At 44.8% G+C, this 144,179-nt stretch overlaps 1 protein-coding gene and 1 non-coding gene across 5 annotated transcripts; both read left to right on the top strand.

Moving 5' to 3' along the window:
• The first annotated feature begins 26,737 nt into the window (after nucleotides 1-26,737).
• SPRED2 (sprouty related EVH1 domain containing 2) lies at nucleotides 26,738-139,527 on the top strand. 4 transcript variants are annotated; one of them, XM_074341243.1, is made up of 8 exons: nucleotides 26,738-27,146; nucleotides 29,641-30,304; nucleotides 40,946-41,065; nucleotides 108,367-108,544; nucleotides 115,566-115,734; nucleotides 117,916-117,980; nucleotides 133,577-133,726; nucleotides 136,199-139,527. In XM_074341243.1, the coding sequence occupies exons 4-8, from the start codon at nucleotides 108,401-108,403 to the stop codon at nucleotides 136,862-136,864; spliced, it is 1,194 nt and encodes a 397-aa protein (XP_074197344.1). In that variant the 5' UTR covers nucleotides 26,738-27,146; nucleotides 29,641-30,304; nucleotides 40,946-41,065; nucleotides 108,367-108,400; the 3' UTR covers nucleotides 136,865-139,527. The 4 variants fall into 4 exon arrangements, with proteins under 4 accessions (XP_074197344.1, XP_074197341.1, XP_010962073.1 ...); XM_074341240.1 differs by lacking the exon at nucleotides 40,946-41,065 and having other exon boundaries at nucleotides 26,739-27,146; XM_010963771.3 differs by lacking the exons at nucleotides 26,738-27,146; nucleotides 40,946-41,065 and having other exon boundaries at nucleotides 29,638-30,304.
• TRNAA-UGC (transfer RNA alanine (anticodon UGC)) lies at nucleotides 128,406-128,478 on the top strand. Its single transcript has one exon. It is a non-coding gene; the product is annotated as a tRNA-Ala (tRNA).
• Nucleotides 139,528-144,179: the final 4,652 nt, after the last annotated feature.

Below are 144,179 nucleotides of genomic sequence, written 5' to 3'. Positions count from 1 at the left end.
GGTTATCTGATGCTCTACAATAGAGGTTCTCAACGTGTGGCACCTGGACCAGAATCTGCACCTGTTAGAAATGCAGGTTATTGGGCCCCACCCCAGACCTATCAAATCAGAAACTCTGGAGCTGGGGCTCTGCAATCTGTTTTACAAGCTGTCTAGGACTGATGTACTGGTCTAAGGAAACATAACTTTGTGCTTACGAAAGTGCCTGATGCAAAGTAAATTCTATACAAGTGCTGGCTGTCATAAATTAGCAGATGCAAATTAAGACTGTGGTGATGGACATCTGGAGCCAAAGGCACAGCTAGGGGACAGGAGATCTCTGAGTGGAAGCCTCAGGGCCGTAACCAAACAGGCAGACAGAAGCCAGGAAGGCAGAGGGCAGCACTGGCCATGTGTGGTTGAGGGGCAGAGGGGAAGTGGAGGCAGAGCCCGGATGGGACAAACCCAGTTCAGTGAGGCCTTAAGATCACACCTGGGGAGGCCTCAAGCTGCTTGAGACAACTTCAGCCTTTTAGCTCAGAAGACTCTTCGTCTCGGGTGGGAAGAGTGTGAAACAGGTGAAGGGGATTAAGAGGTACAAACCTCCACTTACATGATAAATAAGTCACAGTTACAGTGTAAGGAATATGGCTAATGATACTGTAATAACATTGCACGGGGACAGACGGTCACTAGACTTGTTGTGGTGGTTGTTTCATAATGTATGCAAATGTCAGATGTCAAGACAACTCTATTTCACTAAAATACAAAACAAACAAACAAACAAATAAATAACTGAGCTCATAGGAAAAACAAACAAGCCAAAAACCCCAAAGAAAACAACAACAAAGGATGGCTGGTCTCCACTGGCTGACACTTTTAAGTCTTCAAGATCCTGTCCTGCTCTGTCTCCCCCAGGTTACTGGTCAGGGCTCATTCCCCACAGCTCTCCAGGCCCCTCGTGCCAGTGGCCTTGTATCTCTGGGGGCAAGGAGCCCAGGGCAGATGAGGCCCGACCCAGGGGCCACCCACCACCCTCCTCAGACCTACCTTCCTGGCTCCCACCCGTTCGTAGAGCTGAGGTCAATTCCTTCCACTGTCTGGAGCCTAAGAACTGAGTTTTCTGTCAGGACACTGATATTTATGTGAGAGATGACTGATCAGATAATTAGCCCAGACAGTAGAAATACAAGCATGAGGCTAGTTCTATGTCTGCTAGTTTTTCCTGTGCTCATATGCCAGACACCTGCCAAAAACAGAGCTGGTTCATGAATGAGCTGATCCGTTGACACATTGTTCCGTAGACAGTAAGAGCTGGATTTGGGTCTTAACAACAAAATTAATTTTCTAAATACCTGAATTCCAGTTGAAACATATGTTTGAAGAGGAATCATGTTAACAAAGTCATCCCTTTCTTAATGCTATGAAAGTTTTGTGTTCATTATATTTCAAATCATTGCCAACTAAGGCCATCCTGACATGGGTGTCACTTTTAACTGATTTTATTGTTTGGTCACCACCGAAAAGTATTTTAAAGTTTTTTATTTATGTATTTATTTGAAAACACTGACTAGGCCAAGCTGGTAATGTAGAAATGTATTCTACTTGATGAGAGAGAAAGGGGAGGGGAAAAGGGCTGGAGGGAGTGAGCTCATGAGAAAGCTGGGAGTTACCAGGCGCTACGGCTGGATATGCCCTGCTCGGGCTGCCGTAGGGAGTGACTGAGGAATAATTGGCAAAGCTCTGTGGGATGGAGGAGTGTCTGTGCAAAGTGTGCATGATTTTTTATATATATAAAGAAAGGGAAAGAAGGAAACAGTAGAGATACTGATATAAGTCCTGATTGGTATAGAGCTATGAGTATTTATAAGAATTTGTATTTCCTTATTGATTTTCTGATCATCAGTCTGGATGATCTGTCCACTGATGTAAGTGGGGTGTTAAGGTCCCTCACTCTTATTGTGTTACTGTCAATTTTTCCTTCGTGTTAACAGTTGTCTTCTATATTGAGGTGCTCCTAGTTTGGGTGCATATATATTTACAAGGGTTATACCTTCTTCTAACATCTGTAGAAAGATCTTAGAGTACTTCATGATTTTCCAAACGCTTCTCCATAGCATTCCAGGAACACTTAGTGAGATTTTACTGTGTGTGAGGTGTTAGGTCTACAGGGGGGACTCAGAAAGGCCCTCAAGCAGCTCACATTCTAGTTATTAGTAGCTAACATCACCCATATCTGTCCTATGGAAGCCAAATGAAATATTTGCTGTATGAAATCATCTTGCAGATATATTTGTAGTGGAGAAGATTGGAAGTTTAGCTTTATTTACCCTTTATAAAGGGGGTAATTGGGGCAGCAATTGAGAGCACAAAGTCTGGAATCAAATTACCTGGGTGCAAATTCCAGTTATATTGTTTACTGGCTGTGTGATCCTGGGCAAGTAGTCTAACCTCTCTGTGCTTCTGTTGTCTCATCCGGAAAGTGGGATAGTATAGTACCTACCTGAGAGGGCAATGGTAAGAATTAGTTAAGACTATATATAAGGCAACTTGAAGAGATCTTGGCACATAATAAACACTATACATGTTACCTATCACTCTTTTTAGTTTATTTAAATTTGGAGATCAACTTGAGAGGATATTTTATTCACCCCTAGTTAATGGAGAGACAACAGAATGAGAAAATGGAGATGAGAAGGAGGTAGATTCGCAAGGTCATTTAGTCAATATACTGCCCCAGAAAAATACAGTGGCATCTTAAGGGATCCTAGCACATCATTTCTTGGTGAGTCAGAACTTGGTTGTGGCTGGCACCATTCACAAATCTGTGTCCCGGCATGGTGCCCACACCTTTATCCCTACATGGTCTAACACCCCAGAGAGAAGTAAATTAACACCATTATCCAGACCAACCAAACCAGTTTGGAGCCATGTTAGGAAAAAAGTTGAGGACGAGGGTGGAAACCTTCATGGGAGAGACCTGCAAATAGAGCTTTTATCCTTGACAGCCATCCAGAGCAAGTGAATTCCATGGCTGGAAGCCATCACTCCATCTGTCTAATAAGTCATTCAAAAAGTTTTCCCATCTTCAGGTCATTAAAGATGAATGCCTATCAGCCCGAATGGCCCCAGTTGTGTTCAGAAGCATAAGGTCACTGACTTCTTGGCTTAGATGCCCCTTCAGGAAAATCATCCAAAGAAGTCACTTAACCATTCAGTTTCCTTATCTAGAAAAAGGATAAACCATTTCAGGGCCTTTTGTTCCTACTTATCTCCTTAGGGAGTTTGTGGTATCTGTGTACCTAAGAATCTTACCTAAAGTGTCCAATGTTACAGAGACCAGCAAAACATTTGGTTAGTTCACATTGAGTTCATTGATGTTTCAGGAATTTGAATAACTGGAGGATGTGGGCGGGCCCTGTCTTTCATGCTTCTGAAAATCTAGTGGTTAAACAAGAGAAAATAGTGAACATACTCTTTCTAAAAGACACCCTTCTGAACTTTTGCTACTGTCTTCTGCTTCATGGATCTATATGTGGCATATTCTTGCTCACTTATCTATGGAAATCATTCCTTTCATCTGCTCTACCCACTGTGCCCGGTAAGATGCTGCCACCAAAACCAGTGTTGCTTGGAAACTACCTTATCGTCGACCAAGTCTTCCAAGACTTGAAGCCACAGAGTGTGTCAAGAAGCAACCCACGACTTTACCACTTCAATGGAAGGAGGGCTTAGCCAGAGCTGGAGGATTTAAAGCAAACAAAGAAAGTTAAAGTTAAAGAAAGACACAAATGGGAACCCTGAAGGGCTCTATTTACTTCCTGTTTAATCAAACAATGCTCAGTTTGACAGTGATTTGGACTTCATCTGGCATTGGAGTCACCTGGAGAGCTTGTTAAAATTCAGACTGCTGGGCCCACTTCAGTAATTTTGGATTCAATAGGACCAGGGAGGTCCTTAAAATTTGCTTATTTCCTACAGATTCAAAGGAGATGCTAATACAGATAGTGTGGGGATCACACTTGGAGAACCACTGGGTGGAAAGTTACATTCTTACAGGAGGAAAGTCTTAAGTTCTGCGTCTAACTAGGTGACCAGCTGTCCTGGTCTTCCTGCAATTGAAATGTTTCCTGGAACGCTGGACTTTTCAGTGCTAAAGCTGGGATGGTATTGAGCAAACCAGGATGGTTGGTCACCTTAAAAATAAAAAAGATGGTGACATCCTAATCTTTTTAAAGTCTGGATTAATTCAGCAGGCTAACTAGTTAGTTAAGAATTTACTAAGTCCCAGAGGCCGCATAAGGGGATATCAGATGAATTAAGACAAATTAAAAAGAACAACTGTAGTTCTTGTCCTCAGAGAAATTCCAAGCTGAGTAGCACATTTTTTGTTGCCTGCCTACGTATATGCTAGGCATTAGCGAATAAGACAGACGTGGGACCTGCCCTCATGGAGCTGACTGTCTAGTGGGGAAGACATTGAACCTGGATGAACAAAGGTGAAATGGAAGTAATTCTGTCCTTGAAGTGGAGTTATTAGGCCTAATAAATTTAATGGCGGCTACAAAAGAGAGCTGTATGTTATAATTATTATAATCACATAACTCAGATCTTCTGAAAAGTCCTGATTTATGAGACCACATTTCCCAGTTCTTGCATGAGGTAAAAAAAAAAAAAAAAAAGGCCATGAAGCTAGAAGCCAGGAGAACTGAGGCTTAGTTCTGGTTTGGCTGTTAACATCTGTTTGACCTTAAAGGAGTCATTAATGTCTTTGTTCCTCAATTTCCTCACGATATCACTGTAAGAATCAAATGAAATATTATTATGGAAACACTTTCAACACCAGCATAATTGGTTTATCTGGAAGGCAATTTATTTGGAAGGGTATCACACGAATCCTAATATCACAAATTCCCTGCTGCAACAAAATCAGAACAATTTCCATGACCTGTGGTTCTTTCATAGAAACATTTTGAAAAAACTACAGAGCCTAGGTGAGTATAAGGGTTTCACTTCAAAGGAAGGAGCTTCCATGACTTAGGATGATAGTTTTCTGAGGACAAATGAAAAATTCTTTGAAGACTTGGAACTTAAATTTGCACCACTCTATTTAAATTCAAATTTATAAAGCCAGAGAGTCTAACAAATACTCAGCAGCATTAGGGGGGAAAATGCACGTCTATTGTTGCCTCTATTTTTTCATCTTTAAAAAAAAAGTCTTTTTTGTAAAGTTGAAAGCTATTTTAATAATTTTCTAAGGCTTCCTTTTTTTCTTTACTGAGTGTATGTATGTGCAGGCATCCTAGGGACCCAAGATGTATATCTGAATCATGTCCTCCCCTGCTATGAACAATTTAGTAGCTTCCCATGGTCCTTAGATTAAGGATCAAATAATCTTAGGCTAATGATTTTCAGCCCTGGCTACTTATCTCCTGGAGGACTTAATAGCAACAAGTTATTCCTAGTCTCTTCTCCAACTGAATCAGAATCTTTATGGGTGGGGCCTGGGTACCACATTTTGTAAAAGCCATGTAGTCTGGCACTTGTTGTCTCTCTAGTGCCTTTGCCACTGCCCTCGCTATCCCGGCTCTGCTCAGCCTTGCTGGCCGAGTCCTTGATCCTGAACACAGTCTGCTGCTCCCTCCCCTCTCTTGGCTTGACCTCCCAGAACTATACCAAATTGCTCCAATGCACAGTCTCCTAGCACCAGCCCCTGGCATCCTTGGCCGGTCTCACGGCTGCATTATACTTTTCCTTGTACGATCCCACTGGGCTGTGAGTTCCTTGAGATCAGAGGCTGGTGGTTTTCTGCTCAGTGTGTCTTCCCCAGCTCCACTGAAGGGTCTGACAATAAAAAGCGCTCAGCACTTATAGTAAATATAGAAAACGAATGTCAGGGTGGAAGATGAGCCAATATTTTGTGTCACAGGTTTTAAGATATCAAAATATATAGAGAGAGATATTTTAAAGTCACGTGTAAATCTAAGGAAATATCGTCATAAAACATTGAACCCCATTTAATCTTAGCTACAGCTCCCCGAGCCAAGCTTCAAAGACAAGCGTCATTTGGAAAATAAAATTACAGAACTAATATAACGGGCCATATCCTGTTGAGAGTTATTTTGGGAAGTGCCTACAAAAGGAGGGTTGTCTGCTGCCTTTTCAGTGCTGGGATGGGGATCCACAGTTGAGGACTCCCTTTCAGAGAGAGATTTTCTGAAACAGGAGTTAGGCCATGCGGTAACTGCATGCAACCCCAGGTTCTGCTCTCAACCTCCTTCTCCTGGGGCGTCCCTGTCAGTCAGTCAGTTCGTTCATAAATAATATCTGTTCCTAAATGCAGAAATGCAAATAGATCGTGACTTCGGTTCCTATATTTGTAGCTTGAAACATCAGGGAGCTTGACTCCACCATAGCCACTCCTGTAAGCCTTGGAAATAAGCCACAGCCGGTCATCTCGAGCAACTCAACTCCATGCACAGTAGATAAAATTAACCCACAAAACAGAGAATTGGGTTCAGATTCTGCTTCCACCCCCAATTACCAGTGAGAGACCTTAGGCAAGTTACTTACCCTGTCTGTACCTAGTATTCCTTGTCCCTAAAAAAAAAAAAAAAAAAAAAAAATGGGTTTGGTATTGAAAGTACCGTATCTCAGAGGGTGGTTGGTAGGCTAAATGAATTAATACACATGACATTCTTCGAACGGTACCTGGCATGTCATAAGCACTCAATAAATAGTTGTTATTATCAGTGTTGATGGCATTTCAAGAACAGCCCGAGACCAGGTGGGATTCCTGAGCAGTTGCTTTCTTTCCCAAGTCCAAGCCAAGTTCCTGCGGACCAGGTGGCCTCCTCACACTCACAGGGAGGGAAGACAATCTGCCTTGTTTGGAGCCACAGTAGCACAGGTCCAAATGGGATGAGAAGGCCCCCTACCTTTTTGGGGGGGAGAGGGAAATTAGGTTTTATTTATTTAAGTCTTTTTTTTTAATGGAGGTACTGGGAATTAAACCCAGGACCTCGTGCATGCTAGGCATGCATTCTATCCCTTAGTTATACCCTCCCCCTGTCCCCTGCCTTTTAACAAGGGGAAAGAATGTGCCAGAAGAAATTCATTTTTACTTGTATTACTGCCACCAGATAAAGGGAGGGTGGGAGAATATGACCTACAGACAGATGCCTTTATCTTTCAGTCACAATGAATCGGAAGAGGAAGTAAAAGTCGTTTCCTGCAGCACATCACAATGTTGATATCTAGTGTTTGAACCCCACTTTGTACAGAGAAGTGCACTTTTATAGTCTTCACTTCTTTTTGTTTGGGTGGTGCAGAAGAGAAGCAATACCACACAGAGGAAAGATTGCTAAGGGGAAACGGGAGGCTGGGATTCTAGGCTTAGTGTTATACCTGCCTTCTCCGGGCCTCAGATTCCTCATCTGTTAAGTGTGGAAGATGGACAAAATCCTCCCCAATGTTCCTTCTAGGAGCAAAACCAAAAAACAAAAAACAAAAAGCAAAACAAAACAACACTCAAAAGGACTTGAAAACTTTATAGAAAGGGGAATTAAGCCATCAGAAAAAAAGCAAAGTTTGGTAGGGATGTGGAAGAGATGTTAGGTTGGGGTTGCAGAGAGGTTGCAGGGTCTCCTCTTTGGTGGCTTTATCTGTAGAGGTGTCTGTTGACATGTGGGGTGTGGGCGGCATGAGAAAGTTGGGGTTTGGATGCGGGGCAGCAGGGGCATGGTAAAGGTTTGTTGTAATCGCATGGTTTTTTCTTCATCTTGCCCTGATTTGCTACACATGTGTAACTTAGGGAATAAACAGTTCCCTGCTGTTACCCCTGTGAAAACTGAGAACAAGAGCTCTTGGCTAAGAATTTAGTCAAATCCCTTCCAGAAAGTTCAGAAAGTAAGAAAGCATCCATTCATAGGTGCATGGTTCCTTTCTTAGTCCTAGAGGCTCCTAATCCTCTGAGAATTCATGCTTGTCTTTGAGAGGAGAATGTGACGTGTGTGTATGTGTCTGTACCGAGTAGACCCCAAAATCACCCCCTGAAATTGTCAGGAGAGTAACTATTTACACTGCAGCTACAGTGATGGGAAAACCCAAAATCAGCTCAGCTTAGAGAGGCCATGCCCACATGAACACACATTCCCTACACCATGGGCCCCAGAAGGAGACACAGGTCACATGCCCCACATAGCCACTGGCCCGAGGAGGATGAGAGAAACATAAAACATAGTTGAATCCAACCTGGCACTTAGGTCCCTGAGCCAAGGGCCAGCCTAGCTCAGTCAAGCCTACCTGCAGACCTATAAGCATGAGAATAAAGGATTGTTGTTTTAAACAACAGCTTCAGGATAATTTGTTTGACAGCATAACTGTGGCAGTGCTGACTGATACATCACTTTATATCAGAGGAAGCCAGCTCTAGAAAGAGGGGAGAAGGGTAGAGGCTGATGCCTTTGAGTTACGTAAGCAGTGGGTGTCTATTTTATCTGGTAAGCTATATTGATTCACACATTCATTTATTTATTCATTTATTCAAAAGATATCAAATGAGCCACCTACTACATTTCAGACACTGGGGACAAAACAGTGAATAAAACAGGTTGGAAATCCCTGCTCCATGGAATGTATATTCCAGTCTGTGAGATGCATTTGCTCCAGGCTACCCTGAGCAGAGGAAATGGTTTTAGAGCATCTCCATCTCAGTGCAGCCAGCTCATTTACATTTGTTTAGCTACTACCACACAGGTTTTAGCCATTCTTGTAAACCCAATTTAGTTCCCTTCTCTACTTCTCTTTTGAAAGGAATGACTTGCCCCAAGTTCCTACTATTTGACAAGCATTATTTTTAATCATTACAAAATCTTTAGAGCGGTTACCAGTACAGGTTTCCCCCACTATCAAAAGGAGACGGTGCCTGTGAAATCTTTCGTAAGCCCAAATGGCTTAAAGCAAACAAGCAATTACGTTAGGACACATCTTGCTAATGGAGGCACAGAATAAATCGAGATAAAGCACGGATGCTCACAGACACAGCTAAAAACCATGGCGGCTGGAGGCTGAGATGCTGAGTGTGGTTCCCGGGAAGGAGCTGCGCGGTTTCACTGTTGCTGCTCGGGGCGTGCTGCCTCTGGAACGGCTCCTGCAGAACACACACTGAATGCCCTTTTCACTTTTCACTTCTTTCATAAAAGTGAAAATCCTCTACAGAGTTCTTGCGGTTAGAGAAAACAGGTACTAATGTGGGTCTTTCGTAAAAGCAAAGGGGAATAAAGCAAACTTCCGAAAAGTGGGGGATACCCGTATTCTCATTATTTACCATAGGAAATGGAGGTGAGAAAAGTGAAGTAATTTGTCCCTAGTCACAAGTTTTTGATGTTTTGATGATCCGTATTACCTCTCATAAGCTTGGCATTGCCGTGGAAGGTTCTAGAGTAAAAGAAAATATTCTCTAGTGTCAGATACCTTCACGGTGTAATGAAAACGGTGGTTTCCGGGGCTACCTCTATGACTTCATCCTTTCTGCTAAGTAAATTAGTTTCTTTTGTTCCTGATTCATATTTCATGAGCACATGTGTTTTAAGCCAACTAGAAACTTTTCAAATGGCTACACACCTCAGAACATATAATCTTAGTTAGACCTTCAAATAATTTCTGGTCTGAAAACAATGGAGACCCAAAAGACTCAGGAAGAACTTTTTACCTACCCCTTAACTACCTAAAAGAATTTAGATAGGGGACCTGGCTCAGAGAGAGGGGTATGACTAGAGGTAACCTTTTATCTGAATGACTTATCTGTACGGAAGGGCAAACGTCTAATTACCCAATATCTGCTCTTCTCATTGTCCTGTGAATTACCCTCTTCCCCTCTGAAGCCCCAGGCTCCTATCTCATTCCTTAGCTCAGGACAGCATATGAGGCTTCCTACCCCACTTGCCTTGGGTCTCATATTCTCTTGGGGACCCCTGTACATACCTAATTAAATTTGTTTTCCTCCTTTAATCTCTTATGTTAATTTAATTTGTAGACCAGCAGAAGAACCAAGAAGAGTAGAGAAAAATTTTTTCCTCCCCAACAATAGATGATAGATACATACATACATACATACATACATAGATACATAGATAGATAATAGATAATCTCCAAAATGAAAGAAAAAAGAAAAGGATGAGAAAAAGAAAGCAAATATGAAAACCTGTTAATCTAGGTGAAGAATCCATGGATTTCGTTGCCTTATCTTTCCACTTTATTATGTTTGAAAAAAATTCAGAATAAAAATTGGGGGAAGAAAGATGAAGGTGTTGGAATAGATGGTGTCTCCATTCCTTACCTTGCTGGCCATGTGAAAAACATCAAGACCTGAAATAGATCACCCTGAGAAGATGGGGTCCTGTCTGAAGCTCTGGATCAGGTCAACTGTCCTCATTGCAAACCCACATTGAAGGTCTAGCATTTTTGTTTGTCACACTCAGGCGCTAACCACATGGGGGGCTGGCTTCCCTTCTCCTTCCCTTATTCTGAGACATTGTGATGACTGTTTGGAGTTGGCTTTGATAGACAAGAGGATATTCATGCATTTCTGGGAGAGTCTGTGAAGGGTGAGTCAGGAAAAAACTGGGAAGGAGATGAGGGGGCAGAGAGTTGGGATGTTTGCAACTGGGAAACAACTCAGGGAATGTGTGGGAAATGTGGAGGAGGGGAGTCTGGGAAAGGGTGAAGGAGCAGGAGCTTATCTAAAAACTCTTTAATACAAACACAGCAGCAGAAGGCTTATTTGTCTTGTTTATTTGCCTACCACCAGGTCCCACTGTGAAGTAGGCAGGCACCACTTACCTGCGCTCCCTCATCCTGCAAGTGAGCACGATTCCTTCTATATTCTTTCATCCAAGCGCTCCTTTCCTTGCAAACAGCTAGTCTTCTTCAAGTTAATGTGCCCAAAGTAAGGAACAAAAATTTTTAGAGCTGGAAAATGTGAGGAGGCAGATTGTAGGAGGGCAAGGGTAAAAACAGGAAGACCATTTTGGAAGCTTTTACAGTCATCCCAGTGACAGATGATGGTGGCCTAGACCAGGGGTTTAGAGGAGGTGGTGTAAGGCAGTTGAATTCTGAATGTGTTTGCAGGCAGAAGTCAAAAGTGTTACATTGCTGCCTTGCCTACAAACATCACTGGTCCCTCCAATGTCCCTTCAGCATTCCCTCTCCTTGTGGTTTACATTCTCCTTTACCTGGAGAGCTTGGTTCTTAGAGCCACAAGGGAAGTTAGAGGATGGACGGATGAAGGCAAATCCATCCTTGATCCTGGAAACACTATTCAAAGGGCATGACCTCTTGATAAAGATTGGTCAGCAACAATCAGAGAAAGTCAGGTCCAGCTCAACCTTCCACCTATTCCTGGAAGCCTTACTTCCCAATGTGATGCCCGCCTCCTATGAACTCAAGAAGTTATTATTACCTATAGTAATAATATCGCGCCTGACATGAGTACAGTACTTTACAATTGTTTTACACCATTCGGAGAGGTCTTTCCTAACTCCTAAACGAGATGATACCCCCTGTTTTATATTCCTGTGGTATCTTGTTCTTCCCCTATTATAATTCTCACTATATTCTATTGCAGATATTTAATTATCTGTCTTTCTTGCTAGACTGAAACACCTTATAAGAAGAGAGCAATGTTATACCTCTGGTACCTAACACAGTGCCTGTTTCCTGAAAGGAATTCAGTACATCCCTACAGTCGAATGAATAAATGATCAAGAATTTTCAAAACAATTCTTTCAAGGTAGGTCTCCTTGTCTCCACTTTATTAATGACGGGAAGGAGCTGTTGAGAGAGTGTGGTCACCAAGCTAATTAGTGGAAGAACTAACTGGGAATGGTACCCAGGTCCCAGCTCTCTCCACTACACTCCACATAGAACCCACAAGAAACATCCATTCATTTAATCAGTCGACACACACTTCTTGATTATTCCCCAGACGTCAGGCTTTGCTTAGGGAACATATGCTCATGGGGGAACATACTGAAAAGATCTTGTAAGCTTTGCGTTCAGATGCTGGAAACCAAAAACAGAGAAATGGACCTGCAAAAACATAATGGATTTATAGTGTGGTTAACTACCATGGGAGCTCCTAGGAGGAATATCTCTGTCTGGGTGAAGGAAGGCTTAAATGGTTCCATTTGATCCGGGTTTTGAAAAATAATTTTTTTTCCCCAGGAACAGAGTGGGAAAGGTTATTAACGGACAGGGTTGATGGCCAGCATCTCCACTGACGGTAACCTCGTTTCTAGCTTTGTAGCTGACTCTCCCGTCCCACTCAAGTCCCAGGAGCTGGCTTCAGGAAATGGAAGAATCAGGCCCACGACCTTAGGCTTGCTTAACTCAAAAACAGTCAGTGCAACAGGAGGCCCACCGTGTGGAGCCAGGTTGGGTTATAAACATCGCTGGAGCTCACCTACCTGGGCCACCACATACAGGTTAAAATATCATCTGTGTGAATGACGTTCATTAGGTTCAGGCAGTGCTCACCTCTCACCATCACACACAGTGGCTGCAACATCTCATTTCAATCAATATATAGAATCTATTTTTGCTACAAATGAAAGAACGGTGTAGGTCCCCTGACATGGAATAAAGCGAGGTACATCTTGCCGTGAGTAATAGAGCATTAGAGCGAGGGGAGACCACTGGTTTACTGGAATCTGGGAGAAGTTGCCTCCTAAGAATATAACAAACCAGCCAGAGCAGTCAACAGGCCTTCTCTCATAGAGACATCGCACTGAAAGCCAGCCAAATGAGGAAGGTTATTCTGTGAGCATCATTGTAGTGTACTAGGAATTTGGCGGGGGGAGGGGGGAAGCTATCACCATAAGCAGTTAATTGACAGAAATTTTTTACGTAGGAAAGTATGGTGATCAGATTTATATTTTAGAAAGATGATGGGCTGCAGTATGTACTAGGGGAGCAAAGGACTGAGACAGGGAGATTATCTAGAAGGTTAATGAAAAAATGCCAGTGAGAGATGATGAGGCATCTATCTGGATAATGAGAATGAAGAGGAGGAAATGGATTCAGAGACTATTTAGGAAATAGAGTCATCAGGACCTGGATGACTAATTGCATGTAGGGGGTGAGAAAATAGGAAGAGGAGAGGATGACTCCTGAGTTTCTGACTTGGGAAAGTGTGCGGATGGTGGTTGGAAGAAGAGAGAGAAAGGGAATGTGTGTGTGTGTTTCAAAAGAATTCCACTTTGTAACTGCTGAAGTGACTGTGGACCATAGGCGTAGGTTCCCAGTAGGTAGCTGGATACGTGGTCTGCAATTTAGGAGACAATACATGGACATAGTAATTTGAGAGTCATCAGAGTTTAAATGCTAAGTAGGAGTGGATGAGGTAATTCAAGGAGGCCACATAGAAAGAGGAGAAGGCTGGAGACCCAAACTGAGGGAACATCAACATTTAAGGAGCAGTTGGAAGCAGTTGCCCATGAAAATGACTGATTTAAACTTTAAACACCACTGTGAGCCTTAGATGTTCTAGCTTCAGTTGGAACTGCATTTGGCTGCATATAACAGAAAATTGACTATTTCTCATCCAGAAGGCAGTCCAGGCAGGGCTTAATGAAGCCACCAAGACTCATGCTCTTTCCAGCTCCTTCTGTCCTTATGGTCCTAAAATGGTTGCTCCACCTCAGGCATCAAGCCTGCGTTCCAAGCAGAAAGAGGGGGAGAGACAAAGGGCAAAATGCATTTGCCAAGCTTCCACCTTTTTATCAGAAGAACAATAGTTCTCTTGAGAAGTCTCACACATTAGAATAAAACCTTCAACTCGTTAGCCAGGGTTGGAGACACAAATATCTCACCACATGGGTGCCTGGAAGAGATTTCATTTTTTTAAGTGTTTGTTTGGAAATAAGTTCAGGCTGACAGAAAACTTGCAGAAGTAGTACTGAGGAATTCCTATGTATTCTTTATCCCAAATTTCCAAATATTAACATTCACCACATTGACTTTATCATTTTCTCTCTCTCATGCTGATTCACTCCTACATAATTCAGTAAGTGCTTCCTTAGAATAAGGACCTTCTCTTACATAATCACAGTGCAATGATCAAAATCGGAATATTAACATTGACACAATGGGAAAATTTAATCTACAGCTTTTGCCAATTGTCTCACTCATATCCTTTATCCCCTTAAAAAACGTATTTTCTAGTCCAGGAACCAATCCAGGATCACACAATTGCATTTTGTTGTCATGATGCTTTAGTTTACTTTAAGGAAATTTCCTCAAACTGCCTTTATCTTTCATGTCATTGACATTTTTGAAGACCACAGGCCACTTACTTAGAGAACATCCCTCATTTGAGCTTGGTGTTTTCTCATGATTCTGGTTACATATTTTTGGCTAGAATACCTTCTTGGGGCATCATATCACAGGGTATATAATTTTGATACTTTGATTACTTGGTTAAAGTGGCGAGGTGGTCTTGGTCAGATTTCCCTTACTACAAAGTTATGATTTTACCCTTTGAAATTAAATTAATAAGAATCTGTGGGAGATGCTTGGGGACTATATAAGTGTCATGTTTCTTGTCAAACTTTCACCTCTCATTTTAGCATTCATTGATGATCTTGCCTGAAACAACAGTATGGTGATTACAAAATGGTGATTTGCTAATTCTGTCATTCATTCTGCAATGTATTATTTTTCCTTTTCCCATATAGAAGAACTTTTCTTCCTCCTCATTTATTTGTTTCTGTATGGACTCATGGATTCCTAGTCTAGTCAAATGGGTTATCATCAACTACTGTCATTACTTCTATGCTCAAGTTGTTACAGATTGGCCTTTAGAGGCCCCTTTAAGCTGACCTCTGTGTCTTTTTGACGTGTCCCCATCATTCCTTGAACACCTTTCTTATCTGAGATGCACATTACCGCCCTGATCAATCAGGCTTCTGTTCATAGGAACAAGAGGAGAAGTGGACACTGTGTGGGCAACTAGCTGTGTCTACCACTCCTAGCTCCTCAACATTCCAAGAGCTGGTGACTTGAATCCAGGCCTTGCTTTGTTCTAACAAAACAACTTAGTGCCCACATTCCAAAAAGAGCTTTGAGGCCCTGCAATTCCATCCACGCCTTTCCTCACTGAAATCCTTTATCACCATCCAAAATGAGTGCTCCTAGGGCCAGGGTCCCCGTGTTGCACAACTCCAGGGGGTGCCATTCATACTGTAGACTCTGGATGACCTATTAGAGCAGGGGCCAGCCAGATTTTTCTAGAAAGGGCCAGACAGTAAATACTTTCAGCTGCGTGGGCCATTCGGTCTTTATTGCAACTACTCAACTCTGCCACTGAAGTGTGAAAGAGCCACAGACAAAATGTAATGACTCGGCATGGCTGTGATCCAACAAAATGTTGTGTACACATATTGACGTTGAATTTCATATCATTTTCATGCATCATGAAATATTATTCCTCATTTCAATTTTGAAAATGATTAAGAATGTAGAAACCATTCTTAGCTCACGAGCTTTACAAAAATAGGCAGCTGGTTAGATATGACCATAGTTGTCCAACTCCTTGCCCTGCTCAGTGCAGAGCTGTCACAGGCAGTGGCCCTGCCTCCAGCCAGTTCTCTTCTCCCTCTCTGACTAACCTCTCCCTCACTAACCTCCATTCCGCCATCCTGCTCTGGGCTTTCTTTCCACCTCCTGCCCTTTTCTTTCTCAGGCCTTTTCCTCTGTGCCCCAGAACCTCCATTCAATTGTAAATAAGCTTCTTTTCACCTTTAACCTTCTAGCTCCTTCCTTGACTTAACAGCAGAGTGAATGTATTCCCTATGGAACTTTCTTCCTTTGCTGAATTCTGAAAAGGGGACTGCTCATTCTCCCACGTCCATGGGCAAGGAAAGTGGCGATGGCACTCTCCATATTCCTCAGTCCCACTTCCAAACCTTTACCCTTCCATCCTCTTGCAGAAACTCCTCCCCCTTTGAAGTTCTTATCATCTGACCCGTTGAACAATAGCTAACACACATGGAGTGAGAGCCTTGCAACCACTAGGCGACAGGTGCCATTATCACCTCCCACCTTGCAGCAGCACAGAGACGTTAAGGTCACACATTCTAATCCCGGCAGCCTGTGCTTACCACCAAGACGTTACATTGCCCTTTATCTATGATCACGTACCACGTGGATAACTACCCTCTATCCTAGCCTCAGTATCTGTTCTCAGTGAGGCGCATGGGCAGACACAGGTGCATTTGGCTTGAGTCATTTGAAGAGGATTTAATAGAGGAACTATTTATAAAGGTGTAGGGCAGTCTTCCTCCACCTTTTTTCATCATCATCCACCCAAAGGAGAAACATTAATTTACTAGTAACTTTACTAAGTAAATTAAATCAATTAATAAGACATCCAGTTCACCCCAACTTAATCCATTCTTCCCACTATAGTGAAAGTTGTTTTTCTAACAGGACACAGTGTGTATCTCTGGGACAGGGAACTGAATGGCTGGAAGCAGGCAGGAGGAAGACATTTTCAGTTTTGGAATGTTGTACAAGATGCATGTATCATCTAATTTAAAAAAAAAATCTATATTCTTTCTTAAGCCCCTTTGCATCCAATGACCCAGATTTTTACACTGGTCTAGGAAGCTGACAGGCCTGGTCTGTCCACAACCATCTCACAGATGAAGGCACTGGGCCTCAGAAACACAAACCTGATCACCCGACTCTGGGCTGGTACTCCCAGATCAGAGGACTGCAGCAAGTCAGTTCCCAGCTTTGGTTAAAAAAAAAAAAAAAGTGTATCATCTAATTTTAAAATAAAATGTAATTTTAAAAATTGACCTAAAATGCAAATACGGTCATTCTTTCCCATGCTCAAAACACTTCCGTAGCCCATCTGCCTCCAAGTCAGAATCCAAATTCATTCACATGTCACAGGAGTTCCCCCAGCATAGTTCTTTGGCCTCATCTCCACCACTTACCACCTTAAATCCTGTGTCCAGCCATGTGAATTACTGAAAAGTGAATGCATTCCCCAAACAACTTTCTTCCTCCACTGCCAGTCTGGTCATAATGCCATTTTGGATCAGGTGTCAGTTTTTGTACACCTGCAGTGTCTACATCCTAGCATGCAAATCCTCTCCCTTCTCACTTCTCTTTTTTCTGGTGAGTTCTTCATTCTTCAAGATCCAGCTAAAACAACTTCTCCAGACTCCCGTGAGAATCACTGTGGACTTCTCCTCTGTGCCACCACTGTAGAGGCGGTGATAAGAGCACAGGCTCTGATGCCAGACTTGCGTGGGTTTAGATCCTGGATTTGTCACATACCAGTTGGTGACTTTGGGCAAGTTATTTAACCTCAGAGCTTCAGTTTCCTTATTTGTAAAACGGAGATTAAAATATGTAGTTCCTATCTTAGAAGGAGAGTATTCATTCACCAAATATTTACTATCTATTATATATCAAAACAAAAAAATTCCTACCACGGCAGAACTTGTGTTAGATTTTAGAGCAGGAGTTAGCAAACTACAGCCCCTGTGACAAATTGAGCGTTTTAAATAAAGTTTTATTGGAACATAGCCACATTCATTCATTTATGTATTATCTGTGGTTACTTCCATGCTATTGTGGTTGAGATGAATGGCTGTCACATAGATTACAGGGTCTGCAGAGCCAAAAATATTTACCTTTAAGAAAATATTTATTTAAAAAATTTTTTAAATATTTATCATTAAGAAAACCCTTGCTCTGGTGAGATTGTCTATACATGTAAAGTGTTTAAAATTTAAAAACATTGAAGGAGGGGATAACTCAGTGGTAAGACAGCTTGCTTAGCATGCACAATGTCCTGGGTTCAATCCCCAGAACCTCCATTAAAACAAACAAACAAACAAACAAACAAATAAACCTAATTACCTCCCCCCACAAAAAAATTTTTAAAATTAGAGCATCGCCTGACATTTGGGAAGCACTCAGCAGACACCAGCTTTATTAATTCCTGAGTACTTTGCATAATTGCTGCATGCTCTGACACTAACACTTAACAAAACTACTCAGTAAAATTTTTTGCTGAACAAATGAATAAATAGAGAGGTAAAGAGGAACCAGAAGTTGGGGTCATGGAAGCCACTGGAGGAAGAGTTTCAGGAAGGTGGAAGTGGTCAGCTATGTTAGGTGACAAATCAATACTGAAGAAAGACCGTCAGATTTAGCAACCAGATGAGGTGACCTAACCACGGAGCAGCTTGTGTGAAGTGGTGAGGACAGAAGCTAGACGAGGGTGGGTTTAGGAGGGAGTGGAAATGAGGAAGAAGAGATAGGAAACTAGAGATTATACAGCTATGGGACGGCAAGTATTAAAACTTAAATGAACACATTTAGTCTACTAACTGAATTTTTAAAAATCTGCTAACCAAAAATATCAGGTTTGATATGTTGGGGTATCTGATGGCTTTTCTACTCAGTTCTAAGTTTGATGCTGGGTAAAATGTCAATGGTTAAGATTCAAGTCCAGAACTGGAAGACAGACTTCAGGCAGAACCTTCAAGTCCAGACCATTAAAAGATATAGAATGATGATGACGATAATAAAGTAATGCTTCTTTCTTTTGTGATGTTAATCGTTGTGGGATCTTAACCGGTTTGAAATGAGAATTTCAATGCAAACAGCGATGTAAATTTGCCTACACAATATTTATTATAATCACAAAACAAAAACTATACAGGCATTTTGGGAGGTTCATTCGATAAACATTTCCTGGGTACTTTGCATACACTACACATTCTAATGGATACAGATATGTGTGTATAAAACGTAGTTAATTTGTTCATTGCTTTCCCCATCCCCTCCAGGAATTTATGGTTTACTTGGTGAAAAAGGCTAATTCAAATAAGTTCAATGTTTGTTATAAATGCTAAGGTACTAGCTTAGATGGCTTACAGCAGGGGCTCATAAAAATAATTTATATGAAACTATTTTGCCAGCTGTCAACTATTTGCCAACAGCTTTTACATCTATACAAATGTACATTAAGAATAAGTGAATGATATCAACTCATAGCTGCTTTCTAGAAAACATGTATGAGACATTTAGGACCCTAAACACATGCGTATGATTACTGAGGTTTTCTTTAAGAGGCTACAAAAGAGTATATTTAGTATGAACCTATTTTTATTAAAACATACACTATATTTTATTAAAATATATTATATATAGAAGAAAAGTATATAAAGATAGATATTCGGGGGTGGTGGGTATAGCTCATAGGCAGAGTGTGTGCTTAGCGTGCTCGAGGTCCCGGGTTCAATCCCTAGTACCTCCATTAAAAAATTAGTTAATTTAATTAAATTTGGAAGAAAAGATACACATTCAGGATATTAACAGGGGTTATACCTGGCAGGTGGGATTACTGGGATATTATTTTCCTTGCTATACTTTTTTGCACTTTAAGTGTTTGTACAATGAACAGGACTTACTTTTATAATCACTAATAACAATGGAACAAAACCATTGAGTATTAACTACTGCATGTTACAAGCATGAAATCTGTGTGCTTATAAGCTAGAGGTTTTTACATTCTTTAGATCGTCTGATGTTTGGTTGTTACATGAATAGCAACAAAAATTTCTCAGCCTAGAAATTTTAGCAGATGACATCACAAAGACATGTGTCTAGAAGTTAACTCTGTTGGTTAGTCTTCTGCAAGGTGGCAAGCCAACAAGACACCTGCTGTGAAACACTGGGCTTTACTTAAATCAAGGAGTGCTGTGCATACAACAAACGAATATAGTGTCAGTCACTTAGTTTGACTGCATGTAAGACACTGGTAAAAAGGGGTTAAACAATAAAGATTTACTATTTCACATAATTAAAGGCCAGAGGTACACGGGTTCCAAGTCTGGTTAACTCAGTAGCTCAGCAATTTCAGGATTGTCGGTCAGCTCTCCTTTGACTGCCCTGGCTCTCCTCTCCTGGTAGCCCTGAACATCACTGTCTCACAAGAGAAATGATGGCAGGAGTGGAGGGAGTAGGGACCATTCCCTTTTACCCTGTACCTCTCTTTTTTTTTTTTAGGAATTCAAATCTTTCCCAGAATTTTCCTAGCAGACATCCCTGCATTTTATTGGCCACTTTGTGACAGTTCAGTGTAAAGGAAAACAGGGGAGAAAGTAGCACTCACTCAAAAGGAAAAACCACAGCCACTCCTGAACCAAGAACCCGAGGAAGGGATTACGGTCATTGCCGTAGACCAGCAGTGTAAGGTAGAATTTAATGTGAGCCATAACGCAAGATATATGTATGGATATGTCTACTCAGCTTTCTGAGTAGTTTTTGGAAAGCTAAAAGCAGGTCTTCATATTCTCATTCATGAACGAGCTTCCACATTGATAAGCAGCACTGCCTCCCATCACTGCAACGAGAAGTAATTGCCAAGCATGCATCCGATATTATTCCAACAAAGGCACCTTCGTTATGGAATTTGGACTCTGAGTTCCTGAGATATGGTTCTGGATGTGACCCTGACTGTCTGTGTGGTCTTGACTGAGTCACTTGGCCTATCTGATCCCCAGTTTCCTCATCTTAAAACATGTGGATGTTTTCAGTTTTTTAATGTGGAGTCCTTTGAACTCCATTACTCCATGACTTTATATTACAGTTCAACTGGGGACCTTCTCAGGCTGTATCTGAAACCAGAAAGCTGAGTCAGCAATACACAAGAAGTCATTCAGAAGAGCACTTTCTCTGATTCCACGGAGCAATACGTACTTGTAGAGGGACAGAAAGAAGGCAAGCTATGGTGACTTGTCGTTCACTCAGTAAGTATTATAGTGACTTTCTATTGAATAATGGAGCAAAATATGCGATCCCTGCTCTCAGTGAGCTTACAGTCCAGTGGGAGGCAATATAGATAAGCAGAGAGCAAATTATGAAACGTGTAAAGAGGGTTAGGACAGAGGGAGACGAGGATGTACATGGGAAGAGCACTAGCCCAGCTAAGGGGAGGTAAGAGTCACCTCTCTGGAGCAAGTGACACCTGGCTGGAAAGAAGAGTACTTGGTTGTCCCTCTTGGCATCATGGGAAATTGCCTGACTTACAGGGCATCTCATTCTACGCTTTATCTGATTCTCTCCTTTGACTTACTGTTTTTCTATTCCTTTCTACATTGCCTTTGCTCAGCCACCTGAATGTCTAGGATCTGGTGAGAGGACCACAGGGAAACTCTAGCAGCAAACTCAAGGTTTCTGCTTTGGATCCTTCCACCACCATTATTTCCATAATTGCCATAACCTCCACCACAATTGCCACCACCATCACTTCCACCACCATCACCGATTACTTTCATCACTGCCACTTAACCATTCCATCATCGCCTCCCCCGTCAAGAGCACGATCTCTGCCACCATCAAAAAAGCATACAAGTGAGCCTTGCTTTAATCCAAAAATGATGTATAAAATCTGAGTTAATACAATGAACAAATGAAGGGCCGATTATTTGCTTTTCTGAATTATTCAATCTATAGCAACTGTGAATAGTTAAGTTTCCCTAGCGTTTTTTATATGTGCTTTGGGTTTTGTTTTTTTTTAAACATTTTAATTGTCTAGATCTCTTTAGGAATATACCTATTTTAAGAAGTAAGGCATATCAGAGACAGCATTTTCATGCTGAGAAAGAAGGGAAAGGATAATAAGTTCATAAGGTCTCTTTCTTCATTCACTAAATTATTGAGAAGAGTTTTATAGCACAAATCTATTAAACATTAATAGCTTTATTTACATGGCCATAAATCAGTGACCATAATAACAGAAGTTAATTCTATCAACAGTACTCCTATACATAATAGTATACTTATATATAAAATATAATACATAAAATATATATGTATTTACATATAGTATATTTGATATTTATCATGTATTTGTATAAATAAATATACAACACATCATAGATACGTGATCAATGTATATTGCTATCATAAATATCCTCTTATTGTGAAATTTGCATTGGAGACTGAAAAGTAGACTGTGAAAATGGTTACAAATTCCTCTCTTCCTGTACCCACATCCCTTGCCATGCGACCTTGCTACCCCTCTCGTCAAGAAGGAGAGTTTATTTCCCTGCTTCTTGACTTTTTTTTTAATGTAAAATACAATTTTTTATTGTGGTCAACTTCAAAAAACATTGGAAAACTGCTATTTAATTTTATTTTAAATTTTCATTTATTTTTTTTTTTAAATTGAAGTATAGTCAGTTACAATGTGTCAATTTCTGGTGTACAGCATAATGTCCCAGTCATACATATACATACATATATTTGTTTCATTAAAAGTTATTACAAGATACTGAATATAGTTCCCTGTGCTATACAGAAGAAATTTGGTTTTTTAATCTATTTTTATGTATAGTAGTTAATGTTTGCAAATCTCAAACTCCCAAATTTATCCCTTCCCATCCCCTTCCCATCTGGGTAACCATGAGATTGTTTACTATGTCTGCGAGTCTGTTTCTGTTTCGTAGATAAGTTCATTTGTGTCTCCTTTTTGACTTTGGATTCTGGGTTGGCCATGTGACTTCTTTGGCTAACGAAATAGTATTAACAAATGGGATATAAACAGAGGCTTGAAAAATGCATGAACTTTGGGGTTTACCCTCTTGCTGATGTGGGAACCCTGCCACCACCACCATGTGATCTAACCTGAGCAGATCTGCTGGAGGATAACCAATCACGTGGAGCAGAGCTGAGCTAGTCCAGCTCAGGCCCTACTAAACCAATCAGCCTGCCAATCACCAGATATATGAGAGACCATCCTAGAGCAGCCATCCCCAGCTGAGTGGGCCGAGACCAGAGAAGTCACCCAGTCAAAAGACCAGAGACTTGTGAAAAATAATAGTATGTTTTAAGCCACAAAATTGTTTAGTGGTTTGTTATACAGCAAAAGCTAACTGATACAGGGATCACGTCTTACTGAGTTTTGGTTTCCTTTTTTCCCTTTATCCATTCCAAAAAGTTTGGGTAAAACGTTTGGTTAACTGGAGCCACAGTTGCCACAAACATATGCGCTTTCATTTTCTTCCAATTCTACAAGCTTATATTCTCTTATATTATTAAGCTTCCTTTCTCACTTGTGATCTTCATAGAAGAAAGGGGCTAGGGAATAAATGTAGTATAAAGGAGGCAAGATGTTAAGAGTGAGAAGGGAGCTGGAGGTATGAAATAAGGTGGTGACGATGAGATGCTGAGGCCAGAAAGAGAGGTTGGTACAATTCATAAAATGGTGACTAACTTCTTGGAAGTTTGTTCTATTAAATGAGAATCTCTATGAAACTCCCTGGCACTGACTCCAGATGTCCCTATGTTAAATTGTAAACATACATTCTAAAATTCCCCTGTGTTCTATTCCTTAGTTCCTCTCAATCTTTTTCACTATCCTAAATATGGCTTTCTATTTTGGTAGTTAGATTTTTTTGGCTGTAAGTGACAGAAGCCCAACTTGATCTAAAAAGGCCAGATCAACCTCAAGCTTCAGGCAAGGTTGAATCTTGTTGCTCAAATGATGTCCTCAGGGAACTGACCCTCCATCTCTGTCTCTAGGTTCTGCTTTCCTATGTTTTGGGCTCCCTGTATCCCTCAATCCCTGACCTATTCTGTGGGTCTCAGAGTTGAGTGGTGGCAACTGTCTAGTCTCTCCACCTTGGGTGACCAAGCCCTCCTCCTGTTACCCTAATCATGTTAAAGGCACTAAGATCCATCCAATTTCCCAAGTCAAAGACTTGGAAGTTATCCCAGACCTTACCATTAGTCTCCATATCTAATAGATCATAAAGCCAAGTCATTTCCATCCCATCTGCGCCTTTGGAATTCCTTTTCCCTCTTTGTGGCCAACGCCACTGTGCTTTGTCATGCATTGTTATTCCTGTAATGGAAGAAGAAAATTTCTCCCTAACCAGTCTTTGTTTTGCTTCCTGCAAACAATCCTCCATGCCTGGAGTAATCGATTAAAAATGTAAATCTGAGTGATTATGTAACTTGTATAAGCTGCTCCATAAATTTGGGGGTACAAACATGATCCCAGTTGGTGATTTTTCCAGTGGATCTCTTGAATCCCAGCTGCCCTGTTAGCAGAAATTCCACTTATCTTAGGTTGAGTTCCCTAGAAACAGAGCCTGAGCTGGGGATAAGTGTTGTTATTTGCTGCTATTTTAAGGGCCTCCTTGCTTCCTGGCATAGGGCTGTGGCTGAGCCCACTCTAATCCACTTTGCTTGGCCTAGCTATATATTTTTATTTTGTTTTGTTTTAATGAAGGTACTGAGGATTGAACCCAGGGCCTCTTGCATGCTAGGCATGCACTCTACCACTTGAGCTATCCCTGCAAACTGCCCTAACTGTAAAACATTCTTGGGGCAGGAGATTGGTCTTTCCTCCCAAGAGGCCAAGGCGCTCCTCATGCAAAGTGCTGTGTACCTGGTGCTCTGCTTCCTTGGGGTCTCAGAGCGGGCCCTTGATCCAGTCATAAAGGATAGTTTTAAAAATTGAAATATAGTTGATTTACAATGTTGTAATAAAGGATTCTTTTATGTCAGAGGTGAAAAACTCAAATGCCTACAAGAGCCAGCAGCCTGATGGACAGGAAAGCCATCACTTAGCAACAATTGTTACCAAGCGGGAATTTGGCACTCACATTCCCCACATCTTTGGAGTTTTTTCAGGAAGTTTCAAAAATCTTGACTTTTATGTGAAATACTCTGATTTTACACTGTTAGCTTGATTAAAAAAAAAAAAAAAAGCAGGCAAAACAAAATTGTCTGGGGCCTTATCTGACCCAGGGGTGATCAGTTTGTAAATCCCCAAACAATGGAAGCCCACTTACCCCAAATTTGCATAACTATGGGGCCACTGCAATGAGTGGGACCCGACAAAGCTCAGTTGTGAAACTGCTACAAAAGGATCCAAGACTTCAAGAGAGTCTAACCTCCTTTGGCATGTCCTGTGCAGCCTCCCTGACCTGGCCTCCTGCTCTGCCTTTCCGTTACCCTGGCTCCCCACGCTGTCACACCTTAGGGGCTGTGAGTTCACAGGGCTGTCAGTTATCTAAGCCTTTCACCTTCTTTCAAGATCTGGCTCGAATTTCCCTTCTTCTGGTCAGCCTTCCTTTCCCTGATCTCTGCTTTCTCTCCTGCTTCCCCCGTGTTTTAGAGCAGTTATGCCATTGCCTCGATGTTTTCTTTACAGGTCTGTTTCCTCACCTGACCAAACCCCTAGAAGGCAGGACCCTGGGTTCATTGATCAATGTACCCCCATAGCCTCATAGGGTACCTGGCACTTTAAATGCAGGTGGAAGGAATGGGCCTCCAGTTTGAAAAATAATGAACAGAACATAGCTTTTCACATGCCAGAAATGCATTTGTGAGAAACCAGTAATTTTATTTTAAGAAAATAAGTTGAAACTTGGTGTTTAAGAGAAAGGGAGAGAAAAACCCCTCTGCATACTGTCATTTTTTAAATGACCACATATTTGTGAAAAACAGTTGAAAAGAATGTTTTTATACTTCCTCAGCCTTGGACATAGCAGAGGCTTCTAAGAAGAGTTCTAGAATAGGAGAATGGCTAAACTGACCCGTCGCACTGCTTTTCTCCCAGACCTCAGAGGTTCCCAGGGCTCTTATAGTCGGGGATGTTTGCTGTCTCCGGTGGGGGGGAACAGGGAATCAGCTCCTCCGAATGAAACAGCACTTCTTCAGAGGCGGAGGCCTTACTAGGGAGAGCGAGCAGCCACAGCCGAAGAGACCCTTTGCATAACCTACTCTTAAATTGAGGCTGAAACTCTAGAGGCAAACCAAACCCTAAGCGGTTACGTTTTCTCGACAAGGTCGCCCAGCCCTGTCAATCATTTCCTGCTTTCTCTCCCTCCCCAAAGCGCGCGCGCACACACACGAGTTTCGGTGGACCGCTGCCTTGACTTTGAGCTTGTCTCCTACCCGAAGTGGAGCACCTTGGGAAGCAGAGAGGTTGGCGTTTCATTCATAATACATGAACTCAAGACACTAAGGAGGCATGGACAAGAGCCTTTCAGCTCTGCTATTTAAAATCCCAGCGTTGCAGCTGAAAGGGAAAATGACCCGCGAGTGAACGCATTGGGGATGAAGTATTCACGATAGCGGGACTAGAGAGCGCGTCAGCGGCCCGCCCGCTGGCTATTTATACCGCGCCGATTATGCAATCCAGCTCCAGCCATTCATGCCTGGACTGGGACTCCGCGCGCCGGGGGGGGGGGGGGAGGGGGGTGGAGAGGGGCGGAGGGGGAGATCGCTCCCGGGCGCCGGGTCAGTTTCTAAGTTTGCATCATTCCCTTGATTACGAGAGAGCTTGGGTTTCCATTCCGGCCCGCGGGTCTAGGGGAAGGCAGCCGGGCTGCAAACTCGCTTGGCACACCCTGGCACACACGACTGCTTATTTAAACAGAATAATAAAGCCACCCCAGCGCCCCGGGCGCGGCCAAGCGGCGTGCAGGGCTGGGCTCGCTGCAGACCGGAAGGAACTGATAAAGCGGGAGCTAATGATACCCGCTCCCTCCCGGTCGGAAGTGTCCTCCGAGCGCCGGTCATTGAGAAATACCGAAGGGGCAGAATGGGGGTGAGGTGAGGACAGGCAGGGCGCAGCTGCGCGCGCCTCGCGGGGCGGGGAGCCGGGGCGCCGCTGCAGTGGGAAGCTATTGCCGGCCGCGGCCGGGCGGCACAAACCTTACGGCACAGTGGAGTCCTCCCCTGATCACCCCGCACCCCCGGGACCCCCGCAGGAGAGGGGAATGATTATCACCAGCCCACCCCTGGGAGATCTACACTCCCCACCCTACCAGACCCCTACGGGAGAGAATTGGGAGGACGCAGAGATGGGGCGAAGGACACGAAAGACAGCGGCTTGCTGAGAAGGAGAAAATGTCCGCTTCTCCCGGCGCCCGTGCGGGGAGGGAAGGGGCGGGGGCCGCGGCCCGCTTCCGAGTGAAACAAGACCTGCGGGTCTACTGAGCATGCCCGTCCCACCGCCGCCGAGGGTCGCTCCGGTTCCGGGCTCCGGGCTTTCCTGGCGGTCAACGGGGAGGATTCAGGAGGGGGTGCTCCCCCGCCCCGGACTCTAGATTGAGAGGCGGGTAAGTGGGGGTCCTGCTGGGGGCTCCGCTGGGTTAGCGTGAAGTTGTAAGCAGATCGACATTACTTTTGAAGCTGTACTATCACCCTTGATTTGATCGTGTTCAGAGCTGCCTGCTCCCTATTTTGCTGGTTGTGGGGGACAGATGAGGATACGACAATGACATTAAATTTAAGCCCTAAATCCGTGATACTCCCTATTCTCATGACAATCCAGTAGACTTTGATAATACCTTGATACTCAGATCAATAAACATCTGAGTTATTCGCCCAATAACGGCATTTATCTTTGAAACTGTAGGAGTCACAGTAATTGGCAGGGGAAGGGGGGTGACCTGCTAGGAACATTTTCATCAAAAGATTCTTTTTGGGTAATGAACAAGGCAGAAGAGAACTGGAAGGTTTTCTTTAGAGGAACATAAAGGACCGGGAGTGGTGGGGGAGCATCTGTAATCCACTGGCTAGAGGGAAGAAAGGGTTGCCATTAATCTATTTGCCCTGTGTTTAGCACAGTGCCTTCACTCTATGGCCATTTAATCCTCCCAACAACCCTATGTTGTGGGGATCATCCTGACACTACAGACACCGAACCCGAAGCTCAGAGAGCCTAAAGACCTGCTGAAGCCTGGCACCAGGACATCCAAGTGGGGACTTGGTGACTCCTGAACCTTAGAAAGTTTCCCTTTACTCCTCTGGCTGCCCAGTCCCAGGGTTGGATGAGTCATTCACTGCTATTAGCAGGGAGCTGGATGAATGGAGTTGTGATGACACAGATTCAGCTTGCCAATCTGCAGAAATTAATAATCACCTCACCTGCCACCTTGCCATTTGGGCACTTTGGAACTGGAGGGTGGAGCCAAAGAGATGACTATTGGGTGGATAATTTTGACATGGACAAAATGGCCATGTTCCTGGAAGTTCAGGAATAACTGAGTGGGAACTCTTTCAAACATTGTTGAGAAGCAACAATGGCCAAAAGTGGGAACTGGGTAGTTGCCTTATCCTTATGGGGACTTAGACAACAACAAGATCTTGCTTCTTTGTTATCCCTGTTTATAAAGAAGTTGAAGAATTGATAAAAGCCTCACTCGGAGTCTCAGGACTGCTAGGGGAAAACCAGAACCCAGGTGTTCTCCCCTGTCTAATGCACTTTTCACCACCACACACCATCAATCAGCATCAAATGTGGGTGAACCCCAATCCATGTCCACAGAGACTATGGTTGTGATAAGCACGAAGCCTAGGGTAAACCACTAGTTTCTCCCTGACTCAAGGTGAAACTCTTACTATCTTTGGAGTACTTGTGGCTCTCCAAATGCATACGTATACCCTTTAGGTATACTACATTGGAGGCATATATTTAATCTCTTAATTTGTTCAGTGGTTGCTATTAAAAGTCTCTGTCTAGTGTCTTGGCACATTCAGCATAGAAAAGTCTACTGCACTTGGAGAGCAGGAAGGGGCAGGGACAGTATCTCTTGCTTCCTAGCAAGCCCCAGAAGAAGCTATCCAATGGCTATGGAATTTATGGGACACACTGCGAAGTAACAATATGGAGCCCGTTGTTCAAACACTAATGACTTTCAAGACTGCAACAACAGAGCATCATGCCAAGCAAAGATCCCAGTGCAACTGTGCATGTTGCCTGCCCATTGTCTAGACAGTGCTGCTTTGAAGAGCACCACCTAGGCCCAGAGTCCCATGCCAAGGCAGGAAAAAAAAAAAAATTAAAGACAAAGGGGAGGGGGGAGTGGGCTTGAGGAGCTCTCCATCACTGCATCTCACTGGCAGCGGGCAACCTCTCCCCCAGGAACTGTGGCCTTCAAGGGCCTGAGACGAGGGCCATCCTCCACTAAACTCGAGAGAAATTTACTGAATAATTTAAAAAACATATTTGGGTTTACCTTTTAACCTGAGAAAGTCCATTATTTCTACTGAAATGCAGATGTTTCTGGGCTGTGTTGGATTTACCCTTTTTTAATGTACAAATAATGGCTCCTTAAAAATGTCCGTTCCCTTAACGAGGCAAAAAAGAGCTCAAGATTCACGTGAAACTGAAAAGCCTCTGCCATTCAGAACCTTGGCAAAGGCACCTGTGCCGCCCCCACTCTCCCGCCCCACGGTGGGAGGGTAGTTGGTCTTAAGAGCGCGAGCACCCCTCCGGCCCTCCCCTGAACTCCCCATATCTCCCCCCTCTTCCCCGCCCTCCGGTTTTTAATCCAGGGGTTTGAAAGGAGGGAGGGAACCAAACGGGAGCCAGATGTGTGCGAGTCCCGAGCTGCCGCCTCCTCCCTCCTCTCGGGCATCTTAAAACCCGGAGCGCTAACTAAGAGGATCCGGAGTCAGAGAGACACAGTGCAAACAACTCTGCTCCGGGGCTCCTCCGGGAGTGGGAGCCGGGAGGGAGGGGGAAAGGAAGCCGGGCATGCTCAGTAGGCGGGACAAAGTTTTTTTTTTTTTTTTTCTCCTTTTTTTTTTTTTTTCGGTCGCAAGTAGGAAGCTTTTTGCACTCCACCACCTCTGGCCGCTGGGAAGACGTCATCGCTTCCGCCCTACTTCCTCCTCCTGTTGGCGGCGGTGAGAATCCAATATGGAGTAAATCGGTGGAGTCGAGAGATGGGGCTCGGACGGGGCGCCCTGCACCGCCTCCCAGGCGCACCTCCCCCGGCCGCCGACCGCTCCCCGGAACCGTGATTGGCCCGGCCCCCCCGGGGGCGACCCCGGGCAGAGCCCCCACCCGCGGCCGGCCCTCTCCTCCTGCTCTCAGCAGTCCCCGCCGCTTCACGGCGCGCTTGTTTTTCTCCTCCTCTCCCCTACCGCCGTCCCCTGCCCAAATCTCTCCCCTCCGCGGACTCCCGAGCCCCCGGAGTCCCCGCCCGCCTCGCCCCTCGGCGCTGCGGAGCTTACTCCTCCCGAAGCTTGCCTGTGCACCCCTTCCTCAGACCTCACCCCGCACTCCGGTCACCCTGCTTCCCCTTCTGCCTTCTGCGGCGCCCCCTTCATCTCTAGCCGCCCCCCCCTCTCCAACCAAATCAGGCGATCTCCGGAGATGTGAAGAAAGGGGGGTGAGCGGACAGGAAGATGAAGGGAGCAAAGCTGCCCGCCGCGGGACAGGCGTCTAGGTGAACAGGAAAATGACCGAAGAAACACACCCGGACGAGTAAGTTTGGCCGCTGGGTGGGACGAGTGTGCCCCGCGGGGGCAGCGTGGGGGCCGGGGCTGAGGACGCGGGCGGGGACATTGGTTGGGTGAATTTGGCGTGGGGTGCCGCGACTCATTGGCCTGTGGGGTTTGGGACTCGAGATTTCCCCCCTTGTTGTTGAATTGAGGAGGGGGCAAAAACTGCTGCGGGCCGGCGGGGGCGCGCCTTGGGTCCTTGGGCTGGTGGCGGCTTCGGGGGCCAAGGGCGCGAGGGTGACCTCGGGGCGGTCCCGGCTCCCTCTCCGGGGACTCACAAATACCCCTCCCCTCGAGATCCTCGGCGGCTGGAGCGGAAGACTTGACACCCCCGCTCTGGTTTCCTGGAGTCGGTGGGTTTTTACGTGGTGACTTTGAGACTCTCCCGCCCCGCCGCTCGCCCCGCGGTCCTTTCGGGAGCCCACTGGGGCCCAGGCTCCGCCATTTCGTTTTCTTGAATCGCTCTCATTTGCATACCACATTTTCATTCATAAAAAACACAGCGGAGCGAAGGGAGGACTGGGCACCGGCTGCGCGGGGGTCTGCGTGCGCCGGGGTCCCCGCGCGGGCCGGTGTGCGGAGCCGCCCCGGGTTCCGCGGCGCATATGAGTTTGTGTGCATGCGCTGGCGGGCCCGGGACTGGCGCCCCGCGGGGTCCGGGGTGCTCGCGGGGCAGATCGGAGGGTGTGCGGCGGGGGCGGGCGGCAGCGTGAGGGGCAGCGCGCTGCGGGCTTGCTTGTGTATGCATCTGTATGTGTGTCTGTGTATCTGTGTGTGTGCGCGTGCACAGGCGTGCGTGCCCAGCCCGCGGGCCCGAGGGGAACAATGCTCCGGGCGCTTCGAGAGGGGCTCCTGGGCGGACCCACTGCCCTCCCGAGGGACCCGTGTCTTTTTCCAGCCCTGAGCCAAGGTGCAGCTCCTCCGGCCCCGCGGTCGCCGAGTCGGGTTTGGCTTTCTCCCACCCCCGCCCGAGGCGTTTCCGATCGCGGGTGCTACAGAGGCAGGGCTACCGAGCCCGGCGCCTGAGGTTGTCCGCCTCGGGTCCGAGCGGTCACCGCACCGCAGTGGCCGCCGCTGCTCAGCGGCTGTGCCCGCCACCAGCCACTTTTTTTTTTTTGTGAATAAGACGCTCTCCTTTATTGTCACATGATATCCCTCCCCTCCTCCCCTGCACATTCATAAATCCGGAGCCTGCCTCGGCTTCTTTCATTCAGTGCTGCCATTAGCTAAGGTAGCGGTGGCGCCAGCTGGTGCTCTTTGGCTTGGGCGCGGAGAGCCGGTGGGCAGCCGTGGGGACGTGCCTGGAGGGAGGCCCCGCGCGTGTCTGCAGGGTTGTGGGGGCTGCGGGTAGCCAGCGCCAGACACCGTGGGTCTTTTGCCCCCGCGAGCATTGGGACTCAGTGCAGAGAGGGGAAGTGACTCAGGGCTGGCCGGCAGGGAGGGCTTCTCTTGCAGCAGGTGACAGAATGCTGTGCTCTAAGAATCTACTCACTTTTTTTTAAATGCCCCTTTATTCTTTGGTCTCTGCTTTTGCCAGGCTGGGCGGGAGGGGGTGTTGGGAGGACTGGTGTTTGGGAAAGGGAATTTCCTTTCTGTGGGTCCCCAGGGAGCTTTGGTTGCAGTTACCCCTGGTCTGCTGGACACCCATTCCGTACGTAGCTGGAGAGGATACTGCCTGGTGTGCGTGTTGTGGCTGTCCCACCACATCTGCTGGTCTGTGTATTTTAGACCTTTTGCTTTGCCTTCATAGACTGTATCTTTAAATGGTAAAATGAAAAATGTTGACCTTCTAGGGCAGAAATACAGGTTGGGGTGGGGGAGGGATATACTGCTGGGCCTTGCCCCCTTTTGGAGTTGACTAATAAACAGGTATTTTTACGGGTCCTTGTTTGTCCCTGCACACACAAAGAGCAGTAGTAGCAGGGAGGGACGGTTGCCATGCTCTGGGCTGGTTGGAGATTGGTTCACCACCCTAGATTGGGTTCCTTGGCTCCAGCTCTTGGGAATACTGGCCTGGCCTCTCCCTTTTCGGGGAGGCATGTCAGCTTTGCATCCTCCCGTCTGCTATCCAAAGCAAAAGGATTTCAGATGGGATCACCAGCAAAAAATAAATTAAAAAAACTCTCTTCCAGGCTTTCACAGCAGTTCAGCATGGAACCAGCTGCCCCAACTGCTGTCAAGCCCATTTGAGACAATGGATATTTGAGTATAGGTTCTGGTTTCAGTTAGAGAATCAGAAAGCTGTGGCACCGTAGCCCGCTGCAGCATTCTGGCCTTCTTGGGTTTACTTTTAATGTAATGACCTTGTCATGAGACATGAAATGCCTGGTAAGAAGACAGGCTGTATGTAAACTGCCATTTGTGGACACTGTCCATTATATTGTTCAATGTTCTTAAGTAATGACCCATCTGAAAAATTCCTCTTAAATGCTGGTGCTGGGAAGAAGGTTTCTGTCTGAGTTACAGAGCTTGCTGTGATTGCTTTTGTGTTGTTTTCCTACCACTGTCAGGAAGCTCAGAGCTAAAATTTTTGCTTGATTATGGTGCCATATTAGCCTAGGTTTTTGCTAGGTTTATTTACCCCTCCTCTGTGTGCGTTTTGATCGCCTGTTTTCTCATCTAGTGGTTTGAGGTTCCTTTTGGAAGTAGGCAAGGTATGTTACTTATAGGGAGGTAATCAAACTGGAGACTGGGGGATATATTTGTGCCTTAGATAAAACATTTTCCTGATAGTCCACATATATTTAAGGCTTTTATTAAACAATACAGGTACTTAACTATCTTGATCAGAATATAGTAACTCAGAATGGTAAAATCATGCTTAATTTAAAAAAACAAGTTTCATCTTCTATTGTTCTTTTCCATGTCGATTTAAAACTCCTCTAATATATATATATATGCTCATAAATTCAGGAAAGCTTGCCTGCCCTTTTCACCGATGGTCTTAAACAATAGTTTCCACATAGAAGATACCCTGATCCTTTTTTGATCCCACTCCAGGTAAAAATGCATGTTAAGATTTCCAACTCTACAGATTTTTTTTTATAATTGAAAAATTGAAGAGCATCAACAAACTATTGAAAGTGGTCTTTTGTACACAGGGAGTGGAAAATTTTTTTTAAATCATGTGTATTTCATCTGTATCTTTAAAGCATGCAATCATTGCTATGAATGGTTTGGAAATTTGCAGACAAAATGAAGAAACCCTTCTCAAATGAGCTGTAACTCAGGAGACACCGGGCTACCATTCAGCTTTCTGTCTGGTTCATGAACCCTTCTCTGCAACACACATCTTGCTGAGAATGGATTTGTAGCTCAGCCCTCAGTTGTATTTTCCTTAATGTTGAAAGGGTTCCCATTAAAAAAAAAAAAGGCTTAAATATTTTTGCTGAAACTTTTCAAAGAAATTAGCCATTATAACCCTTATATTCCAATTACTTGAGCTTACCTTCCAAAAGATGAGCCTACTCTGCCATGAAACCACAATACCATGATGACACTTAATAAAATTAAGAATAAATTCCCTGATGTCTGTAACTCTTAGTCTCAGTTGACTGAAAAGTGTCTTTCTAACTGGTTATTTCAGACAAGGGCCAACAATCCTGCTTTAAATTCATTTGTAATGTGCACTTAAGACTCAATGCTTAGCCGTTTGCTCACTTTCTGATATAAGGCAAGTTACTTTTGTATCTCACCTTGGTTTTATCTGAGTGAATAAAATGGCAATAAATACGACTGATTTCATGGAGTTGCTGTGGGAATTCAATGAGCTAGCCCGTGTAAAGCTTACAGCCGGCACCACGAATAACACAGGTGTCTGGTGTCAGCTCTTTGTTGGGCGCTGGGATAGATTTCTTACAGGCTCACTTTCAGACGTGTGAAGGGGTTGTCACCCCATTTAACTGATATGGAAGCTTAAGTAAAGTCACTTGTCGAAGACAGCTAATATTTTTTATAGCAGTTTATTCATTTAGTCTTCTCAGCAATTCTATGCAGTAGATAGCATTATTACCTCCATTTGTAGATGGCAAAACAAAGGCCCAGAGCAGTTAAGTAACCCCAGCAGCCTTGCTCAGAAAGGATTGTTTTTAACCAGCATGAGGTACTGTCTCAGAAGGGGAGAGGGTGGCAGCCTTAGTCATACTGACTTCAGAGCTCACACCATTTCTGCCAGTCATGCTGTCCCTTATTCTTCTGAATTGGTGACAGTCTGTCACTGCCATAACTTTTTTCACTTCCCTTATCTTCCCTGAAAATGCTATGACGCACATACTGAATCAAAGTGAATTTGAATAAACTTGGGCTTGAGAATTCTGCCATACACCTTAAGATAATGGGAGTGTGAATTCAGGGTTGGTTATTACTGGAATGTTAGATCTACATTCATTGAAATAACAGTTGTGGGAATTAGACCCATTACAATAACTATTGATCCATTCTCTTTGTATTAGCCTTAAAAAAAGGGAGTGTGTTTCCACTCTACTTAAAATCCTTAAATGTTAAAAACATGGAGTTGACTATTCAGAATTGGAATCTTGATTTGTTCATCAGAAAATCTTGAAAGCAAAGCAAAGCAAAACAGAAAACTTGGAAAGACCTTAACAAGCTTATAAGCTAGGACGTTGTCATTGTATAAAGACACTGTTACTGTGTAAAATTAAATTCCTGCTGCAAGGCTGTACGTCTTGTTAGGTGGTGGGCCTGGACTAACCTCCACCTGCTGGGTCCGTTTCCACAGGGATCTTAACAAATGCTGCCTCCTTTCTAGCTGTAGCTGATCCCCTCTGCTCTCCAGTTCCTTTAACCAGTAAAGTGTATTATAAGTGAATCGGTGTGAGTATCGAAACTATTCTGCCTCAACAGTCTGCTTGCTCGTGCTCTTTATTCTGAAATCTTCTTCTTTCTTCCTTTCCTTCAACAAGTGAGATTCTGCTCATTCCCCTCAACCAGCCCTGGGGCATTCCTTTTATGAGGTCCTCCTAGACTTTCCCCACCGCGAGTAAGTCAAGATCACTGACTCTATAGCATTTCCCCCTCCATCGTCTGGCATATAATCACCATTTTGATTTGGGCTTATACCCAGATTCTGTCCTGGAATAGGAGCTTTTGGGATTCAGGATTATTACCTCTTAACTGCCTAGTTTTCTAGTTGTTGGCCTAACACCACTGGGCACATTGTGGCTGCTTTTAATAAACATCTATTGAACTTAAAAAATGTATTTAATTATTTTAAAATGCAGTTTTGTCCCTGCTGACTAATGCAATCATGACAATTGTTGGATTTGGTTAACTTAGGATGTGTATAAGCCTCCTTTGGAGAAGCTCCACGTTCACATGAAGCCCTTGACGTGTTTTGTGGAAATTGGGTGCAGAACTAGCTGGTGGTGGTGATCTGTGATTGACGACTCAAAACCAGTTTGATTCCAGGCACTGTTGGGGGAACTGAGAAGTGGAAGATCCTCAATGCAATAAGCCAGGGCCTGTGTTTCTGCCTCTGCAGGAGAATCTCTGCAGAAATCACAGTATTAGCAATTTGCTGTAGCTACAGGGTTCTTATGGTGTCTTGACACTTGAAGTTGGAGACAGCTGTGCTGGTGAACTCCAGTATTGGCATAGTCCCTGTGTTACGGGGCTGAACACAAATACACAGTCTAACAGCAAAAATCCTCAGAAACTGAACATGATAATAGAGGCAGAGCAGGAAGTTTTTGTGTTCAGTTGTTTGTTTTGGCTTGTATTCTCTTAAGTAAATGGGGCTGTTTTGGGTTTGTTTTTTTTTTTTTTTTAAAGACCCAGTCATATTGATAAACTTGATAACTGTTCTCGTAAATATTTTAAATCAGTGTGTAACTATTTTTAATCAATGTTTAAGGATAGAACATTGATGATTTTTAAAAGCATTTCCTAGGGCTTTTAGTCCGCGGAGTAGAAGGAATATCTTTTGCACTGGTGCACACCATGCTCTGGGAAGCAAGATGCGTTTTCTGTATGCTTGCCCTGGGTAGGCATGAAACTTTGTTCCCACAGCTTGACATATCACCTGTCACGGAAAGGAAGTCAGGCCAGGATCTCAGTGAATACTTGATATTAACTGGCAGAGGGGTTGGCTAAATTAAAGAGCAGCTGTTTATAGCAATTCATTTCTCAGGTCATCTTTGTCAGCAGTATGTTCACCTGGGGCACACTGCAGCCAAGATAGCAAATCATGCCTCTGTTATATACTCTCTTTCAAAGGGTGGTTGAGTATGTATTTAAAAACAACACTTCTGTGTTTACTTGCACCAAGAGCAGAGAAGCGGAGAAGTGGATTTTGACTTCACCCTGGCATTTAGCACTAGGGATTGAAGAGATTAGAACAACACGGGCAGCTTCCAAAATGTATGGCTTTGGCTCCTCTTTGTACTGAAATAATGATTTTTCAAATCTGGTTGTTTCCATTTTTAGCAATATTCCCTGTGGTCCATTCATGAATGCTTAAAACTTAATTATCAGGCGAAGTTTTTTTTTTAATTGTCTTTCCTAGTTCAACTAATACTGACATCTTTGTCTTTCATTTTGATTATTTATTCCTCGTATTTCTTTTTCGCACTGCATTGCTTTGGCCCTGGCCTCCAGTATTGATTTTTCAGATAAGCACTGTTTATTTTGTATTTGCATCCCACCCTGAGCATGCACAGAGAAGCTTGGCCCGTCTGCCCTTCCCGGTGTGGGAATAATAGCTTATTGACCCTAATACCCATAGTCTGGCAGAATGCCGAGATCACAGTAGGCTTTCTGCAAACGTTTATTGATTAGCTAATGTAAATATTCATTAATTGAAAAATAGTTTTACCTTATGTAAAAAATTAAATGATTATTCATATTGTACCTGCATCCAAAAAGACTCTGACGTTGCTTTCTTCAAAACTGCCGAGATGGGCAGGCTGCCATGACGGTAATGGAAGAAATGTGGGCTTTGGGGTCACACCCTGCCTCTGCCCTCTACTGACTCTTACTGAAGAGGGTACTTACCTATAGTAGCATTCTTCACTCTCTTGCCAGTCTGTGGTCTAGAAATCTTATTACCAGCAGCATTCAAATTCTGTCTAAAACAAGAATCAATAGGCTAGGTGGGGCCCAGAGTTCTCTTAGGAGTAAGTTGGCTTATGACTTGTTTTTGTCTGCTTGCCTGCCATGTTGGTGTTTGCATTTTGTATCTCCAGCCAAGGAGTATAGCGGATGATGGACCAGAGATTTAATTTAATCATCAACATCCCAGGACTTCTACTCATTTTTACAGACCTTTTAAAGCTGTGTAAGTGTGAAGCGAGTCTTGACCTATTCGTTAAATTTCTCTCCTTTGCTTAATAGATTAAATCAAATCTGGGATTTTTCTCAGGCTCAGAATTCCAAAACAGGTCTGCTCTGCCAGGATGGAGTGCCCCGGCTCAGCGTCACTTCCAGCCCTGAAGGCCTAGTGGTTGCCTTCTCCCACTAGGGGGACAGGTGAACAGGTTTCAGATCAGGAGCCTGCAGTTTGCAAACCAGCTTTGAGGCCCTTAGCATCCATTCTTAGATGTCTTTTCTACTACGGAAAGTGGGCAGATACAGGATTACAGGTGTCCATGTGGAGTGTGGTAGACTTTGAATCTAAAGAACTTGACTTTAGAGCATACTTGAACGCTAACTGCAAAGCCCTGTGTAAATTATCTTGTGGGTAAAATAAATAGCAGTGGGGTGAGGCTTGAGGAGAGGGGGTGACTAGCTGTGGCGTGCCATTCACTTACTGTGTGCAGTGTGCCAGACAGGACCCGAGCTGTGACTCAGGGAGCCTCTGCCCTCGGGGAGCTTACTTTCTGGGGTGCTGGGCACTTGCATCTGCCGTGAGGGTTGAGAACAGCACCGCCTGGATGATGGACTGACTGGCTGCCAGAGGTGCTTCCCTTCTTCCCCTTCCCCTGCAGGGTTCCTCCTCGAGCTGCAGGCATTGGGACGCCCAGATCTGGGGTGGAGGGAACTCTTCCTCCAGAGCATTAAAGGAACTGCCTGCCCTTCTCAGAATCCCCCAACAAGTTCTTTGAGTTGTTTTTTGGGTGAAAGTGTGTGTATGTGTGTGTGCGTGTGCATGTGCATGTGTTTTGTGTACACACACTTGCACATTCACACATAGATGGAATAAATCCAGCAGTCCGAAGCATCCACAGCTACAGGTGAGGAAAAGATTCAGCAAAGTTAAGTATCCTTTCTGAGGTCACCGAACAAGCGCTGTTATTTTTACCCAGGTCCTTTGACTTCATACCTGACGTCTGTAGAACAGCATTATGTGTCATAATTTCACAGCGCCTTGGTTTCTGCGTACAAAGAAATTGTGCTGCGTGGACAGCCTGATTTATATTACCATGGAGTGAATGAAGTTAGAGCTCATTTAGAATCCTGTAAACACGTCAGAACTTCCAGGTGACATCTCTTCCTTGTATTCCTGTGTGGGAGTAGGGAACCAGGGCCCCCTGGGCTGGCCTCTTCTGTACGGACACAAAGAGCAGCTCTCCAGATACCTCCTTTGGAAAGAGAACCAGCCCCCTCACCCTTGATGGAAAGTGTGTGGGAGCAGGATGGCTAACAAATCACCCTTTTCTCCTGGACCTGTGTTTTAGCCTAAGCTGTTTTGAGAGGAGGATTAAACTTGAACGTGCTCAAGAAATCACCTGGGAATCTTGTGCAGCGAGGATTCTGATTCAGGAAGGCCTGAGAGTGCGCACTGTTAACAAACTTCCAGGTGCTCCTGGAGCTGCAGATCCAGGGACCACATTTTGAACAGCAAGAGCCTGTCTGTGGCTGTGACGACAGTGAGCTCCCAGCTGCCAGGTTTGTGTCTTCAAAGGCTACCTCACGTACTTGGCATTTGGAATCTATCGAAGAAGCTCATTGGACAAGAAGGAGAGAGATTTTTCAAGGTCCTGCCCATCACCATTCTTGGCAAGACTTCCAACTTTGAGGTATAGCTTGATTTTAGAGGGGAAGGTCCCGGAAGAATTTTTTTTTTCTTTTTTTCTTACGGCTTAAAAAAGTTCTTGGTGAATGTCAGGTGGCCCAAGAGATCCACCCTAAAAAGAAGTAGGAAGTCCCAGCCCTCTGTGTGTGTTCTGTCCGTCGGCAGCTAGCATTCTGCACCTTCCAGAGACGTTAGTCTTGCATGGAAAGCCTGCTGCCCTGGAAGCAGGCACAGTCAGCCCTAGAAGAAATCACAGGAAGTAATTAAACAGAGAAGGTCAGAGAAAGAGGAAGTGGTTGTGTTGTTCCTGATGCGAATAGCATTGTTGTTCCTGGGGATCGAGATGATGGTGTTTAAGTCTTCTGGAATGTGGCTGCTTGGGGATTTGATTGTGTTTAGATTGCAGCCCTTTTCGTTTATTCTTTTAGACAGCAATCTAGTTAGGAAATGAATTGCTCTTAGGTCTTATCAGGAATCCCCACGTGCCTAAGCAGAAGTCTTGAGCGGGGAGTTGCTTATAGCTTGGCAAATTGCACTTAAATGAAATGAATGTCAAGACTATTAGAGGTTAATTTTAGGTGTCTGGAGTTCTCCCTAATTCTCCTGATTAAACACTTTAACATAATAGTTTCCTTAATTGGAATAATGATAGAATATTAGCATGCATATTAAACCATTTACCCAAATTTGAATAGGGTTAAAATGCAAATTATCCATCACTTGTCAGCAACTCACTCTTTAGAGATAATTCCTGGTGAGAGATGGGGAAGAGACTGGAATAAGAGTCGGGAAGTGGCTTTCCACCTGAGGCAGCATTGCTCGGAAAGCCAAGAACAGCCCAGAGGACTGAAGGAAGGAGAGACCCTTTGTTCCCCCCCTTAAAAAGAGGTGCTAAAAATACCAATGCCTGTGATGGTAATAACTCCAACAAGAAGGCAGATGGAACAGGAAATCTGAACGAGCTGACTGCAGACCCTCTCCGGTTGTACCTGCATTCGCCTGTTGTATTTTTCTTTCAGAGGAAGGTGATCAGAGACTTAAGGTCCCTTGCCAGCATTTAGATACCTCCCTCTGAAGTCTTGAACTAATGCCATCACCCAGCAGTTGCCCAAAAGTGGCTGGGGACACATAACCACTCCGAGTGTTGTTCATGAACCAAATATGCCCATAATGTCACCCATATGTATGTATTACTCTCTTTCAATGTATGTAGCTACATTTATAGAATAATAAAATGCAACCTCAATAAAATATGACTGAATTCACTGTGGATGTTTGTCGTGTTTTTCTCAACTCAGTTATTAAAAAATATAGTTGTAATCCCTGGGGAGGGAGACTAGTCCTTGAATTTTCTGCCTTTGAGTACTTTTAGAAAGTTGGAAATCATAGCTGTGACCCTCATTCTGGTGTAAGGACGTAAGTGTGGTCATTCTGTAGGGGATGCATGCTCTGGGGTGGACTGGGTGGAGGGTCTGAAGGAAAGCAGAGGACATTGGTTGGAGGTGGATGGGGTGGGGGGGTTGAAAATGAGTCAGGACATCCCCCCTGCTGCCCCCCACCAGACTTAGCACAAAGTTGGGTCTTCTTACAGGAGGGGGGCCTGGGGGAGTGCATCTTATGTCTTCCAGCTCTCCCCCCTTTCCCCTCTTGCAGTCAGCATTTATCGAACACCTGTGCTGTGTTGTATTGTGGAAAAGAGGATACACCCACCACTAGAAGCTCTTGAATGGATACCGAGTAGCAGAGAAGACGGGTGCCCAGCTGCCATGTGCAGTAAGTTCTGGGAGTCAGGACACTTAGATTTCCATCACTTCTTTGCCACTAACGTGCTCTCTGACCTTTGGCAAGATGTCGAGCTGCTTCCCTGGACTTGGCTTTCTCATCTCTGAAATAAAGGGACTGAAAAATATCATAATATTGAAGAACTCATGTTCCAAATTTTGCAAGGAGAGTTCTTATTTAAAAAAAAGAAAGCTTTTATTCTAATTTATAATATTCTATTTTAAAATAGGGAGAAAGAAGAAATTAAAATACCTCTTGGCTGCATTAGCCAGGGGAGAGTTCACTTTCAACCAGGTGGGACTTGGGTTTTAGAGGACTCAGATGAAGATGGTGGTGAGGATGGTGGGGAGAGGGGCAGGTGAGGCAAGTTGGAGAGGAGGCATCTTGTGTCCAAAGGTTTCTTCCACAGACAAGGAAGCTCCACCTCTGGATTTATGCTGGGAGAGCTCGGAAAAAGAGCTGGTCCAGTCAGGTGAGGCTAAATTTGGGTGGTTATTACATGCCAAGCTAACAAAGTGGGTACTTGGACTTGTTTTTTAGGTAGAATGGAGCTGTTTAAAGTTTTGAAGCAGAGAAATGATTAAAGTGATGTATCGGTAAATGCAAACTAGTTAGAGGATGCAGGCTAGGCTGGAGTCAGGGAGGCCACAAGTAATTGTGGTTCCTCCGTATCTGGGCAGGGCTTTCCTTCTGGCTTTAATGAAAGGCAGTAGGCACTGCTGTAGGAACCCTTGTCTCAAAAAGGTTGTCCTTAAGTTTATTGGAAGATAGTCAAATGGGGATGTGAAATTCGAAACAAAATGAATCAACTTACTTTGTAGATCAAACTTACAGGCTGGTAACAAACCGAGTGAGGGGTTTTGTTTTCGTTTGTTTTTAGCATCGTTTCTTCTGCAGGAACATGGCACCGCTCAGCTGAAATTGCTCTTGTGAAGTGGAGAATTCTTTGCCCTTTCTCATTGAAGTAAAATGGTTGCAACTTGACCATAAAATTGTAGAACTGGAGAGGATCTTAGGAAAATGCCAACTCCCTTCTTTTCCAGAAAAACTGCGATCCAGAGAGCTCAAGTGACAAACCCAGGGTCACACAGCTAGTTGGTGGCTTGGGATTTGTAAGCAGGCAGATGTCATCTGGCCTTGATTCCAGACCTGTTTTGGGTGCTCTGTTAAACATTACGACAGTTGCTACCTTGGAGTTGTTGAACCCTCAGGAGACAGGAAAAAGATGGTGGGAACCTGTTTGGTTCAGATAAATGTAGCCCATGTTGACAGGGAACCTTCAACACTGAACAGATTGCCAGCCTTGGTCAGCCCCTGCACCAGGTTGAGATAGGTGAGCTGTCAGATGCTGTTCCCATGTAGCTTGCCTTTGGGTAACAGACATGGGTCCCCAGGGACAGCTTCCATGGGTGTGTTTCAGGAACAGGAGGTAGAGGTGGGCCTCCCTCAGCTCTCCATCCTGGGAGAGAAGATGAGCCCTTAGGTGAAAAGCTGAAACACATGTGACCTTCCAAGGTGTTTGCACCTGGGTGCTAGCTAGCAGAAAAGTCTATGAAACATTATCTACGCTTGTCCCTTCTCCCAGCTCCAGCACCGCCCCCCCCCATGTGTTTACTTTTCATCTTAACTGCCAAGGCGGCGTGGTCATAGACAGCAGGAAGTAATATTTGATATGCAGGTTTCAGGGGTGGGGGTGGCGGGCTGGTGGGTGCCGGCATGAGACGGGTGGCGGTTTGGGTGAGAACTGCACGCTTCTAAGCCAGCAGGTGCTGTTACAGCAGAGAGATGGAGGGAATAGTTGACCAGCCAGCCATATGAGTATTTTTTATGGTAGCTTTTTTTGCTTAATTGAAATATCGTTGATTTACAATGTTGTGTTAATTTCTGGCAAACAGCATAGTGATTCGGTTACACACACACACACACACACACACACATACATTCCTTTTCACATTCTTTTTCATTATAGGCCATTACATTTTACGGTAGCTTTTTACTTTAAGGTTTTATAAGGTCGCTGCCCCATAGGTTAACTCCAGATAAAGCTGAAATGATCCTTCATACTGAATCACACAGCGAGGAAATGTGATGGCCATGTAGAAGCAACCCCCAAACCAAGACACACTCTTCCCAAGGGCTTGCCGTCTGGCAGACAGGCTGGGAGGACACACCCCACCTTGACATGGTGGCACTTGGTTCATTTCTTAATCCTGCTTTGAAACTCTCATTCAGGACTCCTCTTGGGATAATAAGATGAATCATACTGCTCGTGTAGGATAGGAAGCGGGTACTTTAAAAAAAATTTCCTTCTTGGCCACAAATGGCAAAATATCCTTCTTTCTTACGGGCGAGTTGTATTCCGTTACATATATATGTTGCTATGTTGCGTCTTCTTTATCCACTCATCTGTTGATGTGCACTTGGGATGCTTCCATATCTTGGCAATTATAAAGAATGTTGCTGTCAGTAGCGGGGGTGTATGTGTCTTATTGAATTAATTCTAATTTTGTGGTTGGCTTTATTCCTTTGATAACTGTAAGTTTAAAAAGCTAAAGCTCTAAACGTTCTTAGAAACAATGAACAGTACATACATGTAAATTTTAAAAGTATGTGCAGTATATTGTGTATATGTATTTACATGCAATATACTATATATGTGCAAACTGTAACCATTCTACCTAACAAAACTGAAAATTTTTTTAAAAACTTTCCTTCTCTTGGGGTTCTGTGCCCCCACTCCACCCGTTTGTTAATCCTCATCAGCTGGGCATCCTTCTTACTCCTAGAGTGAAGGGTCCCTCGTGAGCCTAAAGATTGCATTGTGAAGTTTCAGGCTCCATGTTGCAGCGCTTCTGGATCATCCAAATGGTCAGGGTGGCTTGGTTATAAATGGTTTACCTGCTGATCCCTCCTGCCATATGCCTCTTGTTCCACATGGAGCAATACAACAGTGACCAGGAGAATAGGCCGGTGTGGTCCAGCCTCCACCCCTCCCATGCAGCCTGAGACAGAACCCCCCTCCGTGCCCACCCACCACTGTCCTAACAAAGGCAATTTCTCAGTGTAACAAGAGGCCCAAAGTGGAGCATATCCAGGGTTGGTTTGGGATGCTTTCTGTATAGGGCACCACACCTGTCCATCTTTCCACTCTTAACCTGTCTCCTCCCTGGACGAACTGCATTAGAATTTCACCCTCACACCCTGGGTCAGTATTTCAAAAGATCCAGGAGATTCTGATGTGTCACAGACTCATCAGGGTTTGAAAGAGGGGAACACCCACCAAATCTAGAGGGCTGTGACCAACCAAGACGGCACTGCCCAAGGAACATTACTCGTTAAAAGACTAACGCCCCTGGGTGGTGGGTGTTAACTGGACTTAACTGTGGTCATCATTTTGCAATATATACAGATAGCAAATCACATACACCTGAAACTAATACAATGTTGTGTGTCAGTGGTAGCGCCAAAGGAAAAAAAAAAGATTCCCTTATCACTACCTGTTAATTTATCCTGAGTCACCTGTCATGTAGAAGGGTGTTCCAAAGGCCACGCACATCCCTGTCAGGGGAGGGGGCTGTTACGCCTTCCCTTCCTGCTCTTTCCTCTTGGTTCCATCTCATTCAAGTTAGGTAGCAAATAATCTCTTAGGGAGGAAGGTACCAAACTGATGTTCCAAGTGAAGCGAGATCACACAAGAAAATAAAAAATATATTCTAATTGTGGACCCAAGAGGTCTTTTATTTAATAAAAAACATTCTAAAGCACACAAAAAAATCGCCTACAGCTGTCTAAAATTATGAATTTTAAAAAATTAACTTTTTAAAAAGGTTTGGCTAAAACTTTAAAAGCCCTAATAATTTTTGTTCAATTTCCTTAGTGATGTACTACACATGCCTCTAGGCTACGAATTTAGCTATTTTCATAGTTAAAGGAGTAAATATAGGAGTTTTTTCTTTTAAATTTTGCCCTCTTTTTTGGGGGGGGTGAAGTGGGGCCAGTTATTTTACAGAAAACAGAAATAGTTCTTGAATTTGATTTTTGACAACACTTTGTTAATGTGGGACCAGAATTTGTTTGAATTTAAAGGAAAACAGAGCTATAGAATCATATGCTTTTACCTAGAAACGAAAATTCATTGACTTAAAACAGATGTCTCTAACAAAAACTGATGCCAGGTTTTAAGATTGTAGCCTGTCACCCAGAAGTGTGGCACCACATGCAGACGTGGGAAAGGCTGAAAAATGTTTCAATATCTTAGGAGAAAACATGAAAGGCACATTTGAACATGGGACAGTCTTGCACAACGATGTGAATGTCCTTCATGCCACTGAACCATACACTTGGAAATGGTTAAAATGATAAATTTCATGCTGTGTATATTTTGCTACAGCTGAAAAAAAATTTTTTTTTAATGGGATCAGCTCAACTAATGACTTAATAAGAACTCAAAGACTTCATTCTGGAAAAATGGCAGTCTGAACTCAACTCCCAAGGCCAGTGGGTCACAGACACCGCATCTCCTATTTCACATCCTCATTTATAGATCTCCGGCTTCCTGTCAATCTGTGCCTAGTCTCCTGCGCTCCTGCCCCTCCTTCCAAAAAGGCTCCCCTCACAGAAGTTGGAGGCAGATGGACTTTGAGATTAGGCCTTGTATTTCCTAAAGATTCCTGCATTTGATGAGTCTGTGTGTTTCTTTCTAGACTAGAGCATCTTGACAAGGGGATGGAACCTTTGAGAAAGCTCTGAACAGTTGTGCAGGAACTTGGTGGTGGGTTGGGGGGCTGATGGGCCTTTCCCAGACAGGCGGACCAGGGGTGAGGGGAGGCAGCTTTGGGCAGCACGCCTCATCCAGAGCCTCGGTGCATTTCAAGGACTGCAGGAGGGCCCGCTTCAGAGGATGATAATGCAAAAAAAAATGTGCTACTCACACGTGTAAAAACCAAACAAGCCAGTCCGCCCGGCCTCCTTTCCTGTTTGGAGATGAGCAAATTTCTAACCTGGCGGGGGAATGAAGAAATCCCTTAATTCAAACAAACGCATGAGAATGAATGTATGCTGAGGCCATGTCTGTGAGAAAACAGCTTGTCCTTTGAAGATATTAGCCCCTTTTCTTATTGGTAAGACTTGCTGTTTTCCTCTTTAAGTCGTTTTACTGGTAGCACGTGGGTGCCCGCTGCACTGTCGGTGTCTCTGAGGTGGCACGCACCTACAGGGGGGCTATTAGCAACATCTCTAGCTTCCATGAATTTTTCAGTAAAACTAACTCTTAACCTGCAGATACTCATCCTTGGTTGTTGATAATCTCTGCTTATTCATAAACTCACTGTAAATGTAAACCCATGTTTACAGATTTGACAGTTTCTGGCCTGGGGAATACTCAGGTTTGATACTTAATTCGGCAATCTGTGTGTCCAGCGGGAAAAACATGCTGTAACAGGTTGTCCTGATAAGCTCTGGAGAAAGGATTATTCGTGGTCGAAAGCACGTTTGTTCACGTGAAAGTGCACAGCCCCCTACCCAGGATTGTAACACAGCATCTGAAGATCTTAGCAACTCAGGGAGCTGGGAGGTAGGCGTTGTGCTGCCTCCCCGGATGGCCCTGCAGCTCAGACTCTTCCTAGATAACGGAGCCTTGTGCCTGGTGACTCGGGTACGCTGCCCTGATCCCAGGCGAGTCCCTCTGTGGAAGCACTGTCCTCAGTGACAGCCAGTTCTCGGCTGTGCTGACCGCCCCGCTGGTACACGGAGGCAGTGCCTCTTCTTTTCCGCTGCCCAGATGCCGCCCGGGTCTCCTTATCAGTGCTCAGGTTTAGCCGTGTTTCTTGTAAAACGGGCCCAGAACTGGAGGTGCTTTTCCAGATGCCACAGACTCACAGATGCTGTGGATGCTGGCCTCTCCGTGTAGTCTCGGGTGGGGGGACTGCAGTTAGGGGGGAGGAACAAGGCTGTTCACCTGGAAAATGCGTTCCGCCCTACAGAGTCTGCACCCTTGATTTTCCTTTAATAGATGTGCCGATCACCATCAGCTGCTCTGGGCTTTAGAGGAGTAGATCTCTCTCCCTTTCAGAGGCAGAAAGGAGGCTCTCCTGGTGCCAGCCTGAGTACTCACTGGGCGTCAGTTATTGGCTCTTGGTGTGCTGGGCAGGGTGGGGAAGGGAGTTCCCACCTGCTCCAAAGCATCTCTCCACTTCTGAACGAAGGACTTTAGTCTGGGATGTTCTCCGAGTGGTATTGTTTGGCAGGACTGCAGAAGACCAGGTGAGAAGGTGGGTGAGCTGCTTATACCACTGAAATCATTGTTTCTTGAAGCTGGTGCCAGGCCACCTACTCAGAGTCGGTAGTTTGCAGGGCTTGTTAAAATACAGATGTCAGCGGCCCCCCCAGACCTCCTGGATCAACCTCTCTGGGCACATGGCCCAGAGAATCTGTATTATTGACAGGCTCCCCAAGTGATTCCTCTGCCTGGAAGCCAGAGTTTGAGTTCTGTTTCCGAAATTGTAATCATATCCTTGATGTTCGTTTTCTTACATGTCCAACTACTGAGTACTCAGGAGCATTAAAGGCCACCTTTGTGCCTTACCCCAGCCACCCAGTGCTTTTAATAGTTCCTGAGTGTGTGTTTACACAATCTGCATTTTATGAAGTCCATAAAGAGATATTTACCCAACAAGTCACCAGCGCTCCAAAGGTCAGCTTCCCTCGATTTATATGAAAGGCTCTTAACTCAGAGTCAATTAACACCAAGATAGAAGCCAATTAAGGCAAGGAAGTGAGCTGTTCAGGCCGACATTCCATCCCTAACTTTTGTCCCCTGTTGTAGTTTAGTTTTACAAGACCCTTCAAACCAGTTAACTTTGCTTAGCCTGCACATGTGTGGCCTGGCACAGCACACAGTTAAAGTGCCATTTGACAGGTCATCATGTGAGGAGTGCTGTTTAAAAGCAAGTAATTTAAGTAACTATTAAGTGATGCAGTTTTAGCACTTTTTGCAACTGACCAAATCACCCTTTCCACTGGTGGCAGCTGGGCTATCCCAGGAATGCTGGGAAGAAGGGCAGGGAAACTCAGTCTCCCTTAGTGTTGCTTTCAGAGCCTGCTGGTGGATGAGTCTTGCCTGGGTCCAGAGCTGTGATTTCTCTGTCTGCAGAGAGTAATGCCTGAAAGACTTGCTGGAGGATTAAACGAGATAACCTGGGTTACATGCTCAGCACAGCGCCTGGTACGTGGAAAGCGGTCAATTGAAAAATGGGTGTCAGCTGTAGCTGATGATGATGATGAGAACGTAAAACAGGAAAGCCCTGAGAGAGAGCCAACACTTAGGGTTAGCAGTTGCAGTTTCAGCTTCAGCTGGCAGGTTCTCCACAGTGAAGGCACCCAGAGCAAACAGCCTCAGGTCCCGCTGCAGCGGCCAGAACCCCAGCCAGAGGCCAGCCAGCCGGACGCCCTGCACGGAGACCCGCTCCCCCAGTGAAAGGTATGGAAAAGTCATAGCTGCAGACTCTGTGCCTGACAGCTTTCAGCCTAGCTTCTCACCTGTAAAAGTCTCTTCCTTAGTAGCAGAAAGCTAGGTCCTCTTTTGGTTTGATTTGGGAACCATTTTTATCTCTCGAGGTTAAGAACTAGGATGGGGAGTACAAGTAGCAAGAGAAAGGAAAGTGCCTGAGAAGAAGGTATGATGAAATGCCATGACCATGCTGGAGATTGCGGCGTGGCAGGGAAGAGAGACAGCCTGGCTAGGATGCGTGCAAGTTCTTTGGCGTCTGCATGTGAAATTATACTTTTTTTGATTAAAAATTTTTTTTTAAATAATGGCAAACTTTGTTGGCATAAATCACAGAAATTGAAATGGGGGAAAGCCAGGTTATAAGTTTACAGAAGAAAAAACAAGAAAAAAAAATCAAATCATCAAATAACCACTGACCCAGAGGATGGACCTCTGAAACCCATGCCCTCTAGGGGAGGGACCTGGGGCGGGTCAATGTAAACAGAGCAGTAAGGCCTATGGGTAGGAATGGAGACATCAGACCTGGGGGGGGGGGGTGCCTGGCTGACCTTCCCAGACCCCGGCTGCTCCCAGCCCTGCCACCAAGGAGGGACCCTCTTCAGGACCATAGCATACTCAGCTTCTGCTGTATCTGGAACCAGAGCCCTGCCTGTTTCATCCTTGGGGGAGAGCACTCTGGGAGCTTCCTGCTGTCTCAGCAGGATCCTGTCTCTCTGCCCAGAATCTTATCAGGCCCCCTTGCAACAACCTGGGCTCTTTCCCCCCAGGCCTCCAGTCTCCAGGGAGGGCAGGAAACTTGGGGACATAATGCACCCAGTGGAATCAACGAGGCTAATGGTGAAAATCAGATACTAGCTTCCTGAGAAGGCAGAAGAAAGAGCTCCAGAGAGGCAGTGAGGAGGCTGAGAATGTTCTCTTTGTTGCCAGAAAGTTCAAAGGGAAGCGGACACTCCTAATGGCTTACTTGGGAAGCAGTGCCCCCAAAATGTACTTCCCCCTTCTCCTCCCTCAGAAACAGAATGGATGAGGTTCGGAATTCTGGGCCCCAAAGAGCAAGACACCCTTAAGGCCAATTTCAGTGAAGAGTTTGCGGGCCTGGGCAGTAAGGGTTTTTTCGGAATACAGCAGTTTATAAAAACAGTCCAGGTGAGCTGTGAAGTTAAAGCAGGGGAGTCACACAGCTGCTCCCAGTTTACCTGCTTGTGCTAAGAAAAAATACAATACAGATTGCTTCCCCACCCCAAGCCCTCAGTACAAGGCAAACCCCATATACCACAGCCACCGTCACCCACAGGACCAGTGGCGGTGCACACTGGGGTAGAGTACAAAAAGAAACATCTTTTAAAATCTTCAAAATCATTTTTGTATAGAGAGGTAAAAGCAACTCAGACGATATGAATTCAAACCTCAGTGTAGAAATCTATCAAAGTTGGTACCGTGTCCAGGCACGGGGTGAAAGTCCCGCCCGCACGCCGTCCCCCGGGGACGGAGGGAGTGACTATAAAATATTACTGCTGGAGAGCGGCCTTTCTCAGCAGCACCAGAGCAGGTATGGGGGGTGGGGGCAGTCGCCCAGGCCTGGCGAGGCTGGAAGGGCAGGAGCACAAGGAACCTTCTGTGGCCCCTGGGCCCTCCCACCCTTGGATGGATGGATGGATGGATGGATGGATGAATGCTGGCCGTCTGGAGGGAGCTTAGTCCCCCAGTACTCTCAGAACAAGGGGAATTAGGTTGAGGGGGGAGGATACATTTGACCCTGCCTGCCCTCCCCGCTGGCTCCACTGCTGAAACATGAGGAAGGGATGGCTCCAGGGTAGGGTGCTGTCCTGGCCAGGTGGGTTGGTGGGGACACGCGCAGGGTGGGGTGGGGCCCTCCAGCCTCTGCTTCTGGGGAGGGTGAAGAGCTGGCAGCCTGGGGAGAGCAGCAGGAGGAGGAAGGAGGCCCAGAGGCTCTGGCAGCCGGTGAGAAAAACAGGCGGGACCCCTCGGGGTCCTCGTGCCATCCTGCACCAGCCAAGGATGTGGTTCCAGTTTCGGTCGCATTTGCCCCTCCACCCCCGGGCCTCTGGGTCACGTAGCAGTTGGGAGGCTGGGCCGGGGAGGAGGGTGCAGAGGAAGGGAGGGGGGCGCCTAGCAGAAGAGCTTCAGGAAGCAGTTCTCACAGTAAGGCTTGTCGTTCTGCTCCTTGAAGGTGCCCTTGTTGAGCTGCTTGAGGCAGAAGGCACCGATTAAGAATTATCCTTAAAGTCTTCATCAGGAAACAAAATTCTTGTTACTAGAGGTGAGTCTGTCAAAGTGGGTTTATTCTTTTGAAAATAGTATATAGCATGTAAATTGCTAAGAGCTACGTTATTGTAGGAAGGCAGTAGGGCTTCTTGGTAAAGACTGCAGGATTTAAACACATACAACACGAGCCACATGAGTAATTCTAAATGTTCTGGTAGCAGTGTTTAAATAAAGTAAAGAGAAAACAGGTGAGATTTATGTCAGTAGATTTTATGTAATTCAGTGTATCTAAAAATGATCATTTCAACATGTAATTGTTATTAAAAACTATTAATGAGTGATTTTGCACTTTTGGTACTAAACCTTCGAAAGGCAGTTTATTTTACACTCGTGGCACATCTCATTTGGGCCAACTGTGTTTCAGGTGTTCAGTAGCCACAGGTGCCTCCTGTATCAGACAGCAGCACCTCTAGAGTAAGGCAGACGTGGTGTCGACGCCTCTCTGCTGCTTATTGGCCATGTGACTAGGGGTAAATCACCTGAACTGTTCAAAACCTCAGTTGTAAAAGAGGGACATAGCATCTACTTTTCTGAGCTGTTGTGATTATTAAGTCAGATGTTGTGTGTACATAAAAAGTCTGGGTCTGTGAAGAGGTGCTCTGTAATTGGCATCCATGATTTTGAGATACCCACTGTTAATTGCATAGGGTGTGGATTAAAGGATGCAGGTTATGGTGAAAGCCAGTATTAGAGCAATATTTATGTGCTGAAGGAGAACTCCAGAAAACCTGGCAGATTCCTGGGACTGGAGACTGGGATTTTGTACACAAGCCTTGAAACAGGGCCCTGGGTCTGGCTGAGCAACTTGCCTGGAGCTCTACCACCAGTTCAGAGAAGGTGGTTTTCGGAGGAATCACTGGCAGCCTTAAGATTGTCTCTGCCTCAGATGCAGGGCAGCTGGCTTCAAATTTGGACCTTGTCCCTTGTATTGCATATTTACCTTCCCAAACTTTGGCTTTGTCGTCTGTCAAATGGGACTAATCTTTTGAGACTTCTGAGGATTCATTTGGACCCAGCACATGAAGGTCCCTGCTGCAGCGTCCATCACGTTTGAGCCAGGTGAGTGTTTTCTGGCAAATGAAAAGCAGTTTCAACTTAAGAGTCTTGTTGAGGGGGCTTGAGACGTAGACAGAAGGAATGATTATGCCCTTCTGATAAGAGCTTGAAAGATGGAACCAGCCAGAGAGGAGAGGGGCTGGTTCTTTCAACTGAGCTGAAAACAAACTGATAAATCCTGTCTAAGCTACGTAAATGAGTGCAGGGGATCTCTAGCCACTCGCCCATTTGGTTCATTGAGTACTAGGGTTCTCCTAGACTCTGCCAAGGATCTCTGACCCTGCAGGGTGCCAGAGGGGACGCTGCAAAAGAGATAGGAGAGAGGAGGGAAGGGGGCATGGCCTGGGTTGGTGGCTTGTTGGGGAGTACACATCCCCTCCTTGGGCCATGTCACATTTTGATAACATTCCTTTTTTTCTATCCTTTTAGTCCCTTGTCTTCCTTACCCAACTTTCAATATTTTTATTTTTTGTTCTGGAGAGTAAAATTATTACTAGGGCATCACACCTTTGTGTGTTAGTAATAGTATTTTTAAGACACTCCCAAGAGTCAGAGGGAGAACTGTCCTCAGGATGGAGTTCTGGGGAGTCACCTGTGCTCCCAAGGTGAAGCTTGAAGCTTGAGCAGGTACCGTGTCTTCACAGGTTGAAGAACAACGCAATCTAGCCAGAGAGTAAATAAATACAAGTTGATCTTTTGATTTAAGCAAAGCAGGCACAAATCTAGATTTGCCAAGCACGTGAACTTGGGTGTGTGTGTGACAGTCAGTGCACAAAAAGTGAACTCAGGTGTGTGTGACAGTGCACAAAAAGACGCAGCATAAAATTGCCTGAAATGAACGGCAGCAGCCCCCCGCCCCCCAGCCCCACCTCTAGCAGAGAGAAACTTTGCATGCTGGCACCTACGTCTTTGATTTACCAGCTTTTCTCCTGCCCCTGTGGCCACGCTACAACAGATTCGAGCCCCCTTGTGCGGACAATTGATGAGGACAATTTAAATGTCTCTAAAGGTTGCCATCTGATGGGTTTTCCTGCATATTACAGCGTTTTCCTTGAATTCGGACATAGGTATTAATCATCCTCCTCGCCCCGCCCACCACACACACGTGTAGCCATCTCAAATTCTTGTTAAGAAGTCATTGTGATTTGGGAGTTTTTCATTGTTAGTTTGCATTAGCTATAAGGTCAGAGACTCCGTCGTGGGACGATTAGCCATGAATAAAGGAGCTGAATGTCCCATTTGAGAAAGATGAAACTTTCCAGTGCCCCAAGTAGTGTCCAGTGACTTGGACCAGAAGAAGCTCACGTGAACGGTGAGGGGTGGCTGGGTGGAGGGCCCGGCCTCACTCGTGGCTCTGAGCTCCTGAGACAGGTGGATTTTATCTTTAAGGAAGTGGCAGCTCCCTTTATCAGGCCTTTCTGGTGGAACAGGTTCCCTCCCAGCAAAGGAGAACCGGATGTTAACTCTTTCCGGCCTGTCTCAGCCCTGCAGCAAGAAGGGCTGATCTGTCAAAGCAGAAGGAAAGTGAAATAATAACACCCCTCCTGAAGTGTGTGTTGCCACCTGCCCCGCCCTTCCCCCCCCCCGAAAATAAATCCCCCCAAGAGATAACAAGTCAGGACATCTCAGGTGTGGTGCCCGGATGGTGTAGTGACCGACTTCATTTCCACAACCAGTTAGCCCCTTGTCTCTCTAAAAAGCTCCTTGAAATCCTTGGGCAACTTTGGGTGCATGGAAGCGAGTGGGTAAAACATGGGTCGCACCTTGCAAAACTAGGCTCTTTGATTTGGGGGAGGGTAAGGGGGTGGGCACTGGTGGTGCTTTCTGGGTTTTTAACATTTTGATTCATTATTCTTGACCGCTACAAAGAGTGAATTAGAATGACGGGGTTGGAGGATTTGGAAAGTTGCTGGGTGTAGGAAGAGGATTAGGAAACCTGCTTTCTTGGGTTTCCTTTTGGGGCCCAGGCTGCGGAATTTACTGCCTCCGGGATGGTGTCTGTGGCTCTGGATTTTGCCCAGGCTCTGGAGGGCTGGCCACCTCCAACCTCAGGGCAGCATTATCAGCTCCAAAGAGTGGCCATCAACATGATTGAGGCCAGAAGCACCACTGAACAGAGGAGGACACTGAGGCCTGGGGGGGTTGAGCCCTAGGTCCCACAGCAGGGTGGTGGGGGAGGCTGCTTGGCTGGGTGGTTTTCTCTCCCCACTGGGATCATCCAAATATGTGCCAGGAAGAAAGGGTGTGTGTCTGGGGTTGTGGCGGGGGGGGGGGGGGGGGCGGTGCTGCGCATTGCAGGGGGTCAGCTTGGAGAGTTAGTTTTAATTTGCAGAAAGTGCCTGCAGGAAAGTGGGGACAGTCCCTCGGAAGAGAGGCCCCGGGTCTGCAGACCGGAGGGCTCTCAGTAGGAGGAGGAGGGCAGATGAGTTTGAGGGCTGGTGGAGGAGCTCAGATGTAGCTGCTTAAATTAGTTCAAAGTGAGAAATGTAATTACTATCCTTGCTCAGACCAAATGTCTGAACATTGTTATAAAATGAGGTGTAATCACAGAAAAGACCTGCAGCGCTGCACTCCTCCCACAAAACAGCCTTTGTGTGCTGGGGAGCCCCGCAGTGCTGATGCGTCTTCTGGGGGTGCTGAAGGCCCATTAAGTTCAGGTGCGTGTATTGGACTTAATTGGGGGAGCCTACCTCCTGCTCATTTGGACAACCCGTCCCAGCTACTTGGCATCTGTAACAAATTTGCGATAAAGGGGAAAAAAATCACTGTTGGACATCTCAGCTAGGAATATTTGGCGTCAGAATAAAAGAAGAACTAAGCCAGAGGGAAAACCGAGGGTGATTATGGCCCTGGCCCTTGTTAACTGCTATTTGAGTGATAAAAGGAAAGATGAAAAGGATATTTCAGGAACTCCCTGGAAAACAACTCCCTCTATCGATATTTTTATGTCGATTCTGTACTTTGCTCCACCAAGTGGAAAAGTGCCCTCAGAAGGCAGACCGAGTCCTGATTGTGCCATTTGTTTGTCAGCTGACCAAGGGCAGTTACATAAACTGTAAGCCTTAGTTTTCTCTCCTGGAAAATGGGCTCCTGTAGGTGAATGAGAACACCTGGCACAGAAGCTAGCACGCGGCAAAGCATGTTAGCACGCAGCCGTCATCATCACCATCATTGTTTCTAACCACGTTCTATAACATCGTGTACCTACTGCACCAAAGAGCCACCAGACGGGAGGGAAATGAATGAAAGGCCTGTTGGGGAGTGGTGCCTGGGGCTAAGTGAGGTCTGTCCAAGAAAGGTTTCCTGGGCCAGTCGTTGGGGAGGGAGGGTTGCGTTTGGTTGGCCGAAGGGAGAGGGTGATGTCCAGGCCCGGGGATGTGTGCACAGGACGACTGCACTTGTAAGAAACAGACACGTGCTTTTTGTAGACCTACAGCCTGTACCCTTCACTCAGTGGCTTCTCCGGGATCTTGTGGCCCACTCTTGTTGGGGGGTGGTCTGCTGACTCCAGCTCCCAGAGACCCCAGGTCTGCTCTGCGCACAGTGGGGTTTAGTTCCAGGAGGGCAGGGCGTTTGTCTGTTTTGTTCACTGCTGTGTTCAGTGCCTGGTAGAAGAGGAGCTCAAGCAGTATCTGCTGAATGAATGAATGGGGTCCAGTAGGAATGAGTATCGATGTTAAATTACACGTGCTCCCCGAGAAAACTCCCCAAGAAAACTGCCACAACTGAGACTGTTTAGCTGTCTAATAAAGAGAAGAGAAACTTTTGAAACAACTTGGTTTGGTTACAGACAAGCAGTCTATACTTGTGCTCACCTAGTTCCCACGCAGTTCCTTAATGTATTTAACACATGTGATTAACTTTGTGAGTATACGTGACTACAGATTTTAACTTTATTTTATACAGCTGCCTGCCTGCACACAATCCTGAGAACAATTAATGGGAACATTATTAGCATGAACATTCCCTTTTTGAAAACTGATTATACTGCTGCTTCTGGAACAAAGTAATTTTTTTTTTTTAATTTTTGTTTTTTGGTGGGGGGGGTAATTAGGTCTCTTTATTTAGTTTTAGAGGAGGTACTGGGGATTGAACCCAGGACCTTGTGCATGCTAAGCATATGCTCTACCACTTGAGCTACACCTTCCCCCTGGAACAAAGTATTTAAATATTATTTTCACCTGATTATCCCTCTGACCTGCATGGTTCAAGCAAGTGCCCTGAGGTCCAAGCCTCCTAGACCAGGTCTTCAATGTGCATGTGAGTCACCCTGGGGAGTCTTGCTGAGCCCAAGTTCCCATTCAGAAGGGCTGGCGGAGGGGCTGAGAGCGTGCATTTCTGTTATGTTTTCCTGATGCTGCTGTTGGCTGCTTTTTGGATCACACTTTGAACAGCACAGCTTTAATCTGTCTTTAGTTTTGTTCTTTTTTTTTTTTTTTTGAGGTTTTTCTTTGTATCCTAAAGATATATGGTATATCATTCTGAACGTTGGCTTTTTTATACTTAATCCTTCCTGGAAATAGTCGTTTCCCTAGCAGGGCCGTTGTTTGATTTGTACACACCTGACACAGTACTGCCTAGTAGAGCCACTCCTTGAAGCTTGGACATTTTGGGATTCACTGTGGGCCTTGAGTGAAGTCTGATGCTTTATATTTGGCTTTTGGGAATGTCTTTGGGATTTGGGATGTAAATCAAACGTTACTGGGTTCAGTGTTGGCTAAAGTAAGGATTGCACCAATAAATTCTTTGGCAGTAGTGTAAAATGCCCCGAACATGGTAGATTCATTTCTGTTTCTCAGTTTGACCAAATGTGCTCATCAACTCTTTTTTGATTAATGCTGAAGCAAACTTTCTGCCATCTTGCAAAGTGAAAACCTTAATTACGATTCTTTGCATGTCTGTACCATGCCTGTTGGTCTTAATAATTTCTGAATTGTCAGAATTTCTTCAGATGCAGCTGCTTTGTGGAATTGCATGGCTTTTATTCAGGCAGTAATACAAGTGTGCACTTAACGTCTACTTTGTCTTAAGATGCTGTGATGGCATACTGAACGCTGATGAGAATTACCGTGTGTTTCCTGAAGCCTCACCTTGTTAAGGGTTAGAGCACTCCAGGGGCTCAAACTGCCTGCTTCTCCTCTCTCTGCAGGCTTGCCTGGGTGGCATCTCATCCCATGGCTTTATGTACTAGTCTGTGTGCAGATGACTCACAGGTTGACTTCTCCAGGCTCGCCATTCCCAGAACTCCAGATTGGTATCAGTATCACCACGTGGACGTCTACCATGCATCTGAACTTAAATGTCCAAAACAGAACTTCTGATCCCCTAAAGGTGGGCAGCTCACTCACTCAGCCTTCCCTGTCCTGACAGATGGCACCGCCATTCACTCAGTGGTCCAGGTCCCAAATCTATGGTACCTTTGATCCTACTTTTCTTCACTGCCTGTCCGTATCTAATTCATCAGCAAGGTTATCTGCTTTTCCTCCAGGACAAGAGGAAATTGTCTTCTCTTTGCAGTGACCTCCGTTGGCCAGGCTTCCACAGTCTCTCACCTGAAGCATTGCTGTAGCCCTCTGGCACCCTGCCCCACTCTTGCCCCTGTATAATACATTTTCTGCAGAATAGCCAAATAATCTTTATTGAAACTGCATTACTTCATGTCTTTCCTTGCCTAAAACTTGTAGCAATTTCCCACTGGGAACCCTTGACCTGGTTTACCCATCCTTAGGCTTCTTGCTTCAGTCTGTATCACACATTATCCTCATCTGGTACCATTCTCCTGTGAGCCAGGCAAGCTCTTTCTTGTCCCAGGATCTTTGTATTGGCCATTCTCTCTGACTAATATACTGTTCCTCCTCTTCCCATCACTAGCTCCTTCTTGATAATTGTATCTGAGTTTAAATGTCAGCCCTTCTGGAATGCCTTCCCCGACCCTCTTTTACATCACCCAACTTTAAATCTGTGTAGGATGTACCACTGTCTGTTGATTTATATGTTCATGGCCAGTCTCCCTGTATGTGAGCAGGAACCACATTTATCTTTTCTCTAGTGTATGCTGGTGCCGCCTAGAAAGTACCTGAACACAGTAGAATCTTAAGTATTTGTTGAATAAGTGAATGACTTTATCTGGGATGCAAAGAACTTGAGAGTTCTACTAGCAGGTGGTATTTATTCACAACTGTTTGGGCAAAAAGTGGAATACAAAATAAACATATTATTCCTAAAGTTTTTTTTTTTTTTTTTGGCTTTGTTTTGTTGTATTCTAAAGAAGCAATTTCCACTGTATATCAGAAGGTGAGGTACTCCTAGTGGTATTCGAGTTCCTATGAAACCCATGTGCCTTTAGAATTACCTATGAAAAATGAACAGATGATTGTGTGTTTTAATATTCTGATTGCTTTACCATTTCTAACCTGTGAGCAGTCTAAATTTAGCATTTATTTAATTAAACTATTGACCTACTATTATTGGCAAATATTTCTTGAGTTCTCACTGCTTATAAGTTTGTATACTTGATGCTAGAAGGAAAAAAGTGTTACGAGACATAGTGACTGACCTTGTAATTCTGTTTGTAAACATTCTGTCCTTGACTTCTGGTTAAACATAGTAAACTGAACAAGTGTATATATCTCGATTTCCTCCCAAAACTCTAATAAAATGACAGTAAGGAATGAAAACAGTATGAACCCCAAAACCTCCAGAGAGAGATCAACCCAATTTTGCAAGATGGAATGCCAGTGTGTGAATGCTGACTTAGCAGAGAAAGCCGGAACCCAGCTGTCTGCTGGGTGGGTGGTACAAAGTTGAGGGTGGGATAGACGCTGGTGTTTGCTACAGAATTCTAAAGGCTAGGATTCCAGATGCAGTGCTGAACCAAAAACGGAGTGAAGGAACATTCCATCAGAGCAGGGGAGAAAGAAAGAGAACACCACGAAATCTGGGAATCCAACACAGAACAGAAAGGACGGGAAGAAGCTGCAGCTATGCAGCCACATATTTAGAGCCCGAGAACAGCCAGTCCAGATGCGGGGGATGCAGGATGGACGGTCCCAGAAGGGATGGCACTCAGAGCAAAAATGCTTTTGGTCCTATTGAGAGCATGTGTTTCAGCTCTGGCCCAGTTTGTAGATGACATAGTAATTGACACACCGAAAAGTAAGCAAACATTTTTAAAAGAAGGCCTTTTTGGGGTAGGGTATAGCTCAGTAGTAGAACACATACACAAGGTCCTGGGTTCAAACCCCAGTACCTCCATCAAAATAAATAAATAACCTAATTCCCTCCCCCAAAATAGATAAAAAATTTTTAAATATGGAATTATCTTTTTTAAACACCCTTTTAAATTTTTTTTTTTTAATGGAGGTACTCGAGATTGAACCCAGGACCTCGTGCATGCTAATAAGCTTGTGCTCTACCACTGAGCTATACCCTCCACACCCCAAAAGAAGGCCATTTTTATGGAGGAATAGAACAGTATACCATGAGAAAGAAAATATAACCATTGAATTTTACAAGGCCAGCTTTAAATATTTATATACTCATACGAGTGTGTCACCAAATCTTGGTTTAATTAAAATGTCATGTAACTATTTAAGAAAGAGTGAGGTGGGGAATTGTGGAACGTATGAGAGCTAAGCCTGGGAACGCCAGTATATAATCACTAAAATTGATGTCAGAAGGATGTCAGTAGTTTGAATGGGGAAATATTCACACATGTATGTATATCCTCTGCAAGGCTTGAGAATAGGCCTGTCGGGTGCTTTGGAGGAAGTGACATGTCCAAAGACATCTAGCTGAGACTCCTGTCTTCAGGAAGTTGGCGATCTAGTTAGAAAGGCTAGAGTCTGTGAGTTATCGTGTATTGTGAGCAAAGGGCCAAAAAAAAGGTGCCAAAAACATTGTAGAAATTTGATCGGGGGAGGGGAGATTTATCTTGGTTTTAGGTAGTTGAAACTTCACAGAGAGAGAAATTGAGTTTTGCCTCTATAGATTGGGAGGATTTGGGTAGAAAGGAAAAGAAAGATGTCCTAAGCCACAGTCCATTCCAGTTGCCAAGGAGAAGAGTTAATATGGCTTATTTGTTCGAGATGGTAGCAGCGAGGGCTGGGTTTGTTGTTTGTCACTGTCGTTGGCTGATTTCTGGCAGGCCTGAGTCATCTTCAGGATTTTCGTCAGTGTTGGGATGCGGGTCTCAGAGGCCAGGCCGTGGAGATGATATAAACCTGGTGGCTGGGGGGACCAGGACATAGTGTGCATCTATTTCTCAGCATTTTTCTACTTCAATATTTCATTCAAAACAAAGCAAAGCCAAGTCTTTTTCCTTTTTCCTTTTCTCATGGCCATGACTGAATTTTTCTTGCATGAACGGTTCTTGTGTTCTTATTTAAAAGAAGAATTTGGCATATGGCAGACCTCCTCAAGCTATCTTTAGTTGGTTGTGGGGTGTAAGTGATTAAGAATGCAGCTGTACTTGCTACCAACACATGCTTTTAAGGAGTGGACTGCTAAGCAGACAGGCTTGGTTAGAAGTTTAGAATAGCGTCTTGGGATCAAAGATCTAATTTTTCAAGCACATGTTATACAGGAGTCCCTCCCCTCAGGATTGAAGCCTTGAGGGCTGTTTGTACCTAGAGGCAGTGTGACTTAACTTCTTTGTTTAAAATGGTGGCCACTCTTGGCTCTGGAGAGACAGCCATGCTGCACTTGGAGTAGATGGGAGGAGGCTGACTTCACTGTACTTTGTAGAGCTTGGCTTCAGTGCTCCTTTGGAATAAAACATTCTTTACTTCTCCAGTGTGTCCCAGGACAAATCCATCTCTGTCCTGTTGCTCACTTACACCGAGGTGCTGGGTCCTTAGTCTTCAAAGCTTGGAACTCCCTTTTGCCTCTCCTCCAAAAATTTGTTCTTTCACTGAGCAAATATTTACCAACTTTCTGCCCTGTGCAGGACCGTGTGGCAAACACAGATGAATCAGACAGGCGACCTGTCCATAAATGTTGTCAGTTGAGGACGTTTTGCAGTGGGGCAAGCACACGGGAGTTTTTACCATGAAGTGCCCAGGAATAGGGCCACACGCTGAAGGTGTTCAGAAGGAGAAGGAGATTTAGTTAGATGGGTGGGTTTCAAGTTAACCATCACGGGGAAGGTGACATTTGAGTTGAGCCTTGAAGGACAGGCTTAGCTATGCGGAGGGGGAGGAGTTTTAGGCAGAAGCATTTAACACATGAGAGGATGGAGAGGGAAGAAAGAGTGATCAGTGCTTGCTGAGTCTCACCGTATGCCAGGCACTTGGCTGAGGATGTCCCTCATTATCCCATTTAATCCTCACAGCAACTTTCCCCCTGCCTTTTCCCTTAGTTTCCCTAAGGGCTGTTGTCCAAGGAGGCTCATAAGTGGTCAGAGTGGAAATTTGAACCCAAGACCATATAATTCGAAATCTTACACTGTTAGCCTCAAAGAGAGAGCAGGTATTGGCTACAGCAAAAGCTATTTGGGGGGAAAGGAGTGGTGTGAAAGGTACAGTTTAGAAAAAAGTGGTTCGAGGCAGATGGAAGAAAGAACCTTGAATGCAGAGCGAATTTCCCTGTAAGCGGCAGGGAGCCATGGAAGGCTTTTAATGGGGTGTGACGTGACCATAGCAGGGCTTCCCGCTGTAAGGCTTGAGTTCATCGCTAGGTGCCTGACTCCCGAAATGTCTTTGAATCCTCACAACAACCTATGAGATGGTGCTATCCATGCCCTGATTTTACCCACAGGGAGACTTAAGTAGAGGTTTATAGACTTGTTCAAAGTGGAATTGAGGTCAGAGGCAAAGAGATCAGTCAGGCCACTGCAGGAGCCCACGAGAGACAGGGTGATGTGCCGCCGGGAGGACAGACAGATGCGCAGATGCGAGAGAATTGGGGTGCAGCTAAAGGGGTGTGAGCCCGGTTGTTGAGGGGTGCAGTGTTCGGGGGAGCCCTGGGGAGTGTGCAGGAGAGTGAGCTAGTCGTCGTCCTCTCACCCCGCAGACCAGACCCATTTGAAGAGAGGGTTGGGTTGGGGCGTTCTGCCTGCCAGTAGGACGGAGGGCTGGGCTAGGTGAGGGGCGACATCCGTGGAGGGTGCAAGTTGGTAAGAGCAGAGCGTGTGGAGGAGGGGAAAGGGGCTGCAAACGGAGCAAGGTGGAACCCTTCAATCCGAGGCTGGAGGAGAACCTGAGAGGGAATGAGGGAAGTCAAGCAGGGGCACGTGGATGGGCAGCCAGTGGGCTGGACCCCTCAGGAGGAGCTGGTGATGGAGGGAAATCGTTGGATGTGGCGAGCCCTGGTCATGGGACATCTCTGTACCTTTTACACTTGCGGCTGGAGTCAGCCCCAATCTGAGGCAGTCTCATTTTCCTCGTTGAGAAAATGAATAAACATCACTAGGACTGGGCATACATTTACCAAAAATAAAACATGGAAGTAGCATCATGTGAAAATGTAGTGGTTTAAAATTTTTTTTAAAAAAATTCATATAAAAAGGGGAAAAAAAAACCCTGCTGGATAGTCTTGAATATCTATCTTCCACCTTCTTTGAGTCTCACTGTGGTCAGAACTGGGCTTGATGTGCTGGGAAATTGAGCTAATAAGCAAGACAGCTCAGGGCTCTTAGCAATCTTAATATCAGAAATGGATAGAACCGAGGAGCCCTGTCCCCATGGTGTTCAGTCAGCACCAGGGGCCTGCGCTTCTCTCTCCCAAGTTCAAGGGGGTCAGGTGAATGAGTGTCTATGAAACATACAGCGATGATGAATCAGTCTTTGGAGAGTGTGTGTTCCTCAGTCAGATGTGGCTCAGGGGTAATTCTCAGGTTGGGGCTTTACGGAGGCTGCTTTGAAACAAGGGCCACTAAGCCCTGTCCGTGTCCGTTCACAGCAGCTTCCTGACAGACCAGAGCCCTGTGCTGGGCGCCAGCCGCCACGTCCATCCATGACAGGCCTCTGAAAGCAGCACACTTTGCCAGATGTGAATTTTAAAAGCAGGGATTCATCTGCGGAATCATCTTTCCGAACCTAATGATGTGTAATTGCTCCGTTGTTGAACTGTGGTTGATCAATTTCTAGCAGATTAGCTACCTGAGAGGAAATGAGAATTTAAATTGTTTGCTGGACGTTAAAAAAAAAATTTACGTCTGAGGAGACATCTGATCCACAGATGCATAGGACACAGGGAGCGTCCCCCCCACCCCAACAGGTAGCAGGCACTGTTGATGGCCATTTTACAGTTTTCTTGCCTGTGTACTTTTCACACATTCCTAGTTGTCCTCACAACAGTCTTTACTTGTGTAGTTTTGAACCCGTTTTAGAAATGAGGAGCCCAAGTTTGGAAGGTAAGTAGGTTATCAAGGTCACCTAGCTGGAAAGTGCCAGACCTGGGACTGGAACCTGGATCCCTCTGGCTGCACCATGGCTCTCTGCTCCCATGATCAGCAGTAGCCTGTCAGTTGGCATTAACAATGAATGAATGAATAAATGACTTCAAAAAGAATAGTCCATGTGCCCCGCCCCCGCCCCCCCCCCCCCCAGTATGAGAGGGTATTTGAGATGGTTGTTTGGAGAAAGGGGCCACAGACCAGGAGACACCAAAAAAGCTTTTATATGTCTGGTAAGTCCCTCTATTATGATTATTGCAAAGGAAAAAAAAAACTATGATTATTCAACAAATAAGTATTGAGTAAAACTGTACTCTTCAGCTCTGGATTTGGGGCTAGAGACCCAGGTGGAGGGGTAAGCTGGGGAGGTGTCGCGTTCCCCACACAGTGCACGGCCCACAGTAGGACTGCATCTCTGCAGGCGTCTGAGCCGTGGTTGAATGCTATACTCAGTGTTATTTTGAATAACATGGTGTTGCCTTGTTTTTAATCTCTGTGGCAATAACTTCATAGAAGAAAAATCGCTTGTTCTATGATCTTTTTTGCCTTTTGAAAAGGAGGCAGAGGAAAGATCTGTTTTAAACTCCTCACAGGCTCCTCACAGTCCCATATTTCCTGTTATTTGGTGGCAGGTAGAATCTCTCATTCATTGAGTTCTGGGGCCGGAAGGGCCTGATGGACCCCAGCCCCCACTTCTCATTTTGTGCCGCCCTCTCCTTCCGTCCCTCATCCTTTCTCCTCAACTACCAACAATCCACTAAAACCACACTTAGGAAGGCTAGGGCTGGGGAAGGAGGAGGATTGAGTGTCCCTGGCACGTTCTGATTAATCCTATTCATTGTCAAGTACAGCTTTTTAATGAGCTGATTCATTACTGAGAGTAGGTCTCCTGCAAATCCCCAGTTTGTATCCTGCGGATTTAATTTCTTAACAATTTCCTCATTTCAGCATAACTCCATTGTACCCTGGGTTTTATGATTTCCTTCAAATGTAGAGCCTCCCCTCTCATTTTATTTGAAAACTGTGAGGTAAATATTTTAAAGCTGAAAACTTAAAAAAAAACCCAAAAACTAGAAGAACACATAGGTGGATATTAAACTCATCTCTAAGGGAAGAAGGGTTGTCCACACAGAAGTATTGGAAGAAGTTATAGAGGAAATCACTGATAAGTTTCCAAATTTTGGTTTGTGTGATACCATGGATAGATTTAACAGACAAAACTGCAAAAAAAAAAAAAAAAATTGCCTTCCTTGTGATATACAGAGTTAATATGAAACTGTGAAGAGTTGAGGAAATTACAAAAAGAGACACTAAGAAAACCGGTAGAAAAATAGACAACTTAAAACTTTAAAAAAATGCTGGGGGGTGGGTATAGCTCAGTGGTTGAGCACATACTTAGCATGCACGAGGTCCTGGGTTCAACCCCTAGTACCTCCATTAAAAAAAAAAAAAAAAAGCCAAGCTAGCTGGTTAAAAGAGAAAAATATAGTTGGCTAAACATGGAACAAAATTGTTAACCCCACAAATTATTAAAGTAGTGCAGTGAAAGCAGCAGTTATTCTCAAATTTATAAAGTAGTGCAAATGAAACAATAGTATTTTTCTTAACTGTTATTAATTATCAATAGAAAAATATTTTTAAATGCTGGTATGGCTTTGATGAGGTGGCATTTTTCATACACTGCTGTTGGGAGTAGAATTTAGTGTGCCATTTCTGGAAAGCAATTTGCTGATGTATACCACTATTTTTTTTTTTAAGTTCATCTCTATCCAAAAACCCCTTTTCTGGAAATTTAAAGATAGTAATCAGATGAAAACCCATTTATGGGCAATGGTGTTTTGAAGTTATGTGAGTTGAAATGGTTGCTAAGAGAGCCCAAGAGAGTGGTTAAGCCACGTGGAACATCTATATGACCAGATAATATCGAGCCTCGAAAAAACAGTACTCTCAAGACGTGTTAATAATATAGAGAATACAGCATTGGGTGAGAACAGGATACAGAACTCCGTATCTACATACCACAATCCAAACTTCGCCTAGAACTGACTGGAAGGAACTATTCCAGACTATAGGTCCTAGTGGGGGTCATCTCTAGCTGTGGTGTTACAGGCGTGACTCTCTTGTTTCCTTACTTATTCTTCTATGAATATATTAAGGTGACCAGCTGTTCAGGTTTGCCCGGCACTGCCATGGTTTTAGCACTGCAAGTCCGACCCTGGACAGTTAATCACTCTAGTATATATGCGTACATACTGAGATGAGTTTGTGCCATTGTCAGGAAGGGGCATACATAAGGTGACAAGTGACAAGCTGATGCGACCTGTGTAGCAATGGATTTTCTAGTGACAAAATTAATATGGCTCACTTTTGAAGGCACAGAAAAAAGTAAATATGCAGACACTTAAATAATACTTACATGTGGCCAGTATTTTTCTAAATGCATTTGGTGGCTAACGCTCTTTAATCAACCAGCCCTATGAAGTTGGTACTGTTATCACATCCCCCTTTATGGAGGCATAGAGAGATTAACTTGCCTGTGGTCCCACAGCTCTTGGCAGAGTCTGGATATTAACTCAGGCAGTCTGGATCCAGGGTCTGGGCTGTTAGCAACCCCCTGCATCTGCGATCCCCCTCTGCAGCCACTCCTGTCACTGCCCTTCCTGGTATTTATGTCATTACTGCTCACACCAGGCCGCGGAGTTGGCCACATTCAACTCAGTGCTTCTTCACTCCGGCCCCTGCCATGGCCAGGGCTGCCGCTGACCTGTGGCCAGGGCTGCCTTTGACTTCCAGCAGAGGAAACACCTTCCCCTCATCCGGAGCCTGCCGTGGGGATTTCCATGCAGAGGCGCTGGCCTCTGATGATAGAGTTCTTTCAGTTTTGCCACATGATCTTGTGGCAGAGGGCTGGGTCCAGGTGCCGCCTTGATTATTTCTGGAAACACTTCTCCTTTTCCTTTATTTTGTCAAGTCTGGCTCATCAGTAGTCCTCCTCTCTGAAGGTGATTTTGGCTGTGAGTGTTGGAATCTTTCATGATGGTTCTGGATGCTGTGCAGATTTCCAGATGAGTCTGAGCGTGGGGAGGGGGTGATGTATACCAGGATATCCGCCTTCAGCTTTGCCCAGCCAGGACCCCTGTGATTGCTCTGTTGGCACTGGTGGCCTCTGGGTGGTGTGTCACATGTAGTATTTATTCTTCTGGCTTACCTGTTTTAAACACTTCAACAAACTTGCTTTCCAGATAAAGATGAATTTCAATTTTTTTTTAATTTAGAAAGCAGTTTTACTCCTGCAGAATTTCCAGCTCCTTCAAAATTTGTGCATGGCGGAGAGCTGCCTAACCCTCATTCAAGTTAGAGCAACTTCACTTCTGTACCAGGAAGAAATACCTTCAGCTATTGCCTGAACTTGTACCTTGCTCAGAACTCTGCTGGAGTTGCGTGTTGTTCAGTTTGTCACGTTAATTGAACAGTGAGAGGGCCCTGGCATCCTTCACCCCTGAGGTGGAAACACAAAATCTAAATTTCTTTTTAGGTGTTTGGTTAGGGAGGTGGGGGTAGATTTTTTTTTTTTTTTTTTTTTTGCTTTCAAATCTTAGAAATTTGCTTTTTGACAAATAACAAAGTTTTAGGTACGTAACTTCTTTATGGGGACTGTGGTGTTTAAGCTAAAATAAAGTTTAAATTTGCATCTTGCGTGTTAATGTTTTCAAAGAATCTGTGTTTCCTTAATCCTCTTCCCTCCAGAAAGTCCAAAAGTATGATTCACCCTCCCTCCCCTTAAACACGCTTTTTTGGGGAGGTAAGAGGGAAGTATGTAGCAAAAGTATTCTTTCTCAGTTGTAAAAGTAGTGTGTCTTCAGAATGTTTAATGTTCAAGGAAAAGACTGTGCTTCCCAAGGCAAGATGTTTCCTTTAAAAAAAAAAAAAAAAAAGACCTACTATATCTTTGTATTACTGCCTTTCTGGAAGGGAAATGAGGCATTTGCTGTGGTAAGAGCTGGAGAGAATTGCCAGGTGGATTAAAGGGCCTTTTTCATCCTTCAGAGAAAAGAGGGATGGGTCCTGAGATGCTAGAGGGAGGGGACAGGCTGGTCCAGTCAGGATTTCCAGAGGCCTGGTACCCACAGCTTCCTCCACGGGGCCAGCATCCCTGGGGAGTAGCTAGAAGCGCAGAATCCCCCGCTCCCCTCCCCAGCCAGAGACAGCTGCCCCGGTGATTCACCTGTACTGCCTGTGGGTAATGGTTGAGTTGGTGGCTCGTGTGGCTGCCCAGGACAGCAGTTTACCTCTAAGCCAAGGAGAATGGGTAAGCCAGGAGCTAGACTGAGAAAGATCATGTAATTAAATTTATAGCATAATAATCTGAATATATAGTATTAAAAATATATGAATTTACAATATTGGTACCACATGCTCAGAGTCTGGGCTTTGCTTTGGGTATCTAGGAAATGACCAGGAACCCAGCAGGAGAGTGGGTGAGTGTGTGTGTGTGTGTGTGTGTGTGTGTGTGTGTGTATGTATGTGTGTTTGGGGGAAGAGTCACTTCTACCACCCCCTCTTCCCCCACTGGTTTTGGTCCCTCTCCTGTGCTGGTAGAGTCTTTGGAGGGGACCGAGGGACTTCTGTCCCACTGATAACAGCCCCTAAGGGCACACAGTAAACCCCCAGGGAGGAGGCCAAGCCCTCCGAGTCGCCCTCACCACGGGTCCTCACTGCACTCTGGGCCTGAGAAATCACCAGAAATGGAGTCACAAACCCACGGCATGGGCCTGGGCTAGTCAGAGCACAGCCCAGGAATGATGGGAGCAGAGACCTTAGCTGGGAGGCAGGCGCTGCATGGCTGGGTGGGGCGGCCTGCCCATATGGTGCCCTGGGCTGGCATCACCTTGCCCATCTCGTTTGTCGGGCACTGATAATGTCTCTGGCCCTGCCCCTAATGGGAGACATGCGATCCTTGCCTCGAGGGCTCAGATTCAGTTTCACAAGCTCTGGATTGACTCAGGTGAATGCCCCCGTATCCCCTCACACATGTGTATTAAAATAAGGGACTGAACACGGCTAATGGGGATGGTGCTGGCCTGGTTCATTCTGGCTGGGTCATGCACTAAACCTGACCTTGACAGGAGCTTCATGGCCAACTCAAGGAGACTTTGAGGTATTTGTTCTCCCTAGTTTTTCAGTGTTTGTAAGTTCCCTTTTCACGTAAACTAACATGTTATAGATTACAATTTGCATTTTTAGGTAATAGTCTAGACAGATCTGAATTGGAAACAGCTCTTCATTCTGTGTTGCATAGGACTGATTACTTTAATATTTTTGATTTTGTTTAACTAAATGCTTTAGTACCTTCACTCTGGAGTTTACATGTGCACAATTACCTAACCTTTCCAACCTAAGTCCTCTTTACTTCAGAAATAACTTGGAAGCATTTACCCAGTATGTTTTGGATTTCTGTATTATTTTTTCACTCATTGGTATCAGAATTGAATATATTTAGCTGCTGCTGTCCGTTTAGTACACTGAGATCTGAATGTGCTTGCCGTTATTTTGTGTGGAAAATAATTGATCAGAGTTACAAATTATTAGATAAGAAATTTAGAAGCCTCTGTTGGAGGGAGTTCTTACTACTTTTTCTGTGGTCATAGCTGGAGAGCAGTATCTATGTTCCTTACACAGAAAGGACAGCCAAGAGCCTGGAGCACAGACTCAGGAGGAGATGGTTCTGGTGGCCACTTGGAACTTCTGTCTCCTGTGTTCTGGGATGACTGCTGGGGGAACCAGCATCGACTGAGTCCCGACCACGTAACCCACTTTGCATGGGATTTTAGGATCCTCCCCGCAAAACCACCCTGTTGTAGTGGAAGAGCACCCCAGCCCCCACCTTGGGATTTTAGATATTCAGGGTATTTGCTGAATACTTCACAAAGTATTTTATATAACATTAGAACCAGCTTCAACTTAAAAAAAAAAAAGTGTATCTTAAAGAGCTCTACTTGGGAAATGTTTGCTGGGTGAAATGTGGCAGGGAAGGCAGGTCTCTCCAGGGGCCTTCGTAAAGGATGCAGAGCCTGGGGCTCCTGAAACAACCACGTGCTCTAAACACACAGTGACAGCAGAGGGTCCCAAACCTGGATCGTGCCTCCTTAGACACCCTGAGTGTATTCCTTGATTTTTTTCTTTCCCTTCTAAAATGGGAACCAGGCTGTTAGAATGGAGATAGCTTCTTTCCAAGTCCACGGTGATGTTAAGACCTTGCTAGTTTGGCAACACTGTTCTGATCCTTGGGTGAGCAGAGGTGACCTTACATTCTTAAAAGGGAGCTACACAATAAGCAGGGGAACCAGTAAACAAGGAAAGTATAGATGGTCCCAATGCCAAGAGAGATGTGGTTGAGAACAACTGGTCCAGCCCTCACCCCGTGATTACCTGGGCTTAATAATGATAGCGGCAGCTGTTACTATGGTTACTGTTACTGAATGGCCTATTGGGGGAGGAAGGTTCCTTGAAGATCTTCTAGTACCAGAGGGCACACAAAGTTAGTAGCTGTACTTTCTGATCCAACATCATCCCCCCGTTCTTGGCCTCACCGTCTCCCACGAGCATGATCAGTTGACAATTGCTGGAAAAATCAACTTTGCCTGAATGTCTAGGAAGCTTTTTGGGATTTCCAATGTTTTTCTTCTTCTGAAAGAATTAGAAAGCGGATCTGCATTTAAGAGGTAGTGGTGATCATTGTTCCTCTCTCCTGCTCCCTACTTCATTCTGCTGCTTTGCTCAAAAGGAACTTAAGTGCCCACAAGCATTTTCCCTGAGAAGTTCATCATGTCAAGGGAAATGAGACATGCTTTTAAGTTTCTAGGTGAAAACCCAGGGTTCTTGTCTTTAACCTACTTCCCAGTGGCAGTTGGTAGGGCACTGAATTAAACATGCCTCACTGTCTTCTCGGGGCTCCACCCACCCCTGTGCCACAGAGGAAGGGAGGAAGGTAATGCTGGCTCTCCTGTTTCCCGTCCCTCCACCACGCCCCTCACTGTGCTGGCAGCAGCTGGAAAGGTGGTGAGATTTCCACCCCTGTGCCAGCTGGGCCACCTGAGAAGCCACTGCCAAAGTCAACATGCGCAGCCTTGGTGTCTGGCCAGTAGGTTTCATAATGGTGTTTAATGGGAGTTCCTGTTCGGACGCCCTCAAACTCATCGTGGGATTCTGTCTCCGGAGGACCTGGGCATCTCTTATGTAAAAGCAAGATCTCCAGGGAATTTTTTAAAATCATTCCTTTAATGGGTCACTTGGCAAGGTCATAGGAGGCTTTGTAAGTGGCGGTTAGAGGTGGAGCACAATATTCCTGGTGGCCATTGAGTAGAAATTTATAGCGGACCTAATGTGTACTAAGTTTTGTTCTGGAACAATGGGAGGGGAGGGTACAGAAATGACTAAGCAATAAACCTGGAGCCCTGGGCCTCTTGGTCTCATAAAGGTGTGGTAGAGAGACAGGTAAATAAATAACCATACTATAAACCAGGCCCAGGAGCTCAGTGGAAGGGGCATCTGAATGGGCCGCCTGAGAGGATGGAGGCCCATTGCCTTGTCTTGAAATCTTTGAGGGGAGGGATGAGTTTCAGTGAAGGTGAGGAGAGGTGAGAGAGGTTCCTGGTGGTGGTAGCATTCGCTGCTTCTGGGGTTGCTCTCAGGGAGGTGTACGGTGGGGGCCTACCTCATGGGTGTGCAGCCTGTGCCATCACACAGGGCCTCAGCCTAGAGGGGCCCCATTGTGCCTGGATTCATGCTCTGCTCTCGTCATCCTGAAATTCTTAATTTTGGAACAAAGTGTCCCACAAATTATTTTCCTTTTGCACAGGGCCCTGCAAATCACATAGCCAGTCCTGCATATGGAGTTAGGGCTGTAAGGGTGGATTGGACCAGATGGTGTAGAGCTCTGTCTGTCACACTGGAGAAGATTTGGCTTTTCCCCTTGGAGCAGTGGGGAGCCATGGAAGGTGAACTGGAGAGGGAGGCTGGCAGTCTGTGGAGGAAGGCTGATCAAATCATGCAGGAATGGATGTGGCAGAAGCCAAGAGCTACTGTGCACGCACCTGGGGGAGATGGGCCGGCCTCGGGCCCTGGGGACAAAGGCAGAGAGGGCTGGTGGCAATAGCTGAAATTTCTAGCTGGGTTGGAGAGTCCACTCACCGGCAGGAATGCAGGAGGAAGGGGGCCCTGAGCAGTGGCAGTGAGGCAGATGTTTTGCAGGAGCGGGGCGAGGCCTTTCCAGAAAGACCCGGAAATCTCTGGTGGGACAGCTTGTGGAAACACGCACTGCAGCTGCTCCGCTGCAGCAAACGACCTGCAGATCAAGGTTTTTGTCAGGATCGAGAGCTTCACTAGAACAAATATTCATCCAAAAATAAACTTCCCGTTCTTCCTGTTTTTATAACTTGCCTATTTCCTCCGAGTTTGAGGCTGGTCTCCAGTTCCGTGGGTTATTAATCTTCAGAGGATCAGGACCTCTATAGAAGTATTTCCTGTACATGTTTATCTACCCAGCCCTAAATTATTTTCTCCAAATGATAAGAGAACTTTTCCACACTAGTGTGTCAGGCTCTTTCCTTTGAAAGAGGTCAATTTAAGCACCCCAGCAAGTAAGGCTAACGCAGAAAGGCTTATCCCAGCACACGGGAAGCCCAGGTGAGGCTGGGACCTGCAGTGGGTTTTGAGGAGCATGCTCAGCCCACCTCCTCCAGGTTAAAGGTGACTTCTTTCTGGCCAGAGTCCTAGGGGGATTAAGTGACAGCTGCAGAGGGCCCTACTGGAGAAAATTTTAAATGCCCGACGAATAGCCACAGGGGAATAAGGTCTCCAGAAATGTCTCTGCCCCCTTGTATTCAACATACCCCTCACTGGACCATAATTTGTCCATAATCTTCCTACTATAAACAGGGTCCCCACCTTCCTGCTTCCTTTCACAGACAAGGTGTACATGGTACTGATCGCTGTGCACAAAGAGAAAGAGAAGAGCCATGTTGAAGCTTGGGTCAAGTTCAAACCCGATAGGCAAACGGACCAGCTTGGTTCAGGAGGTGTGGGCACCTTACTCATCGGCCCAGTGAGTCCACCTGCCCCTGGGAACCTTTCTTGGTCTCCTCCTTTCTGTGCTTATGAATCCCAAGCCAGCAGGCCGGCGGGTATATTTTAAACGTGTGCCTTCTTGCATGACTCTTACAGAGAGGCCGCGGGGACCGGGCTGCGTGGGTGGCAGCTTGTGCCGCAGCGGAATTTGGAGGGGAGCCAGCTGCCTCTCACTGAGGCCTTCCGAGGTGGGGCTGGGATGTCGCATTTTGCACCAGGCACCACTCCTCCCCCTTGGCGGTTCAGGTGACTGGATTGGGGATGACCCGCTGCTCTAGACCCACGCTGCCCAATACCTTAGCTGCTGGCCACCTGGTCTGCCGTGCGCTTGCAGCGAGGCTGGTGCTAACTGACATGGGCCGTAAGCATAAAATACACGTCGGATTTTGAAGCCTTAGTACCCAGAAAAAGAATGTGAAATTTCCCGTGAGCAATTCTTTCATCTTGATTACTTGTTGAAATGAAAATGTTTTAGATATACTGGATTATGTCATCTATCTTATTCTAACTAGTTTGGCCTTGCTTTTATTACTTTTTTAATGTGACTACTAGACAAAGCCTATGGGGCTTAGGTTACATTTCTCTGGGACGGTGCTGTGAGGTCAGCTGCCATTCATGGCTTGGAGGCAAATACAAGTCCCAGAGGCCCCTCTCCCTGGTGGCCAGGCTGAGGGGTGACCCAGCCTTTACCATAGACCGCAGAGGGCGGTGGGACGGACAGCCGACTTGTAGGCAGAGTTAATAACTTAGTAAGCAGCAGAAGGAATTTTTAAAAAGCCCCCCTCCTGGCTTCATTTTTTTTTCTTAGCTTCCTTCGCAAAAGCCTTTCTTTTCCCCTCAGATTCAGAACTCTTCCCCTCTGTCAGCATGGGACCTGTAGAGATGGTGGGGTCCAGGGTGCTTATTGTTTTGTTTTGTTCCCTTGTTTAGATTGTTCTTCTGCCCCAGGTCAGGCTCCAGGAGCTGCCAACCCAGGAACTACCCAGATAGGCCTGGGGAGCCGTTGTTTCAGACCAACCCCCAGGTCTGTCACGCCCCCTCCCCCACCCCCCACCGCCTTTGGAGTGGTTATTCAAGTGTGAACTTATCTTGGGAAAACACAAAGTGGATGTGAAGCTTAGGAAGCGCCTGCTTTGAGAAGTACAGAACCACAACCAACCTCCTAATGTCAGGCTGACCTTTCAGGAAAAAAATCAGGGAAATTCCACTGGTGTTTGAAAACCCCAAATAATTCCCTGTTACAAGGAGGAGTTTCATGTTGATGTCAGAGGGCCAGGAAGAACCTGATGGATTGTGTAGGTATCATTTATCAAAGGATATGACACTGAAATTTCTCCACTTGGGCACCTATTCTGGGCAGGGGGCCTTGGGGGTTCTGTCATGAGCCACCAGAACAGCACTGCACCGAGGCACGCTGTCATTTTGACACCTTTGGTCCACACTGCTGTCCATCTATACTGAACCTTTGCTGGAATAATCGACTAGAGAACCAGCATTTATTAAGTGCTTGCTCTGTGCGATGTACTTCAATACATGTGACAGTTCATTGACATCACAAACTTTGAGATACCCCGAGTAGGTGCCATCGTTTCTCCACTTTGCAGATGGAGAACATGCAGTTTAGAAAGATGAAATATGTTGCCTGAGAACTCAGAGCTAGAAATCGACGGGGCCAGGAGTGCAGCTTGGACTGTGTGACTCCAGATCCGAGTGTTTAACCATAGGGTGTCACTCGGCGCTGCCCAGACCAGCCCCTGTACATATTGCTCCATTCTGCATGAGCATTTGTTTGCAATCCACATGTTGCCAGTACAGGCTGGGACAGGACACGGGGGGAGGGTTCAGTCCTGGGTTGCTGAACCAGCCGAGCTGAGAATCGAGTCCTGTTGGTGCTTTTGAGCTTTGCAGGGAGGACACCCTCTCACCTGGCTTTCGAAATGCTACGTGCTGCAGAACATTCATCCCACGTGTTGTGGTGGTGGAGGGTCCAGGGCCGTCTCAAAAGGTGTTCCATTAGCCTCTCCAGAGGGCCATGCAGCTGTGGTGTTGGTGCAGAAAGGGCAGCTCCACAGCTGGCTGGCTTACCTGGCGTGGTTTGGAAGTGAGCCTTGGGGTTGAGAACTGTGTGCTCAGGAGTCAAACTGCTCTTTTAATTCTACCACTCAATGGCTTCATGGGTTGGCTTCTGCATTCTATGGGTGGCAGTTTCCCGAGCTGTAAAATGGGGATATTCGTAGACCCTGTCTCAGATAAAGGCTGTGAGATGGAAAGAGCACACGTAAAGGCATAGTGTACCTGGCTCATCAGGTCAATGTCCACTAACATTTTATCACGATTATTACTAATGCCATTTCATGCGGCATGATGGATGATCGTCACATAACTGCACTGCGGGATACGATCACATGGCTTTGAGTTCCTTGTTGTTTCAAGGCAAAGGTATCAGAGCACATACCTTTGTAGCTGAGTAGTATGTACCTTTGTACTTGAGTGTTGTATCTTTCAAAGCTGTGACTTCACCTTGGGCACCTCCACGCACATCTCCATCTCCCAGGCATTTGCTTGAAACATTTTCAGAAGCCTTTTTGGAACTCTTTAGAAGAAAAAAGAAAAAAAGATGGTGATAGTATTTCTAAAGGTAGATTTTAAGTTTGGAAATGGCCTTAAGTTCACCAGAACTAAGTTTGAGAATAAGCTTTGGGGATGGATCCAATCTAAGTTACAAAATGGTGCTTAACTGAAAAGTAAGGATTGACTTTGTTTGTTTTTAATTTTAATGGCCGGCTCATTTATTATAAGACTAGCCTTGAAGGCAGTTCCAGAAGAAGGCTTCCAGGCAGCTTTCACTTGAGATAGCATCTTTGGAAAATTAGCAGTCTCCTTGGACATGAACTTTATAGGCAGGGGTTTGAGGGAAAGTAGGCAGTATTTTTATTTATTTATTTTTACTTTTAAATATTTTCATTCTTTTTTAAAACTCCTTTCACTTATTTTTTATTTTTTTAAAATTATTCATTTATTTATATTGAAGGTTATGTTTGGAGGGGGCAAAACTTAGTCTTAACACACCGACTCTATTAAAAGTACCTGCTGAGTTGGCCTTGCATTTGGACTTGCGTAGCTGCGGATGGGGCTCTTAGCAGGTGGTTTCCCACATCCAAGGAGCAGAGGCCAGGGGCGGGTATAGCTCAGTGGTAGACTGCATTCCTACCATGTAGGAGGTCCTGGGTTCAATTCCCAGTACCTCCATTAAAACAAACAAACAAACAAACCTAATTACCCTCCCCCCAAAAAACCCAAAACAAACAAGGAGTTAGAGGCTAAAATCTGGCTTTGGCCCTAGGTTGACTTGCATTCCAGGTCTGTTTACCCCTTGTGATACACAGAATTCAAATCTGGAGGGGTGTGAGAGTGAGTGTGTGTGTATGTAGTCTAGGGAAGGGCTCTCGAGTTGGTATCCTCAGCTAGGACTTTAAAGCTGGGCATGTGAGGACTCCTCCTTCTGGAGTCCATGGACCCCGAAGTGGCTGGAAAGTGGCCCTCAGCTGGGGCTCACCTGGGGTGGAGGACAAATGCGTGTCCCCGTGAATGAGGGAAGAAAGTTCAAGGGTTTTGTATCTTCAGGCTCATGATGACTAATAGGGACATCCAGGAAGGCTGGGCCACCAGCAACCTTTGGATTATTTCCTACGGGGGGAAGTGAGAGGTAGCACGTCCAGCTTATCTTGGAGGACGTGGCTGTGGAAAGAACGTGGGGCTTTGGAACTCGGCTGGTCAAACTCCAGCTCTGCTCTCTATTGTGTTGACTATGGTGTTATAATGAGGCTTGCCTGGGCCTCACTTCTGTCATCTGAAAAGTGGGGACACAGTAACACTTTAGGGTGGTTGTGAGGGCAGGTCAGAGGGGTTCCCTGTATGAGGAGCCTTCACAGATGCAAGCCTCTCTTACCTCTCGCAGGGCCCTGAGAACGACACCAGAATTAACCCTATTGCCCGAGGAATGTGGGCATAGGCCCCCGGTTATACATCAGAACATGCCACCTGTTGCAGGAAAATACCCCCAGTCCCTCTGTGAGGTGAGGCTCACACTCCAAGAGGACAATTGCCACTTCCTCCCTGCTTCGTGTAAGGCCAGCTCTTAGGACTCCAATACTCAGCAGCTGTAACACATTAAGCTGCCTGAGACCCATCGGCCTCTTCGAACAAGAGCTTTTCTGTGGCGGATACAGTCTGGCCTCACAGGATGCACACTGGTACTTAATGCTCAGGTAGATGAGGGCGAACAGTCAGGGAACATTCCATGTGAACTACAGCCCTGATATTGCTAACAGGTCCTTTCTCGTCTGGATTTAAAGTAAGCCAAGCTTCTGGTTTTAATTGTTTGCATCTATTTGCCAATTCTCTGGTTTTTACTATAGTGTTAGTGTCGTCCTTGATTGCATCAGTAATTCAGGGAAGCTTGACCCAGACCCCAGACTTCCGGGCCCTGGAGAGACGACTGATTAGACTAAGGGGTCACAGGTAGACTCGAGCAGAGAGTGGCCAGCCACCCCGTCCTCTCACCCTTAACCCATGACTTTTCTGTGAACGACCCTGTTAGGTTCCTGGAACCCTGATTCTCAAAGTTTGCTGGACATTAGAACTACCTGGGGAACTACGAAAATTCCATAAACCCAGAACATGCCCTCAAACAATTAAATTAGGCATCAATTTAAAAAAAAAACCCCACAAAACTCCAGGTGATTCCAGTATGCAGCCAAGTTTGAGAACCAGTGTCTTACTTGACAGGAAGAAAAACCTTCTGGTGCAATTAGTTACTCATTGAGTTGGCTTGCTTTCCTGTGGTCACTAACACTTGTCATCTGGGGCAAGGTGTCACCCCAAGGGGCTGAGCTGCCGGTTCTAGTCAGTAGTGAGGTCTCAGTGGCATATAGCTACTATAACAACCTGTTTTCTTATGAAATGTTTTATATATTCACAGAGGTGAAGAGGACAGTGTAACAGACCCCATGTACTTAACACTCAGCCATCATCCACCACACACACTTTTTTTGGGGGGGGGGTGGAGTATTTTCAAGCAAATCCCATGTATCATTTATCCATAAATACTTCAGTGTGTATCTCTAAGAAATAATGACTTTAAAAATATAACTACAATACCATTGTCACACCTATGAAAATTAACGGTAATTATATAATCTCATCTAATAGCAAATCCATGTTCAGTTTTTTCCAATATGTTTCAAAACTGCTTTTATACACTTGGTCTGTCCCAGTTAGGTTCAGAGACAAGAATAATTCATTTTTCATGCTTGGCTTTAACCCTGGGGTAATTAAGCCATCACTGTGCACAAACACAGGTAATGATGCAGGTGCGCCTCCATAAGGAGGTGTGCATGGCGTTTGGTCTCTCCTCCGTTCTTTCCTTAGCCTGGTGGGAACTTGACCTGTCACGGAGGAAATGCTCATCGAGGCCCCAGCCGCAGCCACTTCTGTGCTGCTCTGCTTCTGCCTGAAAGCATGTTCCCATCGGTAAACTTAGAATAGAACCTTCAGGATGCTTGTGAAAAGAGAATTATGAGTCAGCTCTGTGGACAGCTTAGAATTTCCTGCTCCTGTGCTGGAGGCAGTGGCCGGGAAGGGCTAGATCTGCCTCTTGGGCCCTCGTTGGGCTCGGCTGAGGAGTCCTGTTTTGCTGTTTACTTCTGGGGGTTCACCTGGGACTTGGGCTCTGACGTGGGAGCAGCCTACAGCTCAGCGCTGCTTCCCTAGGGATGCACATGGCTCTGTGTGGTTCACACAGCTGGACCTCTGAGTTTGGGTTCAGATGATGACCAGGGACTGAGAAAGGTTACTTTCTGCCCTCTGATGTAGCACCAGAAGCCTCACAGTCATTGCTTTGACAGTATCTATAAGCCATAATGCTGTAAGAATTTCTTAAAGGGACAGATGTCTGGATGACCCCTAGGATGAATGGAGGGTGAGGCTCTGGGGGGTGAGCAGAAGACGGGGAGTGGAGAATGGGCAACCTAAATGATTGAACCCTGCCTCGTTCCTTCTACAAATATCGATGGAGTGCCTCCTCCACATGTATCACACCAAGTCAAAGTGTCATTTTATATACTTCCACAATCATCTTTTTGCTTTAGAGGGGCTCTGTTTTGCTTTCAGATGGATTTTCAGTTGCTGGGTTTTCTTTCTCTGTGTCACGGTCGGGGAGTTACAGAGCAGTAGGTAAGCATCTTAATGTATAAAGGCAACTCTAATATATAAATTAGTTCATCCCAGGATTGTTTCAATAGCAAAAAATTCAGAAAAGCCTATATGTTCATTTAATAAGGGACTGGTTAAATCAATCATGGAACATCCTTATAGTTGGATATTGTACAGATGTAAGAAGGGAATGAATTAGTCATCTTTGTTCCCACATGCAAAGATCCACAAGGGATTAAAAGCAACGTCCAGAACATGTGAATGAGGTGCTACCTTTTTTTGAGAAGGAGTGAGGAGAGATATATTTGCATAAACCCTGGAAGGATATACAACTTTTTTTTTTAATTTCATAGACATTTTATCTTTAAAAAATTATGGAAAATTTCAAATACATGAAAAATAGAGAAAATAGCAAAAACAAAATAAACGAGCGAAAACCATGTACCTAAGACGTATCTTACCATGATTCTGACAGACATGTCATCCATCCTCACTTTTCTTTTGCATGAGCATTTTTAAGGTAATTCTAGACATACCACCTCATGGGATGCACAGCTGCATTTAAAAAGATGCTCACTGCTGGCTTGTTGGGTGGGAGAAGAAGCAGGGCAGATGAGATGTGGTAGGAGTGTGCCTTTTTCACATTTTGATTTATGAATGTGTTACCTGCGCAGAACAATTAACTAAATTAAAAGGGATAAATATATCTTTACTTACAGACAAATTGATTATTTGCTGTGCCCCAGCTAATCCTGTGTTACACTGTTACCCTGCACTTAAACACTCCAGGTCTGCTTTGAAATGGACCAGTGAGGCTATGACCAGCCCACGGAACGTGTGCCATGTTTTTCCCGTGATGCCCTGCTCAGCAGTAGATTATAAATATATTTATAACTCTACTACTCAGCAATAGAGTATAAATATTATAAATACTTATAATCTTAGATTATAAATAAATATATAAATATAAAGCCCCTGGGCTTTCCCTCTTCCTCATCCTAAAATATAAACTGAGCTGACCAGATCCAAAGTGAGCCCTAGGGGACAGGGAAGGTGGGCTGCCTGTGTTCTGCACAGTTAGTTAGCTGCTGTCTTCTGAGGAGGAGGCATGGCGGGAGGAGCTGCAGAGGGCGGGCATGGCTTCCTTTTCCATTCTAGTCCCTCTGTGCAATCTTTTGCTTATCCATTGGCATCCTGTGTACCATATTGTCTCTGTGTTTGTATTTATTTCCAGCTTCTATTGAGTGGTAGCAAAAATCCCTCTGAGCTGCTCTGGTCCCACCCTGGTAGTTTGGAATGTTCTAATGTTTAAGACTTGCTCTTCACATCTGGCGTATTCTCAGGACCAAGAGCAGTTCTTCTGGGCTCAGAGGAAACAAACAAGTGAGTTTCTCCTCTTGAGTGGAGAAAGGGGCAGAGAGAATCTTTGAGGAGACTTCAAACAAAGAACACACAGGCGCGAGCCTTGTTTAAAAGGATCCTGAAAGATGAAGTTCGAGGACACTCAGGACCTCTTCTTGGCTCTGCCACAAATGTACCTTTATATTTTATTCCAGTTTGTGCATTTGGGTCTTACTTTTTGGTTTTTCGTCTATAAAACAGGGGGACCCACATTCATCGTCCATTCGCCTTCACTGGTAGTTTGCAAGCCGTCTGATGCTTATTGTAGTAAAACTTGAAGGCTGTCCTTTTAAGTGGCAACTAAGTGAAGAGTGTGCGTAAGCCCCCCTGCATGCCTGCTCTTCCTTCGACAGGTACTACAGGGAGTTCTGTTCTAGCAGTGGGTACCGGTCAGGTTGTGATTCAATCAGGGACATGGTGTGTCTCCCACAGGTCTCTTCCTCTTTTGAATAGAGCTGAATACACAATGAAAACCATATGTGGTCATAATTACCCTTGATAATTCTATAGGAATCCAGCATACAATTTCTCACCTCCTCCCTCCAGTCTTGTGAAGAAGGGCTATTTTTTTTATGACAGAGGAAGAAATGAGGTGCTTGGCTAGCATTTAAGAGTTCATGCTGGAAGTTGAGTATGTACTCCATCTTTAAATGCAAGAGTCACGTCAAGGGTGGCAGTGGACCAGGAGAGGCACGTGGTCCCTGGGTCCCCAAGTCTCAGCCAGTTCCAGGGGATGCATTCATCCAGAGCAAGAGCCTCCTCCCTCTTTAAATGTACTCAGACCCTTGCTTCTGTTCTCTTGCTGAGTGGATGGTGTTGAATTTGGAAGGTTAACTGTGAATATATGAGGCTTCCCTGTAAGGCACTCACCTTAACTATCACCCAGCCCAAGGTTCTTTGCTGGTGAGAGACTTTGAAGTCTTTTGTTTTGTCTTCCTTTGAATTCTTTCCTCACCTCTTCCAGCAGGTTTTATTGTGACCACTCTTGGGGGGCTCCTGAGAAAAGGGGCTACTCGAAGCAAGTTGTATGCTCACCATCTATGCCCTCCTATGTGGGACGCAGGTGACCGTGGGGAAGCAGCTGGGGCCAGAGATATGTAAGCCTTATCTGGTAGTTTGCAAGGTGTTGACCAGCGAGCCCTAACTCAGGTTCACCAGCCAATTTTTCAAATTTCTGGTAGAACTGGGATGTTGATGGCAAAGTCAGAAACACTTTTCAGAATATTGAGTAACTCTACCTTTCTGACGATTCATTTAACCTGTTGCCTGAGAATTCTAGTGCAGGCAAATATTCTGGACACCATCATCTACTTTTCTTCTTTTGGAATCATCTCTGATTGCTTTTCAGAATCCAAAAGCTAACAGTGTGGCAGAATTTAGGGATGCTTTTGGTTTTAACTGGGTAGGTAATTCTCAGTAAGGAACAACGGACTTAGAAGTTTCAGGCCCAGTTCTGGCTGCTACAACTAAATTTGAACAAGAAATTTGGCCGCTGGCCTCAGTCTCCTCATCTGTCAAATGTGGTGGATGTAGAACTAGGTATCTCTTAAGGTTCATTTTAGAATTCCAGGCTGCTCTTCTGGTTTTTAGTTAATATCTAAGGCTCATAAGGTGTTCAACCCATAAATTATTTATTTGCCCTTCTGAGGTGCTAAACTAACACAGGGAAGAAAAAAATCTGGCTAAGTCTTGCATGCAATGTCTTTTGTCTTTATCAGAAATGAATAAATAGAAAAATAGGGAAGTATTTCCCAATTATTTTTTAATAGGATTCAGATACTGGCAAAGCATACAGTAGGTTAGCAAACATGCTTCACATAACTATAAACGTGTGTAATGCTCATAAAATCTACCAGCTAGGTGTCATTTCAGGTGAATGTTTTTCTTTGCATTTCCTGAATGCTCTACAGTGAACCTAACAATTTTGTCATGAAGAAAAAATACACATTACCAGAATTTGCTACCACCTTTCTGTCATTTCTTACCTTCCTAGAATCTTCATCTCCACCTTTATGTAAGCCAGTGAAAATTAATGTGTCTGTTGAACGAATGAAAGAAACTCGATCTCTTAAGGGTTTACCATTTGCCAGACGCTGAGCAGCAAAAGTAAAGGAAAGAAAAAACCTTCTCTTAGAATCTCAAGTCCAATGGCAAAAAGGTAACATGCAAGTCCTAACAAAATGCTGTCATTGTGTTACTGACAGCTGTGAAGATGGAGAACAGGATGGATGGGCCAGACTGTTTCCAAATTTCCCAGTCTTTGTCTGGGATTACAAGTCCTGTGAGGTCGTAAGGCCTCTGATACAGCCGTGGCTAATGTTGACTGATGTTGTTTGTAAGGAAAAGTCAGCTCTAGCTTTGGGGTGAGATTCCTTTCCTTTTAAACTGGTGGATTAGTTTAAGCTGGCTTCTTAGATCCAGGGTCAGCAACGTAGCTTTGCCCCCAGTCCCTTGGTCTTGGTCCACCAGCATTGCCCAGCTTCCTTCCCGCTCCTCCCTCTCTTCTGCTGGCATTACTAGGCAGTTTTCTCACTTAGCTGTTACCGATCCATTCTTCGTACCATTTTGGAGCTTCAGGGACTGAACTAGTTGAAGCCCTCTGTTTACTAGACAAAGAAATCGAGACACAAAGAAGATACGCAACCCTGCAGCCCACGGTCATATAACTAGTGGCGGAGCCAGGCCCAAGCTGCTGCCTCGCAACAGAATGAATTTGCAGAATTTCTGACTCCTATAACATGTGCTCTATACGTAAGTGAATGATTCAAGAGTATTGCTGGAAGTTCTCAGAAGAGATTTCCATTTCCACAGCTGAATATCTGTACAGCCGTCTGACAGAGGTGGCTGCCATTGTCTTGGATAAGTTTTCTGTGACCGACGTCAATCAAGGTGAATGGTAAATTCCTCTTCTGAAGACCATCCCTGGAATTATACAGCCTTTGAGCAGCTTTGGGTCTAATTCTGGCCTGAAGTTAGAGAAGTAAGAGTGGGCTGAACTGGGCTGATGGCAGAACTGCACTCAGTCTGTGCAGTGGTCCTGACGATACGAGTGCACTGAGAGGAATAAGCCATCCAACCTTAAGCAGATTTCAAGCAACAGACTGCACTGTTCAGCCTGACAGATGTTAATAACACTAAATAGTCACCCCTTAAGCACCCCATATACATATCTGTCTTTACAGAAGACAGATTTAGGTCTTGAGGCAGCCTCATCCCTTGAACCACTAGGATGTAGGTTTGGTTTCTCTCTGCAGCCCAGGTGTCTCTGAGGCCAGGCCCTGTTGTCCTGTTTGCTCTGCAGGCTGGAAGGGCAGAGTGATCTTCTGATGGATGCCTGGCCCAAAGCTCAGCCATAGACCCAGAACCCTGACCACTTTGATCTTTTTCTTGCTAACCTGCCCCATGGCCTCTTCCATAATTTCCCAGGGTGGTGTCCCCATATTTCTGATGTATTTCAGATTCCTTCTATTTCTGATATATTTCAGATTTCCTTCTTCCTCTTTTATCAGTCTTATTTGTGTAACATCCTGTGCTGGAAAAATTTAGACTCTCTAGACTAAATCGACCTAGTCATTCATCACCCACCCACCTCCCCCCACACACATACGCCGTTTTCCTCCACACAGGCCAGGAACAAAATTTGTGGATTCATTGATATAACCATACAGAGCACCCCACACCAAATGGGCACCGGGTGAACGTGAGTTTCTATTGCCTTTCCCTAAAGAAACCTGGCTGAATCTATAAGCCCAGCTCTGAAAGGTCCTCACATCATAGGGTCTCTTATTAAAAAAAAAATCTGCTTAGCATAATAACTTGTATGCATTTAATCATCGCAGGTCTTCTGGCTCTGGCCAAGCGGAACATCCCCAGGTTAACCAGGAGCTTTGGAGAGAGCCTTATTTTACCCCTGTGCTAGACAGTTACACTTTAAGGAACACAGCTGAAAACTGACTTGGGTTCAAGTGAGATGTGTCACCCAGCATGCCGTCTCTGAAATCCTCCTCTCAGTAGGTAGCAACAGAAATCATCTGCCTCCCTCTTCCTGGACCAGCCCAGCCCCACTTTGGTACTTAACACAGGTGGTTTTCTATTGAATTGACTTTGCAAAGATGTTGATATTTGCCAGGAAGGCAAGTGACCACCAGAAAGACTGTGTGTCTGAGTACACCCCAGATTTCATCTCTGTGCGAACAGCTGGCTAAGGCTTTCTTTTTTTTTAAATAAGAGAACTAACTGAAAGGCAGTTAGAATGGTTTCTTTTGTTCAAATTTCCTCTCCCAGAGACCAGTCCCTGGAGTCCCTTCACCTGCATTATCCATTAGTACTGAGGGTTTATCTTCCCCAAATAAACAAGCTTTCCTGCCAAAGAAAATAGGCAGCACTATTGGATGCAGGGATGCGTCCTGGGACCTGCATTTGAGGCGTGTTCTTCATTTTTCTGGCTTGGCCTTCAGTCTCCTGCCTGAGCTCTGGGCTGGCAGGGGCAGTGTGACAGCAGCCCTCATTCCTGAAGGGCCCTCGTGCTGTATGAATCCTGCCCATGGCTGTCCAGCCCTGTTGAAAGCATCCTTCATTTCTGTTCGCTCAGTTTCCTGAATGCCTCTTCCAGATCATCTTTCACCTCTGGCTTGAGGCTCTGGGGACACATGTGGTTTCGACATAATGCACAGATGTGGCTTGGGGGAGGGGAATTACAGCTGTGGACTCACATCAGCTGGGGTCACTGGACTCTGAAATAGGGGAGGTCAGGAAGGAGGGGAGGCGGACCTCGGGCTCCGCCGGTTTCCCCACCAGCCATGAGACGGAGCACTGTGGTGTGTGTCTTTGTGAGAAAGGCATGAGCTACAGCTCACGTGGACCAAATCACCATAAATAATGCTCGTGTATCTGATTCTAAATTAAGATGTTAAGCAGAATAAGGGAACAACAACCAACACTTCCGTAGGGAAAAGATCTGGTTCTTTATCCACACAAATGTTGATCACCAGGGGTCAACAAACTTTTTCTGGATAGTAAATGTTTTCTGCTTTGGGGACCATGTGGTTTCTGTCACAACTGCTCAAGGCCACATTCGTAGCTGTAAAGCAGCCACAGACGATAGGTAAACAGACCCGTGTGGTAGCCAGCTATGTGTGCCCACCCCGACCGTCTATAAAAACTTGCCAACATCCTCACCGTTATTGTCTGTATAAATTAACGAGTGCTCAGTATGTGGCCAGGCCCTGTGCTAAGTACTTGTTGTGAATGATCACGTTTATCCCATTCAGAACAGTTCTATGAGGTTATTAATAGTATTGTGCCCATTTTACAGACAAAGAAGCAGAGGCTTAGAGAAGGTCCATAATGTAAGTAAGGGCCAGGCTGGATTTTGAACCAAGACAGCTTGACTCCAGGCTCAAGCTTTTTACCACTGCGCTGCACGGCCTACGGTACCTACATCATTGATACCCACATATGCTTATAGATTTTGACATTAACCAGTATTTAAACTTTAACCACGGCCCACCCCTCCCAGTACATACAGATAATTGCCTTAAAACTCTTATATAAATTAGTACATGGCAAAAATTTTTTTTTTCATTTTTCAATTTTATTAGGTAGAATTTACAGTTTGACAGCACATATACAGTATATTGCATGTAAATACATATACACAATATATTGCACGTATTTTTTAAATTTACATACATGTGCTGTTCATTGTTTCTAAGAACATTTAGAGCTTTAGCTTTTTACATAGTTATTAAAGGAATAAAGCCAACCACAAACTAAGAATTAATTCAAAAAGATACATATACCCCGCTATTAACAGCAGCATTATTTACAATTGTATATGACAAAAAAAATTTTTTTTACAGAATCCATTAGCAAGTTAGAGGAAATCAGAAGCCATGTTCTGCTGTGCTTCCCAGCTGGCTCTGCTTAATATACCCAAGGATCTGTGCTCAGAGGTGAGCGTACAAAGGCCTGGGGAGCTCAGAGGCCAAAGGCATGCATCCAGGCTGGTTCTCAGGATCCAAGAGCCTGTCCTCCGAGAACGGCGAAGGGGACCCGGGCCTCGGCAGCTCCTCGGGCTGGCCTCCCCCAAGGGCCTGCCGCCTCTGAACAGAGACCCCGACACCAGTGTGAGCTGTCACCTGCTGTGCTCAGGTGCAGGGTCACTCATGGTGGCCTGGGCCTCTGGAGTGTGGTCAGGGGAGATGCCGGTGGCTATCCGCATGCAAGTCAACCAAATGAAACAGAAGTGTCTGTTAAAGATGGCAGAAACCAAGTTTGGATGTTTTCTGTTATAGTAAGTGAAGTGTGTTCTGAAGAAACCTTGAAAGAGGAAAAGGTCAGAAAAAAAAAAGTGCCCCATATCCCATTCCTTACCGCAGTGTGTCCCAGGGTGCCTTCTTCAGCTCGAAGGGATGCAGGTGGTTGAGGGAGGAGTTCCTGTGCTCAAATCAATTTGTGAAATGCAAGACTAAACAAACTTAAACAGTATTCTTGAGGATGTAGTATGTTGTTTTCCCAAAATGTTTATTTGGGATTCTTGTTTTATTTTTGGAGCCTCTTATAAAATTGTTTGCAAGGAACCCTCTTTGAGAAACCCTAACCCAGAGGCATTTCCTAATGTTTACATTTTGGTAAATTTCCTAATGGTCTAAGAATTTTTCTTAAGTGGGTGAGGGTGGCAGCAGCAAAACTATGGTGGTTAATTAAATCTATGAACTTTTTTTTTTGATAATGAGGGTGATGTATTTCCTTGTGTTTGTGTGTTTAACTTTATTTTGAAACATTTCATACTTATAGAAAAGTTTCAAGCATAGTATGAAGGACTGCTCTGTACCCAGTTCCCCACTTGTTAACATTTTATTGTATTTGCCTTATTCTCATTCCTTCTGTGTGTGTGTATCATTGCTGTTACTCTTGTATTTTCAGTTTGTGAAATCTGAGCTATAAAAGTCTTTAATGGGCTCTGGATTTATTTCTTCAGTACTCACAGAAACTCAGATTAGGCTAGAAGTTTAATTCCCCCATTTCTACCTGTTGTGTTAAGGTAAATTATACTTTGCAAGTGTATGAAAGGCTGTTTTTAAATTTTGAGGGGACATTTTGATAAGCCTGTAGCTTGCAGTCTGATCAGGGAAAGAAGCTGTCAAAACCAAGGGAGGCTTCAGTTTCAGCTCACGGGCAGTGGTGTGCAGACCATCACAACTGTTTGCAGCTCTCTTGGGCTGAGTCCTTTGAGGACTGGGTTGGCTGTTGGCTGAGGTGGGAGCCAACTTCCTCCTTTCCTTTGGTTTCAGCCCTAAAGAGAGCAGTCCCAGAGGCCGTGGGCTTTTGTAGGACCTCTGTATTTCCAGTGTCCTGTGGTGACTTGTCACACTTTGAGAAAATACAAACACAGATGATTTTTTCAACAACATCTAGCTTCAGCAGTGATTCCATTTAACCTACGTTGGAGCTCCCATCACTGGATATTTTCCTGGCCGTGAAATCAAAGCTCTCTCCTTCCTTCAGATGGTTTAAATAACCCAATTTGAGCAGAAAGTGAGTCGCACAAACGCTGTACCACCTTCCAGAGAGGTCTGCGGTGTGAGAGGACTGTGGATGTGACTTACATAATCTCTCATGGAGCCTCTCCCAGACCATATAAGGAAGCTGGAGAGAGTCACCTCTCCCTCGTAATGTCAACACTGAGCTCACGAATGAAGCCGGGGCTTATGTCCTCAAAGAAATCTCCTACTCTTGGGAGGAAAGGGCACCAGGCCTTCAGGGGGTTCGGCGGGTGGAGGCAGCCCTCACGGCGGCCTCAGGACACACGCATCACACCTGCTACGGGGCCACTTGGTGGCCCTGTGTGAATGACGCCCCCATTCACACGGATGGTAGGTTCATCCCTAACTAGAAAGGTGCTTTGTTGTGAGTTCAGTAAGACCATAGGGACTGAAAAAAGATTGAGTTTTGAAAAACATTTTGTTATGAAAATGATCCAAAATACTCAAAAGAAGAGAAAATAACGGAGCTGGTTCCCAGATACCACACAGATGGAACAATTATCAAGATTTTGTCACGTTTCTTTACCTTCTCCCTTTTTTGGGCTAACGTCTTTCATAACAAATGCCAGATATTACAGCAGTTCATCCCTAACATACTTTTTCTTAAAAGTAGACATTTTAGAAACACAATGCCACTTTCCCACCTAACAGAAGAAATCCAAGGACACTTTTTTTTTTTAACGTTTTATTTTGTTGAAGTATAGTTGATTTACAGAAGGGACAAAAATTTGATGTGTGTTTTTGTTTGTTTTTACAAAGCTCCTGCAACTTAGATAACCTTACAGCATAAGAATCAACATACCTGTGCTAATGTCACTGATGGCTTGAAAGAAGTTGGGGGCAGGGGGGGGGTCCGTGCTTTCAGCTCTGAACAGAATTATTTGGGGACAGGGGCGGGTAAACAATTTGCACTTGTGGTTCCACAGGCTGTAATCTCGGGGGGAGAGCTGTGCTGTTTGCTCCCTGGGCATTTCACGGCATCATCAATGATTGATCATCGTAACTTACAGGAATCTTTTTCAAACAATATTTTAATTGGAAAAAGCATCTGTCAGCTGTCAGGCTTCCAGCTTCCACTTTTGAGAAGCAGGATGTTGAATGTGAGTAATGACACAACAGGCCTATAAAATGCGGACTAACCCTCGGATGACTCATCCAGTGCGATGCAGTATATTTGTCAAGGAGACTGAATCATATATGGGGGAAACCACTTCTCAAGCAGCCAGCTGGTTCTCAGGTCCGCAGGAGCCGATCCATTTTTATCGGAAGCTCTACAGTAGCAATAATGCTAATACCCAGCAGTTGGGCCCCACAATGTAGAGGAAATGGCATCGCCCGCCAGGTATGTGCTTACTGTTTACTTGAACTTTATTTTCTTGTGGTTCTTCTCTTCTGCCTAGCCTTTCCGGTGTTTGCTTTTAACATTTTTTAAGGGAGGGGAAAACATTATTCTGACTGTAAAGAACTGAAGTGTGTGTGTTTGTGTGTGTGTTGGGGGGGTGTGCTCGCACCCACGTGCAAGGGCAGATATGTAACTACTGGTCTTTTGATGGACACAGAGCTCTTGTCCACTCATCCCCCCTTTCTGAAAACAAATTTCTCCTTAGGATATTCAGAGAGAGATGGTGTGAACCCATCCCTTTTCACTAAGCCCGGAGTTTAAAAGATGCTGCCTAGGAAACAGCTTGCAGAGGTGGTATACCTTTTGAGAGGGAGTGGGGTAGCTGAAATCTTTAAAAACAAAAAAACAAAAAAACAAAAAAACAAAAATAAATAAGCAGAAATGAACCAAGGAGGTGGTCTGATGATAACTGTTGGACTTATTATGTTGGATTCCCCCCCCCAGTATTGTGCTTTTTCCCACCCCCTCAAGATGGAAGACTTAATGCCAGAAAGCTCTGTTCCCCTACTAAGTGAATATTCTTTTGCAAATCATGATGTGCTCCTACTGAATCCATCCATTAACTTTTTCTAGGTGGGAGAAAGGGTGGTGGAGCTTTGGTAACAGCATTTAATTATAGCTTTCACATGATCTGAAGGATTGTTCTGCATAATTGGGAGGCTGTGTTGCCCGTCTGACCCTTTCTGCAATCACTAAATTTAAACAATGCCTGACTAGTTAAGGCACATATCTTGTTTATTTGAGTGTATTCAACATTCCTCTGTGTGTTGACAGTCCATTCAGTGTCTCCTCATATTTTTTTAAAAATACTTTCTGTGTCCTGCTTGTTAGGGACAGATGCTATAGTTAGTTTATAGCAGCACTATTTATGCTTTTCTGGTCTGTCTGTCCAGCATGGCTGGGTCAGGACCTGTATCATAACTGCCCGCAAATTTGCCTAAGATCGAGCATTGGTGAAGCAGCCCTGCCTGGGGTGGTAAATTCTGTTATCACTCGGAGAGCATTAAACAGATCTGAGGTTACCAAGCTGGAGAAGTAGGCGGTCTTTTTTCCTCTTCCCCTTTCTTGTAAAAAAACCATCAAAATGACTTGTCTTCCTTGAGGTATGTGTATTTGAAACTATCAGTAAATATATTCAGTTTACTTATTTAAACACGTTCAGAAATTCGGATGATCTGGTGAGCCAGCATGAAGTGAGTTTGTTTGGTTTGTTTCTGTTTGTTTTGTAGATTAAGGGGTACGCTTTTTTTAGAATGGCCAATTTGTTTTTGGAGTCAGGACCATCTCCAAATTTCATTAATTTTGCATTCTATAAATGAAAGCCACCTGTTATGCTGTAACATGCTAATTATGGTCGGGGACAATAATGAGGAAGAACAGTATTTGAAATATGTGGGGGTTTTGCTAAGAATTTTCCTGCCCACATCTGTACTGCTTATTTTTATATGTGTGTGTACACATGCATATATAGTGAATATTTAATAATAACATTTGGTGATATTAAAAAATGCTTCAGATTCAAAGTGAGAGTTCTTTTCGTGCCTTCTCATTAACATTTTTTTTAAGTTATGGAAGAAAAGCTCCTTTCAAATGTTAGCTTGAACTCAAGCCTGAATTTTGCCATTTTCCAGTCAACGGGGGTTCTCTCTTGAAGCTTTGGCAGATGCCACAGGGCTCACTTTGTCCAAAGTCATTAGGAAAAGAATGGCCTAGTAATGTGAATTAAAGGGAGAGTAGCTAATTGACTCTGGTTTCGCCAAAATCTTAGGTTTTGGTATCTTTTATTTTTGCTTTGAGGCCTACAGAAAATACTATAGGCAGGCATGTAAAAAACATTTCTTCTAAAGTTCTTGATTGATTGGCGTTTTCTGTGTCTGTGGAAGTGTCTTGCTGTCCTGTGATTGCTGGAGCTGAGACTAACTCAGGTCCTGTCCACACTATCTCAGGGCAGCGTAGACGGCTTTGGCTTTGGTTACATTTCACCCCCAGGGCATATTGATTCTTCGAGATTGGGGGGGGTGACAGTCACCCCGAGGGATGTGGCTGCAGCTCGTGGTGGCCCCTTCACCGTTAAACCCCATGAGCCATCAGTCCAGAGTGACCATGTAGTTTTCAGATTCCTCCTTTCCCCTTTGAGGGAAAGGGAATACGGTTGGTGCCGAGGGTCTCCCATCATTCAACTTGGAAGCAATCGATAGATACTGAGAGACACGCTGCCCTGTTCAGAGCTCTGTGCTGAGTGGTGTTAAATTTAAAACTGCTGTGTTCCGGGCCCAGCCCCGACCTTTCTTTCCTTCCCTCTTCAGTGGGGATCCATCCACCGTTACTGGTGATAGCTTCCTCCCAGTTTTCTTTCATTCCTGGATTAACTGGAGTTTGTAATCCAGAGCTGCTAATTGTTGTTCTGTCTAGAAGCAGCTGTTGGCTATTCCCTTCTGGTTCCTCAGAATCCGACTTTTCTTGGATGGAAATCAAGAAAGAACTGCCCGATGCAGAAATTCATTTGATAGTTTTGGTGGCCATCTTTTCTCAGCCAAGTAGACCAACAGCCTCCAACAAAGGGTCTTTTTTACCCCCTTCTTCCTTGAGGGGGAGTGGCAGTCAGGGAGGGTGTTTGAATCCTCAGAGCTTAGAGCATCCAGGATATTTTAGCGGAACAGATGAGCAGACAGCAAGGACAGTCTTTCCCAGTCTTTGATTTTTGAAGACCCCTCCCCTCTCTAGCAACTATTAAAATTATATTCTAATTACTCGAAGCTATGATGAATTCAGTAAACATTTAAAATTACTATCAACATTAAAAAAAAAAAAAACTTACTTCTCCAGAAATAGACTCATGGACATAAAAAACAAAACTGTGGTTACCAGGAGGGAAAGCCGGGGAGCAGGGGGGATAGGTTAGGAGTTTGTAACAGATATACGTTACTATACATAAAACAGATAATCAACAAGGACCTACTGTATAGCCCAGGAACTATATTCAATTCCTTGTAATGAGCCACAATGGAAAAGAAACTGAAAATATACGTATGATGTGTGTGCATGCATAACTGAATCACTTTGCTGTACACTTGAAACTAACATTGTAAACTGACTATACTTCAATAAAAAGTAAAAACACTTACTTGTACAACGTTGTTAATCAGCTATACTTCAATAAAAAGATAAAATAAACTTACTTACTTGTATTTAGAGAGACCTGCTCAGTGAGTCCGCAGTCTGTTGCTGCTGTACTTGGTGGATAATTTATGGATGCACGGGGAGAGCTGTAGCCCCGGGGAAGAGCTAGACCTGTTCATTTTTGTCCTTTGCCCACTGTTCTGCTGTGACACTGTTCTCCCCACATCCGGAGTTTATGGCCACTCTGCCTACAGAGTGGGTGGGATTAATAGCACGTGTAGATACATCTTGTATCGTTATCTGGAAATACCGACTTTCCCGTGTGGCTCAGAAAAGCTAGAGATAAGAACAGAGCAGCCTTAGGACATCAACCCCACTCTTAAGGACAGGCGAACGGGGTGAATGACCATTTTCTTATCAAACCAGCCTGGGCTCTTATTAGCCCTAAGCATTTTTCCAGGTATAAGTTTGCTGGCAGCCTATGTGCAACTAGGCCCAGACTGTCTTAGGCTGGACGAGCTGGACGAGGGACAGTTATGGAAGCCATGCCCATTCCCAGCTGGATTCTTAATCAGCAGCACTTCTTCACGACAAATGATCACCAAACAGAAAGGAAATGCCTCAGAGCCGGGATGGGATCTCAGCCCTCTTCGAAGGCTTTTGGCTGGCATGACGGTCTGCCTTCCTGACTGCACACTCTGAGCCCAGCTCAGGGCGTCTGCTGCCTTATCTTCATAGAGCTCTGTGCAAGGAACCACAGCAAGATACTATCTCTTTCCAGATTTCAACCCAAGAGATGACTTTTCATTTTCACTGTTAATTCATAGAGTTGTAAAGGTTTTCAGATTGGAGATGTCCAAGTTGGGTTTGGCTTTTTTTGTGGTTTTCTTTTAAACACTTATTCCTTGTCCCCAGCCCCTGGAAGAGAGGGGTTGCCTGCCATTGCTCCGGCCCCGTGGGGCCTGCTGTTTGACTGGGCCTCTTGAATTCCATCAAACGAAGCAGACAGCATGTGTCACAGAGGCTGCTTGGGAAGGGTGAAGAGCAAAATTAGTGTCTGTGGGCGGGCATGTGTTCTCATCGCATCGCCAGGGAACTGCAATGTGCAAAATCTGGCAGGAGCTCATTCCAAAGAAAAATAAAGCAGCCCCTTTTCTCTGCTTTGAAAAATATTAAAAAATCTCGCTAGCCCCCGTGTTGAAGAAATGCAACTGTTAGAAAATTGTGTGTGTGTGTATTTTTAATAGTCTTAAAAACTGAGGTTGGAACAGAAGAGAGAAAAGGCGATTTTTTAAATCATAAAAAATATTTTTAGGGATTCTGCCGCTTATATTGTAAACGTGGCAAGCGTTCTAGTAGAATTGGCTAAGGGTTAGGGGAATTTGTTAAAAGCTAACAATTAGGGGTGAGTCTGTTATGCTTAATTTTCTTCTGTTCTTTCATATGATCTTGTAAGAGAAGCTATTTTTGTCTCAGTAAAGCCAATTACAAAGGAAATGTTTGTGTTTTTCATATATTTGCCTTCTATCCCAAGAACAGAGCTAAGGCAACATTTACATTCATATTGGAGACACAAGACCTCCCTTTTATAGTTACCTTGAGGAGATCTTGCAGGTTTTTCATTGTTCCTCAAAGTATAGAAGAATATTTCTTAGATTAAGGCGTGGTTATAATGTATGTAGTTTGCACAGCAGACATATGCTATTTTTATAATTAGGGGAGAGTTTCATGGGCTTTTTAAAATAGTGGCAACGTTTACTTCTTAAAGATAACAGAAATGTTCTTTTAGCCAAAGCCTCAGATTTGTGAATTTAGAGTCTTTGTTGAATATACCTATTTCAAGCAGCCCCTTTTTATTTCTCAGATTAATTGACTCGGGCGGGGGAGGCAAAAACACACAACATAAAATTTACTGTCTTAACCATTTTTCAGTGTACAGTGTATTGGTGTTAACTATACATCCATTATTGTACAACAGATCTCTAGAACCTTCTTATCTTGGGAAACTGAAATTCTATACTCATTAAACAACTATATCCCCTGACCCCAGCTCTTCACAGCCACCATTCTACTTTCTGTTTCTATGAGTTTGACTACTTTAGATATAATTTAAAAGTGGAATCACGAAGCATTTGTCTTTTTGTAAGTGGCTTATTTCACTTAGCATAATGTCCTCAAAGTTCATCCATGTTGTCGCATATGACAGGGTTTCTTTCATTTTTAAAGCTGAAAAATAATCCGTTGAATGTATTTTCTTTATCCATCGTCCCCTGATGGACCTTTAGGCAGTTTCCACCCCTTTGCTATTCTGATAATGCTTCAGTGAACGTGTGAAGTGAACTGTCTTTTGAAATAGTAGTTGACTTTCGATAAATGTTAGGGTTAATTCATTCATGCAAACACACCAGAAAAAGTGCCACCATGTCACATCCCCCGTGTCTAGCCTTCCCAGTTTACACAAGAGCTCGGTAAAGTTACTATGGGAAATTGCTGGGTACGTAGTGATTTTCAGTCCAGGATGGTGTATTTATGGTTCCTTCAGGGATCATGACTTTCCTAGAGGTGAGCTTAGTCCTGGGGAGTGGCTGAAACACACTGATGAATGATCTGGGCTGTGGGTAGTTCCTCTTGATCAGACATTAGGACGGGAGCCCTTTTATCCTTTCTTCTGATACCAGATGGCAGCCTGCAGTGACTGCATGGCTTCATGGTAGTGTAATTGTATCTGGCCACCCAGACTGCCACCTTGCTGGTAAAGCTCTCTGGTGGGAGAAGCTGGCCCTGGCTGCTTGGTTGACCTGCCTCAGGCAGTGATCTTTAGCCACCGCTGATGCGTGACCAGAACCTTGGTTGGGCTCCTTGGCACGAGCCGGTTGGTGATAGCCAGGAAAGCCCAAATTCGGCAGCTTAGTCTCCGAGGGTCTCAATTGTTTGTGACGATCATGAGTCTTGAAATCAAATGGTTAGTAGTCTCCCTAATTAGCTCTAGTGTTCCTTGGAAGTTCAAACTAGAATACTCTTGGGGGTCAGGGGGAGGGTAATAGCTCAGGGGTAGAGCATGTGCTTAGCATGCATGAGGCCCTGGGTTCAACCCCAGTACCTCCACTTAAAAAACGAACAAACAAAAACTAGACTACTCTCCTACAAATGAAACAGCACTTTAAGAAGATGGTGTTAAACCATGAGCCAGCTCTACATTCTCCCTCCCGCCCAGTTCCTTTATGGCAGGAAATAAACTTAATGGAAGCACGTGTACCCCACGGATGGCTCAGTCTTGTGATAGCGCGGCAGGAAATTGCCGTGTAGGTCAAATCCTGTCCCTCCTTGGAGTCAAGAACTCATCAAGAATCCTGCAATCCTTGCCTTGTCCCTGCCCTTGCTAATTGCTCACCAGCTGTCACTGCCGCCATAAAAGAAAAGAACAACTTCCCCAATAACACTTGTTTGGAATTCCTAAAGCATCAGTACTGATAACCATAGTCACATTGCATTTAAACCAGTCCTCGTGAGCGTGGGTAACATAAGTGCTTTCCTTTTGGTTCGTCCTAAAGTGTGATTGTCACACTGGCTCTCTTTTGAGCTATTCAAGATCCAGTAGTGCCAAATTCCAGGAACCCAAAAGGAAACCTAAATCAGGAGGTTAAGAGTTTCTCCTTGATTGATTGCCCTTTTTCTCCCCCATCCCACACCCAGGTAGAAAACTCCTGGCAAAACCCAGCCAGAGCCCATAGAACTGACTGTTCCCAGCAGAGAAGGGAGAGAGGCGTCTGTTTCGGAGACTGTCAGCAGGCAGTACGAACCACTTGGGAACAGATCTGCGATTCACGTATTTTAGGAATTGATTAGGCTTTCGTGGACTGGAATGAGGTTCCAGCTGCTCACCATTTTATGTTGTTCCTGTGCAGAAAAGAACTAGTTTCAAACAACTGATTTACAAGAAAACTGTTAGACCAGAGCTCATTGGTGACATCGAAGACCCAAGGTGTAACCTGACATACCCAGAGCTGCTTTAGCAAAGGTCTACAAGTAAACATCTCTCCCCGTTTTTAAGTTAAGCAATTGTTTCATTACCTTTCCCTCACGTTTATCCTCTTGCTCTCTGAATGTAGTCAAGATCGACACGGGAATGGCTGTCTTGAGTCAAATGATAAAGCAGATTTGGGAGAAAAGAGGCAGATTCCTCTTCTCTCTTCCTGTATTTGCACCCCAAGTACGTCTTGGTGATTTTCTTTCATGTGGCTAAGGAGGATCTCCCATTTGTGGGTGCGTAAACCCAGCTAGATGGCTGGGTTGTCCCTGTTTTGTTCAAAGGATCTTATTCAACTTGTTAAAACTCAATTTTCATCATTTTCTTGCTTTTTCAAAGTCCTCTGATAGGCCAGCTCTGTTCCCGGGAGCTTTATAATTGCATAATACCACTTGCATTGAGGGAACATATCTGTTAGTCTGTCGTGGTTTCAGGTCTTTGTGGTTTGAGTTTGTTTTTGGTTTTTTTTTCTGATTCGGAAGATATTTTCAGTTGCATTTTGCTGCTGAAAGTTTTCTGATCTGCTCTGTAGAATATTTGCTAAGCTCTCTGGCATGGCTTGAAGGCCACGTGTTTTTTTTTCCACACAAAGTTACAAAGAGGCCAAAGTTGAAAAGGGACCTCAGAGGTCACTGGGCCCCTCCCCCTTATTTTAGATGTGAAGACACTGTGGCTCACTGGTAGAGCTGGGGGTGTCTCACCCAGGAGTGAGGAGATGGGCTGCAGAAGTCAAGTCTGCTGACTTAGGGCACCGGTTACACCACCTGATCCAAAAATGAGGACTGCCTCTGCTGGTGTGAAACTTGGCCACCCCCAGCTCTGCCATTTTTGTGTGTGGCTGTGTTATTAGTGATACCTCGTCATCTCTCTTTATGATTTCTTTGTCAACCGGTTTCCCATCCAGTACATTTTGAGGCCAATGAGAATTAACCTCTCGTATCCTCTAGATGACCTACCTGAGATGGGAGATCTTTGCCACAACTCTGGGCCATTTCAAAACAAAGTGGAGGGGACCTGAGGGGGTTGTTTAGACACTGGATTTTAGTCCCTTATCTGTCCCTAATGCCAATGACCTTGAACAAGTCCCTTCTCCAGTCGATTTTAATTTTTCCATCTAAGCAAGGGGTCTGCAGTAGATGGTTTCTATGATTCTTTCTAGCTTAAAAAATGAGTAACTGATTTGTTTGGTGGCTCTTCACCAGTCATAATTGAAAACCTAAGCTCTCTCTGCTGGCCCTCCTCTTTTCCAGTCTCTACCTGGGAAAGGAATAGCCCAGAATTCTTCAGGGATAACGAATGTTTCATGTGTGCATTATTTATTAAGCTTTTCATCACTGATGAAGGAGGTGGCAGAATCCTAGAATGAAGGAACTAAGTGAACTGGTATTCTTGACACTTGAAAGGACATCCACGTCCAGTGGATCTTAAAATCCACTCAGCCTGTTGCTAACAGGACATGCTGACTTGCTTTCCTCCCTGTGGGCTAAGTTATCACCTCCTTTTGTGTGAGAGCAGGTCTTATTAAGGACTGGCTTATAAAAGATTTTGTAGGTTTAGAATTTAGTATTGCTGTCCATTTAGGTTACAGCCCTGCACATTTTCTTTTTCCTTATGAGTCTTCAAGTGTTGAGAAAAGTTGAAAGAAGGATACCGTTGAGACCCACCCGCTCCAGTCTGCACCTAGCATTTAACTCTTCCCGCTTTATCACACCATCTATCCATCCATCAATCCCTCGCTCCGTCCGAAGATGCCATGATTTTTTTTTTTTAATGCATTTCCGAGTTTGTTGGAGATACAGCATGCTTCCCCTGGAATGGGTCATCATGTGATCATAAAGCACTCTCTTCCTTTTCGTTTTCTCCGATTCAGTGAGAAAGCAAAGATTTCTGAGAAAGTCAGGTGTAGAAGTTCAAGGGCTGCAATTTAAAGACCTGAATTGGAGATTATTAACTTTAAATCAGCTCTCTTTGCCATTTGAGTTTCGAAGTACCAATTTCTCTGTTACGTGTATACTTTAATGTGGTGAAAGTTAATTTTGTTCAGTAATCCACCACTTCCATTAGCGGGCCTTTGGGGGTTTAAATGTGGATCGTAAATTCCATTTTTGGAAGGGTGTGTAAAACAGAGAGCAAGTCAAAAGGAAATTATTGCTTTTGGAGTAAAAAGTAGGAGAAGAAAGGGTTCTTCAGCGGTGGGTTATTTTGTTTGTTTCAAGCTGGTAATCCTTTGATCTTGATTAATTATGAACTCCACTGAACTCTGGGCTCAGCAGAGCAGTAGACAATAAAAGCAAAATCATAAACCTAGATTCAGACTTTGGTCTCTCACCTGCCGGGACTCTCTCGTCCCCACTTGGCACTGTGTGATCACCATGAAACTCACCCTTTAGGATAGAACCACTTCAGTCTATAAAAAGTAGATTCATTCTTTGTTGGTCTGAATAAAATAAATTTCATTTTTTAAAGTGGTTTACTCGTATCAAACTAGTCCGTGTTTTGGTGATTTTTGAGAATAACTCAGAAATCTCCATAGATGCCTTGAATGTGAATGAACTGAGAAAATCATGCTATAATTTCCTAAAACGTTTTAGGTGATCTTAAAATATCCATGTTAACCATGTTAGAGAATCTATGTATACAGCTATACTAGAATTAACATTAAAATAAAACACACATATCCATGTATATGTTTATCCTACTATTTCAGTAACAGCAGATACGATCCCCAGCTGTACAGGTAAAAGGAAGGAGTGGAGGTGGGTTGGGGCCATCTGAGTCTGGCAGCTTTGCTTGGTGTAGGAGATTTGCCTTGGAAAGAAGAGTCTAAATCAGAATTATCCCCCTTTTGCTAATATAATCCTCACCTACAACAGTGCAGAGAATCATTAATGCTGGATTTTTTAAAAGACATCTCCCCCCTCCCCCAAGTTTTTAACTCTGTTGAATTCAATGAAATTGCAAATTTAAAAATAATTAATTGTATTATATTTACTTCCAAATCTAAGGATTTTTGTTGGTGGGGGAGAGTAGTATGAGTTAATTTCCTGGAGCCAATGGTTTAAAACTCAAAATTAATTTAAAATGCATCCCAGAGCCTGCATTAAGGTAATTACCCACTGTTTAGATCCTTGACAGATAAGAATACAGAGGTCCCAAGTGGTCAACCAGGAAACCCACCTAGGATTTAAGGGGCCCACACATGCCCAGGAATCTCCAGTTCCCTGGATCCCCCCAGGATGGGGAAATTAGGATTTCTGCTATGAGTAGAAATTAGAGCAAATTTCAAGTTTCAAGAAAAAATGATGACTCTCCTCACTGATTGTGCATTTCCCACAATCAACTAGCACACCTGCCCTGCCCCATCTCGCTGCCTTTCTAGCTGGGTGCATTACTCACCTCAAGAGGTACTTGCTCAGGAAAGTTACATTGACACAGGGAGAGTTGCCAAAGAGCCATTTAAAAAAATACGTCTGTCTTAGACACAACTTGTAAAATTGCCTTTCGGGTGCTAAGATTTACTTCATCAAACGCTTCGTTGTTCAGGTTTCATACTGCCCCGTGTTACGGTTTTAGGTTGTACGTTAGCACAACAGCCCCAACGCCTTTGTCTTTACTGTGCCCCAGCTGCAGGTGACCCTTCCTTGTGGAGATTATACATTTAGTATTCTTGCAGCTTCTGGATTTCAGTTCTGAATTTAAATGTAGGTAGAAAGGGTATTTTTGTTTAAGAAAAAAATTAACTCCATCCTTAAGATGTTGGCCATATTAAGTAAGAAAAATTCAAAGGTTTTGGTAAAAAGACTTTACAGAAGAAGAGAAAATTGAGAGCAGCACATCTAGCCGAATCACTCTTCTCCTGTGGAGGATTTATGCCTGTTCAGACTACAGGTGATAAAAGCGTGGAGGTTAAATTTAAGGTTGTGTTTTAAAGACAGTACAGTGGAGTGATTCTACTGGAACTCTGTAAACCTTGCTGAGAAGGAAACCCCCAAAGTGTTTTAAAGCAAACTTCCGTTGTGCCTGGGCACTGTGGTAGGGGGACCAGAAGCTCTGACTTGCCCCGGCCGGCTGTAGATTTTTCTAGCTCACCAGAACTGTCGGGTAGTGCTCCCTGGCCAGTGTTCCCAGGCTGCAGGGATGCCAGGGGACCCCTGATTACCTTTAGTCTTTCCTCGCAGGCCTCTGAAGCCTCTGTAAAGCTCACAGCTTTGACTTCTAGCCCTGATCTTTGTTCCTTTGTGTCTTTGCTCCATTTCCTTTTCTTGGCCATCACGAGTCACAGGGCACATGACCAGCAGGTACCCTCCACTTGGGACAGCAGGCAGGTGTCCGTCCATTCCCATGGACATCTGCCGGGTGTGGGTTTCAGCCCCACGTGCCAGAGAGGGTGCAGGAGTGTTCTGTGCTCATGCTGCTCTGGCTCTTGGCAGCCTGAAAGTGTAAGGTAGCACTTGGGAGATGGGAAAAGGTGTCTCCTTACAGCACATTGTAATTTAAAGGAAAATCTTATAGATGCCCATAGCATCCTACATCAGCACTGTATGTTGAACAAGGTATGGACATTTATTTTGAATCACAGAAGCACTAGCTTATAAAAGCCAGGAGTTCACAGTAGTTACTCTAAAGGGAGTGTTTTGTATTAAAATCTCAGTAGGGAAACAAAAGGACTAGAGACCCGTGTCTAATAAACTTCCAACTTGCTAGGATCAGTTCTAAAGAATGTTTTATAAATTGTTAAATGTAATCATCATTCCTGTTCCAAATATCAATGGTGCTGGCAGTGTCCTTCATAACAGAGAAGACGCCCCCTTCAAATAAGTGCACTAGAAAACGGTGTGTGGGTGAGCAGGTCTATTTATACGCTTCAGGGTAGCTAGGTAGCGTGAACAACAAAGATGCCGGGCTTACATGGGGCGTGTCCCATACCTCCCCCTCTGGGTCCGGGTGGAACAGGGGCAGGGAACGCTCTAGTGACCTTGCAGGACAGCAGAGCTTACTAGCGATAATGCAAGATTAAAGTGAGGATTGCTAAAACATTTTCTAGTTATTTCCCAGATTCTGAGCCCAGCACATTGTAAAGGAGGAGGATCTATTCACACCCCACAATATCAGCAGGAACCCCTTGCTTTCAGCCTAATTAGTGTCTGGATGAAGGTTCTGTCCCCACTCGTTGCAAGGCAAGCACCCACTACCACCAACCCCTTCCAGGTACCATGTTTTATATTGGGGATCTGTTCCTGAAAACTCATTACCTACCATTTTTAAAATACCTAAATTGATTATGAAGATGGGACATAGAAAATCCCTGCTGTTATCCTCAGTGGGGATGACTCTGCATGGGCAAGACGGGCTGCAGCATCTCAGAAATGCAGGGACACAGCCTGCCTTCCTCTCCAGGTAGATCTGGTCACAGGCAGCGCCTTGGTGCCCTGTGCTCCCAATTATGGTGTCAGTACCCGTTGGAGTACATGGATTCTGTTACTAGCAGACGCTGGGGTAGGGCGATTTCCAAAACGGCTCTCCATCAAGTGTGCTTCGTGGCTGATTTCGTGGATGTTAAGTAACATGGGGAAGCCTCTTTCTTAAGTGATCTTAGCTTGCTTTTTAGCTCCCCCAACTCTGATATCATGCAAACCAGCTCTCTTTATGGAGCAAACATTTAATGTTCAGAAAATTTCTTCTCTGCTTTGTAGTGCCCGTTCATCAGCATTTGAGAGGAGAGCTGAGCTGGTGCCAGGTCTCACGTGTCTCGCTGGCTTTTCTCATCACTTGTTGTCTGTTATGGCCTCACCATACAAACAGCACACAGTTTGGTCGACAGTAAGCAGTCAGAGCAATTGTTCTACCTTCAGGGGCTTGTACAGAGCTGCACAAAACTACCTCATCTACAACTTCCTTGCCTAGAAAGCTAGGATTATTTCTAAGGCCAGGGCAGTCAAAAAAAATTCTTACAGAGTTGATACTTAATCAAAATCACGAAACCACTACCTGCTTAAATAGAATTTGACCGATATCTTTGGCTTGTCAACATATTTGATTCAGCTGAAATATTTTGTTGATGCTTTTTCAAAAGAGGACGAGACATCTATTTCACACACACGTTTTATATATACGTGTAATACTTGATATATATATAGATAATTTGATGAAATCGAAGAGTTTTTATAAATCTACAGGCACAAGGAAGACTGGGGGTGGGCGGGGGTGGGTGATTACAGTGAAGACTGGCGCTGACTCCCCTGGAGGAGGACGTGATGTTATATTTGGCTCAACTGGCGGGGGTGGGGGGGCGGGGGGTAATGCTGGGCAAAGAGGGAGCCTGAGAGGCTGGGATCTTGACTAATCCCTCTCAAGGTCTGGTGAAGTGGAGAAGGGTGGAAAGAGGGCCGGGAGGAAGTGAATGTAATGTTTAGCATAATGGAGAGATAAAGGAGCCATGTAATCAGATAAGGGCTGGCTGAGGAGGGGGCTGGGGAAGGATTTATGGGGGATGTAAAAGTTCCAGGCTCTGTCTCTGAAACCGATGGGGGAGGGGAAGGAGCAGAGGACCAGTCCCCAGACGACAGATGGAATGATTCTCCTCTACAGGTGTGCCTGAAATGTACGCTCAAACCTGTTCTTTATAAATCTGCAAATCTGCCTGGCATTAATAATGGCTGGAGGTCTGTTTGGTATTTTCTCCTGCTGAGGGCCTGACAGCCTCCCTGCCACTCTGCTCTCTGACAGCTGAGAAAGGCAGGCAGGCAGGAAACCTAGTCCTCAGTAGCTAGGGATGCTGGTCTTGAAAGGACCCGGTTTTTGTAATTTAAGTCAGCCTTTCAGGAAAAAAAAAAAATTATGACGGCTACCATTTACCAAACTTCTCTCTATCAGGCACTTGACCTCTATTACTGCTTTTGACCCTTAGGACATCCCATCAGGGTATGCTCTTGAGTTTTTTTGCAAATGAGGAAACTGAAGCTCAAAAAGAGGAGTTTCTTCAGCTACTGAGAAGGTCAAGGCCGTGCTGACCTGTCTGGCTCTGAATATCATTTATAGACACAGTGCTGCCTCGTCACCAGTTCCTACAATTCCTTGGTTTACTTCTGTAACGTGGCCCGGACAGGACCTCCTTTGAATCTGGGGAGAACAGAACATAAAGGCCTGAGATCCAAAACAACTCCTTTCCCCCTTAGAATGGGCACCCCAAAGTAAAAATCTGGCTTTAAAGTCGATCTTTCAGTCCCTCCCCATCCTGCCATGGGATGTCACCTACCTCTGTTGCCTGATCACAGTGATCCCAGAATAGCAAGTCCTGTTACTACAAATAAGGCCATGGGTGGGGAGTGTAAAGCTTTTTCCTTAAAGGAACCATGTTTGGGCAGATCCCCAGCCCAATTCAGAAAAGCCAGTTTTATTCAAAAGGCACCCAAAGAATATGGTGGTGGTCAAACACCATTTGCAATGACACTGATTCTTAGGGTCAGTTTAACTCATGTTCAGACACAAGGCTCCATTCAGTTGGTGTTTGGACCCACGCCTGGAACTTCACCAGGTTCTAATCAGTTACACTGGTTTAACAGTTGAAACTTGCAGAAGCACGCTGTTGTTGTTGTTGACAATGATAGCGTTTTTTTGGAAAATTCTTCTCAAGCATACCAGCAGCGTTTTCCTTGTGCAAATTGAGAAATGAATCTGCTCTTGCCTTTCCGGCTCCATCCTGCCCCCCACCCCCAAACAAACCCCACATCTGGTTTAAACATGTTTAATTCTTTCCAGAAAGAGAGAGGGAAGGTGGGAAGGAGTTTTCCTTCTTTATACCTTTTTGGTAGTAGACTTCATTGTCCTTTCTGTCTGGGCGGGGTGGGTTCCTGAGTAACGTAAATACACTGCAGATAGGAAGCAGTTGGCGTGCAGCCATGCAGCTGGATTATCCAGACATCCTTCGCAGCTTTTAGTGCAACACTCTATCCCCCTGCCTTGTTTTAAATAGCCAGTTGCCTCAGTTAATGCTGGCTGTCGGGGTTGTTGCCAGAGGAGATGGGGGGCTTCTGTCCACCCCTCACCCCAACTCACACAGCCCATCACAGAGAAGCCTGTGCCCTCAGGAAGGGGCATAGGAGGAATCAGGGCAGGAAAGAGGATGCTGCGGACCACAAGCCAAGGCCAAAATTTGCAGCCCCTGTAGTCTGGAAGCCAGGGAGTAGGGTATTTTTTTGAATCTCTAATAAATGAAGACTTTTCAGAAATAAGTTTATGGCACTGACATAAGTAATGCAAATTTCCCTTTTTTTTTTTTTTTGTTAACTTAATCCCTTCAAGGGAAGAGAGAAAAGCAGACAGCTGCAACAAAAAAAGTAAAAGCATGTTTTAACCAGGGATGTGTAGAGTTTCAGTTATTCACCTTGGCCATTTCCTGTTGGGATGAACCCACAGTCCATTCACAGAAGATTTGCTGTGTTTCATACTGGAGAATTACACATCCTGAGACCCCTTAGTTTTTCTAGAATAAATGGGGAATTGGGGTGGTGGGAGTATATTCTCAAATTGTTTGTATGTAACCAATCTAAACAAATACTATAAAATGTTCTTAATCTCTCTGATCTAAAGGAGTATGCATGTTGAATCCTGAGATGAATAGATCAATGATAGAAACCATGTGATTTTTTTAAAAATTCAATTTTCTTATTAATGAAAAGGAAATCTTTACCCTATCCCAGTTAAGCTGTTGTGGCTTATAAGCAAATTAAGTATTGAATACTTAACAAAATCTCAGAGATTTTGTTAGCTATAAATGATTTTTTAAAAAACTTGTTTATAAATATTGTGTATTTAACAGACTCATGGCATGATCTACTGCATATAAGATACCACTCTAGGCTCTAAGATATAGCAGTAAACTAAAAGGGCAAAGTCCCTACTCACATGGAGTTTACATCCTAGTTGGGAAGAGTGGGCAAACAAATAGGGCAGATATTGATTTAGTAACAGGTAGAGAAAGAAAGCACGGTGAGAGGTTATAAGAGGAGTGGAAGGTGCTACCTTATATGAAGTGGACAGAGAAGTCTTCTCTGATGAAATAACCTTGGACAGAGACCTGAATGAAATAAGGACATGAGCCTAGTTGGTGTGTGGGGAGAAGAGTGGGAAATGGGGTTTGAGGTGAAAGAAGGAGCAAGTGCAAAGGCCCTGAGGTAGGAGTGTGCTTACTGTGGAGGACCATCAAGCACAGTGGGACTGAAGTGGAATGAGCAAGGAGGAGAGTAGTAAGATAAGCACTAGATTCTGACTTTTACTCAGAGTAATAAATGAAGCTATTGGAGGGTTTGAGTAGAATGTCTTAATCTGACTTACCTTTTGATTTTCTTAGAAAGTTGGGCAAGCGTGGAAGTCAGGAGGCCAGTTGGAGACTGTTGAAATTGTCTGAGAGGTGTTCTGGGTATATTTCAAAGGAAGAACCAGTAGCATCAGAAAGTGTTGGGAATCAAGCGTTCAATCTTGAACATGTTGACTGAGGTGCCTACTGGGGTGCCAGAATAGAGAAATCACATAAGCAGTTGGTTTTACTGATCCAAAGCTTGGGGAAGAGGTCTGGGTATGGTAATGTGAACTGGGGCACTGTGAGCACACAGAAAATATTTCAGTGGAGTTGTTGGCCCTGGCTTGGATCATGGGTGGTTTGGCCATGTTCACAGGAGAAAAGGGAGCAAACACTGGGACTGACTAGTAGGCATGCTGGTGGGCACTGGTGCAAGATCTCTTCTGAGTGTGTCTATTTTCTTAGTGAAATTAAAGCAAGCTCATCCATCACCTAAGAGGGAGGGGGCAGGAGGACATGTGGAACAATCTTCTTGGGGATGGATCAGGGAATTGTAGCAGGTTGCTGGGTGGACCCTCTTTGAGTTTAGTGGGTAGGACTTTAAAACTAGACCTGTGAGCATCGTAGGATGGGTTTTTCCTTCTCCCCATGTACAGCAGCCTGAATAGAGGCATGGAGTTAAGTAGACGATAGAATTTCCCCAAGATTTGGAGTTTGGCCAGGCAACTGCAATGAGGAAAGAGGGGGCAGATGTTAAGGTTTTGTACAGTGATGTCATGACAGACCATGGGACTTGAGTTGGGTAGACAATCAAATGAGAACTTGCAGGGTGTGGGGAACAGGGAACAACAGAGGGTCGGCCCCAGTGGGGTGAAGAGTCACTGGAGTCTGGAGAGAGTGAGCTGCACCCTTGGGAGGTGGTGGCTGGAGAGCAGGATGCTTAAGACTGACAAGGTCAAGGGTGTGACCTAGGCATGGGTGGCTCAGGTTGGGTGTAAGACAAGGGCACTGGAGGAGAAGAGCTCCAGAAACTGAGAGGTCAGAGAATTGGAAGGATCCTCTGTGTGAATAATGAAATTACAAAGAATCATGCCAGGGCTCATGGTGAAGAGATGGAGGGACAGTGAGCCCACTTACTAATGTCTTCAAGGAATGAGGGGATGTGACCCAGAGGCCTGAGGAAAATTGAAGAAGGGCAGTGGGAGCATGGTCAGACTGTGAACTTCGGGGGAACTGGAGAGAGAGCCAACAGCCTGCTACAGAGGTGATACCCGACCCCACATCTAGGCTCAGCGGGGAGGATGCGGGAGGGAAAAGGCAGCCATGTGAGTAGCCACGTGACTCAGCCCAGAGCGTGTTTTCATTTAGGTTAAGAAAATGGAAGGAACTTACATGAGGTACCTGGAGTAGTCAGATTCCTAGAAACCGGAAGCAGAATGGTGGTTGCCAGAGGCTGGGGAGGGGGGAGGATGGGGAGTTAGTGTTTAATGGGTACAGAGTGTCAAGTTGGGAAGATGAAAAAAGTTCTGGACGTGGATGGCTGATGTTCTGGTGATGGTTGTGGAGCAGTGTGAGAGTACTTCATGCCACTAAATGGTACACTTAAAATGGCTAAAATGGTCAGTTTTCCGTCGTGTGTATTTTACCAAAGGAAAGAAACAAGTGAAAGGAAGGGATGAGGACATAAGCCAATGTTGGACCTCCAGTCCCCTGGGGTACAGTGGGAGGGGAGCTGGGTCATAGAAGCGCGTGAGCTGCAGGGCGTGGTGGGAGGTCTGGGTGGCGCCTTTGGGGCTGAGTGAGGTGAGGGATGTGGCGCAGAGGGACCCTGGCATCTAAGTGGTCTCCTGCAGATTGCCTGGCCAGACTCTGAGCATTGGGCCTGGGGGGGCGGATAGAGGGGGTTCTGTGTTACTCTGCATCTTTGTTTCCCTAGAATCTGGCACAGCGCCTGGCTCACAGAAAGAAGATGGGAATATACATTTGAATGATTAAAGAAAGGAATGTTATTCAAAGAAAGAAAACAGCAAGTGCGAATTTAATGGCCTAGCCAAAAATCCCAATAAATTTCTCGAAAAGTAATGAAGAATGAAAAGAAGCTAGAGTGGGTCTCTGGAGGAGAAAGAGGATTTTTGGCAGATGTGCAAAAGAACTTATTGCGAAATTGAAGTTTAGACTGGAAAAAATAAAATCATAAGCAGAAGGCTACACTTGTGTAAAGGGTATTTGAATCGAAATATTTTTCCACCTCTATAAATGATCGCATGGTGAATCTGTGATGTGGGAGTGGACTGTCCTCTTATGCTAAATCAGAAGCTAAAGCTTATAAAATGTTAAACCTTGGTCATTAATTATACACCAAGTCTTAAGGGTTGAAATCAGAATATCCTCTTAAGTTAATAGATTTGCCTTTCCTAACTTACAGATGCCAAACTGTAGATAGCAGTGCATTTGTTTTATTATTAATACTTACACCTAGAAACTGGAAAATGTTATGCCTGCATACATCCTCCAAGACTCACAAATATTTTTTAATGGGACTGGGCATCTTTTTTTTTTTTTTTTCTAATGTTCTTTAAAAAATTTTGGGGGGGGTGGTAATTAGGTTTTTACTAATTTATTCAAATGGTAGGTACCTGGGACTGAACCCAGGACCAAACCCAGGACCTTGTGCATGCTAAGCACCTACTCTACCACTATACTCTCCCCCTACTAAATGTTCATTTCTATCGAGTTCAGTTCTATTGTTTTTCCCCTGAACAGTGAGATGGGCTACCTTTAAGGTTGCTTGCCAGGTGTCGCTTTTCTTTCAATGAGTCCCGAAAATACTGGCTGTGGTCACCCTACACACTGTGATACATGTCCTCCAGCTCCAGACCATTGTCATGTCCCCTTCTTCTTGTTGTCGTTTTAGTGACAGCTATATTGTGCGCGTCAAGGCTGTGGTTATGACCAGAGATGACTCCAGCGGGGGATGGTTCCCACAGGAAGGAGGCGGGATCAGTCGCGTGGGGGTCTGTAAGGTCATGCACCCCGAAGGCAATGGACGAAGCGGCTTTCTCATCCATGGTGAACGACAGAAAGACAAACTGGTAAATGGCAGGCGTGCAACGCGTGGGTTAAAGTGGCAATGACTGATTTCTTGACGTTAAATCATAGCCCCTTTCCTGTAGGTTTTTTTTTTCCCGTCTTTCTCTGACCTCAAACTCTCGCAAAAGCTTCCAAAGTTAGAACTCCCGGAGCTGGTGCCAAATTGCAAACTGGAACCCTGGCTTTCCAGTGGAGTCACTTTTTAACCACACACCATAAAACTCAGATGCTTAGGAGTCGTGCATGTGGCTGTCCTGTTTGCGTCTTTGATTAGTTAAGCTGTCTTTCTGTCACAGTAACGAGATATTCAAAACAAAAGTCTGTTCTTTATTACGAATCACACTGTAGTGAGCTGTGAAGTCAGAGTCTCTTAAACGGTAGGATTTATTCATGGAACATGCCATCCAGGTTTGGAGGGTGGAAGCTAAAATGCAAAGACGAAGTCATCTAACGTTTTGTTACTTATAAAAAAAAAAAAAGCTTATCTAAAAGGTACTGCAGCTTCTATTTCTTAAGATAATGAATAAAAACATGTTTGGGAAAAGAAAGTAACAAAAAGCAGTGGCCTTAAACACTTCTGTCCTAATCCTGCGTGCTTAAAAATAGGCACTTTGGAGAGTAATCATTCTCTCACAGCGATGGGGGCGTTGATAGTTTATAACAGAGAGTTTCGTGGAGAAACTTGGATGGACAGTTCTATGTTATGAAGGATTCGGTGCTACGAAGGAAAATTGAGTGTCTGTTTTTAATTGGTGGCCTGGAACCTGGGAGAACATGGTCCTATCTGTATTTGATCCAAGAGCGTGTACTCCAAAGCCAACCGTTGATTCAGAACGCACAAGATCTCAACAGAGAAAATACAGACACCACAGGGATACGTCAGTGGTCCATTTGAGACCCTTGACAGCGGCATCTGTTGAGTTTTATGTGCCAAGTATACAAATTTAATCTTCTTTTGCAATCACTTCTTAATGTTTATTAAGGGCACAAAATAGATCTGACATAACAATTTCTAAATGTTATTTATGGGGGATCAGAAATGATATTTTCACACTTGATTCATTTCTGAAAATGAATGAAAAATTTAAAGGGAAAATATAGCTCATTTTAAGAAATGTGCCCATTCAAGAAATTCCTTACGTCGCAGTCAAATAAAACACTTGTTTATCAGATAGTCACAGTAAAGGCAACGTAAACACACTACAAGAAAAAGTAAAACAACTGCCTTTCATCCAGCATTTGCCTAAGGGCTAAGAACGGTTGTGGCCTTTCAGTTAAGTTGTGTCTGTCACTGCATCCTTTCCGCAGCCTTTATAATTATAACCAAAGAGACTTAAGATTCAGAAAGACTCCTTGTTCTGGGTGACCAACCCCTTTTTGGGGGCCGGGAACCAGTAATCGATGCCCTGTCACTCTGACCCAAACAGAGCCAAAGTCCCATGTGCACAACCACCTTTGGCCTTTTGATACAGTTTTTCCCCCTTGTGCCTGTTTTTATTTTTACGTAGCTGTAATCAGAGCTCGTAAAAAGTTTTGGATCTCATTTGTTTTGCTCTAACTTTCTCATAAGAAATTTTCCATGTTGCTGATATCAGATCAGTGTTCCATTGTTTGTTTGGTGATCTCCTTAGTGTCAAATACTAATACTCTTTCCCTGCCCACCCCCTACCTCAGTATTATTTACCTGCATTTTCCACAATTATTATTTTCTTGGAATAACTTGGGGGGGGGTCAGATTTTTATGACTTTTGATACTTGTACAAGGAACTGCTACCAGCATATTTGAGAATTTCCTTTAATACATTGAAGTCAGATATTTTAAATCTTTATCAATTTGATTAGAGTAATGTAGTATCTTATTGTTGGTTAATAATGAAATCAAGTGGTTTTTTGTTGGTTAAACAGTTATAACTGAATTATCTTTGGGGGGCCTGATTGATATGTCTACCCTCCAAGTTAAAGTTATTAATCTTCATCTGATATATTTGCTGCAAATATTTTTTTTTATAATCTGTTGCTTGCCTTTTTAAATTTTAGTTGGTGTTCTTTTTCTACAAAAATTTGGATAGAGAAAACTTTTTCCCTTTTTTATTTTTATTGTTACTACTTTTGTGTTCACAAATTAGCTTACGTAAATAGTTACATGTTTTTAGGTCTGTTTTTTCCTGGTATTTCTGTGGTTTGTCATCGATTATGTCAACCTCAGATGGCCTTTAGATTTCTTTTAAATCGTGAAGGGCTTTTTCTAATAGAAACAGTGTTGGCAATAGTTTTTCCAGTGTAGTACAGTTCTAGAATTCAGCACATTGGTTTTTTTTTTTTTTTGCTGCTTTTATTTGAATTCTCTGTTGATGTCTGTGAACTTAACTGCCATTGTTTCTTCGGGAAAAGTCTCTGTTCCAAATAATCTATTCACAAAGTCATTATTTGGATAATTTTTTGTCGGTTAGAGACAATCAGATTTTCCTGAGAAAGGATATGTAAATTAAAAATTTCTGAGCTGACTCTTATTGTAAATGGACATGAGGATTTTACTTAAATGAATCCTGTGAGAAATCACCTTATGAAAATTAATCACAAAATCTAAACCAAAGGTTGATCATTCCTGTGCAGGTCTGTGAGCACGCTCACACACATTTGGTGGGAGCTCCAACTGGCAAAGCTCTTCAAAAGGCAAAATTTGGCAGGATATTAATTTTAAATATGTATTACTTTTTACTTGGCCGTTTCGCATCTAAACTATCCTATGGTAATAGACTTACAAAAATCTATTGACAGCTACAAATTCTCAGACATTTTTGGTCTTGGAATCCCTGTCTACTCTAAAAATGTGAGGAAAAGCTTTTGTTTTGTGGTTCTAGCTACTACTATTTACTTTATTAGAAATTAAAACAAAAAAATTTTAATTAAACAGTAGTGTTAGCATAAATGACGTTCTTTATGGCAAATAATTATATAACTATTTTCCAGGAAAAAAATAATTAAAAGAGTAGTATTACTTTGCATTTTTGCAATGCCCTTTATTATCTGACTTAATAGAAGCTAGCTGGAGTCTTGCTTTCAGTCTGTTGCAGTATCTTGTTTTGACTGAAGCATGTGGGAAAAAATCCAGTCTCACACGGATACGTAGTTAGAAAACAAAGAAATAGTCTAATAGTCTTTTCAGGAAATCATAGATATACTTCTTTGGTGCAACACCAAAACTCAGAGCTTATAGTGGTTGCTTAAATGTGGACTCTGAAGCCTTATCAATGATCTTTAAATCCTCTGTTACTTTGAGATCCACTGGTTTCTCTTTCTCTTTGCATGGAGCCTTTACTCATCCCTGATTTTGTAACATCATGCACTGGTCATTTGGAAAATAATAGTTTAGTAAGTTAAACAGATCTTCTAAATATTGATACATTTAATTCTGTAGTATCAAAAAAAATCACATTTCTTAATCTCACCACTGATGTCATTAGAAAAGTCTTTAAGTATTGGGAAGCTGTCCAGAATTCTAATTTTCACCTGAAAGTGCACATTTTTTTGTTGGCAACAAGTATCTCCTTGTTTTCCTTGAGGTGATGGGCATACCGTGTTCATCTTCAAGAAACTGTCTGCCAGGTACCCAAGTCTGAATAACCATAGCTCATCTGTTCCTTGTTCTTTCATGTAAACCTGGTGATCCATGAGAAAAGCAGTTAGTTCAACTCACAGCTGCAACAATTGCACAAGTTTTTCCTTGAGACAATCATCATCCTTCCACGTGCAACAGAAATGGAAAGGCTATTAGAAATACCCTTCCCTTTCCCAGCTCCACCTTTGTGCAAAGCCAGAGAGTTTCTTCACATACTTCAACCAAAGCAGCGTATTACAGCAGATCGAATGCAGAAGCAGATGTGAGAATCCAGTTATATGTACTTCTCACTTCACATGAAGTAAAAGATGCATATTCAAAGGTCAGGATTTAATCATTTTTAACTGCTTCATTAAGAACAGTCCTACATGAAAGCCGGCCTTTTCTACTTTGACCGAGGGACAGTGGTGAACCCGGTGACTTTGGTACCGTTTGGTGCCACCGCCTTGCCTTGCTTCATGTCTCAGCACAGCAGCGTTACCCATCGTTCCTTTGGCACCATTAGCAGAAATGGCAACACAGTGAAAAGGCAAATATGTCTTACTTCTATGAAAATAGTTTTGCCATCCTGGACCCCCACCCCCGCCCCGAAAGGCCCTGAGGATGGAGAGGGAAGACTTCAAGAGCCCAGAGACCAACCTCTGAGAATATGTACAGGGATGTTCATTTCAGCACTGTCTGCAAGAGTGGCCAAGTAGAAATGACCTAAAAGTGCATTACTGTGGAGAATGGCTGAATAATTCTAATATATCCATGCTGAGGAATATTATGCAGCCATTAAGCAGAGCCCTTTATACCTTCCTGTATCTCTAAGACATGTCATTAAGGAAAAGGCAAGTTGCAGAGCAACTTATAGGTGTGGCTACATTTAAACACACACAAACTGGGAGGAGTGCATAGCTCAGTGGTAGAGCGCATGCCTAGTATGCATGAGGTCCTGGGATCAATCCCCAGTACCTCCATTAAAAAATAAATAAGTAAATAAACCTAATTACCTCCCCCCCTCCAAAAAAAAAATTAAACACACACACACACACACACACAAACTTAGGTGAGTATGTAAAGGAGCTGTAGAAAGGAAACGGGTTGTGTCTGCCATGCTGACAGTGGGCAGCTCTGGAGATGGACCGGTGTTAAGGGTAGGGAGGGAGAGATGAGTGAGGACGGAACCTTCATGTACTCACCCAAACTCCTTAAATCTTTCACGATATGAATTTCTCGTGGAGATTTTTTTTTAAACCTCCAGTAAGAATCAAAAATCTCTTTTTTTTTCTCCCACGCATCTCATTTAAAAAGATCATCTTAAAAGCTTTTCTCAAGTTTTAAGTTAATGCTTAAACTTCATTTCAGAGGACTTATACCTGTGATGCCAAAGCTTCACTAGAGGGGTTATACCTGTTGTGAAGATTAAAGCATTTGAACTTTCTCACTTTTGTCATTCAACTGAGATATGTAATGACGTAATCTTGTTGAAGAGGAGGACAAAGCGATGGCGTCTGGCCCCCTCCCCCCTCACATAATTTACGTGGCTGAACTTTACTTTGCTAAGAATTTATTAAACTGCTCCTAAGGAAAATGTACCTTTGGAATAATCTTAAACTCAGAAAATGTCAACCCAAGACTAGTTTTACCCACCCTGAAAATAGGGAGAAACTGGAAGTCTTTGTTTTTACAAAAAAAGTTTATTTTGAGACCTTGAATTGAGACTATTAAATTCTAAAATAGATACCATTTGTTAGTTAAAGCCTTGGTTATTTGGATTTCCCCAATTTGGGATGGGGCTGGGCTGACATTTTATCATTGCGCTATTCTTAGGGGGAAATGGCCATAATAAGCAATTTAATCATAAATAGAACCGTGTGAGGGGCCTGTTGTCTTCTTTCAATACAATGTAACCTAGTTAAGTGTGCAGGACTGCTATTGGATATGCCGGCTTGACTGTTACTCTCATCTGTTTATTAAGTTAAGGAACGTTTATTAGGCAGTACTTAATTTGTTTGCTTAGATGTATTCTTGAAACTTGTACTCCTTTAAAAATATTCTCTAATGTGAATTTATACTAATTTAGGCAAGCCTTTACTCTTCCCCTTCACCTAGTCTAAAATTAATAAGATCTCATCTTGTTAAATGTAGAACTTTGCCAGAGCATGATCAAAGCTGTTAAAACTTAGCAAAATCGTTTTGGTATATACATCATGAAGCCACAGTAATAAATGTTGTTGTTATTTTGGAGATTCCTGTGAATGAAGAACGAAGTTTACATCCCCATGATCGCAATGCCTCTTTTCTTCTATTATATTAAACTCTGGTGTCTTTACCAACAATAGCCCTGCGTTACACACAGAGGGAGTAATTTTCTACGACATCTTGATCTTTTAGTCTAGTTAGGGGAGCAACTAACCGGAAACTCATGTAATGCACATGAAACTACTGGAGAATAATGTGAAATCAAGTACTAAATTGTGAAGGTGACAAAAACTGAAGTAAATAAGAGTAAAACATGATGGGGTATACGGGGAAGTGAGCGTGACCCTGATGGGTGTCTCATTGCTGGGTGTTTTCAGAGCATGTTCATGTGCATGTTCTCACTGATAATGTTGGTGTTACTTCTGTTTTAGAGATGAAAAGGTCAAAGGTCTGAGACAATCTGTGCAAAGTTATAGCTCAGTAAAAGGCAGCTCTGAGAGGAGACTGCTAGAAATGTGGAGTCTGTTCTAATACTCCAGATAAAAGGTTAATTGAGACCCAGGTCAGAGTGACAGTACCTGAAACAGGGCAGGTACCGAAGATGTTGTCGGGAAAATGAAATGAACTTGGTGGTTAATAATACAGAGGACAGAGAAAGCAGAAGAGGCAAAAGAAAACCACGGAGATTTGAGCCAGAGAGAATGAATAGAAGGGGGTTGGCCTTGCTAGATATGCAGAAGTTGGGAGAAGGAACCAGGGGCAGAAATTTCAGAGCAAATGTGTTAACTTTTTAGCTGGTTGAGTTTGAGGTCACTGGGAAACACCCATTAGGGCTGAGGAAGGAAGACTGAGGGCCATGAATACAAAGGCCCTGATGTAGAAGCAGTCAACCTGGAACAGAGCAAAGCCCCACGTCTGGGGCTCAGTGCCCGCCAGTCAGGGGCAGGGGGAAGGAAAATGAGTGTGATGACGAGCATGGCTGAGGAGCGCAGTGGTACACGGAGGACCCCCAAAGTGATGGGGGAGGAGTGGGTGGTCAACAGAGGGAGGCGAAGGTTCCTCCAAGAAGCCTTCTGCGCAGACTCATGAAGACGGGGGTGGGGGGAGGGTTTTAGTTAGTTGCCACCGAGCAGGCATGGTTCCTAGTTAGACTTTTATAACCAGACACCATCATGGCTGTTTAACAAGTAACCCGCCTGTGTGTTTCAATCCTTCAGGTGGTTTTAGAATGCTACGTAAGAAAGGACTTGGTCTACACCAAAGCCAACCCAACCTTTCATCATTGGAAGGTCGACAATAGGAAGTTTGGACTTACTTTCCAAAGCCCTGCTGATGCTCGAGCCTTTGACAGGGGAGTGAGGAAAGCAATCGAAGACCTCATAGAAGGTATTGGATTTATCGCTGCGTTCTCAGTGGGACTGTGGGAAGTTCCCAGGTTCTTTAAATCCCAGTTGTCTGCCATCATATATTTGTGGTTAATTTGCCAGAGGGTTGGGGGAACAGGTGAGCAGAGGCCAAAGCTTGGGGAACATCCAAGGAGAAGAAACAAAGTGATAGTGCAGGGGAGAAGGAGATGGGGGGCAGAGTAAGGAGGGGTTCCAGTGGGTTTTTAGACTCTGCTCTGAAAAGACAAGTTCTGGGCTTCCCTGTGAATGACTTTTTGATGGATTTCACCTTTCCCTGACTGTTGAAAAACGGCGTTGGTCCAATCTGTCTTGGTTCAGAAGTAGACAGTGGATTCTAATGGGCCCAGAAGGCTCGAGGCCTTCCCACTGTTCTGTAGTGCAAGCCCAGAGTGGACGGCTGCCACCAAAAAAAGGAGAGGGCTCTGTGACTCCTTAGTCCCTGGGTCAGCAGCAGGTAGATACTGTGTTGCATTTAATCATGGCCTGGAAGGCTCTTGGGCAGTCAGTCCTCCTCGTGGACTTGTCTGATCCACAGATGCAGAGACACAAACTGTCCACTTCAACACATTGAGTTATCAAATCAGAGGGTTAAAGGTGCCATTGCCAGGGCCCTGTGAAGACAGGAATATCCAGCAAGGCATGGTGAAGCCAAATTCAGAATTTGGGGAGATCAATCACAAAAGAATATATGTGTCATTTGTATAAGAAATAAATGTATTCTGAAGTCATTTTCTTCATTGTGAATTTGGGGGAAGAGAGAAAAGCAGATCTTAAATGGAAAATCTCTTAGCATCAGTGGTGAGATAATTCTGGCTGGAACATGAATTTGTTAACTGTAGCCATGGGGTAGCCAACTCATTTTGAGTAAACCCCAGTGTTCACATCATAGGTCTGACATAAGTGTTTAAAATCGTGTTATTAAACGTAGCTTTGACATGTTTAGAAGAGAAAACGGCTCCTGTATTATTGATAGAAGTTTGCCGTATGTCCATGCACTTAATCACTGAAGCTGCACACAAAATTGGATTCTCTAGTAATTTTTTTCTCTGGATACACTCTTCCTCGCTCTGTTCTGTCAAACTCGCCTCAAACATTGATTAACTAGAGTAATTCAAATAGTAGAGAAGAATCCTCCAAGATCAGGAGGAACTGCATGCAGGGTATTGTGGGACGTACATTTGCTCCTGTGAATCCCTCACTGGAAATTTAAGTATTTCTCATCCCTTTCTGAGCAAGTCTTTTCAGTTCAATTTTATGTAACAGCAAAATATTTTCTAAATGCACATTTTGTAAGACCTCAGCAAGAAAAGGAGAAGATAGAGACTACATTTGCCGTTTGGTATATCTATCACTTAAGCAAGCTTAAATATATTCTTGCTTTTGGCCATTAACAGTGTTGATTAAGTTGAGCCACACGTTACTGGGTGCTGTTAGAAGGGAATGAAGAAAGAGATGAACAGGTAAATCAGTTGAACCCTGCCTGAATGACCAGTTCGTTCCCTGATGGAATAAACTGGATTTTCTGACATGAGCTTAAATGTTGGCCTGCAAAAACAGAAAACTCACTGATGCCCTGGTATTGTAAGAGAAAACCTTGCTCAAGCATCAGCTCTGAAGGCGGCTCCCACAGTCTGGGTTTTAGAAGGCAGTATCTGAATTTCAGAACAGGAGGCGACCGCAGTAGCTACTTAGTCAAACCCCCTCACAGGTAGATGAAAAGCCCAGAGATCGAAGTCCAGTCTCACAGTGAGACTGTGGCGGGTCTCACCTGGGGCTCTCTGTTTAGTGCTTTTCCCACTACTCGGTGGGGATGTTGTGGGGGCACTGGTGGGGGCTGGTTGTGATGCATGCCCTTCAGAGCAGTGGGCAGGCTCTCCACGCACCACCTGTGGGGTGCCTCTCTGCTTCTCCAGCGGCCAATATAGAAGTTTGCGGGATTAATTGGGAACAACAGTAGGCAAAGTTCATTTAGGGAACGTCCTGCCTGGAGTCAAGAAGAGTAAAATTAAAAACATTTAATTCCCAGGTTAAGATATTTCTGCTGGTGATTCCCATGTGAAAGGAATAGAATGTGGTTTTATTACAATATACTTTTTAAATGATTGGCTTCGACTTAATCATCTTTGAAAACCCTTTTTTCATGTTTCTTGTGTCTTTTTAGGCTCAACAACATCCTCCTCCACCATCCACAACGAAGCTGAGCTTGGCGATGATGACGTTTTTACAGTAAGTTCCTCTTACATTGTCCTCTGCTTTTGCGATGAGTTGGTGACTAATCAGAGAGAGGTTCTGCTTCGGGGCATAAAAGACACTTTACAGTTTAGCATTTGCTGTTGCTGCTGGGATGCCGGCAGGGAGATCTCTGACTTGTCATAATTTTGCTGCCTGGGGTTTGCCCTGGTCACCCGTGTTGCAACGGTGCCACGAGGCACATAGTGTCAGCTCTCCTGGAGCTGTCGAACGCTCTCTCACAGTCCTTCACGTTTAGGGTGGCCAGCCGTCCTGGTTTGCCTGGGACTGTCCTAGTTTCACTGCTGAAAGCCCCCAGTCCCACAAAATACATACTTCAGTCCCAGGCAAATTGGGACAACTGGTCACCTTACTCTGAGTCTTCCATTAACAACCCCTGCCCCTCAACCTTCCTGGCATTGAGGGGGTTGTGGGGTGGCGGGGAGTAACCGTCCTGATGAGTAGTTAAACATCTGATAAGAACGTCCTGAAGGCCAAGTTGAGGTTAGGACCCAGTGTGCTAAGGCAGGAATGGGCTTGGATATTTTGGCACAGCTTGAGTTAATGGGATGTAACTGGAGACAAAATGGTTTTCTCAGCTTGCCTCCTCGCTTAAATTCTGTGCTCCTAGAAGTTAATTAAACAATTAGTTCAGTGTGCCTGCTGTGGGTTTGGCGCAGCGAGGAACTGTAGGGAGGGCACCATTTTCAAACTCTTGGTCTCGACCCAGAGTAAGAGATACATTACATTGTAACCTAGGACACACATCCATAGACACCCAAAACCAGATCGTCTATGCTCTGCATTCAGATTTTTTTCTTTTCTTTTTTTGTTTTCTTCTTTTTATTATGAAGCATTTCAAACACACAGAAAAATTTAAAGGGTAGTACAGTGCACGCCTGTAGACACTACACCCAGAGTCGGCAGTTGTAACATTTTGCCCCATTTGCTTTATCTGTGCACATTTGAGTTACTTACACACATACATGGACACACACATTATTTTTTCTACTGATCCAGTTGAAAGTTAAGTCACCTCTAAATACTTGAGCTTGCATCTCTTAAAAATAAGGCATTCTCCTCCACAACCGTAACACCATTACTGCACTGAAGAAAATTAGTAGGAATTTTGTAATATCAGCTCAAAGTTCCCCAATAATTCCTCAGTTGTCCCAAGAGTGTCTTTCATAAGCTAGCTTTTTATTTAATATTTTAAACATTAGTTGCAACCCTTTAAACTTGATTCCCGATGCACTCATCCTGCAACTTGTGATTTGAAAAACACTGCTTTGGGAAGACAGAGGGGTGTGAACCACGGCTCCTTGTGGAGGGAACAGGGTGGTTTGGACAGAGATGAGATGAGCCTCTGAGAAGCTTAGAAACTGGCCCAGGATCTTTAACAGGGAGGGGCATGGGGGTCAGAGAAGACCCCGGGTGCTGAGACCAGACTGCACCTCGGTGGCATTGGAACAGGGTTTGGGAAGGCGCTTTGAGGCGGAAGCAGGGATGTACGTGGTGTTGCCTGAGCGTTGCACCCTGAAGGGGTGGGGGTCAGGAAATGAACTCAGTCGTGCCTCCGTGGAGTGGCTGGTGTGATGTGTCTCTGAGCAGGCTTCCTACAGTGCTCCAGGCAGATCCTCTCAGCAGTTGGCATGTTGCTTACATCTGTTCCTTTGTCACGTTTTGAGAGGCAAACAACAGCAGGCGGGTTAAAAGGTGGCTTCCTGTACTCCAGAGCGAAACTGTCATTTGCAGCTGCTTCCCAGCTACCTGCCAGAAGTGATTTATGGAATCAGGAGAGGGCGAGAGGGAATGGGGTGACGGAAGCCAGCCTCCCTGCTGGTTTTGTCCTTTACTCCAAAGGGGATCAACGTGATGCTCTAGGGCCACACCAGACGCCTGGAAGGGGGTGTAGACACAGCCCTGCTGCTTCCAGACACCGGGAAACTCACCGCAGCAGGAGTGGGGCTTAACTGCTTTCCTTGTGGGCCCTGGTGCCTGTTGTCTTCCTCCTACTCGCTGACAAACAGGGGCCTATTGATGGCAGTACCTCCCTTCCCTAAGACAAGCCCAGTCCTTAGGCCACTGACTCACAGCATCCCATGTAAGGATGGGAGGGTCGTCAGGGGCGAACGTGTCAGGTGTCCTGTTGTTCCCGAGCTCCCTGCAGTTTGTTAGACTTTCAGTCCTAAGAAGTAAGTAAAGTTTCTGAAAGCTGGAGCCGAGGAGGTGAGCGGCTGCGTTCATACCTGTCCAGCCTCCAGCTTCCCAAGGTCTTTCGCATTCTAAGACTTACGTTGGTAAGACAGATGTTTAGAACTTGGAACTCAGTTAAGACAGAAGGAGTGTAAATGGTGATACGCCCTCTTACAGCTTGTTCTAAGAGAACAGCGTGTGGACAAGAAAACCTTTAGAGGCACACCTTGAGGAACCAGGAGTATTTCTTTTGTTTCTGCTGCTGGAGTGAGGGGTTTCCCTCTGTTTCAGAGGCTTCCTCAGGGCCAGGAGGGAAACAGGACACTGTGGACAGCATGTGGTTGCACAGTCTACGTTGGGGGATGAAGTGGAGGAAGGGGCGCCCCCAAACCCCGTGGAGCAGTTGTTTGGGCACTCACCAAGCATGGTCTGTCTTCTGCTCACACTTTGCCCACTCTCAGCCTCTAAGCCAGCCTGTCCCCCTGACTTCTCAGGTTGGTACAACCACGTTGCAACGCCTCCAAGTGAAATAAGCATCCAGCGTAGCAGGTGTGTGCACGCATGTGCAGACACACACACACCCTGCCCGTGCATCTTGCCAGTCACCACCACTGTTGCCTCTGCGCCTCTCCTGCCACCAGCCTGGCATGTGTCCACATCATTCCTGACGGAGCCACCACCAGAGGCTGCTGATTAGCAACTACTCTGACTCTCTGAGTCTTGGGCTGTTCATCCATCCGTGTGCCTTGTTAGTTTTCCCTCAGCCAATTAGGACTGTTCTCTCTTCTTTCAAATCCTGTAGCACTCTCCTTTATTTCTCTCTTGCCACTTGAAAGTCTGCCCCTTTTTTCTGGTCTTCATATTTCATTTGCTGAATGAATGATTCTTCATCTGATTAGAAACGGGTTATTCTTCAGAATAGTCTCTGCAGCCCTATAAAGCTTTGCTATTTAGGTGCTCAATAAATGGGTGATCTGAACCCCAGTACAGTGTGGAACAGCCATCGGGTTTCCTGTCTTACTCACTGGCTTTATTGTTATCCTGGGGGACCATCTAAAGGTGGGTAATTTTTAAGGGAGTCTCAGTAGCCTCGTGTCATATTTTTCTAGCTGTGTTTCCTGCTGAGTCTACAACTAGGAGGTGAGCTCCAAGCAACGCCACTCGCTATGAGCCTTTGGCTGTTCATGCTTCTTGTTGCCTCCCACCGACTTCCTCCCTTGCCGTACAGTCCTCTCTCTTCCACGGGAGACCTCGGTTACCGTGATCCTCCCAGATGAACACAAACACCTAGGTGGCCAGGGTGTGCCCGGCATTAAATGTGGATGTAGGAGGGAATTCCAGTGCCTGAGCCATTTGGTGCAAATTTATAAGATGAGTAATAGAAAGGATACAAAGCAACGACAACAAAGGCTAGCATTCTGTAGCGGGCGTTTCGGGGCATCGCTGAGAGTCAGCACGCTGTCATCACATCTCCCTCTTCAGAGCTGGGGAGCCTGGAGGGGGACTGAATGGAAGGACCCTCAAGTCGCTTCCTCTGTCGTGCTTTTGTCTTGGGCAGGGGTGGGAGGGGGAACGTGCTCTGGCATGTCTCATGGAGGAGGTGCATGTAAACTTGAGATATGAATGGTTAAGCTCTGTGAATAGGCTGAGCTGGTTTGCTCCCTGGCTTAGGGCTGATTCCTCTGGGATCCCTGCTGTCAGGACTCTGAGGCTAGAGGGTTTGGAGTCTGCAAGGAAGGGAGTTACCGGGGATGGGGAGAGAATGATTAAAGGAAATGGATTGTGTAGGACTAGCGAGGCTCCAGGTTTTATGATCATTTGATGAAAAATTTTCCAAATTCCTATTTTGTAGATTTGGTCCATTAAAATCTGGTGTTTTATTTACCACTGCAGAACTCTAAAATCATTTAAAAACGTTATCAGCATCTTCATAGCCAGACAAGGAGAATTTGAATCTGATCTTGGGAGAATGCAGCTGCAGGGTCCATGGACTTGCAGAGCAGGCTCATTTAGAATCTGTGGTCAAGTGTCGTCCATGCTTCAGCTGTCATTGTGCTGAGTGGTTGGATCCTGGCTCTAAAGCAGGGGGCTTAGGGAAATATTTGCTTTATAGAAAGATACTTGGGGGTGTATAAAATAGCTAAGACTCCATCTTCCATAATAAGAAGTCCTTAAATAATATCTAAATCTGCAAATCAGGAAATAGTAGAATAACAAGATGCCATTGAAAAGATGGAGAGAAATACAAGAAGACAGAGCCACAAGAATTGCATGTGTATTTCTCTGGGGAGTGAGAACTAAGACGGGGAGAGGCGAGACTGCTATTTGAGATATGAAATGATAAACATATATATATATATTTTTTTTTTTAAGGAAAAAAGGGGAGGGAGGCATTCAAGGGAGGAGGAGGAATCAAGCAATCCTGATCAGTGACAGCAATCCTGATATCCCCCATCTGGGGGTTTAAAGAGATTAGAGAGACGCAACAGGCTGAGTTCCGTGGCTCTCGGTGCTGTGGCTGCTTTTTCCACCTAAGTGTTAGGAAGCAGTGTGTCCACCGTGGAAATAATGGCACATTAAAGGTAGGAGGAATGACGAAGAGTTAGCTGGAAATGTTTGGCTTGCCAGCTCCTTAGAATTATTGGTCTTGGAATTGGAAGGGATGTTGAGTTTATATCAGATGAGCCAACCTCCTTCCTTGTGGCAAAGAAGGATCTGCCTCGTTTTATAGACAGTCATGGATGCAGCTCAGAGTCCGATGGGTGACTCGCCAAAGATGACACGGCTGGCTCAGAGTGGAGGAGCGGTGAACGCCACCTCGTCACCTTTCCTGTTCACCACTGTCATTTTTCTCTTCCTGCACTGAATACCTACATCTATGGTATTTCAGCTGTTCTGTTTTTTATATAACTCTTTTATTCAAGAGTTGTGTTTTAGGGTTCTCCTGGACCCAAGTTGGAAAGGGGAGGAGAGGTAAGAGAATAAATTGGTGACTGATGGCACATGTGGCCTATTCAGGTGATGGCCTTGGAGCCTGAGCCAGTGTCACAGCCTGGAAGTCCCCAGAATGCAACTTGAAGCTTCGCCAGAGGAAGGCCTACCCTGCATGTGGTTTGGGTTTGTTTTTTTTTCCCCCACCTCCTAGGTTTATACTACCACCTAAGTATTGTTTCTGGATTTGGGCAGCCTGTCCCATAGGGATTCCCAATGAACCCCTCACACCTTAAGGCATCCATCCTCTGTAATGAGGTGACTTCTCTCCTGCGCACCTAGGATACTACCAACTGTGTACCGTCCATTGCAGAACTGGTTAGAGTCATTCATAGCATTTTGTGTGGGTCTGAATTCTTCCCTAGAACCCATTTGAAAAAAGCTGGTTATGTTTCAGTGTCTCGTTGCACTTTCATTCTTCAGGCAGGCAGTCCTCTCTCACGTAGGAAAATGTCTTTTACAGCATCGTCAGCTGTTAGCCATGTTTCTGCCCGGACTGGAAAACTTGGTTCTTCCTCGTGCCCTATGCATGAACCCTTGACATCCTGTTTATTACAAGCTGCATTTTATTACTTTCTGGCTGTTCAGAGCAGTTGCCCCGAATGACATCTCAAACCCCTCCCACCCACCCCAGGTGTTTTCTGAAGCATGGCTAGAGCAAGTGGTGGAAACCAAAGTACAAAGCAGCAGTTTGTTTTGTCCTAGATGAGCTTTTGAGTCTTTGCAAGTTGTGCTTATTTTCATTCTTGAGTAAGTAGGAAAAAAGTGAATTCACGGAGCTTTGTAAATATCAAGCTTTCACTTACAGAAGCAGAAGGGTGCAGAATACCACAGAATTTTCCTTTTCTTAAAGAGTGTTTTCCACCTAATCCATCCCCAGGAACACTGAAGGCTAATCTACCAGTTTTATAATAAATGGGGTTCGTTTATTGATGTTCTAAGAAAGAGGATGTTTGGAAAAGGTGAAGTGATGTGTGACCCCCTTGTGTGCAGAGTTTGGAGGCTGGGGAGAGGCCAGGACTCTAAACTTGATTCTGCCATTAATGAGCTGTGACCGTTGATCCCTTTGGACTCAAAACCTTCCCAGGATGAAATACTTCCTTTGAGTTTCTATTTGCTGGCCCAAGGGGAGGGTAAGGAATGGCACCATGGTGTGGAGCTGTCCCTAGCCCTGTGCCCTGCACTTTCTCGTACGTTAGTGAATTTGGTCCTCACAGCTGTCCATCAGGTACTTACTGACAGTCCCATTTATGCAAATAAAGTCACCGGGGCTCAGAGCGGTGAAGCGACTCATGCCCAGTTCCACACTCTGCTCACCCAGAATGCAAACTCTAAATCTGCCTGCTCCCTTTCCGAAAACTTTAAGAAAAGGAAATGCTTATTCAGTAAGTTTCAGTAAATTTTACATATGAAATATACCAGATATATACCAGATTTTCAGACTTGCCAAAGAACCACCTAAGTGGTGGGCATTTCAACAAGGGCATTGGCTTAAAACCTCAGCTGGCTCTTCAGTGGAGCTATGGGTTCTCCTCTGCCTGCTTGGGAACCCCAGTCTCATTTTAGAAGATCAATTGATCAAAAATGTTTCTGTTGTCTCTACCTGTGGAATTAAAGGGTTGGGACCGAGTGGGGCCAGGAGAGACTAAGTTAAAGAGAAAATAAGTTGAAAATGTAAATTCCTTCTGCGAAATTTAACTAGTGAAACTCATCCATGGTGGTTTATTAAGAGAAGCAAAAACGTTTTGGAGGAAGGACAGCTATGCTTTATGGTCAACACCAGGGAGCTGCTGGCTGAGACCCAGCCCGGCATGGGGTGGCAGGAAGTTCTCAGAGGACGGATGGGAGCTGCTTTATCCTCTGAAGGACAGTCATTATCAAGCTCACGTTGCATAGCAAGAGGAGGATCTTTTACTTCAATATGTGGTAACTTCAGTGGCTAAATTAAAGCAATTAAATGTCTGAGGCTCACACGAAAGCTTTGACATGGTCTCAATTTCAGGAAGCCCAAAGGCATTTTGCCAGCCCACCAACTTGTGTCCTTCTTCATTGACACATGTATCATCTCATCTTTTTGAGCTGTGGATAGCAGGATACTCCTATTTCCATTTTATTAATTCATGCGGAGTACATGTTCCAGGTTCCCTGACACCTGGTCTTGCTTACTGGCCAGTAAAAGCTAAGCTGTGGGTCTGTCAGAGCCCTTTCATGTCAAAATTTCACCTAATTTCAAATTTTAGAAACATAAAGCTTTTGTCTAACACGTAGGAATTTTTGTTGTTGTTGTTTTCACCATAAAAGAATGCCCACTGCATCTATCCCCTGGGTCCTGGACGGGATAATGTCTGAGTCTAGGACAAAGTCATCTCCCTTCTCCCACCAGCTGCCTCTTAGACCCTATGTGCCTGCTACCTGGGGCTGTAAAAGAGCATGTGCCCGGCTGACTTCCTGTCTGTTTGCCTCTTTGAAAGAGGACACCTGAAACCAGTGTAGGTCCTTAGGACACATGAGCCAGTGCTGCCTGTTCCCAAAGACCAGCTGACAAAAGAGGCGACAACTTCCTACTTACCAAAGGAAAAGGGGTTGGCCATAGACCTGTCAGTCTAATAGCTACTGAGGGGACAGGCTTGCTTTGCTCAAGAGTTAGGCAACAGCTCATCCCCAGACCACCCAAGCCGGGGAGCCTTCTGACACACGCAACCATCCGGTTTACTGTCTTCTGAAAGGCAGGAGATGCCCAGAGTTCCTTGTGATCAATCTCGTCTCCTAGCCTGAGGTTGAGAGGAACGGTATATATTTATACTTATACATAAGTGCATGTGTGTATACATGCTTTTTTAAAAAGTAAATAAAACGGGAAGCCCTTGCAACAGGAAGAATATTGAATCTTGCTTTGGTTGCACCCGCTGCTGAAATCTCTCTTGGTGGTGGGGTGCCGTAAAGATAGTACACACGGTAGTCGTTACTACTAGTTAGCCATCTTCAAAACTTGAAAGTATCGGCGTCTACAGACAGGGCAGAAATCTAGTTTATCAACCTGAACTAATCCTGTGGCTTTTTTTTTTTTTTTTTTTTTAGCTATGGTGATGCCTTATTTTTTTATTGAGGTATAGTTGCCTTACATCCTGGGGCTCTTGAATCACTTGAGCCACAGTCTTAGACAGACTCCTCTGTGACAAACATGTTGTGAGGAGGGCGGCAGAGGGGTTACACGTAGTTGTCAGAGCTCACGCAGACCCTGCAGATCACCCAGGGCCCCTCCTTATCGCACGCATGAGGACACTGAGGCCCACAGAGGTGAGAGAGCTGGCCCGCGACTTGGGCCTGGCCTGGCACTGAGGTTTTCCAGCGTCTCCGTACGGTGCTAGTTTTGCTTAACATCGCTGTATGATTCCTGGAGGATGTGGACTGGCTCCTTACGCAGTGTCTTCACTTTATTTTCTCTGCCTTATTCAGAATCTCTGGGCCTGCTGCCCTCTAGAAATGGTTGCTCAGAGCTGGCTTGGCTGCAGGAGCTGGGTGTTCACATCAGCTCATGTGCTCCTGGGGACACAGGGAAGAAAAGGGGCTCTACTTGTTTGCTTGCCTCTCTGGAGGGAGGCTTCACCCCATTTGTCTCCATCCCCAAGAGCGAGGAGAAAATTAACTGTTACCAGCCTTCTCATGATCTCACTAATGTACTTAGGGTGTCTCACTCCAGAAAGATGTCATCCAGGTGCCCCTTAATAGTTCCAAGTGTCCTTGAAGACACAGCCCTGGGCACACCTTTGCTCTCCCATGAGCACTGGTCGCCAGCTGCTGCTGTCTTTGTTCCCCACCCCAACCTCCTTTTGGAAAAACAGATTTAGCAGGAAAACCCAGAGGAGTTGAAGGGATGCACATAGTCCTGAAAAATGCATGTTTCACTTTGAAGTGTGTGACCTGACCCACCCTGGGTGCCCCCAGAAGCCCTCGGTCAGCAGCCGGGATTCCATCCCAGGATGGGTAATTTAGGCAAACTGCCTCCTTAGCTGGTCTGGCCTCTTGGTTCTTACCCTCCTCCTTGGTTCTTTCTCTCCCTCCTTGAGCATCCCTTGGTCAAAGAGGTTGGCCTTCCACATGGAAAGGCCCATCCCCGGACCCACGGCATGTGAACAGATGCATGTGCTTCTTTAAGAACTTTCAGGTGGTAAACTCAGGGTCCCTTCATAGGACAGGGAAGAACAGTCAAGCTTCCAAGAGTAAGAAATCACATTTTACACATACACCCATCCAACAGGAGGGAGCCAGCCACCCAGGTAACGTTAGACGTCAATCTTCTGGTCTCCTTTCTCCATTTAGACCAATTCCCACCCAAACCAGGCAGCAATGACCTTGGGGAAACTGGCAGCCTCAGCCCAGTGTCCTGGACTTCAGATTTTAATTTATTGTCAAGGAATCATACCATTGAAGTCAGTTATTCAAAAGAAAAGTCTGTATCACCTTTTGAAGCTCCGTGGTTTCCCTCTTATTTGTTGATAAATACTGGGGAATTATAGGCAAATCTCAGTTCCCAAAGTAAGCACAGCTCGTGTCTGCAGAGTGCAGCCATTAACAGCTTGCCCTTTTTAAAGGAGTTTATCAGATGTTCACTGATACACTTGAGCCTCTTTTTTTCCTTCTCCTGAACCTAGGTCTACGTCATCCACCCACCTAGCATGCCCTCTGCCCATCTCCCGGGCCGCTCCTTAGGGAAGCCCTGGCCTTGACCCTGCCCGTGTCCACCTGTATCTGAGCCCACATCCCACAAAGCACCCAGCCCAAACCCAAAAAAACCCTCAGGGGAGAGGGGGGTGGGTGTCTTCAGTACCAGTGCGGACTTGGGCAGGCTGATCGTGGCAATATTTTCTTATTTTATGGTTGGCAGTACCTGCTTTTTCAGTTCAGTGCCCTCTGACTCTTGCTTCCACCTCCTTACCCTTTCTTTTCTCAGCCTTCTGGTCTTCCTTATCAAAAAGTCTGTCTCAGCTCACTGCCATCTTAGAGGGCTTTAGACCCAGGCCACACAAAGATTATTACTCAAAACACGTGTTTTTAGATAACTATGGAAAAATCTGAAAATGTTGTCAAAGGCATACCCCTTAAAAAGACCAAATTTAGGCAGTTAAGAAACAGCTCCCATGCATAAGAGAGATAGGCAATGAGGATTTACTGCATAGCACAGGGAACTATATTCAATATCTTTGTAATAACCTATAATAGAAAATGATCTAGGGAGGAGGGTATAGCTCAGTGGTAGAGCACATGCCTTGCATGCATGAGGTCCTGGGTTCAATCCCCAGTACCTCCATTAAATAAATAAACCTAATTACCCGCCCCCCAAAAAAGAAAATGATCTGAAAAAATATATATGTATCTGAATCACTTTGCTGTACACCTGAAACTAATGCAACATTGTAAATCAACTATACTTAAATTTTGAAAAAAAGAAAAAAAAGATACTGTTCCAGAGGATAGAAAAAGGTGGAACACTGCCTAGCTCAGTGTACAGGACTCACATAACCTTGCTATAAACTGGGCAAGAATAGCCCAAGTAGAGAAAAACTGCAGCCCAACTCATTGAGTCTAGATGTAAAGTTTTAAAGTAAAATATTAACAAATCACATCAAATATTTGTACAATTTTTAAATTTTTTTTAATTGAAGTACAGTCAGTTACAATGTGTCAATTACTGATACAGCACAATGTCCCAGTCATGCATATACATACGTATATTTGTTTTCATACTTTTTCATTAAAGGTTATTACAGGATACTGAATATAGTTCTCTGTGCTATACAGAAGAAATTTTGTTTTTTTAATCTATTTTTATATATAGTGGCTAACATTTGCAAATCTCTAACTCCCAGATTCATCCCTTCCCACCCTCTTTCCCTAACCGTAAGATTGTTTACTAAGTCTGCAGGTCTTTGTTTTGTAGATGAGTTCATAGTGTCCTTTTCTTTTTTTTCTTCTTAGATTCCACATATGAGTGATACCATGTGGTATTTTCCTTTCTCTTTCTGTCTTACTTCACTTAGAATGACAATCTCTAGGTCCATCCATGTTGCTGCAAATGGCATTGTTTTATTCTTTTTTATGGCTGAGTAGTATTCCACTGTGTAAATATACCACAACTTCTTTATCCAGTCATCTATCAATGAACATTTAGTGTACAACAAATTTAATGAAAGATCATTAGAGTAGAAAATATCTCAGGCATGCAAAGATAGTTCATATTCGAAAAGCTTAACTGTTTGATTCAGACATTAATGAAACAAAGGTGAAAGACTAATCATCTCAATAGATACAAAAAAAACCATCTGGTTACATCCAACATCTTTTGCTGTGAAAACCCTTAGCAATCTAGAATACAAGGAAATTTTTGGAATTTTATCATCATTCCGGTTATCTGGAAACATTGTATTTAATAGAGAATCATTAGAAGTTGTCCCATTAAAGTCTGGTTCAAGGAAACAGGGCCACTATCACATCATGCTGGAAATCCTGGCAAACACTGACATTGAGACGGTCAAACCCAGAGGTAGGTTTTTTTGGAGGGTGCATTTACAAGGGGCAGTGGTTGTGCTCACTGCATCACATTGCACAGGACCTCCCCCAAGTAGCCGGCTCCCAGGTGGCAACAGCCGTGTCTGGCCTTGTTCACAGTGAGTGGCATCAAAGGCTGGCTCTGACTCCTCTCTGACTCTGGGACACCTGCCGCCGAAGCCACCCCACTAAGGAGCCTGAGGTCCCCAGGCGTGGAGGACTTCTGGTTGTGTTCTTCTTGAGCTCAAACCTGCAGCAGTTCCAAGGTGCCCACCCTCCACCCCCCCAGTAAGGCAAGTTGAAAACGCAGCCAGTTTTCCAGGTTGAAGATGAGGCTGTCAGATTGGTAGGCTGGTGCGTGTCATTAGCTTGTGCACACAAGTAACACAGCCACGTTCTAGAATCTTGCTTGTTGATGTACGTATGTGCACAGCTTAGTGGGCTGCTTTTCTCATGAGCAGTTAGGGGGCACCAGTTCAGAGGGGCATGTGGTGAAAGGAGGTTTTTCCCCTCGCCTCTCTCGGAGATGCCCTGATAGCACATCCCTTTTGTTGGTAGGTCACTCACCACTTGGCAGGATTTGTTAGATAGCAGAGATCTGAGATGATCCTTGGCTTCTGATGGATTTTCTCCTATGGGCCCTTCTTCCCAGGGTCCGGGCAAACCCAGAGCAGTGAGGTGCGGGAGGCTGGGGGCTGGGCTGGGACATCCCAAGGGAGGTGGTGAACTGTGGGCGCACCTCAGTCCTTTGGCCTCCCTGCTCCTCTGTACAGATTTGTCATCAGATCAGGAGATGTCGAAAGGTCTTTCTCAGTCTCACATTCTCTAAATTGTCCAAAAATTGTCCAGGAAGTTTTGCACTTGACTCTGCAGTGGGAAGAGGCTGGTCTGGCTCAGGGAGGAAGGATGGGAGTGTCAGAAGGTGGCATTTGATTGGCTGAGGATTACCAGGAATACCAGGCGTGCCTCATTTCCCAGAATGATGTTCCATACACTGTTAACCTGAACATAGATAGGTCCCAGAAAACAGGGTGGATTCGGGTGAACAGATGACTAACACACAGGTGGCCACAATGTGTTAACTGGGTCTCTGAGACCCAAATGCACAGTGCATATAACAGTGTCCAATCCCAGGGTAGCTTCTAACCTAAGATGTGACTGTCACTTGGGTGTTGGATAAGAGTTTAACCCTTGAGATTTGAATCACACCGAAGAGCCCTTATCTACTCATGTGGAAAGTATTTATTGAGATCTGTAGAAACCTTTGTGTTATGAGATACCATCCCCTCATCTCCAGGGACTGTATACATCAGGGTGCACCTTCTTACTTGGAAAAGTTGTACTTGGGTTAATTTCACCAAGATTAACACAGAGCAGACACGGGCGTGGGCTCTCCCGGGCTTGAGAAGCAGTGGTGTTGTGCATGGAGATCCCACTGGGCTTGGTGGGCAGGGGCCACCTCCCACGGTGGGCAGGGTCCTGCATTTCTCGGAGTCTCCGTTTTCCTGTCTGATATGGACGTGATATTTTACCTGCAGTCGTGTTCGCATTTAGCCAGGGCCTGGCACATCATAAGCCCTCACATAACATAAGACTGTTAAGGGTTGTTTGCTTTGTTGTGCTGTCGACCTACAACCACACATGTGTTAAAAGAGGGAGGCAGTACCTCCAAAGACATAAGGAAAAGGTCGGTGAGAGCTGGAGGACAGGGCAGAGTTTGGAAGAAAGGAAAAAGTCTTGTGTATCTATTTGGTCTTTTTTAGTTACTGGGATTTGAGGGGTAAATAGCGACTCTTTCCTATCTGAGCTCCGTACCAACTGAGAAAAAAATGATGGGAGACCCTTCATTACTGATGATATTAGTCCTGGCTTACATCTGTGGGAAATGGGCATCCCAGGGCTGGACCCCAGGATTGGACAGATCTGCCCCACCAGGCACATGAGCGCTGGGTCTCCACACCCTCCCCACATTGCGGTGGGCCCTCCACCTCCAAGTGGACCACACTGTCCCAAGAATGATTGCCGGCACGTGCTATTTGCCGATCGAGTGGCTCCCAAGAAGCAGAGAAGGAATGAAGCAGGCTCTGGATGCCCAACTGCACTCCGCCTGCTGTGGAAAGGAGTAAGCAAGGCAAAGGCAAGGCCAGGGCTGTGATGCTGGTGGAGGTGGAACGGCTGCCACAGAGAAGGAATCGGGAGTGAGGGAAAAGTTCACCCCAGGGACGAACCCAACGCATTCTGGGTTAAGTTACCAAAGGGAATTGGCTTGTATCATTGGGACATCTTAGGGTGAGTGATGATTCAGGCTTGGCTGGATCCAGAAGCTCAAATGGTGTCTGTGGGGACCTTCTTCCCTTGGTTTTGCTTTACTTTATCCTCGGGCAGTTTCTTTCCCTGCACCCTCACTAGGATTCCAGGCTTAGGGGGGGCCCTTAGATCTTAACTTCAGAGACAGAGACAGCATCTTTTCTGACCTCTCCATCCAAAGTCTCTCTGTATTGCCTCAGATAGGACTGTGTGTGTTCATATCTGAATTAGTCACTATGGATTGTGGGACTGGAAACAGGCTTCAGCCCACATCACGTGGACCAAAATTAAAGAAAAATCCAGGAGGGTTGGCTTTCCAGAGGCATACTACACCTGTCCACCAAGCTTTAAAAAATCAACAGTGGTTGTGCTGCATAATGGAAATATGGGTATCTTTTCTTTTTCCTGAATGCTTGCAATCCCATTTTTCTGAGCATTTATTACTTTATAAATGGGGAAGAGGTAAAAATAACTTTCTTAAGTCTATTTGATCCTTGCTTTGCCCCCAAAAGGATCTATGAGAGTAACAAAAAACAGTAAAATAAAAGGAGAGAAATCTGCAAATGAGATAATGGGAATATAAGAGTGAGGAGCAACAGCCAAGGAGGAGTTTGTAGTTATTTACCAGAATAGGACACCTAGATTTCAAGGAAACCATTTCATTTATCTGGGGAAAAAAAAGAAGAAAAAAGGGTGCATCACTGTAAGGAAATGGAAGTTACTGAGTAATGGGGTTTCTGAGGTGCCCTGGTTTTAAAGGTTGGTGCCAGCTGCATCTTACAAAGCTCTTGAATGAGCTTGTGGCTCCTGGGATCACTTGGGAACACAAAGCACCTAGGTGGTAGGTATATTGGAAGGCGATCAGGCCCGTGCTTTGCGCACAGCCACAGTACATCCTGATATCTGACCACCTTCCAAAGATACCCTCACAGAGGCTCCAAACTGAACTCGTCGCCTCTTCTGGGAAAACAGATCTGTGCTCACCCCCAGAGATGGTGGCCTTCGTCCCTCTCTGCAAGCGTCCATCTTACTTCCAGTTTAAAGTGACCCCCCACGCTTGCCTCCAAGCTGAAGATTACAAAATTTCTTCCTAGAAAGCCAGGACCCATAATACCTCTGACGCATCCTTATCTCTGAGACTTTCCCAGGCTGGGATTAGACCCACAGAGAAACATATGGCTTTGATTTCTGCTTGTTTGCCTCTCCTGTGCTCACTCGAGGACCTCGCAGCCAGGGCCACAAACAGGTGACCATTCTTGATCAAACTGGAACGCACCAGCGGGAGGCCTGGTGCAGTGAGCCCTTCCTCAGCGCCGGTCGCTGCTCCCACATTTGAGAAAACAAACCCACCTTTCCAGGGTCTGGTGGCTGGGTTTCTCTGCCCGTCATGTTTAGACAATCTGGCCCTTCAGGGGTCCTCTGCCTCCCACAGCCAGGATAAACTCGAGATTTCAGGAAGTCCAGCAAGACGCCACAAGTCAGGGTAGACAGTGTGTTAGGGTTTTTGTTTTTGTTTTTTTAAATTAACTTCTTGGTTACCTCCTCCTATGCAGACAGCTACAGACAGTTCTTCTAATTCGTCTCAGAAGAGGGAACAACCTACTCGGACAATCTCCTCGCCCACATCCTGTGAGCACCGGAGGATTTATACCCTGGGCCACCTCCACGACCCATACCCCACGGACCACTATCACCTCGAACAGGTGAGCGGCAGGCTCGTTCGTCGGAGGTCACGGGGTGGATGGCTCCCGATTCTGGAACGGCCTCCTTCCCCTCCTGTGTGGCCACATGCCCGAGCCTGGGCTGCTTCTGGGCTCCTGCTTTGCAGTCCACACCGCCATTCTGGAGGGGTGGGGGCGGCTCACCCTTACTCAGTTTTCTGTGCATTTTCAGACACATTGCCAAACCCTTTATGTGCCTTATCTCCTCTTACCCTCACAAATTACCGATAAGGCAGGTCCTCGGCATCCCCAGTTTATAGATGAGGAAGTTGAGGCTGAGAGAGAGAGAGAGACCCTAGTGAAACAAGATTGAAATACAGGGCTCTGCTCACCTAGGACACTGCTGCCTCCAACATTCCTCTGTCAACGGCCTCCTGGCTTTGTGTGAAAGCACAGGGCTGCGTTCAAGACTGCAGAATACTGTACACTTGGGGTAGGGAGAGTGTAGCTCAGTGGTAAAGCGCCTGCTTAGCATGCACAAGCTCCTGGGTTCAATCCCCAGTACCTCCGTTAAAAAATAATTTTAAAAATAATAAGTAAATAAATCTAATTACTACCCCCCTTCAAAAAAAGAATACTGTACACTTGACTCAAGCCCCCTGGCATTGCCAGCTGCAGACCCAGGCTGGCTCAGGGCGCTTTAGCTATAGCTGGAATTCAGGAATTCAGCAAATATTTACCAAGCAGCTGTTTTTTGGAGCAGGTTCCTAAACTGTGGGCGATGTGGCCGCCACTCTACTTTGATGAGAGAAAAAGCATGAGGCACTGAGGTTTTTTAAAACATAAAGCTAGGTTTATATGACTCTTTTTTTCAAAATCATTTTACTGTGTATTTCCTAATATTTTGGCATCAAAATCACATTATGATAGCAGTGGATGGGACTTGACTTTTTGACTCTCCGTACTTTGTAAAATAAATTATTAGCAGAGTCTGTGTCAGCTCCCAAGATTTCTTTGCAAATACTGTAGGACTGTGATTTTCCAAAGTTGGGGAAACTCTGACATCAAGAATCTGACAGGAATTAGGGCAAAGCCTGTGAGACTTGGCCCCTGCCAGCAAGGAGCTCACAGTCTGATGGGAAGTGGTGGGTAAATCTAATTACCATGTGATAAATTCTGTGACAATATTATAATGACAATCCTGGCAACAGGTATCAAGTGTATTCTGTGTGACAGGCCCTGTGCTGACACCGGATGGATTCTCTCTCTTCATTCTCACAATAGCCCTGTGTGGTTTGATAGTCAGGGAAACCAAGTCTGAGGCTTAGTGACTTCCATACTCAGAGCCATGCTCCTCACCCCTTAAAAAGCCTTCATACTCAAAGGCTTCGAAGGCAGAAAATCATTGTCTGCCACAACTGGGATGCCCTGTGCAAGGCAGGCTTACCTGTATCCATTCGGTAACTATTTATTCAAGCGCCTGCTGCTCTGGACAAGGCACTGATGCCAACTCTAGCAGGACCACCTGCAGAGATGACTGTTTCACTCTAAGGGAGAATACAGGTTGGATTTGGAGGCTACAGGGTATGGCTCTGGGTCGGGCCCTCCCAGGCTCAGATTCCAGCTCTGCCACGCACTACCTGTGAGATCCTGGCAGGATTCGAGCCCAGGCAGTCAGCCTCTAGAACCTTTTCATGTCCCAGCATCTTATCCTCCCAACCAGATTATAAGGTACTTGTGAGCCTTATAGTTTCTGGTATCCCCTTTTGCCTTTTTGAACACAACCCATAGAGAGACATGCATTTTATATTACGGCCCAGTGTACATGTTACATACACAAAGATAATGAAATGTACTTACCTTGTAACATGCAGTGCAGTCCAGTGTTCCTCTGTTTCACTGGGAAAAAAAAGAAAAAAAGCCAGTTACAAAACAGTGCGTACTGTGCGAAAACAGGTGATACTAACCTGTTAGACATCAGGCTAGCGGCCACCATCACCTCAGGGGTGGGAGGTCACTGAAGGGCAGTGAGGGTGTCCTAGGGAGGACTCGAGTTCTGCTCTTTTATCTGGGCATGTTCAGCTTCTGAAAATTCAAACTTTATTCTCAGAGTGTGTACACGTTCCTGCATATATGGCAGTACGTCAGCAAAAAGAGGGGAAATGCTGGTCTCGACCCATCAAATTGATTTCCTGACCCGGGAAGGGATTGAAACTCATAATTTGAAGTATGTCTGACCCACAAGCTATGCAGTAATTACAGGATGGGTCAGTCGTAAAGCCAATAATTTGTAATATACAACTATAAATGGAGTATAACCTTAAAAAATCATGAATCACTATATTGTACACCTGTAACTTATATTGCACATCAACTATACTTCAAAGAAAAAAAAAACGGGAAAAAAAAGAAATGGTTTTGTAAAGGTGAAACATGCATACTGGAGGTTTTGGTTTTTTGGTGGGGAGGGGTTTAGCCACTGCTATAAAATAACATCTCCTTTTCCTGGGGCAGCCGATACCAAGGCCCTACCGCCAGGTGAGCTTCCCGGACGACGACGAGGAGATTGTGCGCATCAACCCCAGGGAGAAGATCTGGATGACGGGCTATGAGGACTACCGGCACGCGCCGGTGAGGGGCAAATACCTGGACCCCTCGGAGGACGCGGACTCCTACGTGCGCTTCGCCAAGGGCGAGGTCCCCAAGCACGACTACAACTACCCCTACGTGGACTCCTCAGACTTTGGCCTCGGCGAGGACCCCAAAGGGCGCGGGGGCAGCGTGATCAAGACGCAGCCCTCCCGGGGCAAGTCCCGGCGGCGGAAGGAGGACGGCGAGCGCTCCCGGTGCGAGTACTGCCGGGACATGTTCAACCACGAGGAGAACCGGAGGGGCCACTGTCAGGACGCGCCCGACTCCGTGAGAACTTGCATCCGCCGGGTGAGCTGTATGTGGTGTGCGGACAGCATGCTCTATCACTGTATGTCGGACCCCGAGGGAGACTATACAGACCCGTGCTCGTGCGATACTAGCGACGAGAAGTTTTGCCTCCGGTGGATGGCTCTTATTGCCTTGTCTTTCTTGGCCCCCTGTATGTGCTGTTACCTGCCCCTGCGGGCCTGCTACCACTGCGGAGTGATGTGCAGGTGCTGCGGGGGGAAGCACAAAGCGGCTGTGTGACTCGGTTTCCCTCCCTCGCCCTCCTCCATCCACAGCCCCAAGGGAACTTGTCTCCTCCATCCTCTCATCGTCTCCCCCGCTCCCGGGTACCTGAGGCGCCGCTCCGGCCCGGGGAACCTGCCCGGTGGACTCTGCACCCCCGGCCACCCACTCCGCATCAGCCACACCCACCCACGCTCGCACGCACAGTGTTCTAAGGAAGGGAACCTCCGCGCAGACGCTGATGTGTTATTAACGATCTGTAACCAAGCTTACTGTCTCATGCTTTGTGCTGATTTCATATCCTTCCTGCCCACCTCTTCCAGTTCAAAGGTGCCTGCAGTGGGTACTGCTGATTTTTGGTGGGTTTTTGTTGGTTTTTCCAAGAGCACCGAAGGCCATCTTTTCTCTTGGTTCAGCTTGTCTGTTGCTCACGAGCTTGCTTCCTCGGGTTCCTGTGGAAATGGGATGTCAGATGATGAAACCCTACCAGACGTATTTTAACCTGCAGTCAGTTATTCTGTACAGGAGGTGAGCTAGTTAACAAACTTCTACCACAAAGCAAGATCGCTTTAACTTTTCGAAACCAAACTTCCCATGTAAGCTGCAGTTTCTATCTTGAGCCCATCCTTCATCTTCTGTCACCACCCCCACCCCCCAAAAAAATCCGTCATTCACTGATGCAAAACATTCACTTGTAAAATGACTGAGAATTGAGCCTTAACTTCAGATTAACTTGTGAGAATCAGGAAAATTCTTTAAACTGCATTGCATCCTCTCGGACCAGGGCTAGAAGGGGGATTTCAGGTTTCTCTGAGCCTCCCCAGTTACCCCTAACGTAGAACTTTTTAAAATTGTGTCGCCACCACTTGTAAAAATTTAGCAATATTAGAAGACAATGCAAATGATGTAAGAAATTTTGCTCATGGTTTTGCAAACCAAATCGTCTATTCAAACACAAACTGGTGTTCTCCAAACCCGGACCAGTTGAGAAACAGTGAGGTTGTGGTAAATAACACTATAGGAACTTTCCCCCCCAGTGGCTATTTTTCTATTAATTGGGGGAAATTTTAAATGTCATCAATTTGAAGAGTGGTGGGTTGCATTTTGTTCATGGGTTTGTGTTCTTGTCTTCATTTTGGACTCAATCTCACGTCATCAAATTCTTCATTTATACTTGGGAAAAAACAAGGCCATATGTAGAAACCCTTCCAAAGCCTAAGTGTCTTTCTCCTGCAACTCCAAACCCAGACTTACCACTTCGGGTGCACAGATGGTTAGGTCCGCAGGCTGGGTCTACCTGGCACCTTGCCACATGGGAGGCCTCTAATTAGCTGGAAAATAGTATTTTTCTAATATATTGCAAGGAATAGCCAAATCTTACTGCAGAAAGAAAAGTGGAGAGTGGTTACCTGTATCTAGCATAGTACAATCAGAACGTCGTGGAGACCCTAGGGGACAGGCTTGTCAACGCTGGCGGATCTACCTGCAATGATCTTCCTGCCATGATCTTCCTGTGGTAATTGCCAGCTCAGGGCACGGCCCGATCCCTCTCTCCCCACCGCCCCATCCCTTCTCTGTTGCACACAGGACATCAGTCTTCAAGGAAAGGGACTGTTTTCTTTTTCCAGGCTGCCAGTCGTGTTGGGACAGTGCTAGCCACGCTTACCTTCATGGGAATGCTTTCAGCTTGCCTGAGAGCACATAGCATTTCTTTATCAGATCATCCATGTAAATACCCAGTGTGCTTACGAGTTCCGTTGTAGATGTTTTCATTTGTTGGAGTGGCTGGCTTGGGCCTGCCTTCTGGTTTGGGACAAGAGCAGCGAGCTGTCAATCTGGTGATGTAAGAAGAGAGCCGCTTCCCAGCCTGGAGAACATCTAGAAAACCTTCAAGCAGCCTCCAGACATTGTTGAGAGACCATCTTCTCCCCAGACCTGAGGCGTTTCCTCAGGCCCTTTCTCAAGGTCTCCTCTCTACAAAGCACAACACTAATGTATGTTTTGTTCGACCGCAGCTCAAGTGCCCCTATTTATTTCAGTAAGAAGACACATACCCCGGCCGCTTTTTGTTTGTCACCGCTAGTTAGTCGTTACTGTTTCTAACTTCCTTTCCCCCTTGTCCTCTTCCACCCCTTTGAAGAGTTAACGCTAATGAGTCTTACTCCGCGTATCCTTTTTGGTTTGTGAAGAAGGCAGCGGTTAAGGGCACAAGGATAGCCCAGCCATGGGGACATTTATGTAAATACGTCTCTCTAATTGCCACACTGCAGCTGAACAGCGTGCAGTGTTTTCCCAGTCAGCTTTGCCATACTGACGTCAATCATCTGAGAGAAATTATTCAGATTTTATTTTTGTATCTGTGGTAACAAAACATTAACCAAAAGATTTTCTGTTTGGAAGCTTCCCCCACCGACCCCCACCCCCGCCCCCTCCACCAAGCTGTTTGCTCACATTAACAAATTAAAGTGCCTGAAGCATAATTCATTCTTTACCTGTATACTAAAAACCCCGTTGTATTGATTTTTTTATAATAAGCCTTTTTACCTCTGTGTAAAAAATATATATACAAGTGTATGATGTACATTTTAGTTCTTAACTTTTTTTTATGGTTTCTAATATGTATGACCAATGTAGCCATTGCTTTAAAATGTACCGTGTAAATACAAACACATCCTATCTGATGGCTGGCTGCGGGCTCTTTGTCCAGCTGGAGACGGGGTGGCGGGTGAGCCCCTGCGGACGTGGAAGTTCTCGCACACAGGATGGGAAGGGGTTTCCTCTGGAGAAGGATGTGTGGACACCGGCCTGTTTTTGTGAGGCCCTTCCCGCCCGTGGTTATGTCATATTCCCCGGGGGAGGCTGCCGCTCCTTGGGCTCGGATGCCTCAAGTGAAAAGAATGCTGCATGTCGCCGCCCGGGGAACACCCCCTCTTCCGCGGCCTGGCTTCCCCCACACGTGCTCCTCAGAGGGAACAGCTGTACTTCCTCTCAGTTGTTTTCCACTGGTTCCTGCTGAACCTTTCGTGTGTGTGTGCGCGCGCGCGCGTGTGCGTGGAATTCGGAAGACAGTTTCTCACAGAACATAGTTAAAACCGCAAGATCCTTGGTCTCAGAGCGGTTCGATTGCAGTGGTATTTGGCCCACTTTCAGTTCCTAATGGGCTCTTCGGATGTTCAAAAGTTACAGGGACAATCTCCTGGAGGAAGGAAAGTGTAGGGTCTTGTGGGGTCTTCTAAGGGTTCACAGAGAAAGTTCCAGCGCCTTCTCTAGAGAAACAAGTGGGGGCCTTAAAAAGAGAGATGTAGAGGGTCCCCTCCAGCCTAGTCTCAACTCTTCCCAAAAGTCCACTTTTCCAAGCTACCGACAAAGGTGAAAAGCAACAGGAGATGCTAGAAATTAGAGCGTCTTAGGAGAGAAACTAACCATGAAGATTGGTAATTAAGAGATTATCAGAAGGAGGGATAGATGAGTTTTGGAATTAGCAGATACACACCACTGTATACAAAATAAACAAGATCCTACAGTATAGCACAGGGAACTATATTCAATATCTTGTAATAACCTATAATGAAAAAGAATATATGCATAACCGAATCACTATGCTGTCCACCAGACACTAACACCACATTGTAAATCAACTATACTTGAATTAAAAAAAAAAAAACATGCCCATTGATAGTTCAGAAAAAAGATTGTTAGAGTCATGAAAGCTCTTTCATTAGCGTAGGAGGGGCACAAGCCAGATTATAGTGGGGTGAAGAGTCACCATGGAAGAAATAAAAACATCAAATGTAAAACACGTTTTCAAGAAGTTTGATGGAATCAAGCGATTGATCTGAGGGAGAATTGAAGTAAAAATTTATCTGCCAAGATAATATATGCATTTACTTATTATGACCATTAATCCTGAATAAATTGCTCTGATTTTTTTAAAAATGAGAGGAGAACTTGAAAGGCACCTCCAGAGCTGCAGGGGGCAGGAGCCCTCAGGTCTTACCTGACCCTCATCCCCCTGCGAGGCATGTCCCTCCCATCATCCTGCCTAGGGTTGAGGAACTGAGGCTTAGAAAGCATCGGTTACTAAGGTAACCCACAGTCACGTGAGGCAAGGACCAAACCAGGAAACTGCACAGCCCAGGTCCTTTCCCAGACTCACTGGTAGCTCTGCTCACCTTCTCCCTCTTTGTGGGCTTGAAAAGTGGGCACCAAGCAAGAGCCTCGCCCAGTGCTCCCTGCTCTCTCGGGCCCATGGGGCTACCTCAGGATGAACTTGTCATCTGGTGCTCTGCGTGCTCAGCCAGGAGCTGGGCTCACTACATCCATCATCTTTAACCCTCTGCAGAGTAGAGGGTTCACTTCCACTTTACAGGTGAGGAAGCAGGCGTAGAGCAACCACATTAATTCGGTCGCTGGACAGTCTTCTGCCATTACTACCATCAGTCCTCGGGCAAGTGATGTCACTGTTCTGAGCCTCAGTTTCCCCAGGTAGGACAAGTGGGATAACACCCACCCTCAGCATGCCACCAGGTTAAATGATCACAGTTCACGCTACAGTGAGAGTGCAGTGCACAGAATGCTCCTTCCTTCCTCAGTCCCTCCTCTCTTCTGACGAAGCATCGAGAACCGGAGAGAACAACTTTTTCTGAAGCACAGGAGGCTGGCGCCCTTGTGGGTATTTGTAAGTATCTAGACCTACAACCTGTATGTTGCGATTTCTTTTTCTTCACCTCTCTGCAATTTTAAATTAGGTTTTGATTCCTCTCTGGCTCTCGCAGAAACTTCAGCAGCCCCTGTGAAGGCTGCAGAGGGGCACTAGGCAGGCTGACTGCTCAGGAGCCAATGCACAGGAGCTGCCTCCCTGAACCCGCAGCCCCTCTCCTGCAGCCTTTGGGGTGAGTCAGTGTCCTTGACTCCCTGTTTCTCCCTGCTGCTCTCCTACTGCTTGTTGCCACCCACCCTTAACAGTGGGCCCTCCACACACACACTCCCCAGGAAATCAGGAGATCCTCCCACAGGAAAGAGTGTTGTTGGAAGACTTCTGTTTTCCAGGGACTCGGGTGGTTTGTTATTTTAGCGTGGCTTTCGAGCAAGCAGTCACAGTGCCATCCATGAGAACGAGGGGCCAAAGTTTATAAAAGCATGCCAGCTGCTTGCAGGCACTCTTATTACAGGCCTGCTGGGCTTTCTGATTTGTGGGGTGAGATGGTTAGAAACATCACACTTTGTTTGTTTGGGCCAGAACCAGATGGGTGGAATGAAGGGAGAGGACCCTGGAGACATCTTGCACCACCAGATACCAGTTGTGACCTTGCAAATCAGGGCCCTCCCATCTCCTTAGCTAGAACAGCCACCAGTGCTCGTGGCTCCTTTGAAGCAAGCTGACCACTTAAAGGGCAGTGCTGGCTGGTGCCGGGGCCGGGTGGGGGTGGGACTGGGGGGCAGAGAGTAGGAGGCAGCCTCTGTAAATTTATAAAGGCGGAATAAAACCAGTTACATGATAGTCATGCCTCATTCTCTTTTCCTCTCATTCTGTCTCTTTTCTCATTCTTTTTTTTTCTCCCAAAAGCTTTGGAGGAGGGCTCTGATTATTATAAAAGTAATATACATAGAAAAAAAAAAGTCATACACTACAAAGTATAAAAATGAGACTCTCCTTGTACTAGTTTGCTAGGACTGTTCACATCTTCTTCCCTCTATGTGAATCTGTGTCCAAACTGCCCTTCTTCATGAGGGTATCAGTCATAGTGGGTTAGGTCCCACTCTGATGGCCTAATTTTAACCTGATGACCTCTGTAAAGACCTGTCCTCAAAATCAGTTCACATCCTGAGGAAAGAGATTAGGACTCCGCATGAATTTGGGAGAGACAATTCAACCCATAACACTCCTCTGTCTCATCAAAAGTAAGCGCTGTGTGTCTCCCAGACTTCCTATACATTTATACACAGATGGGTGTACGTATGTGTGTGTGTGCACATTTGTTTTCTCTTTGGAGAGGAGCTAAAATACATCCTATCTATACTGCTTTAAAACCTGTTTTTGTTTTGCTTTTACTTAAAAATACATCCTCAGCCACTCTCTGCCTTTTGATTGGAGAATTTAGTTTATTTACATTTAAATTAATTATTCATATGTATGTATGTATCGCCATTTTGTTAACTGCTTTCAACTGTTTTGTAGTTCCTCTGTTCCTTTCTTGCTCGCTTCCTTTGTGATTTGATCATTTTCTTTAGTGATTTAGTTAGATTACTTTCTCTTTATCTTTTGTGTATCTACTATGGGTTTTTGCTTTGTGGTTACCATGAGGCTTAGCTATAACAACTTATATTTAAAAAGTCTATTTTAAGTTGATTACAACTTAACATTGAACACATTCTAAAAGTCTACATTTTTATTCTCCTCCCAACTACGTTTTCTATTTGTGATGTCACATTTTACTCCTTTTTATCTTGTGTATTCCTTAACTAATTATTGTAGTTTTATTTTTACTACTTCTGTCTTTTAACCTTCATACATCATACTTCAGCTTTATAAGTGATTAATCCACCACCTTTACAATATTAGATTATCCTAAATTTTACTATATACTTATGTATACCTTTACCAGTGAGATTATACTTTCATATGTTTTTCTGTTACTAATTAATGCCCTTTCTTTTCAACTTAAAGAAGTCCCTTTAACATTTCTTGTAGTGCTGGTTTAGTGGTGATAAAGTTCTTTAGCTTTTGCTCATCTGAAAAGCTTTTTATCTCTCAACTCTGAAGGAAACCTTGCTGGGTGTAGAGAATTCTTGGTTGAAAGTTTTTCTTTCAGCACTTTGAACATACCATGCTACTCCCTTCTGGCCTGCAAAGTGTCTGCTGAAAATTAGCTGATAATCTTAGGGCATTTCCCTTGTAGGTAGCAAGTTGTTTTTCTCTTCCTGCTTTTAAGATTCTCTTCTCGTCTTTAACTTTTGATCTTTTAAGTATAATGTACCTCTATAGACCTATCTTATATGCTGCCTACAAGAAACTCACTTCTTATGTAAGGACCCACAGAGACTGAAAGTAAAATAATGGAAAAAGATATTCCATGAAATGGAAATCAAAAGAAAGCTAGGGTAAGCTATACTTATGGCAAATGAAATAGACTTTGAAACAAAGACTGTAATAAGAAACAAAGAAGGGCATTACATAATGATAAAGGGGTCAATCCTATAAGAGGATATAACATTTGTAAATATTTTGCATCAAACATAGGAGCACCTAAGTACATAAAGCAAATATTAACAGACCTAAAGAGAGAAATAGACAGCAATACAATAATAGCAGGGGACTTTAACATCCCACTTT

Source organism: Camelus bactrianus, chromosome 15, assembly GCF_048773025.1.
Source record: "Camelus bactrianus isolate YW-2024 breed Bactrian camel chromosome 15, ASM4877302v1, whole genome shotgun sequence".
In the NCBI taxonomy this organism is placed as follows: Eukaryota; Metazoa; Chordata; class Mammalia; order Artiodactyla; family Camelidae; genus Camelus; species Camelus bactrianus.
The sequence above is the reverse complement of the archived record's forward strand: the minus strand, read 5'-3'. Positions and strand labels throughout refer to the sequence as shown.

Excerpts from the sequence above, each read along its gene's own strand:
- SPRED2 (XM_074341240.1), top strand. The coding sequence starts at position 30,279 with ATGACCGAAGAAACACACCCGGACGA. Across the intron at positions 108,545-115,565 it reads AACGACAGAAAGACAAACTG|GTGGTTTTAGAATGCTACGT; the intron begins GTAAATGGCAGG and ends TCAATCCTTCAG. Across the intron at positions 117,981-133,576 it reads GCGATGATGACGTTTTTACA|ACAGCTACAGACAGTTCTTC; the intron begins GTAAGTTCCTCT and ends CCTCCTATGCAG.